This window comes from Lampris incognitus, chromosome 2 (assembly GCF_029633865.1).
Source record: "Lampris incognitus isolate fLamInc1 chromosome 2, fLamInc1.hap2, whole genome shotgun sequence".
Taxonomy (NCBI): Eukaryota; Metazoa; Chordata; class Actinopteri; order Lampriformes; family Lampridae; genus Lampris; species Lampris incognitus.
Genome location: NC_079212.1, coordinates 93457734 through 93579629, shown reverse-complemented (window position 1 = coordinate 93579629; position 121896 = coordinate 93457734). Strand labels below are relative to the sequence as shown.

The window sequence follows — 121896 nt, the reverse complement described above, 5'->3', positions numbered from 1 at the left end:
GCTTTAGTTCTTTACTTCTGACGCCATAACGTTTCAACGTGGTTTAACGGAGCAGACACGGAAACCCGGAACTGCGTTTCTTTCTGACGTGTTTCTTTTTACATTTCCGGCCACGCCCCGTAACTTCCGCAATGCGTGGCAGCGCATCAGGCGTGATTGGCCGATAATGCTCATATTACGACGGGGATGAGGAAGCGTTGTGTTAACTCGCTAAGTTTTATTTATCTCTGAACTTTTCTTATTACGTTTTTTGTTTTTGCGTGTCTGACATGAAAGAAATTAAAGAGAGGCCCAAAATACAGAGAAAAACTCCTAAAAAGGAAAGACTGCAATGGACAGAGAATCGAGTGTTTAGGCACATGCAAGCTGAAAGTAAATAAAATACACCCCCTACTCTTCTCTGCTGTTGCTGTAGGACTTGAGTCACTGCTGGGTGACACAGCCTGTGAAGATTCGGGGCTGGGGAAAAGAGTGTACTGCACCAACACAGCCGTGAACACACCAAGTGGCTCTGCTGACTCCATTATACAGAACGTGGCAGATGTTTTCAAAGGCTTTGGTGTATTGCCATTCACATGCAACATCTAGCTGGAAGAAAATGCACAGCCAGTCGTGCATGCTGCTCGAAGAGTTCCAACACCACTAAGAGACTGCCTAAAAGAAAAAGAGCTGGACAGGATGACAATGTTTTGTGTGATAAAGAAGGTTGAGGAACTAACAGATTGGGTCAACTCCATGGTGACCTCAGAATATGTGTGGACCCGGAAGATCTAAATGAAAACATCAAGGCTGAACACTACCAGATACCCAAGCATGAAGAAATCACCAGTGAGATGGCAGGTGCCAGATTCTTCACAAAGCTCGACGCGTCACAAGGCTTCTGGCAGTTGAAATTGGATGAAAGCAGCACCAAATACTGTACTTTTAATACACCTTTTGGCAGATATTGTTTCCGCGGGCTGCCTTTTGGAATAATTTCAGCATCAGAAATATTTCACAGCAATGGAGCACATCACTGAGGGGCTGGAAGGCATCAGAGTCAATATGGATGACAGCATCGTCCGAGGCGCCACACTTCATGATCAGAATGGAAGACTGGGAAAAAAGTGCTGGGGCGGGTACTAAAATATGGATTGAAACTCAACAAGAGCAAATGCCAGTTTGGAGCACAATAAATTGTATCCCTCAGAAACAAGCTCTCTGCAAAGGCATCCAACCTGACAAAAAAAAAATCAATGCCATACAGGACATGCCAAGGCCCACAGACAAAACAGGTGTGCTATGCATCTTGGGGATGGTTAACTTTATAGGTAAATTCATTCCTAACATCTCTGCAAAAACCTCCTGCATCTGTGAGCTCCTGCACAAAGACAATGAGTTCAAATGGACAGCCAAACATGAGCACGAGTGGCAGAAGCTCAAAAAGACACTCACAACTGCACCTCTGCTGACATTCTTTGACCCGACAAAGAGGGTGAAAGTATCGACCGATACCTCTAAGCGCGGAATTGGTGCAGTACTCTTACAGGCTGAAGGTGAGCATTGGAAACCAGTAGCCTATGCATCCAGGTCCATGACAGAGACTGAGTGTCAATATGCTCAGATAGAAAAAGAAGGCCTGTTTGGCCTAGAAATGTTCCACGGCTACATATACTATATACGGCCTACCCACCTTCACTGTAGAGATGGACCACCATCCACTATTTGCTATTATCAAAGTGTGAGAACAACTAAGGAGGATGTTCAAGATCATGTGAACATGGTATCTGCTGCGCTTCCTGTATCAGACACAAAGTTCAGACAAACAGCTGAAGAAACGGCAAAAGACATGGAGCTGCAACGTGTCATTGAGAACATAAAAAATGGATGACCTGCAGGTTCCTGTCCACTGTTGTTCTACAACATCAGAGGTGAATTGAGTGTTGTTGATTGACTGTTGCTGAAGCAAAACAGAATCATCAATCCCACAAGAATTGAGGCAGTACATACAGTGCAAAAGGAGGGTGAGAGACAGTCTTCTGGCCTGGAATTAACAAAGACATTGAGAGACTGATAAGCAGGTGTGAGACATGTCAGAAACAAGCAAACCAAAGAGCCTATGATAGTAGTAGCTGTGCCAACAGCACCATGGCACAAAGTAGCAATGGACTTGTTCCATCTCAAAGGTAAAGACTTTCTAGTGGTCACTGACTATTACTCAAACTTACCTGAAATGGCATTGCTGTCAAACACATCGTCAACCTGTGTCATAATCCATTTTTGCCAGACACGGCATACCAAAAACAGTGGTGAGTGACAACGGACCATGCTTCACCAGCACAGAGTGGCAGAAATTTGCAGGAACAGTATGACTTCAAGCAATGTGACATCTCATCTAGTCCTCTATATGCAGTCAAATGGAAAAGCCGAGAAAGGCGTCCACATTCTCAGACAGCTCCCGAAGAAAGCTGCTGACAGCGAGTTAGATCCCTATGTCGCCCTACTCAGCTACAGAGCACCACCACTTGAGTGTGGACCGTCACCTGCTGAGTTGCTGATGAATTAGAAGCTGCGCACCACACCGCCGAGCAACTCAAAGCAGAAGAAACACCCACACCTGGAACAAAAGCAGCAGCAACAAAAGATGAAGCAGAAGTCATTTTATGACGACAGCCAAGCAGCTTCCACCACTGTTCTGGTGAGGATACAGTCAGGGTTGAGGATCCTGATGGATGGAGGACGAAAGCCACTGTTCTTCAAGAAGTAGCTCCATGGCCATTCACTGTGAGGACGGAGGAAGGACAGATCTTCAGACGCAATCGTGGAAGTCTGCTCAAAACACAAGAGCCAAATCAAAACAGCGACACCTCTGAAAACACCCCTAAAGACACACATGACAGCAATCAACAGGGTTGTTCTGGTTTACTGAAGCAAACGGATACAGCAGGTCCTGAGGTCCAAACATCTGCTGGAACATGCAGCAGGCCGAGAAGGGTTATTATGAAACCGGACAGATTAGGTGGCGGTGTCTTGAGATGTAAAAAAAAAAAAAAAGAAAAAAAAAACCCAAAAAATATCTTTCATGCTGCTCATCCTTAAGGAAAGACGTTTGTTTTTGGTTTTTGTTTTTGTAAAGAAGGGAAGCTGTGTACAGGCCTTTGTTGGGAACTGCGTTACCCAGAATCCAATGCGTTATGGCGACAGGCTAGTGACGTGCTTAGGTTAAAATTTTTCTTTTTCTTTTTTCCCCTCTCTCGCGTGTTTTTGGTGGTTTTCCCCCCCTCTTTTTTCTTCATTGTGCATAATAGTTGAGTTTGTATTGTGCAGTACAACTTGAATTGAAATTGAACTATACAATTTATGTTTGTTTTTGTTATTGTTTTGTTTTTTTCTCTATTTTTTCTTTTTTTTTTGCCTTTTGTTCTTTATCATTTGTATTTATGCTCCTTAAAGAAACCCAATAAAAACTAAAAAGAAAAAGGAATTGAGCTGCCCAGTGCAGTGGGAAGAGAGTTTGTAATGTGTAGTGGCTGAATTAACTCATTAAGAGTAGGTGAGAAGGGGTGGGGGGGGGGGGGGACAAGTGTGTACTTCCTCCTACTCCTTTTCCAACATGTAATACATAATCTGATGCATATGGAGATCTGTTCACTGAGTTTGATGGATGTGTTGATCACTTCAGACTACTGGCAATGGATGTGTGTGTTGCATCCTGCTTGTTTACATGTTCGACATAAATCATCATTCATTCATTCAAAATGCAAGTTATCACACAACAGGCGACTCAGGCCGTAAGGGTGGGAGTGAGTCCATTTGTCTTTATCTAAGGGGAGATACCCTTCACGCAGTGATGTGTGCTCGCATTCAGTCAAACGAAAACTTAGGGCAACAGACTTTCACGTTTTATTTATTTATTTATTGTTTTTGTTTTGGGTTTTTTTTGGGGGGGGCTAAGAGTACCCCGCGCGCTCCATCCACCGTTAACACGTAGGGGTAACGTGACGTATGCTCTCTTTTCCCCTCCTGCGATCAGATTCATAAAAAAAGAAGAGAAAGAAAACAAGCCCGCGCAGATGCAGATGTGCAGATCCAGATGTGTTTCCGCGGGCGCGCAGCGCGGTGATCTGCCGGAAACCGCTGCGGCTCAGCGAGGAGGTGTCTGGTTTCACGCCGGTGCTCATTGGCTGGCTCCGCGACGCACGGCGCTGACTGGCTGTGAAGGTCGTCTCGGCGTCAACAAAGTCCGCCGTCAGCCTCAGCCCCGCTGCACTCTGCCGCTAGAGTCCTGACAGGGAGGACCCACCCTCGAAGCGGCGCACCCTACGAGCCTACACTTGTGACGCTGCAGCCAGTAACCAATGTGAGCCGCGCGCTGTTGTTTATTTTATTTTTTTACGTGCTCTTTATTTTGGGAGTCTGGCCCCTGAGGAGATTAGAGGATCTCGGCACGACTGACAAGTTACATTTGGCTGATTTGCGGGAACTTCCAAGGAAACCTTGGAATTGCCGATAGACGCTGGAGAGAAATGGTAAGTTCCTTCCTGCATGTGTTTTGGAGAACGTTTGAAATCCCAAACAACGTAGAAACCACAATATTGTGTGTTGGTCATCAGTACCCAGGACCGTTTGTGGCTGTTATGAACAGAACATTGTGTTTTTGTCCCCCCCCCCTTTAAATCACAATTTACCGAATGGCTTAGTCTTGCAGTCAGTTCAGGTCTTTGGTTTTCCCATGCTCTACCTTCTCAAACACAAATGCAGATCTTAAATGTGTGTTCTTGGGGAACCGGTGTGTTTCTGATCCTTTAAGATCACATCTTGCGTGCACTAAAGTGTATTTTGGCTGGCTAGCACGTTATTCTGGTCAAAGATTCCCTCTGAGGCTGTCCCTCTGTCAAATAAAGCCCCCGGAGGGGGCAAATGGGTCAGCGCCCACAGCTGCAATAACATCACATCGTTGTCACTGGTGGCTGGCAGGAGACATATGTAGAGTATGTGTGGCTAATAGACACAGAATTAAATGTTGACACTGGAAGAAAAAAAAGGCTTCCAAGCAACACATCTAAATATTTTAACAGTACCCGGTGATTATACTTCATTTTGAACAGGGCACATGCTCGTGGCACGTGTAACAGTGGCAATGGGAGCACCCCTCTATCTCAGTTTTCCCAAGAAGTCATGATGCTATGATTCACACGTAAATGTTCATAATGTCCTGTTGAACGATTCCAAAATGGTGGTGTCATTTCCGTCCTCTTTATCCAGTCCAATCCCCGCAGCATCCTGTGATTTTACACGGGAGCGGAGAGGATGTGTGCCTCTTTACACTCCTCCAAGATTCAGCTATAGTTTGTTCAAACTTCCTCCCCACCTTAAGGAGCGGGCAGAAATTCCCTGTAATAAACGTGCATCCTGTTCAGAGCCCTGAGCTTTCTCAGTCACCGGGAGCACACTGCTGACATTTCTCTTCATAAAGCTGCGCTGAGGTTTGCCAGGAATGCCTGAGTTGTTATATGGCCCTACAGCAGAGTGATCTCAGCTGGTAAAAATCTTATTGGCTGAGTGCTGTTTCGAAACATGGGGAACTGTTCAAGATTCAGAGAAACCAGCAAGCGGTTAGTTGGATGATTAAGGAGGGGGCTTCACTGCTCTGATTTTCAGTAATCAACCCTAAACTCTGCTCTGGATGTTTTCCATTATTATTATTATTATTGTTATTAAAGGTAGTAATTTAGAAGTCTTTCATTTTAGCCTTCCAGTTTGTAACTTCTTCTTTCGTTTTCTCGAGCAGCTGTGTTTGGGGGATTCGGACGACTGTCTTCCAGAACAAATGCAGTCCATGATGAGATCGCTGCAAGACCGGAAGCAGATCCACAGACCGAGACCGCTGAGTGAACCCTGCGATCGTTCCTTTGCCGTGACGCGGCTCTGCCAACAGAAAGCCCAGCGGGAGCGGCTCGCACGGCTACGTATCTCAGAGGCCAGCGAAGCCAGCACTTATGACTCGGCCTGCTGCCTAGCCAGCCCCCTGGAGGAAGAAGAAGACGAGCAACAGCACGAGCGGCTGGCCCAAGGCTCCCCCAGCAGTGAGAAGAGTTTGGACTTTGATTCTGGCTACTCCGAGGCCTCCTGGCAGGACGAGGGAGTGGTGCTTAGGAGGAGCAGGAATGTGCGAGTCTCCTCCTCCGCCTGCCTTCGCACCAACAGGGGACTCTCTGGCCGTGTCCGGCCCAAATCCACATCGGATGCTTGCCTGGAGCGCTGGACCTCATTTGAGGCCAGCGACCCGGAGGACTGGACCACGTCACTGCTGAGCCGTAGCAGGAACAGACAGCCTCTGGTTCTGGGGGACAACAGCTTTGCTGACCTCATAAAAAACTGGATGGACCTGCCCGAGTGTCCTGAGCAAGCAGAACTAAAGCCCAGTGTGGGTCGGCGCCTGGCCAAGGACCTTCTGGTCAACATGCGCAGGAAACTGGCAGGGATGTCCAAAGGTGTTGAGGTGAGGACAAAGTCAGCAGACTCCTCGAGAGTCACGAGGGTCGCAGAGGCACCAAAACGCATGTCGTGTCCTGTGGGCTTCCAGGCTTTCAAACCCTTTTTTCACCAGTCCCACACCGGCTTGCACGAACTAGATACTGACTTTTACCAGTTCACTGCTCTCATGAAGACTGGGAGCCGACAACCCATCATCTGCAATGACATCATTGGATACATCTAAATAACGCTATGGCTGTGGGCCCAATGTTTTATTAAGTTTATACAGGACTGCTCTAATTTCTAACTGCTTTCAACAAAGTTTCCACAATGTGTAGGCTGTTGCAATAAAGGGTTTTGTATTTAATGACAGAATGTGTAAAGTTTCACCCTACACTTAGACTTGGGTCGAAGCCTGAAAAGTGTTATCATTCATCGGCGGCACAGTGGTTAGCACTGTCGCCACACAGGAAGGAGGTCCTGGGTTCGAACCCCAGGGTCGTCCAACTTTGGGGGGGGGGGGTGTCATCCCAGGTTGTCCTCTGTGTGGAGTTTGCATGTTCTCCCCGTGTCTGCGGTGGGTTTTCTCCGGGTGCTCCGGTTCCCCCCACCATCAAAAAGAAACATGCATGTTAGGGGTTAATACTCCTGTCTGTGCCCCTGACCGAGGCAATGGGAAAAGACCTGGAGTTGGTCCCCGGGTGCAGCACGGTGGCTGCCCACTGCTCCTACTAGCTACACAGCTAGGATGAGTTAAATGCGGCGCGTAATTTCCCTACGGGGATCATTAAGGTATATCCAAAAAATTTAAATAAAAAAAAGGCTTGGAGACATCTTGATATTCGTAAAGTACCCGGAGATACTGTATGTGGCGCTGCGCTTGCAGGCGTGTTTACAGGCCAGTGCCAAGGGGTCTAAAACGGCATCCATTGAACTAACTAACCTAACCATGAACAGCTAATCTGCATAGTGACAGATCAGAATCCTTCCCTGGCACGTCACCGCACCGCTTAAGGGTTCACCAATGGTGTGTTGTAACGCTGAAACCTTTTCAACTCTCAGTTTAAAAGTTTGACATGCAGAGAAGAAATGTTTGAAGAAAGTATGCAAAAGCTCAAAAATCGATAAGGATGCGACTGCTTCTCTCCAGCATGGATGAAGCTGAGAAACGGCTGGTATCATCAGCGAGGAGAAGCCATCTTGGGGGCGCTGCTCGTGTTTTCGTCTGCGAAACCCTTACACACGGTTTAAGCACGCAGTCGTGAGTGATCCGAGTAAAGCGAGGGAGAGGTGGGCCGGGAAAGAGATGACGGCATGTCAAGGCCATCTGCGAGGGTTCAACCCACGGCAAGGCTCTCCATCAGGAACAAAGCACTGATCTGTTCCCAGCTGAGGACAGAGACATTTTTAACATCTTCTCTATCCTCAGCCAGATTATCTCATTCCTGGATGGATCCTTCCAGGAGGGATACGGACTTGTTTTGTTTGTGTGTGTGTGTGTGTGCGTGTGTGCTTGTGGAGGGATTTGGAGTGGGTGGCTCGGGACATTTGGTATCGGACAAGACAGCTGCGTTCAGATGGTGAAAGTTCCCCTAATCGTCAAAACCCTGTGTCTACCGTGCCGACTCCCCCCTTTTCTGGTCACTCCTTCATCGCGAAGATGAAGGTGAAGGAGTGACCAGAACTCGACCATGAAACCAGCCATGCGCTGTCCTTGCCCCGGCAGTTTATCTAATCCATATGCCTTGGCACGCGTCTCGACAAAAGAAAATCTGAGCCTTACGGAGACCTCCATGCAAATCCAGAGGAACATCTGCAAACAGACAACTTGCTGCTTTGCAGAAAAAACGCTGGAGAGATAACGGCCCGCCAAGAAGAGAAGCGCTTCCTCCATTAAAATTAAACACGGAGCCATTTAAGTTCACATCATTTATTCTGAGACACATACGGCCTGGTGCAGTATACTTCCTGGCTCATTAACCCAGTCTTTACCCTGTAAAAACGGTTCCCTTTACTCGTGCAGTTAAATGGAAAAGCAAAACCTGACCTAAGAACAGGGCATTTGTTTTTACATATCGTAATACTTGGTGGGAGCAGCTGCAGGAGCTGTGTAACATGCACACTATGGTGGGTAAGAGGTATGGAGGTTACGATCAACACCTTCTCTCATGCCCTGAGAGCCTCCCGGCTCCTTTCCTGCGGGGGTATCCGAGAAAGATGGCGTGAGTAACAACAGCCCGTCAACCAGGGTGTGCTACGATGCACCAGTCCTCAGATCTCAGATATTTGGTAATAATGGATACTACAATAAAATCATGTTTATGTTATATTGTCAGAAGGTGATTATTTTTAAAGCAAACTAAGCCCTGACAGATGGCAAAAGCAGTTCTGGAGAGAAAGAACAGGAAATGCATCAGCACACTGTCGGAAAAGACAATTTAGATATCAATACTGGTGAAAATTCCTTAGAACATAAAAAATTCTGACGCGCCATCCCCCTTTGGGGGGGGCTAGGTCGGGCTGAAGCGGTCCACTTCTGCATTCTGAGACACCCTCCTCTGGCTGCTATGAGCGGAGCAGATACTTGATTGGCGGGACTTTCTCACAGCTCTCGTCTTCGGCAAATGAGGGAACAATCTCCAGCATCTCCAGGTGTTGAGGAATATTGCCCTTGGTGACACGCTCCACCACTTCAGACACACTTGAAAGAAAAAAAAAAACAACCACAAACCCATTAATAAATAACATGGAGGGTAAACGGCAATAAGAACGAGGGTAGGCATTAATATATCCAGAATAAATGGCTTTGCTCAGTAAATTGTGTACAAAAAGAAGAACTAAATGAAGTGCATTACACTTCAGGAATCAGGAACCAGGAATACTTCCATTTCATGTACGTCCATACATGAAATGAAATGAAATATCGTTTCCCCCAGCCCACAGCAGTGCAACACAAAGACAAAAACACACACCCAAAAACTACAAGAACTACAAGAACACATATACTAACACATATATCTAAATTAACACATATCCAAGCTAAAAAAAATAAATAAAAAAAAATACTGTCCAAGGGAATGATCGCAAGCCAGGATGACTGTCGGAACTGCTGGTCTGCATGGGCTAGCAGTTAGCTTAGCCTCCCCGCTTCCACATCCTGTCAGACTGCCCTCGGCGCTTCCTCTTTGGGCACAGCTCCAGCCAGGGGCCATGGTCCTTGGGCCCACAGGATGCAGCAGACCAAGCTCCCCCAGCCGATCTAACGCCAGCTCTCCCAGCCAGATACCCTCGACACACCTCCTCCAGCACTTCACACAATGACACCAAAAACACCACAGTCAACACCAGGTGAGTCTGCCACCAGACTGCTCTCGGTGTTATCGGAACTGCTGGTCTGCATGGGCTAGCAGTTAGCTTAGCCTGCCCTGCTTCCGCGTCCCCTCAGACTGCCCTCAGTGTTACCCCCTTGGCCGCAGCTCCATGCGGGGCTGTGGTCCCTTGACCCACAAGACGCAGCAGACCAAGCTCTCCCAGCTGATCCAGCGCCAGCTCTCCCAGCCATCGAACGAGAACAAGCTTAGAAGCAGACGTGAACAAAGACAATGCATGGACGGTACTGGGTGAGGCCGCTGCTAACGTGAATTTGGGTTTTTTGATTTGATTTGATTGGAAATTGATTGAAATTCAATTAGTAAATGACAGAAATGAATATAAATATTTCATTCAAGTAATTAATATGTTGCAGTGTGTTTCCATATGTCCTTTACCCAACTGGATGGTAACTTCTTAATTTGAAATGAAGCATTCTTATCTCATTCTCAATTTCCAGGAGACCGCCATCATGGCATGCCTTCATTGATTGGTGTTTACTTAAAGTCCATGGGGGCTTCTCCTGTCATTCTGGTCTCTACCATCAGTTCCTCTGCACAGGGCCAACGCAAGAAACCTGGGGCATGGCACGACAGCTCAGGTTGACCTCCTGATTGGGCATTTGTTGTGTGTGGCCTGTTGTCCACATAGGTAGCAATCCCCCTGTTACCCTTCCATATAAGTTTCTTCAACCAAAACACCAACACTGGCCCCCCCAATGGTGTCAACACGCCAAGAAAGACATAAGCCCCTTTCCCACATGGAACCTGCAACATTACTGGGTTTAATTATCTGGGCAAGTTGTGGTTTTTCATCATTCACACATTTGGTCTCATATGGAAAACTTCCCTGTTGAGTATGTCCCACTTGACACAACCACTGATTAGGATTGACTGGGCAATGCAGGAAGTGATGTATAACCCACTGAATGCATCTCTGATGGTGCCGAAAATTGCTTGGTTTCATCCTTAGATAAAAGTTCCCTTGTCTTCAGAGCAGTCCAATTTCTAGACATTTTCGCTGAAATTCGATTATAATTACAATAAAATATACTGCTGCAAGGCGTCCAGATAGTGTGGCAGAATATCACAGAGCCAGAGGAGAAAGCACAATAGGGGAAGATGGCGGCGCGAATTCATGTTTGCGGTGGCCTCACCCAGTACTGTCCATGCAGTGTCTTTGTCCATGTCTGTGTCTAAGTTTGTCTTCGTTTGATGGCTGGGAGAGCTAGCGCTGGATCGGTTGGGAGAGCTAGGTCTGCTGCGTCCTGTGGGCCCAGGGACCATGGCCCTGGGCCCACAGGACGTGGAGGGAGGGGAAGTGTGTCTAAGGTGTCTTGCTGGGAGAGCTAGCATTGGACCGGCTGAGGGAGTTTGATCTGCTGCATCCTGCGGGCCCAAGGACCACGGCCCTGACCGGAGCTGTACCCAAAGAAGTAACACCGAGGGCGGTCTGACAGGATGCGGAAGCGAGGCAGGCTAAGCTAACTGCTAGCCCATGCAGACCGGCAGTTCTGAGAGTCATCCTGGCTGTTCTCCTGGACAGTGATTTTTTTTTTTTAGTTTAGATATATGTGTTAGTTTAGATATATGTGTTAGTTTGGATATATGTGTTCTTGTAGTTTTTGGATATGTGTTTTTGTCTTTGTGTTGGTGTTGCACTGCTGTGGGCTGGGGAAAACGGATGTGTCATTTCATTTCATGTGTGCAAGTGGATGAAATGAAATGACAAATAAAGTTTTTCTGACAACAGTTCAGTCTAGCAGGTACCCCAGTTTCCTACCTCCGCCTGTTTAGTTTTGATTTAAAGCTTCCATTTGTGGAGTCAAAACACGAGCAGGGGAATCACACTCTGCTCTGTATTAAGACTTGATGGAAAAAGCTCACAGCAAAACAAGACCGGGTCAGTTTAAATGGTCCTAGGGGTCAAGGTACATCGCCTTCTTGTGGTGTGATATCAAACAATAGGCAAGCCCGAACAGCACGGCTCCTGCTCCTCCCGTGAAAAACCAAAGACAAGAAGAGCTTATCAATCTAACTCAACGCCTTCTGCTCGGGTCCTTGACAGATAAAGAAACCCGAGAGGAAGTAAACCGAGCAGCCTCGGTCACTGGTGTTTGGTGAAGGATGTGAATTTGGTGACGAGTTCTCCAGAGGGACCCCCCCACCTCCCCATCCTGTCTTTAACCTCTAAACAAACAAAGGGATGCTGCACATTGCATGTGTGTCTGTTTGTATGGACCCCTACTCATTTTAAATCTGCAGCAGAAAAAAACCCCAACTTCTACAAATGTATTTTCTGTAAAATAGCAGTATCTTTGTTTTTATGTCATGACCCACATACCTCTGCATCAGCCTCTCCTTGTGATCATCTCTCGTTTGGTCGTACAAGAGAGCAGTCCCGTAAAAGAGACTGGTGACCTCCAAGCTATGTTGTTCCTGTGCGAAGAGAAAGATCACGTGTCAGAGGTGTTGTGATTACTTTGGTGTCATTATACAACTGAAAAAAAAAAAAAACGGTATCAAGTTTGTGGCACGACACCGAAGACTTTAAAAACAAAAACAAACGAATAACTGGACATTAATGCCCCTTTTCCACTGCATGGTACCAGCTCGACTCAACTCTACCCGCTTTTTTTGGTTGTCCATTGGCCAAAAGTTAGAGATAGTACCTGGTACCAGGTACTTTTTTTGATACCACCTCCATCGAGGTTCCAAGTGAACCAAGCCGATACAAAAAGGTGACATAAAAATACCACTATAAATAAATAAATAAAATATAATAACTAAAATCTAAATATAAACAAATATAAATATATGTATATTTATTTAAATATAAATAAAATCTTCAAAAAATACTACTCAACACGCCCCCAAATGACAAGTGGGGCATCACTGTGAGCGGATACTACCTGCAGTGGAGAACGAAATCCCAAAAAGTGAAGCGAGTAGAGTCGAATACAGCAGGGTTGCCAGAGGAGGCGCTAGTGCAGCGACCAGGACAGAAACCCGCATCCGGCTTCCCACCCGCAGACACGGACGATTGTGTCTGTAGGGGCGCCCGACCAAGCCGGAGGTAACACAGGGATTCGAACCGGCGATCCCCGTGCTGGTAGGCAAAGGAATAGACCACCACGCCACCCGGATGCCCGTCCATTTGCAGTTTGCAGAGCTGCACGCTACAAAGGCAACAGGCCAGTGTGACCTGTTGCCTCAAACGAATTCAGCCACTCAGGAAGCTATGCAGTGTCTCCACAAACAGACCAACACATCCTGGCCAGTCAAAGTTAAAAAAGTGAAGACTGTGTTCTTCCTGCCAATTTCTTTTCCCCTTGTCAGTGTTATGTTTAGAGAAAGCCACTGCACGCATAAAGCACAACTTATGAGTGACATGTTGAGACAAGACAGTCATTATGACTGTGTTGAAATTTACAGCACCTAGGAAGTTAAGACAGGATAAATACTTTGTGTGTGTGTGTGTGTGTGTGTGTGTGTGTGTGTGTGTGTGTGTGTGTGTGTGTGTGTGTGTGTGTGTGTGTGTGTGTGCGTGCATATAATGGGCATGTGTGTGTGTGTGTAGGTACACACAGGGTGTTGTGATGCGTCTAGTGCAGCAGCGTGTAGTTGGAGGGAAGGTGCATGTGTTCTTCCAACCCGCTTGTGTCCCTCCTGCCCTTAGCTTGCTGCCGCTGGCTAGCCTTTGTGGCGAATAGGGAAGCATCCTAGCGTGTAAGCCTTCCCTTGCCAGTACATAGCCTCTCCTTCACCAAGACTCCTGCCAGGCCTCCCCGTGGCCACACATGGTAACTGGGGTCTTGCGGCCCCAGGCTAACTTGGCAGGGGATCTCGGAGCAGCAGTGGGCCCCAGAGATATGGTGTGCAGGCCCACCCTGGTGGACACGCCCTGGCACCTATCAACCACTGCCCCACTGCCTTGTGGGCGAGTCTGGAAGACATAAGGCTAAGGGAGCTTACCCCAACAGAAAAGCAAGCTGTGGCGGCACGCTTCGAGGCGGTTCCCGAAAAACTGGATTTCCGGCAGCCCCCTGCAGTTGTGTGGAGGTGCCGGTCGTCTAGGGATCCCCCTTGCCATCGGAACCATCTCCTCTACAATCAAGTCATGTGGCGTTGGGAGAAGCGCACCCCCCATGCCACTTTAAAAACCATCTCTGCGCAGGTATCTTCTGCTATCTGAGTCCCCGACCTCACAAAGTCTGGCGGCGATGGAGTATCCAATGACGGGAGCAGGTCTGAATGAGCTGGGAGCTCTTAGTTGGAACTCTGCACGCCAGCGGCACAGGGCAACGGTCGTTAGCAGCTGGGATTGAGTGGCAGCTGTTTCCGGCAGACCCCTGTGCGTCTGAGCAGCCCTATTTAGGGACCGCACTGCTCACCCCTTTCAGGGAACGGCCTAGAAAAGGTGGCCCAAAAATTGCCCACTCAACACTGCGCCTGGGCAGGAAACCGCACCTGCCGGGCCATTCCACTATGCGGTCGAAAAACAAACATTATACCACTAAGATTTGCAGCATGGAACATAAGAACACTCCTGGACGTCAGCCATGGTACGGACAGACCTCAACGCAGAACAGCACTTATTGCTAGCGAGCTGAGGCACTATTGTGTGGATGTGGCGGCACTCAGTGAGACCAGGCTCCTTGAAGAGGGCTCGCTCAATGAAGTAGGAGAGGGCTATACCTTCTTTTGGAAAGGATACCCCCTAGGAGGTCAACACATCCATGGAGTTGGTTTTGCAATTAAGAACAGTCTCTTACCCAAACTCGAAGAAACACCAGTGGGCATTAATGAGCGGCTTATGACTCTCCGTATACCCCTTGCAAAATGTCGATACATCACCTTGATAAGTGCCTATGCTCCAACTTTACCATCTCATGATGAAGAGAAAGATCGCTTCTACCAGGCACTCGATGATGTACTCATCAACATCCCAAGGAGCGACAAAGTCATTTTGCTTGGTGATTTTAATGCCCGAGTTGGGAAGAATATGCAAAATTGGAATGGAGTGATTGGCGCCCACGGCATTGGAAAAGTCAACCCCAATGGCATAAGACTTCTTAGTCTGTGCTCGGAACATGACCTCACCATCACAAACACCATTTTCCAACAAAAGAATAAATACAAGGCATCCTGGATGCATCCCAGATCCAAACACTGGCACCTGCTTGATTATGCTATCGTGAGGCGGGTTGATCTTAAAGACGTGCTCCTTACAAGAGCTATGCGAGGAGCAGACTGCTGGACAGACCACCGTATGATCCTGACAAAAGTCAGAGTACATAGGGTCCGCGGTGGCGTAGCGGTCTAAGCATCGGCTTGGTGTCGATGCAGTTGCCCACTGGGGACTGGGGTTCGCGCCCCGGTCTCGTCAGATCCGACTATGGCCGGACTCGATGAAGCAGCAATCATTGGCAACGCTGTCTTCGGGAGGGGGGCGGAGTCGGCTTGTGTTCGTCATGTGAATGCGTCTCTGTGTGTGTCGGAAAAACAGTGGTTCGGCTTGGATTCGCCTTGTCACGAAAGTGGGGAGGCGCTTTCCTTCGAGACTGCCGGCCGGAGAGATGCAGTTGGCGAACGCATGCAATACGAGGGTGGGTGTTTGAATTAAAATAGGGATCAATTGGCCACTAAATTGGGAGAAAAAAGGGAAAAATCAGAAATAAATAAAAAAAAAAAAAAGTCAGAGTACATGTCCGACCCTTGAGACGCCAATCTGGGCCAAAAAAGAAACCACTCCACTGCGCCAGACTATCCAACAGCGACACCCGAAACACCTTCCGTCGTTCTCTAGCCGACAACTTAGTTGACATTGAACAGCTGATCAACTCAGAGTCTGGGATGGATGAAAAGTGGACCTCTCTGAGCACCACCCTCTTTGACAATGCAGCCCAATCCATTGGCTTCAAAACCAAGAAACACCAGGACTGGTTTGATGACAATGCCGGAACGATCTCCACCCTCCTGGACAACATGCATAAGGCACACAGAGCTGCCCTCAGCAACCCACTATCCCAACCTCTCAAGAAAAAATGGCAAGACCTCTGCTCTGAGGCCCAAGCAACTCTGCGGAAACTGCAAAATGAGTGGTGGATTTTGAAAGCCAACGAAATCCAGGCTCATGCATACAGGAACGACATGCATGGTTTCTATGATGCAGTTAAGGCCATCTAGGGCCCCAGAAACTGCTCCCTGACACCCGTTAGGTCTGCTGATGGAACAACTCTCATCAAGGATCAGGCCCTGTTAGTGGAGCGGTGGGCCGAGCATTTTAACACCCTGCTCAACCAGCCCACCCCAGTGGACTCAACTGTACTGGCAGAACTCCCTCAACAGCCTACCTTGCAAGACCTAGACCTCCCACCATCTTTTAAAGAAATCCTACATGCAGTCAAGACCCTAAAAAACAACAAAACCCCTGGACCTGATAATATTCCAGCTGAAATCCTCAAGGAAGGAGGCTACCTCTGTACGAGGACACTGTATCTCTATATCCTTGAGGTGTGGCGTCGCGAGTGTGTCCCCCAACAGTGGAAAGATGCCAACATTGTGGCCATTTATAAAAACAAAGGCGACAAATCCATCTGCTCCAACAGTAGGGGTATTTCACTGCTGGCCATTGCAGGAAAGGTTCTAGCCAAGATCATGCTCCGCAGACTAACACTCGCAATAGCCGAACAGGTCATACCAGAGTCACAATGCGGCTTCCGAAAGGATAGAGGGACCATTGACATGATCTTTGTGACACGCCAGCTCCAGGAGAAATGCAGAGAACAGCACAAGGATTTATACATAGCATTCATAGACCTCTCAAAGGCATTTGATACAGTTAACCGGGCCCTGCTGTGGCAAGTCCTGAAGAAATTTGGATGTCCACCCAAGTTTCTTACCATTCTTGGACAGTTTCACTCAGGAATGATGGCCCGAGTGGTAGTGGGGAACCACAGTTCTGAGCCCTTTGGTGTGCAGACTGGAGTCAGACAAGGCTGTGTGCTAGCCCCAGTCCTGTTCAATATCTTCTTAGTCTCTGTTACAACACTGCTACGAAGGAGGCTGGAGAAGCAGGCTGGAGTCACCATTGACTTCAGGCTTGATGGTAACCTATTTAACATCAGGAGGTTTCAGGCAACCACCAAGTTGACCTCTGAGACCATTATTGAGCTACAGTATGCCGACGATTGTGCCCTGGTAGCTCACACACCAGAAGCTCTACAAAACACTCTGTCGGCAGTTGTAACTGCATATAGGAGAATGGGACTGGTTATTAACACCCAAAAGACAGAGGTAATCTGTCAGTTGACTGCCGGCCTCCCAAACCACCCAACAACCTTCACAGCAGAAGGGCAACAACTGGCCACTGTTCCTGCCTTCAAATATCTGGGAAGTATGCTATCCGACACCTGCAAAATAGACAATGAGATTCAGCACCGCCTCAAACAAGCCTCAACATCTTTTGGCCGTCTAAGGAGAAGGGTTTTCCAAAACAGCAACCTCAATCTCCACACTAAAGTGCTTGTTTACAAAGCAGTGTGCATCCCCACACTACTCTATGGATGTGAGGCATGGACCATCTACAGCCACCATCTCAGAAGCCTGGAGGCCTTCCATGTAAAATGTCTCCAGAGGATCCTTGGCATTCCTTGGGAGGACAGAGTGCCACACACAGAGGTGTTGGAGCGGGCAGGCAGCTGCAGCGTGGAGTCTACCCTAAAACACCATCAACTCAGGTGGCTTGGGCATGTTATTCGCATGCCCAGCGAACGACTCCCACGAAAAGTCCTTTACGGCCAACTACGCCTTGGTCAACGCACTGCTGGTGGGCAGAAGAAGCGGTTCAAAGACCAAATGAAGACCACACTAAAAAGATGTCAGATCAACCCCTCTTCTTTGGAGGAACTTGCTTTCTGCCGCACAACCTGGCGCTCTCACATCTCAGAGGGAGTGAAGTACATGGAAAACCAGCGCACACAACACCGTGTAGCAAAGCGTGCAAAGAGGCATGCTCGCAAAGCTACCACTACCCCCTCCAGCACCACTTTCACATGCCCGGTCTGCAACCGCAACTGTGCATCCAGGATCGGACTATTCAGCCACCAAAGGACCCACAAATAGAAGAAGAGGGTCATCATCGGGCACGATGGACAACCAGCAATAATGGGCATACCAACACATTTGTGCATGAATTTGTATGTGTTTAGGAACAATCAGAAATCTGGCCTATGCTAAATCATGGGCAGACAAACACTTTTCAAACTAACTTCAAATAATCTGAGGACGGGCGTCTGGGTAGCGTAGCGGTCTGCTCCGCTGCCTACCGACATGAGGATCGCCGGTTCGAATCCCCGTGTTACCTCCGGCTTGGTCGGGCGTCCCTACAGACACAATTGGCCTTATCTGCCGGTGGGTAGCCGGATGTGGGTATGTGTCCTGGTCGCCGCACTAGCGCCTCCTCTGGTCAGTCGGGGCGCCTGTTCGGAGGGAAGGGATACTGGGGGGAATAGCATGACCCTCCCTTGCACTACGTCACCTTGGGGAAAACTCGTTACTGTTAGGTGAAAAGAAGCGGCTGGCGACTCCACATGTATCGGAGGAGGCATGTGGTAGTCTGTAGCCCTCCCCGGATCGGCAGAGAGGGTGGAGCAGCGACCAGGATGGCTCGGAAGAGTGGGGTGACTGGCCATGTAGAATTGGGGAGAAAAATGTAAAAAAAAATAAAAATCGGAGGACCATATAGGCACCAGGGAGAACACCATCACCAAGTACATAAAAGTGTCATGGTGCAAAGCAGTAAAGTAGCCAGTTACTTTTACACAAAGATATCAACAATTTAGGCACATCTTTAAGTTATTACATCTTTAAGTAATTACAAAATTATTATGAAGAGCAGCCGTACAAAGTCCCCATGTAATTGTAAGAGAAAACAAAATTAACTCAAGCAGCAGTAATGAACAAATATACTCTGTAAACATCCATCCATTATCCAAATCGCTGATCCTACTCAGGGTCGCAGGGATGCTGGAGCCCATCCCAGCAGTCAATGGGCGGCAGGCGGGGAGACACCCTGGACAGGCCGCCAGTCAATCACAGGGCTGACACATTCACACCTATAGGGACAATTAAGTCCAGCCGATTCACCTGACCTACGTGTCTTTGGACTGTGAGAGGAAACCGGAGCACCCGGAGGAAACACACATAGACATGAGGAGAACATGCAAACTCCACCCCCCCCAAAGGTTGGACTACCCTGGGGTTCGAACCCAGGACCTTCTTGCTGTGAGGCGACCGTGCTAACCATCACACCACCTCTCTGTAAATATCTATACATCAAATGATGCATCTGTCCCTGAGTGTTGGCGTCAGTCTCGTATTGAAGCAGTGCTACATACAACTGGCGTCTGATCAATCTCGGAGGTCAGAGTGGAGTTTTTCTCTATTTTCTAGTTTCCGGACAAAGTTTTAACCTACCGTTTATGGATTTAACTGGCCAAGATCTTCACAATGATATCGAGGAATCCCAGTTTAGCTTACCTTCCTTTAACACTGTGGCTAAATCACCGTGATTCAAGAGTTTTATTTGTCACGTACACACAAGTACAAGTCCTGAGTGCAGTGAAATGAACGTGTGAGCAGTAGATTTCATAAACGGGAAATCAAACGGAAAAAAAAACAAACAAGCACACTTGGATGACCTGGTAGACGTGCCTGAAGTTGGGAGTGCAAGGCGTGAATTAGGAAATCATGGTAATTAATGGGCATTCTGTTCACTGGAAGGAGCCGAGATCATGAACGGCACGAAATGCCCAGGGAAAAAAAAGAGCTCAAAAGCTGTAAAACAGATGGGTTCAGTCATGCCCACAGAGCTCACTGTGTGTGTGTGTGTGTGTGTGTGTGTGTGTGTGTACTTGTAAAGGCCGCACCTTGACATACTGGAGCAGCTCTCCCAGGGTCATTTCCTTTCGACCTTCACGTCTGCCCTCAACCAGGAAGTCGTCCCAAATGGTGTACTCCTTTCCTGCAACCTGCCGACAGACACGGCCCACACACACACACACACACACACACACACACACACACACACACACACACACACACACACACACACGCGTTAAGAAATAAAGCACCTCAGAGAATTGTCATCTGCTATCTATGATAAACAGGCACAAATTCTTCAGTTCATAATCTTTAAAAATGGGTCGATAACAACAGACACTCACAGGCACAACTGCAAATAAAGACAGACGCCATTTTCCACCGGTGTTGGAGAGCAGCTGATACAAATCAGCAGCCCTCTCAGAAACTGCGGTAAAGGTTCATGCAAAGGGTTGGACAAGGTCAAGAAGGTGCTTCCTCTGGGAGCACCTATATGACTGGGTCTCTTGCTTTACCAATGTTTGATTTCTCCTTTACATTTTTTTTTTTTGGGATTATTTTCCCTCTTTTTCTCCCCAGTTGTATCCGGCCAATTACCCCACTCTGAGCCGTCGCTGCTCCACCCCCTCTGCCGATCCGGGGAGGGCTGCAGACTACCACATGCCTCCTCCGATACATGTGGAGTCACCAGCCGCTTCTTTTCACCTGACAGTGAGGAGTTTCACCAGGGGGACGTAGCACATGGGAAGATCACGCTATTCCCCCCAGTTCTCCCTCTCCCCCCCGAACAGGCGCCCCGACTGACCAGAGGAGGCGCTAGTGCAGCGACCAGGACACATACCCACACCTGGCTTCCCACCCACAGACACAGCCAATTGTGTCTTTAGGGATGCCCGACCAAGCTGGAGGTAACACGGGGATTCGAACTGGCGATCCCCGTGTTGGTAGGCAACGGAATAGACCGCCATGCTACCCTCATGCCCTCCTTTAAAATATTTTAACTTAGTGGCCCAGTGATAAGCACTGTTGCCTCACAGTAAGACGATCCTGGGTTCGAACCCCAGGCTTTCCCAGATCCTTTCTGTGTGGAGTTTGCATGCTCTCCCCGTAGTCCATGGGCCAGAGCCCAAAATTTCCTATTTCGGTACACTCAAGGTGGCAAAACTTACTTATAATTTTTGAAAGGATCCATGTCTGTAGATGATATTTTGGTATGATAACCATTCCTGAGTGGCAGCTGTATCACAGTTATCAGCTCATGAAGTTAACCACCCCCTAAAGTAAATTGCATTTTAGACGCTGGTGCATATCCTGGTTTAGCCTCATGGTCAGGACATTTTTCAATGTTCTATAATATTGTCTTTGGTATCATTTTAAAGGGGACCTTCTTAGCTTTCATTCAAGCCCTGTTGTGGATATTTCTCACAAATATAGAGGTCACTTGAGCTCTTCAACCCGTCAATAACACACATCTTTCTGCAATGTTCGCCTAAACTATATACTTTCTTTTAGCCCTGTGGCATCTAGGAATATCAGGGACACAAAACACAAAAACTGGAATACTCACAGGACTGTAAAGATTCAGGAAATGTATAATATACCCATACTATTTCATTGTGTGAGGTGATTGTGAACCTTAAATTAGAAGGGCATTATTACTAAGAAACTAACTAGACCAAAGCCAGTTAGTCCATGGGTCAGACCAGATATCGATATCACCCAAGGTGACACAACTTCACTGGTGCCATTTTATTTGGTACACTAACAGAAGTAAAACAATACATGATAACCTTTCCAAATGAGCAGCTATTTCATTTTTCTTTCAGGAAACCTGTTTCTGTGCCTCTCACGATTGTGTATTTGCCCAGATTTTTACAAATACAGCATTTCAACACCCCTGCTACTGATTAGCCTAGCTTAAACTCTGGGACAGTTCTTAGTTGGCCAACAACCAAGGATAACCAGTACTGTGTACTTCCATTCATTGTGCTAAGCTAGGCTAACGTGCAGCCAGATAGCTTTCTACTAAACACATATAGAGGAAACTGGTATCTATCTTCTTGTCTCACTCTGGAGAAGATTGTAAGCTAATTTCCCATAATGTTAGCATGTTCTTTTAATGTATATGTTAATATGATTAGTTAAAGTGGCTACGAGGAACTTTCATCTTGTGTTGATTTTAGCGGCCTCATGTGGACAAAATACAGCTGTTGCATAGCAACTAGGTAATGTATCTATTTGTGGCTATGTAAGATAAATAATGGTAATATGACGCTGGTGAAGCAAAGTAAACTTTGTTTTAGTAGTGTTCATACACCTAAGTTACATGTATTTGTTTGTATGTGGCAGGTGAAAACTGACTGAATATGGCCACTGGTGAACAAGCAAGTTTTTACCCAATACCAAAGCGCCCACGGGTGGAGTGCATTATCCACTGTTCTGATGATACAGATAAGCTGGTTTCACTACAAAGTGTCGACTCATGGAGAACTCTGCTCAGGGCAGCTCAGATACGAAATCATGCACCAGTTTTGAAACTGGCAAAAAACATTCCTGAGGGACAGATTCCAGCAATCTACTACCACAGAAAGTGTCGCAGTATCTTCACTATGAAGCAAATTCTTGATGGCCTCCTTGCAAAAGAAAAGAAAAGTTGTGTCTCTGCTGAAGAGAAACAATCTAAGAGAGTAGCTCGACATGCTCCAAGTACATCTAGGACTTATGATGCAGAGTGCATATTTTGTCAGAAAAACAGCAAATATTCCAAGAGACAGAATACGAGAGAAGTACTGGTGCAGTGTCGAGAACTGCGAGCTGATGCAAAGATCAGGAGTGCAGCCACAAAGAAAAGGGACAGCAGAATCCTTGCCATTGTGAGTAGAGACCTTGTAGCAGCTGAAGGGCACTACCACAGGTCATGCTATAGACTTTACACCAAAGAAGAGGTTTCCAAAGGAGAGGTTGCCAGCAATGAAGATGATGATGCTGCAGCCCAGTATGAAGCTGCTGTGAATAAGGCATACAATGAGCTGTTCCTCTTCATCAGGATGGAGCTTTTTGGCAATCCTCAAGTGATGACAATGACTGATCTCTCTTCTAGACTGGTAGCTTCAATGAACTCCCAAGGCATTGCCCAAGTCAAGGAATCAACCAAGAAGCACATAAGGCGAAACCTGGAGAGTGAGTTTGCTGGAGCCTTGCAGATATTCCCTGATGAGAAAGGAAAATTCCTCCTCTATCCCGATAACTTGTCCATGAGGGAACTTGCCAAAGAAAATCAGTCTCTCAAAAGGGAGCTGCAGACCCTGAAAAGTGTCAGTGCACAAGATGTTATAGCCAAAGCAGCCATCAAATTGAGAGCAGACATTAAAAGTCAAGATGTTCCTCAAACCTGGCCGCCTGAAGTCAAACCAGAAGCAGAATGTCCTACCATTCCAGAGTCACTCATTATCTTCCTGTACTCTCTACTCACAGGCTCAAATGATCCTGATCATGCATCCCAGAGAGTGCAGTGCCTTCTGCAGTCATTTGGCCATGACATAGTATATGCAGTGACATGTGGAAATACCAAGCCTTCCAAGCACATTGTTCTGCCATTCAGTGTCAAATCGTTGACAGGAAATGTAGAGTTGATAAACATCCTCAACCGACTTGGTCACAGTGTGTCCTATTCACAGATGGAAGAGATCAACACTGCCCTGTGTCTCCAGAAACTCTCATCATCAGGGAGTGGCATTGCCCTTCCAGCTAACATCCATCCTGGCATATTCACAACTTTAGCCTGGGACAATATCGACCGTCTTGAAGAAACTGTCAGTGGTGAGGGAACATCTCACAGAGTCAATGGGATTGCTGTGCAAGCAAAGCCAGTCAACCCACTTCCTGTCCAACCCATGCCCACTGTTCCCAAAACAAAGAAGAGAAGCATTGATGGACCCCCACCAATGTTACCAACTTACAATGCTGGACAACAGGTAGGGCCACCACAAAGCAAAAAGTCAGAGGCCGATACTGCAGCCAATACTAAGCTTGCCAGAGAGAAAAACCTTCTTTGGGTCCTAGCACGCATGTCACAACAAGAAGAACAGTCAGTCAGCAGCTGGACAGGCTTCAACATCCTGACTCGAGGAGAGATGACGGTCATCCCCGACAATATAGGCTATCTGCCTACCATCAATGCTCCAGCGACACAAATGTCTACTGTCAACGAGGTGCTTAACCAGTCACTGAGCATCATGCAGTGCTTAGACCTGAGGAAGATTGTCTGTGTCTTTGACCAAGCCCTGTAAGCGAAGGCTGTCGAGATCACATGGAAACACCATGACAAGTTCCATGATATCATCGTTAGGCTTGGGGTATTCCACACCATCTGCACACTGCTGGCAATAATAGGAAAGCGTTTCCAAGATGCTGGACTCAAAGACCTCTGCATTGAGTCTGGCATGATTGCAGAAGGCTCAATTGCTGGTGTTATGGATGGCCGCAAGTACAACAGGGCAGTGCGACTACACAAGCTCCTGTATGAGGCTCTCATGCGACTGACCTTGAATGGTTTCCTGTCCTGGTTGGAAGAAACTCACAGGAATGACATGGTTCACCTGAATGAGACACTGAAGACCATTGACAGCCTTGGGAAAGAAGTCTCACAACATGCTTTGAAGGAGGTCTTCGAGAACAGCTCTTGTACACGCATCATGGATCTATTTGAAGTCTACCGTGAGTTCCTTAGAGGTGGAAACGGCAGCCTCTCGAACTTCTGGATGTCCTATTTGGACATGGTTGAAATCTTGTTGGGGCTCATCCGAGCATCCAGAGAGGGAGACTGGATGCTACACTTGGCTAGCATTCGAGCAATGATCCCATGGTGCTTTGCTTATGACAGGATGAATTATGCACGCTACCTCCCCTACTACTACGCCCAGATGTCTGAGCTGCCCATCACACACCCAGATGTGTACACAGAATTCATGGAAGGAGGCTTCTCAGTCCAACTGGGCTCCACCAATCCCTTTGGCCGAATCCCTGTTGACCAAGCTATAGAAGAAACGGTGAACAAAGACACCCAAACAGCTGGAGGGACAAAGGGATTCAGCTTGAAGCCAGGAGCTGTGACCAAATATTATCTCACAGCTGAGTATAGAAGCATGTACCTCAGACAGCTGAGAGACCTGACAGGTCAAGGCAGGTGCAAATGGTCTCATCCAGATCTACAGAGTCCAAGGATCAAGAGAGATGAAGCAGATGTCCAGTCTCTCATGGACCTTATGGAGAATAACTGGCTCAATCCTATGTCCCCTGATGAGATTGATTTGGTTAGCCTCTCCACTGGCAACATGGCTCCACCTGATGTGACCATAGATCTCTTGAGAGCTCTTGAGAAAGGAGAAGAGGCCTACCAAGCATTCCAGCAAACAAGGTTAGATGCAGACCCACCACCTGTGAAATTCCACGACAAGATGACCAAGCAAAGTCTGAAAACATTCTCCAATGTCAGCACAAAACAAGCTCATGGAAAGAAAGCACAGGATGTGGTTCTGAAGGCAGATAGAAACCTTTTCAGTCACATGATCCTGGTGGCTGAAAGCAGGAAGGTGAATCTGAAGGATGTCCTTGCCTACCCATTGGGCCCACTACCATGGGCACTGGCAAATGCTGATGGGTCCTTACGAAAAACAAACAAGGCTGCACTTGCCAGAGAGCTTGAAAAGAATGTATCTCCTGCAGAAGACATCCCAATCCCATCTACTTCCATCATTGATGGGATGAGCCTGGTCCAAAAAATGAATGGCAACAACAAAACCTTTGCACAGGTGGCAGAGTCAGCCTTGACCCAGGTCCTCCATGAGGGAGCACAGAGTGGGAGGATTGATGTTGTTTTTGATGTCTATCACCAGACTTCGATCAAAGATGCTGAACGACTGAACCGGGGTGGAGACATCACTCTCCAGTACAAGAATCTTGCAGTGGGACACCACGTCCAGCAGTGGAGAAAATTTCTGTGCAGTTCCTCCAACAAGACCAGTCTCATCAAGTTTCTGGTGGAAGAGTGGAAACTCCCACGATACAGAGCTATGCTGCATGGCAAGGTGTTGTACATGACCTGTGAGGAAACCTGCTACAAGTTGACAGAAGATGGGTGTGAGGAAGCAGCAGAACTGCACTCCACACATGAAGAAGCTGACACCCGTCTGCTCCTGCATGCATTGCATGCAGCAAATGCGGGCTCAAAGTCAGTTATCATCACAGCTGAGGACACTGATGTCATGGTGCTTTGTCTTGGCTTCCAGAAGGACATCACCTGTCCCATCTACCAGAAGTGTGGGACTCAGAACCGCACACGGTTTGTCGACATCACCAAACTGGCAAGTTCACTTGGAGACAGCATCTGTGACAGCCTAATTGGCTTACATGCCTTCACAGGCTGCGACACTGTCAGTGCATTCGCTGGTCGAGGGAAGCTGAATGCCCTGAAGATAGTGAGAAAGCACACTTCCTGCCAAGAGACTTTTAGTCAACTGGGACAGACATGGAATGTGAGTGATGAGCTGTTCCAGAAAATTGAGCAGTTCACCTGTCGGATGTATGTTGCTAATAGCAGCACTGCTGAGGTGAACAAACTGCGTTACCAGCTCTTCTGCACCAAAAGGGGAGAGGTTGAGTCCAGCCAGCTGCCACCATGTAGAGACCGTCTCTTTATGCATGTTCAACGAGCCAACTATCAGGCAGCAATATGGAAGTGCTGTCTGCAGGCTAACCCTGTGGTGCCAAGCCCTACTGAGTATGGATGGACAGACGATGAAGGCAAGCTGGCCATTTACTGGATGTGCTCCCCACCTGCACCAGATGTGGTCTTGGAAATGCTAACATGCAAGTGTGTGCATTCATGCAAAATGCCAAGCTGCATGTGCCTGTCAAATGGACTTCCATGCACGGACATGTGCAGGTTACAGACCTGCAGTAACCAAAAACAGCAGGATGGTCCAGAACTGGACTTTGCACTTGGGGAGTCAGATGATGAGAGAAACGAGCAGTTTGATGAATGACAGTGTGATGATTCTGATGGTATTACTGTGGTAGTAGTCTATTGATGCACAGGATGTTGATTCTGGACTTGGTTACCCAGAGCTTGATAACAATAATGTAACCATATTCACATATACCCATTACCCTACCCATTACCATTACATATACCCACTAATGATATGGGATTACATGTATCATTGACTAAGTATATGTAAATGTCAATGTTGTTTAAAATATTAAAATAGTTCATTACCTCACTATGGTATTCCTTTTTATCATGTATTTTGATTGTGTATTTAAACAAATGTATAGAGACCAGTTTGTGACCTAACTGGCTTTGGTCTAGTTCTCATTTAAGGCTCACAATCACCTCACACAATGAAATAGTATGGGTATATTATACATTTTCTGAATCTTTACAGTCCTGTGAGTATTCCAGTTTTTGTGTTTTGTGTCCCTGATATTCCTAGATGCCACAGGGCTAAAAGAAAGTATATAGTTTAGGCGAAAATTGCAGAAAGATGTGTGTTATTGACGGGTTGAAGAGCTCAAGTGACCTCTATATTTGTGAGAAATATCCACAACAGGGCTTGAATGAAAGCTAAGAAGGTCCCCTTTAAAATGATACCAAAGACAATATTATAGAACATTGAAAAATGTCCTGACCATGAGGCTAAACCAGGATATGCACCAGCGTCTAAAATGCAATTTAGTTTAGCGGGTGGTTAACTTCATGAGCTGATAACTGTGATACAGCTGCCACTCAGGAATGGTTATCATACCAAAATATCATCTACAGACATGGATCCTTTCAAAAATTATAAGTAAGTTTTGCCACCTTGAGTGTACCGAAATATCGTCTGGCCCATGGACTACCGTGTCTGCGTGGGTTTCCTCCGGGTGCTCCGGTTTCCTCCCACCATCAAAAAGACATGCATGTTAGGGTTAATACTCCTGTCTGTGCCCCTAAGCAAGGCAGTGGAAAGAAAAACTGGAGTTGGTCCCCAGGCGCTGCAGCTGCCCACTGCTCCTATACAACAGGATGGGTTAAACGCAGAGAAAATATAGCGGTTTTCTTTCTCGCAGAGGAATCCACCTGGTCAAGTTCAAATGTACTGTGGTGCTCATAAAAGGGACACATCTTGTGATGGAAACTGAATTATTCGTCTAATAATAACCCTGCATATCTGAACATCAGCTTTCTGCTCCGGGCTTTGAAATTACAAGACAGGAATTTTTCCGGACACCTCGCCAGACTGCAGAACATACAGCTGCAGTTTGGTGCTGTTGGTGAATGCTGGGATGCGTTTTTCCTCCAGCGTTTCCCGTTGCAGTTTGAGACTCTTATAATAAAGAGAAACACTTTTAAAATCTGGCTACTGAGCTTGAACAGTTCAGTCAGGCCGGGGTATAGTTGTGGGAGCATACTGTATATACGTGGACGATCTTTAGCATGTCCAGTTTGTCTGATCTTTCAAACTTACTCTCCTAGCTTGTTCTCCTGCTGTGAAGCAGGCCCCATTCATACACAAGGACTAAAGGCTGACCGCATAACAACAAGGACGCATCATAAACCGCAAAAGACCTGAGCATACATTCACTGACACAGCGGCAGTCACTTTCGAAAAAGACGACCTATTTTTTTCCCTGCTGCCTGTGGTGGTCCCACTGTCAACCCTGAGCATCGCCGTCTTTGACCCCCCCTCCCCCCGCAATCTAATGAGATCGGATATCATGGGCTGGTGACCCTCATAAATCGGACCGGTTCCTTCTCAACATCCCCGCTCTTGCCGGATCGTCCACCGCTCTCCAAACACAAGACAGAACCGAGTGTCCTGAAAGCCCAGAGCGGTCCATTCAAACCTCAGCAAACGTAAACACTGCCGTCGCTGCCGAGACATTACGCTTGAGTGGTGTCACGTGACACCGTTTGTTTCCAGTCAACATCATGAGCCATGCATGGAGGTCCCGGGGATGACATGTCGGCTGATGAGAGATGGATAGAAACTCTTCACATGTTAAAAAAAAAAGATATATTCAAAATGTGTCACTTAGTAATAAAGTCTATCCTTAACTGGCAGGATTTGGTGGGGGGGGGGGGGGGGAATGTGACAGATCAAAACTTGGCCTGAGCCTCGAATACCAAAACTCCTGCTAAACCTGGGTCCAATTATCTCTGCTCCAGCAGCCAAGAGGAACAGTCCGACTTTCCCCACACTGCTTCCACCACTCACGGGGCTCGGTGGGTTATGGAGACAAACACGAACGAAGCACACTCAAAACTGTGTGTACGTCCTATCTCGCGGGCCTCAATGTGCAGGGACGATAAAAACTTTCACTGCAACAAGGTGCATGTCTTGCTGTGGCCATATTGCCTTCAGAAGGCTGAATTACTTGCAGCGAAGTGGTGTGCGAGAAGTGAGCACAAAAGAGCATTATTTGACATAACTGGAAACTAAAAGGTATCAAAAAAGTACATCTGAGTCATTGTTTGACTCCAAAATTTACTTCCATCTCCAGCTTTCTTCAGGAATGTCTGATTCCAGTGGTTTTCATGAGGCATTGTGTGCAGATGCAGAATTTGCACAATGAAAACCAGGCAGGCAGGCAGGCTATTTTTACTCGCGTCCCCTCCCTTCCTCTCTTTCTCGTATCTGTCACACGACTCCAGCAGGAACCTAAAGCCAATCAGTTACCCCATCGGCCTGTATGCCGACCAGGGGGACGTCATCTGTTCACCACTGTAGCAGGGAAGAAAAATAAGCAACAATGCCGGAGCCAAATTGGCTGCTGGAAACAATTTCAAAAGCCTTTAAAGTCTCCCACATCCCTGACTATCTTTTTTTTTTGTTACAGAAAATTCATCATAGAAAACGAAAATGACCCGGCAAAGCTGTTGTTTGAAAAAAAAAAAAGTACATCCACGTACTTTTTTTTCCTTTCTCTCATCCACTGCCACATTGTGGACTACCACTGTGCGCACAGAATAGAAAGCTTTATTTCCTGCACGTGTTAACACAACGTTTTGCTCTAGCTGAGCACTGCTTTATTTCCACCCAAACAGCAGTGTATGGGAAGGGCTGTTGCATGTTTCATACTCTTCAGAAATGTAGCACAAGGGAATTACGTAGGATGGTATCAGAATCAGAATCAGAAACACTTTATTTGTCACTTTGTTTCATGCGCTTGCATATATGATGTGAAACGAAACATCGTTTCCCTCAGCCCACAGCAGTGCAACACAAAGACAAAAACACATCCAAGAACTACAAGAACACATGTATCCAAACTAACACATATATCGAAACTAAACACAAAAGAAATCACTGTCCAGGAGAACGAACGCCAGCCAGGATGACTGTCGGAACTGCCGGTCTGCATGGGCTAGCAGTTAGCTTAACCTGCCCCACTTCTGCATCCTGTCAGGCCGCCCTTGGTGTTTCCTTTTCGGGCGCAGCTCCGGTCCTTGGGCCCACAGGATGCAGCAGACCAAGCTCCCCCAACCGATCCAACACCAGCTCTCCCAGCCAAACACCTTTGACACACCTCCCCGCACTCCACGCGACGACACTAAAAACACAGTCAAGGCTAGGAGAGGCCGCCGCCAGACCGCCCTCAGTGTTATCGGAACTGTCGGTCTGTGTGGGCTAGCAGTTAGCTTAGCCTGCCCCGCTTCAACGTCCTGTCAAACGGCCTTCAGTGTTTCCTCTTCGGGCACAGCTCCAGGCAGGGCTGTGGTCCCTGGGCTCACAGGACGCAGCAGACCAAAGCTCTCCTAGCTGATCCAGCACCAGCTCCCCCAGCCATCAAACAAGGACAAACTTAGAAGCAGACATGAACAAAGACACTGCATGGATGGTACTGGGTGAGGCCGCCGCAAATGGGAATTTGTGCCGCCATCTTCCCACACGGGTACTGGGTGAGGGCGCCGCAAACGTGAATTCGTGCTGCCATCGTCCCACACCGGTACTGGGCAAGGCCACTGCAAACGTGAATTTGCGCCACCATCTTCCATCTTAGGGCTGTTTTTTTTTTTTAATCTATTTCTGATTTCTCCCAATTTAGTGGCCAATTGCTCCCTATTTTAATTCAAACACCCACCCTCGTACTGCATGCGTTCGCCAACTGCATCTCTCCGGCCGGCAGTCTCGAAGGAGACGCCTCGCCACTTCCGTGACAAGGCGAATCCAGGCCAAACCACTGCTTTTTCCGACACACACAGAGACGCATTCATGCGACGAACACAAGCCGGCTCCGCCCCCCTCCCGAAGTCAGTGTTGACAATTATTGCTGGTTCATTGAGTCTGGCCATAGTCGGATCTGACGAGACTGGGTCGGAACCCCAGTCCCCAGTGGGCAACTGTATCGACACAAAGCCGATGCTTAGACCGCTACACCACCGCAGACCCCCTTAAGGCTGTTTAAAGGGTGATTAGTGTCTGAGAGATGACCTATGCAATCCCAGTACTGACCAGAGCGTACCAGGGCATGGAAGAGTCTAGCCTAAAAATGAAGTAGTCGCCTTGTCATTTGTCTTTGCAGAAAATGCCGGGCTGTGCTCTCATCCGCTCACACCAAATACACATCCGTGTCCAATCCTACCCTGTTAGTACCAAATGTTATCCTACTGCATAATTCCATAGTCTTAATACCAAAGCAATGAATGATGTATGTTTGTCTTGGGGTATCTATTATCATTTATTAACAGATGAGAGTTTGGTGTTCTGTAATACCGTCTCCAGGTCTACAGAGCTGGGAATCAAAAAAAAGTTGCAAGGAATCGAGTTTCTTTCTGAAAGGTGCTGTTGTGACTAAAGAGGATTAGGACTGGACAAACTGACGCTGCATGGACCTAAATGCAGCAAAGTGACAGTGATGGACATACAAGTTTGTTTTCTGTCTACTCTGTTGTTGGAAAACAGCCGAAATTCTCATCTGTTTTCCACACATCATAATCCGCACTATAATGGGGATTTCACCTCCTATCTAAAAATATACCGATCGGCCTTTCTATAACCCCCACTTACAGCACGCCATGACATTTTAAGTTTTAGTCATCCTGTTTATGGTATCAGACCTCTGCCAAAACTTTTTCTGACCTCTGAGGTAATCAAGAATTGTTTTTCTAGCATGTTAGAAATCCCTCCAAAAATAAAGTAAATTGGCTTCTTGGATGCAGTGAATTAATTTTCATCAGGTTTGCTAGTAATGCTGCCGTTTTATGGATATGTGTCAGTTTACAAACCTTTTTCTCATAATATCACTTGCTGCAGACAAATGTAAGGTAAAAGGTAAACGTACACCATTTAAATTGAACTATTGAATTAAACTGAATTACATATGTGAACAGGTAAGCAAACTCCTTGCAGCTTTTAAACTGGTCAAGGAATTTAACTACTGCTCTTACCCTCATATCACTGGTACACTGTGCAAAAGTTAAAACAGCAAAGTTATAAATAGTTTAAAAGTGTAATCAACCAAAGAGGCATGCCGTTATCTAGTTTGTCACTGTCAACTGTTTGACTTTATGAGAGTTTCCCCCCTCACAGTCAACATGTCCATCTGCCAGGTAATTTAGGAAACTTCCTTTGTCAGGAAGCTCAGGGCTCTTCCTGCTCTTCCTGGGGAAACTTGATTTAGGTGGCTGTTCCTTACGGAGGGGGGGGGTCATCCAAAAGAAAATGTATGTTCTTTCAGAACTGTTTTCATTCTCCTCAAATTTCCAAGGAAGACAAACTTGGACCAGATAAGCCGCATTAAACCCCCCCCCCACCCAGATGGCTCATTAAAACCAAATATAAACCGTCTGTCCGCTTTGTGAGTCGGGAGAAAACGTAAACATATATTCATTTTATCTTCAAGTGTCCTTTATACGAGGAGCTGGTAGTGCCTTTTGTAGCAAAATTGCCGCTTTTTCAATTAACATTTACGAGGACTATGAAATGACAAGAGGTTTAAAAATAGATGCCTCTAACAGCAGACGTTAAGTGTTAAATTGAGCGTACACAGGATGTGGAGACGGCGGTGGGGAGACAAAGGAAGTTCAGCCACCGAGTCCAACCAACCGGCTCCCTCCGCTGATAAGGAGGCAAAACGAATCCCCGTCCGTTTCACCGTGTTGTCCGTCTTGCACGGACAAACTGCCTGATTAGGGTGTAATCATGATGCGGCGGTGCAATCTCGCATGCTAACACAATGGGGAATTCTCAGAGGAAGGAAGTTTGGGATTCAGGGGCCAAACGTTGATAAGTCTTGACTGACCACACAACAAGAAACCACAGTTCAACACTTGAATTAAGTCTCAGGTACAGATCCCAGACAAAGTGCCGGCAGTGTATACTTTTTTTATAAGCAGCAATGGCTGGAGGGCTGTTCCTTCAAAGGCAAACCCTCTGGAGGGCTTTTAGAGTGAGCCGCAGAGGAGCCAGATGAAGCAGGAGCTGTGTGGTCTCTTACATCATGTTTTGATCTTAATACCGTAGCTTCTAAAAGACATGCATGTTAGGGTTAATACTCCTGCCTGTGCCCTTGAGCAAGGCAATGGAAAGAAGAACTGGAGTTGGTCCCCGGGTGCTGTAGCTGCCCATGGCTCCTATAAAATAGGATGGTTTAAACGCAGAGAACACATTTCATTGTAAGAATATAATTAATTGTAAGACTGCAATGACAACATTAAGTGGCTTTCTCTTCTTTCTACTTTCACTTTTTCTTCTTTTCACGTTCTTCTTTCTACTTTCACTTTTTCTTCTTTCACTTTTTTCTTGTTTTTTCTTCTTTTCACTTTTTCTACTTTTACTTTTTCTTCTTTCTACTTTCACTTTTTTCTTTCTACATTCACTTTTCTTTTTTCACGTTTCTTTTACTTTAAATTTTTTCTTTTCGCTTTTTTCTTCTTTCTACTTTCACTTTTTTCTTTTAACTTTTTTCTTCTTTTAACTTTTTTCATCTTTCTATTTTCATTTTTTTCTTTCTACTTTTACTTTTTCTTCTTCCTTTCACTTTTTTCTTCTTTCTTTCTTTTTCTTTTCAGTTTTTCCTTTCTATTTTCACATTTTTCTTCTTTCTTCTTTTCACTTTTTTCTTTCTACTTTCATTTATTCTTCTTTCTACTTTCAAATTTCCACATTTTTCTTTTCACTTTTTTCTTTTATTTTTTTCACTTTTTTCTTCTTTCTACTTTCGGCGCGGTGGTCCAGAAGGTCCTGGGTTCAAACCCCGAGGTTGTCCAACCTTGGGGGTCATCCCAGGTCATCCTCTGTGTGGAGTTTGCATGTTCTCCCCGTGTCTGCGGTGGGTTTTCTCAGGGTGCTCCAGTTTCCCCCACCATCAAAAAGAAACATGCATGTTAGGGTTAATACTGCTGTCTCTGCCCCTGAGCAAGGCATGGCAAGACGAAGTAGAGTTGGTCCCCGGGCGCTGCACGGCGGCTGCCCACTGCTCCTAGCTACACAGCTAGGATGGGTTAAATGCAGAGGAAGAATTGCCCCACGGGGATTAATAAAGTAGTAAAAATTAAAAAATGACTCACTTCTTACAGATAGATTCAGTAAGGGTGAGAGTTCTTTGCTGAGGTCTCACTTCTTAGTTTAGTCACTATAAAAATGCTAAAAAGTAAAGGGATAATCATTGTCCACCTGTGGAGCTCAATACATCAGAAAGGCACCATGGATTATTTCTAGATTTGTGAAGTGCTGGATACACTATCCATGTCCATTTTTATTAGATAAAGTTTTCCAATTTTTTTTTTTGCTGGGTTCCTAAAAGTTTAAGCCACAATGCAGATTATGCGATACTACAGTAACCAGTCGTGTTTTATTTAAATCTTAAAATAAAATTAGGTGTGTGCATCTATTGCATGTGTCAGATGCATGGATTGAACTCACATCTTAAGTGGCAGGTGTTTCCAGCAAAATCTGGTTGACAAATCTTGGATAACATTTTGGCAAAAACTAAAATCCAGGAAATACCTCTGGTCTTTCATTTGGCTGGTTTATTGACTGGCAACATAAATGGAAGATCAATTTCCTCTTCACCCTATTGAACACTTCACAGCCATTTTAAACAAGCGTCCACTGACCCAGAGGTGATGTGTCAGTGATGTGCCCAATAACCTCTCAGCAATAACAGCCCGTGGCTGGGAAATGATCTGCAGGGACCGTTTCCCAGCCACGGGATCATCAAGCCAGGGATCATCGAGTTGCCAATCGAAATTTAGAGTGTGTGTGTGTATGTGTATGTGTGTGTATAATGCTTGCATTTTGTTGCAGGTGCTTTTCCCATATAATGAATCATCTGCAATAACAGAGATGAGCAGAAAAACTGGTGGGCTATTCTGTAGCCTACCAACATGGGGATCATTGGTTCTAATCCCCGTGTTACCTCCAACTTGGTCGGGCGGCCCTACAGACACAATTGGCTGTATCTGCGGGTGGGAAGCCGGATGGGTATGTGTCCTGGTTGCTGCACTAGAGCCTCCTGTGGTCGGTTGGGGTGCCTGTTCGGGGGGGGGGGGGCTGTGGGGGGGGGGGTAGCGTGATCCTCCTATGCGCTATGTCCCCCTAGTGAAACTCCTCACTGTCAGGTGAAAAGAAGAGGCTGGTGACTCCACATGTATCGGCGGAGGCATGTGGTAGTCTGCAGCCCTCCCCGGATCGGCAGAGGGGGTGGAGCAGCAACCAGGGCAGCTCGGAAGAGTGGGGTAATTGGCAAAATACAATTGGGGAGAAAAAGGGGGTGAAAAATAAAAAAGAAAGAAAGAAAGAAAGAAAAAGATATGTTCTAGTGTTGGGCATTAAGCTCAGTAAGTGTAAAAAGTAAGTAGTGTGTCTACACACTATACTTCCATTGCTAAACATTTACGTTGTTACTGCCAATGAATGGCTGAGAAGCCCTAACTGGCCCCAAAAGGAAGGTAATAAGTGACAACATAGGGTAAGCTCAACTAAAGAACTTTTTTTTTTGAGGGGGGGGGATTTTTCCCCCCTCCCTTTTCTCCCCAATTGAGGAGGACGACTACCACATGCCTCTTCTGATACATGTGGAGTCGCCAGTCGCTTCTTTTCACCTGACAGTGAGGAGTTTCACCAGGGGGGCGTAGCATGTGGGAGGATCACGCTATTCCCCCCAGTCCCCCCCCCCCCCGAAAACAGACGCCCCGACTGACCACAGGAGGCGCTAGTGCAGCGACCAGGACACATACCCACATCCGGCTTCCCACCCGCAGACACGGCCAAACAATCCGGAGTTAACACGAACCGCCAATCCCTGTGTTGGTAGGCAACGGAACATCTTTGAGGCAAAATTCAAATAAAACATATTTCATACTCGTTCATAAAGAAAATAAGCAAGGCGAGGCTCTGACCTCACTGAAAAGAGCAAACTTGGGACTGCCGACTTAATATGAAACTGGAGAACATGGAAGTAAATAATCATTCGCGCATGCATTTTCCATCTAGTCATATGCCCACATATCCTGCTTAGACTTGTGTCCCCCCCTTTACTATCAATGAGTTGCTCCAGGACTTGTCTCAGAAATGTTGAGGTCCCACAGACATGTGATCAGTCTCAGCTGACTGTTTTCTATCTTAATGAGAAACTCGCTCATGTTCACAATTCCAAATGATCCAACATGCTATAGAAATAACATAGCATTTCTGTTTCACAGACCGATCCTTTTATATGGAGTGATTCTTGCCATCGGGTATGAAGGGTTAAAGAACATCGACCAGCATTTAAAAGATGTCAGTTATTTTGACTGCATGGGCTCTTTTAACTGGGGCAGCCGGACAGTGATGTAAAGCGTGTCCTCTGTTTGTACTGAGGATGTCATCTGCTACCAGATCACTATTGATTAACACTCTCTTTGGTTCGCTATGAGGAGACAGATGGCTGCGCCTGAAGCCCTGCACCTCCAGCCACCATACCCTGTCTAGTACCATCATCAGTGAACTGGTCTGGTAGAGACAAGACAAGGGACAAGTTTTGTTACTGTCATTGAATGAAACATATCTCAGGCTGTCTACTGGGCAGTAAAGATTCCCCCAAATCTTCCATACAGTACGCTGTTAAGACTGACTTCGGATCCACATGTACCCCGGTCCAGAAGGGGAGAGGTGGTGGAGCAGCATGCAGGCACCTTTCAAGCAAGTGTCGAGCTTGACACACAGACTGAAAGCAAGCCTTTTTTCTTTTGAGGGGCCTCCATTGACGTGTAAAACAAGCAAACAAGGTCTAAAGAGCAGATAACAGCTCCCCCTGACTAATATGACCCGGGGCAGACGCGCTGAGTCAATAAAAACCCTTCCTTACAAATGGGCTACTGACAGGCTGGAGCCTGTAGAGACACCGAAACAGCAAATGGCTGAGACACATTCACGGCTATAAACAAATGATCTGTCATCAAAATGCTTTGACATAAATACACCCTGATGATTACACCGAAACTCCTCAGGTTATGAAAATCACTCTCTGCTCATTTCCATGTTTGGAATATGTGGCGATACGTGGCACGTGTTGATGCACAATTTTTCAAGAGGGTAATTTATAGTGTGACAAGCACTGGTTCATTTTACCAGGATACTGAGTGAGACTATCTCAAGCATGGCTCCGTCACTATAAAGGCTGGGTGTTCAATTCCATATGTTGCCACACACACTGTCAACGCGTCTGTAACGATCACGAATAAGTAGACTCGCTGACCCTTGGCTAACGGGACGGACCCTTGAGTCGACTGGTTAACGTTGTCGCCCGTGGTGCAGGAGATCCGGGTTCGCGTCCTGGCTCGCAGTGGTTCCCGGGCAGCCCCCCGAATTCGCTACATTGATGTCAGCAGTGGGATGGTGAGGCCATCGGAAATGCGTGTGCCCAGAGGCGTGAGGGAGCTGGTTAAGTGCGGGGACGTGCTTCCCAAAGGAGGGGGGTAGTGTAACGATCATGAGTAAGTAGACTCGCTGGCCCCTTGGCTAATGGGTCGGACCCTTTTGTCTACTGGTTAACATTGTCGCCCGTGGTACGGGAGATCCGGGTTCGCACCCTGGCTCGCAGTGGTTCCTGGGCTGCCCCTTGAATTCGCTACACATCCATATAGGCAAACTATGCAATTGCCTAGGGCAGCAACGGCGGCGAAATGTGGGCCAACTATTCAGGAGTAAAATCGCAGAGCAACAAATAGCAGTAACTGCAGGCTCGCTAGGCTACGCATTCTGTATTGTTGACACTTTGAGCACACTAGTGTTGCACTAGACTATCTGCGTTATGGCATATTGGCATTTTTGTGTTGTTGCTGGTATGGTACGTTGCAAATGGAGGGGCAGGATAATTGTTTTCCGCCTATAGTGGCATAAGTGCATGTGCCGGTCCTGGTCACACATGATGAAATTATGCATACTCATTGTACTGTAGAATCTTTGGATGAAACCGCCGGTGGCGCAGTGGTTAGCGCTGTCGCCTCACAGCACGAAGGTCCTGGGTTCAAACCTCGGGGTCGTCCAACCTTGGGGGTCATCCCAGGTCGTCCTCTGTGTGGAGTTTGCATGTTCTCCCCGTGTCTGCGGTGGGGTTTCTCCGGGTGCTCCAGTTTCCCACACCATCAAAAAAACATGCATGTTAGGGTTCATACTCCTGTCTGTGCCCCTGACCGAGGCATGGCAAGATGAACTGGAGTTAGTCCCTGGGTGCTGCACGGTGGCTGCTGCTCCTAGCTACACAACTAGAGTGGGTTAAACGCAGAGTATGAACTTCCCCACGGGGAATAATAAAGTATATCAGATTCAAAAAAGTGCCCACGAAAGAGCATGAAATGATGCATCCAGGTCTCCACGTAGACATGATATCCGCACTGAAAAAATAAGTGAATAGCCATTTGAAGCGTTCACCCATTAATGGATCTCAGTATTTACGCTCTTGTCAACACTCAATTCAGTTTGAAGCCCTGATCAACCATGTATCAAAGGTCATGACCACTTGACACGTAACATATCGCATGATGGAACGATGTAATCAACCTATGCAATAACCACTGCTGCAGACTAGTTGTTAATGATATTTGCCATTCAATACGATACTCAATACTTGTAATCAAGCAGATCTGGTGCTTGATACTAGTGCAAAACTGAGGCAAAAGAGGAAGTACGTGGCTCCCATACTATAGACAGTTAGCTGTTCCTTGGTGTTATAGCATTTACACTCACTGGCCACTTTATTAGGTACACCTTGCTAGTACCGGGTTGGACCCCCTTTTGCCTTCAGAACTGCCTTAATCCTTCGTGGCATAGATTCAACAAGGTACTGGAAACATTCCTCAGAGAGTTTGGTCCATATTGACATGATAGCATCACGCAGTTGCTGCAGATTTTTCAGCTGCACATCCATGATGCGAATCTCCCGGTCCACCACATCCCAAGGGTGCTCTATTGGATTGAGATCTGGTGACTGTGGAGGCCATTTGAGTACAGTGAACTCATTGTCATGTTCAAGAAACCAGTCTGAGATGATTCGAGCTTTATGACATGGTGCGTTATCCTGCTGGAAGTAGCCATCAGAAGATGGGAACACTGTGGTCATAAAGGGATGGACGTGGTCAGCAACAATACTCAGGTAGGCTGTGGCGTTGACACGATGCTCAATTGGTACTAAGGGGCCCAAAGTGTGCCAAGAAAATATCCCCCACACCATTACACCACCACCACCAGCCTGAACCGTTAATACAAGGCAGGATGGATCCATGCTTTCATGTTGTTGACGCCAAATTCTGACCCTATCATCTGAATGTCACAGCAGAAATGGAGACTCATCAGACCAGGCAACGTTTTTCAAATCTTCTATTGTCCAATTTTGGTGAGCCTGTGCGAATTGTAGCCTCAGTTTCCTGTTCTTAGCTGACAGGAGTGGCACCCGGTGTGGTCTTCTGCTGCTGTAGCCCATCTGCCTCAAGGTTCGACGTGTTGTGCGTTCAGAGATGCTCTTCTGCATACCTCAGTTGTAATGAGTGGTTATTTGAGTTACTGTTGCCTTTCTATCAGCTCGAACCAGTCTGGCCATTCTCCTCTGACCTCTGGCATCAACAAGGCATTTTCGCCCACAGAACTGCCGCTCACTGGATATTTTCTCTTTTTCAGACCTTTCTCTGTAAACCCTAGAGATGGTTGTGCGTGAAAATCCCAGTAGATCAGCAGTTTGTGAAATACTCAGACCAGCCCGTCTGGCACCAACAACCATGCCACGTTCAAAGTCACTTAAATCACCTTTCTTCCCCATTCTGATGCTCGGTTTGAACTGCAGCAGATCGTCTTGACCATGTCTACATGCCTAAATGCATTGAGTTGCTGCCATGTGATTGGCTGATTAGAAATTTGCATTAACGAGCAGTTGGACGGGTGTGCCTAATAAAGTGGCCGGTGAGTGTATATTGGCAAGGAGAAGGGAAAGGTGGTTAAATTGAAATTTTAGATTTTGAACAATACCTCCCACAATGGACCAGAGGAAACGCTGATTGCTGTAGCATTAGGAATTGCAAAGGACTGTACTGAAACATTAAGATTAGCTACTTTAATTGGGAGGAAATGGCTGGTCTGGAGCATCAGTGTGCAGTCTGTTGGTATAAACACCCAGGGGTCCATGAGCTCAGGAAAAAAAACTATTATTCACCCGTGTCTAGGTGCCACTTCATAGTGGCAAGTCAAATAGCCGTGCAACCGCCAAGTTGTGGTTTGGTTTAGGAGGCGTCAAAACCCTTCACAATACATGAAGGGAAAGGAGAGACAGAACAGAATGGCAAAAAAAGCAGAGGTAGTATATAATGCTTATCAAGACGATGGAGTTTAAAGTCCACGAGGATGTTGTAGGATGACTTGACATCAACTTATCCTAAAGTGACTAACTTCACTGCGCCTCTGCTGCACATGTTACACGAAATCAAACCAGACCAGACAGGAAATGAGGGGACCCACTGAGACCTGGGGTGACAGGAAGTCAGTTTGGGTCATACTTGACTGGTGGTGCCTGACTCCCAGGTCTGTTCCTTGTATTTTAACGGGGAATTTTAGGGTTCACTGAAGTGTGTGTGTGTGTGTGTGTGTGTGTGTGTGTGTGTGTGTGTGTGTGTGTGTGTGTGTGTGTGTGTTAGGGTTCTACTGATACATCAGTTTTTGACATATCGGGCCAATATTAACCTTTTTCGGGACATCTGCCATTGCTACTATGAAAGTTGTTAGAGGTTACTCTACCCTGACAACCTGTGTAACGTAACTTTTTCAGAGCGAGCTGACCGCCAGGATAGCTGCGAACATCCATCCCTCCAGCCATTATCCGAACCGCTTATCCTGCTCTCAGGGTCGCGGGTATGCTGGAGAACTATCCCAGCAGTAATTGGGCGGCAGGCAGAGAGACACACTGGACAGGCCGCCCAGCCATCACACAGCCACACCACAGCCACCCCCCACCACACACACATACACACACACACACACACACACACACACATTCATACCTAGGGACAATTTAGTATAGCCGATTCACCTGACCTACATGTTGTTGGACAGTGGGAGGAAACCGGAGCCCCCAGAGGAAACCCACGCAGACACAGGGAGAACATGCAAACTCCACACAGAGGATGATCCGGGACGACCCGCAATGTTGGACTACCCCGGCGCTCGAACCCAGGACCTTCTTGCTGTGGAGGCCACCGCGCTAACCACTGCGCCACCGTGCCCCCAGCTGTGAACATATGGTAGGCTAAATTGCCTATTATTAGCAGTGGAAATTGACAAAGCGATAAAAATTTAACTTAATGAACAACAACCACTTTTGTGAGTTTGCTATCATTTCAAGGGGAAAACCCATCTATAAGTGCTGGGCTGATTATTGGTACCAAGTCATGTAAGCATAGCAGGCATAGCAGGATAAACACAGCTGCAGTTAATAACATTAATGATGGCTACCTTTGATTCAAGGGTGGCGATGAGCAAGCATTGATGACAGTCAGAAGTTTTGTCAGTGCTTGCTCTTTGCCACACCTAATCAAAAGTAGAAACACGTAAGCAAGAATAAATAAGCTGCGTTACCAAAGTTAATGCTATGATGACTCAAAGCGGAGCCCCAGTGAACATGATGTACGTGCATGGACCGAATCCCCCGACTAACTTGGGCTAACAACTTCCTGTCAGTGAGAAGTGTTGACCTGAAGCATCAATCTCACTCTGAGGGTGTTCAAGTCAACTTGGCAACTTTGAGTCCAAGTGAAGGCCAGTCTCCAATACACATATTACAGTTTTTCTTGATTGCTTACACACATTTAGCGAATCATGGGTGAACTTAATCTAATGCTCACACCCAGTTAACCCATTCTCTGGTGAATGGGTTAACTATTTCTCATTGCTTTCACACAATTTTCTTTGAGTTTTGACACACGTTTCGAAACAGTTAACACACTTCCCAGAGAGAGACAGGAAACCTAATTGAATAACCATGTCAACACATTGCAGACACTTAGTAGCAGCCTACTGAAACTGCTTGCTCACTTCTAAATACCGTCAGCACCTGTGTGAACTCTCTGTGCATAATTCATCAATTAGTTCTCAACCTATACAAGAGGTCAATAGACTGAAGTTGATACCAAGCATAGATCGAGGAGGCCGCCACCAACAACCTCAGTGAGGATGAGGACGTGGTAGAAGGGCCCCAGTCAGGGGACGTGGCGTTCGTGTAAGATGCTCTGATGAAATTAGAGCATTGATCACGTAGTCAATCATGGCCTCTCCATGAGAGAGGCTGGCCCAAGGGTTCAGCCAAACCTGAGCCGTCATACTGTGGCATCAATTGTTTGTACTTTCGGAAATGAAAATAGGTAAGTCACTTTGCCGGCCTTTAGTCAGTTTACTGGACCGTGTTTCACTGTGTTTGCACTCTTGGCAACAACCATTTCTATACTTTTGGAAAGTGTGTCGCCACAATACACAGCAGTACTGTAGGTTCACTGAAGCCATTTAAAATAGAGTAACTGAATTTCAAAATATACTATTTCAAATACTTTCTGACAGTATATTCCCTAAGTAAGAGTGCTCAGTACAAAACCCAAATTGTAGTTTGGTTGTCAGTGGTAAAACAGTCAATACTGTGAGGGTGCTGCACAAAAGTTGAAGTGATGGTTGCATATGTTGATATTGATAGCTGTAGTTTCAGTTTTGTTATCCATTGTTAAATGTATGAGAAACATACATTTTCAATTGAGCACAAATTGTAGGTTTTGATGGAAATGTTTGGTTTTGATGGGTGTGTGACAAGTTTTGAGAAGGTGGTGTCATTCTGCAAACATCATATGCTGTTTTGATCATTTCGTCTTCTGTTAAGGGCTGTGTGTGAGCTGTTTTGAAAAAGTAAACTGTGAACGGAAAAATGTGCCAAAGGAATCGAGAAAAACTGTAACTCTGCAAGGCAAATTGCACACATTTTATGCATGCATTGTATCACTGAGTAATTTTGAGGAAACGATGCAAATAAAACTGGAAAAAGCCAAGGCCCAACATCAGAGAGAGAAGAGCTTTCAGCCTGTCGACAGAACTGAATCGTGTCTACGCATGTTTTCAGCAGCTCGGGCTGTAAATGTCCCATTCATTTTTTTTTTCCATAGACATTTCAGAGCCTTCCTATGAAAACAGTTTTAGGCCTTGAACTGATCGAACCAGCTTTGCAAGGAATCGTGTCCTTAGAATGCCTGATTCAGAGCAAAATAAATAAATAAAATCAACTAAGAATAAAGACAAAGGTAAAAGACTTCGCACTTAACGTCATTTAAGGGGGAATGAACTACTCATCCTATAAAGCATTACAAATGTCATCGGATCCCTTTCCCCTCATGTTTGAACCATTTTTGTTCAATCAGAGCAATCAGAGAGATTAGTGGAATTCACTTATGCATTGTGAGTAGTTTTGTACATCACAGAACATTCAGGAGTAAAACACAATTTATTAAGAACAAAGTTGAGATAAGACTGACTTATGGCTTGTACCCGGTATACCACAGCATATTCCATCACCAAGGCACAACGAGGGCAGTCTGACAGGACGCGGAAGCGGAGCAGGCTAAGCTAACTGCTAGCCCATGCAGACTGGCAGTTCCGATAACACTGAGGGTGGTCTGGCAGCAGCCTTGCCTAGTGTTGACTGTGTTTTTGGTGTCATCGTGTAGAGTGCAGGTAGGTGTGTTGAGGGTGTCTGGCCGGGACAGCCGGTGTTGGATCAGCTGAGGGAGCCTGGTCTGCTACGTCCAGTAGGCCCAAGGACCACGGCCCTGCCCAGAGCTGCGCCCGAAGAGGAAACATCATCAATATATGTGTTTAGTTTGGCTATACGTGTTCTAGTTTGAATATATGTGTTCTAGTTTGGATATACTCTTGTAGTTTTTGGATGTGTTTTTGTGTTGCACTGCTGTGGGCTAGGGGAAACGATCTATCGTTTCATTTCATGTATGCAAGTACATGAAGTGAAAGTGTTATTGATTCCTGATCATTTTACAGTCTTGCTTCTCATCATTAAGTCACATCCCCTATGCTGACTATTAAAGGCATATTTACTTTCGGATCCTGACGTTTCCACTCTCCTCTGCGCAAACTAGACACAACGGGCCACTTCATACTTATGGCACTGCATAAAAGTATCATAAGAGAAAGCAGAGATGTCATACTTATGCTATTTCATGCCATGCTGTTGTTTATGCATAATTCCCCACTACTATAGAATAGTGCTACATACTTAAGTGTAGCCACATTAAGACTCCAGATAAGCCATACTGTTGAGCTGCCAAATAAATAACAGAAATATCTTTGAACACTTTATTTGTTGATACACTTGTGTATTTATTGATATTTTGGATGTCATTTTCAAATTTAAATATATTGAATATCAGTACAAAATACCGTCTCTCAGCAGTTTCAGTTAAAAAAAATATTGTCATCAGTATTGGCCTTTCGAAACCCATATCAGTTAAACCCTGGTGTATGTGTGTTGGGGGGGGGGTTCTGACTCAACTAATAATGATCATAAAGAGGACATCACTATTATATGAGGGGAAATATTATCTGCAGTCATCAAAGACAACAAGAATGACACTAACAGCTGTATAGGACAGTAGGTATTATCATGATGTTCCAGCAAACCACTGGGCTTCTCTATTTTGGAACGTTCCTCTTTGACATAAATAAGTTCCTACACTCCAGTAATGACACTGACAGTTAAAAGGCTCTGCATATTTGGCATACTTCCCTATCTTTAACTGTTCCAGTGCGCAGCTCTGTCGTTCTCCCCTCACGTAAATTGATGGGGCCAAAACACAATCACACACGCACGCACAGTCATGTATGCACGGATGCATTTATGCATACAGTTTTTTTTTGCAAAATCCAGCATTGCACACACGATAATAATTAGTCGAGACCACCGCTACCCACTGCAAACAGAATTAGTCACAGCAACTCAGACTAGATGACCCAACCGGCTACACCGATTTCACTACAGGGACATCCGTGTAAACATCTTTAGGGCGTCCGGGTAGCGTGGCGGTCTATTCCGTTGCCTACCAACATGGGGAATGCTGGTTCGATTCCTCGTGTTACCTCCAGCTTGGTCGGGCGTCCCTACAGATACAATTGGCTATGTCTGCGGGTGAGAAGCCGAATGTGGGTATGTGTCCTGGTCGCTGCACTAGCGCCTGCTCTGGTCAGTCGGGGCGCCTGTTCGGGGCGGGGGGGAACTGGGGGGAATAGCATGATCCTCCCATATGCTACGTCCCCCTGGTGAAACTCCTCACTGTCAGGGGAAAAGAAGCGGCTGGCGAATCCACATGTACCGGAGGAGGCATGTGGTAGTCTGCAGCCCTCCCTGGATCGGCAGAGGGGGTGGAGCAGCGACCAGGATGGCTCGGAAGAATGGGGTAATTGGCCGGATACAATTGGGGGTGAAAAAGGGAGAAATCCCCCCCCCCCCAAAAAAAATCCATCTTTTGTTTCAGTTTCCATGTATTATTATTGTGCCCGGTGAGGCACATTGAACACATGCACAGCAACTGTGTTTGAAATGTACACAATCTACAGTAACCTGTTTTACACAGGCACGTCAGGCGGGGGAAAAACACACACTTTAAAAACGAAAAGGCCAACGGTGATGTCTCGCATTGAAACGAGTGACCGGGTTTCCCCGGGCAAATGCGGACGAGGCGAGGTGTTTGTTTTTAGTGCGCTCTTTCGGGTGGGAGAGTCACACTCTGTCAAAATAAGCACACATGACCCGCCGTCGCAGGAAATGTTATCGTCGCCCAGAGGGAATGGATGTGAATTCAGGCAGCGGCGGCTGCACTGACAGATGTGTGTGTTGAAAAATACAATGGATTTATTCCTACCGAAGAATTCCGCAAAACTAAGCACCAACGTCGATGTTTATGGACAAAAAAAATATCTGCCATGGAAGACAGTTAATACACATTGAACAAATCAACACATCGTATATTGAACGTAAATATGTGTCACACAGTTTAATTCTATGGTTATCTTCGAATAGTAGAAGATTGCACCGGACACCCATCCGCTAACTCACAACTGTAGTTTTAAGACACTCCAGGATGGGACTGAACTCAGCGACTATATTTTAAAATCCTTGCTCATATTAACCCATCGAATCTTTCAGATGAGGGACACACTCAACAAAATAGAACGAAAAAATCTGTTGATCACAGTTTATATCTCGAAACCGATGGGAAGTTAATACTGTAGCGAATTCGGGGGGCAGCCGGGAAGCCGCCGCAGCCAGGACGTGAACCCACGGGTCGCCCGCACCACAGGCGACTATGCTAACCAGTCGACTGAAGGGTCCGACCCGTTAGCCAATGGGCTAGCGAGTCTAGTCATCCATGGTTGGTACACTACCCCCCTCCTTCGGGAAGGGCATCCCAGCTCCCTCACGCCTCTGGGCGCATGCGCTTCTGGTGGACTCACGGTCTCACCGTCCCACTTCAGACATCAATGTAGTGAATTCGGGGAGCAGCCGGGGAGCCGCCGCAGCAGGGGCGCGAACCAGCGTCGCCCGCACCACGGGCTACTATGTTAACCAGTCGACTTGCCCGCACCACGGGCGACTGTGCTAACCAGTCGACTAAAGGGTCCGACCCGTTAGCCAATGGGCTAGCGAGTCTAGTCATCCGTGGTTGTTACACTACCCCCCTCCTTCGGGAAGGGCGTCCCAGCTCCCTCACGCCTCTGGGCGCATGCGCTTCTGGTGGACTCACGGTCTCACCGTCCCACTTCAGACATCAATGTAGTGAATTCGGGGAGCAGCCGGGGAGCCGCCGCAGCAGGGACGCGAACCCGCGTCGCCCACACCACGGGCTACTATGTTAACCAGTCGACTAAAGGGTCTAACCCATTAGTCAACGGTTTAGCGAGTCTAGTCATTCGTGACTGTTGCAATACTATGAAAGAGACAGTCAGTCACAGGATGATTTACTAAGTCCCCAAAACTCGGAATTTAAGTATCAACCTCCATTTTGTTTTCATTAATTTCATTCTATGTTGTTTAATGGCCGAATGAAAATAAAATACAATTTAGAGGGAAGTTTCACCACTAACAATCTGCACGTCCAACAAGTGGTGGTGGGGAAAAAAAATATTGACGAGTATTGTGTATGTTAGAGGGCCACAATTGGTGCTGTGCCCTCACAGGGTACCAATGGAAACTGTAAACTCCGCTGTGGCGACCCCTGAGAAACAGGGAACAAGCTGAAAGAAGAAGCAGAAGAAGAAGAAGACGATGATGATTGTGTGTCTGACATTCTTGTGTAAGAAGTGGGGTTGTTGTGAAGCGTCTAGTGTGTTGGTGTAGTGTTGTGTGTCTGTCACGTCTCACTCTCAACCGTCACCGCTGGCTAGCAGAAATGCGAACAGGAGAGCCGAGAGCGTAAGTCTCTCCCTGCCAGTACATAGCCTCTCCAACAGCAAGCCCTATGTAGTGCCTCCTCGTGGCGACACACGGTAACTGGGTACATCTTGGACCCTGGCTGAACTACAAGGGACTCAGAAGAGGTCTGGCCCCAAGACGTGCGGTATGCAGGCCCACCGGTGTGTGGATATTCCCTGATGCTCACGAACCAGCCCCCAGCTATGGGTTAAATAGTGCCACTGCCTAGTGGATACCTCGGGGGAGGACTAGGCTACGGGAGTAAACCCCTACACAACATCAACGTCTACAGTGCTGTTGTTGTTGTTTTTCTTGCCCTTTTGTGTGTGTTTAAGTGGGGGAGTACTGCTGGCATCGTGTGTGGCTGCCGCTTCTCCCTCTCGTAGCCCCCCTTCCCATCCACCCCTGTACGTTGGTGCTGTTTATCTGTTGTCTTGTTTCACCCCGGTTATTGTAAAGCGAATTTGAACGTTAGAAAGGCACTATATAAATTTGATTTATTATTATTATTGTGTATGTTACAGAGGTGCCACTATGATTAACACATGGAAATAAGGTTAAAAATCAGAAATTTCCCTTTAAGAAATGTAATAATTCAATTATTATTAAAGATAAAAAAATAGATCGAGCGATTTGCTCTACACTGTTGTGATTTCAGAATAGCTGAGAGGGTTTTGGAGACACTGCTTATGACTACTGACATCTGTTGACTGTTTTAAAATGACTTAAATCCATGGCCTCCACTGGATTCTGTCTCAAACAAAAGCTCGGTGCTGACTCTCGCTAACAGTTGCATGTGTGAAAAAAAAAAGAAAAACTCATCCCAGAATCATGGGAAAACATTTGTTTCACATTATCAGGCTATTTACCAAAAGGTTTTCTCCCACGTTCATTAGCGCAGGTTGTAAAAATAGTTTATTATTTTGTGGTCTTTTTGAGGCATATACAAAAGGAAAACACATGGACAGCATAACAGCTATTGCATAGGAACCAGGTGGGACGGGTGGGACAGTCCCCCCCCCCAAATATTGGAAACAGTTGCATTTACCCCACCCAAAAATTATACCACGGGTGAGAAAAAAACTGTAAATTTGAAACTTTTATTTTGAAAGCACACACGGACAAGTAGCAGACACAGACAGCCTGCCACCCACCCCCTGCACCGTCCCACCACTGCCAGACGGTTGAAAATGGACATTAAAAATCTCGTAAAATTATACATATATAAAAAACAAAAACAAAAAAAAAACAAAAAAACAAAAAACAGACAGCCTGCCTACATGGTTCTATATTTGGTTGTTGTATTCTAATTGTAGACGTGTTATGCTTATTGGGGTTCAGGGCTGTAGGCTAATGTAAGTAGCCAACTACCTTGCTTCTTTTTAAAAAAAAAGTTCACTCTTTTTTTCTCCCCAGTTGTATCCAGCCAATTGCCCCACTCTTCCGAGCCATCCTGGTCACTGCTCCACCCCCTCTGCCGATCCAGGGAGGGCTACAGACTACCACATGCCTCCTCCGATACATGTGGAGTCGCCAGCTGTTTCTTTTCCCCTGACAGTAAGGAGTTTCGCCAGGGGGACGTAGTGTGTGGGAGGATCACACTATTCCCCCCAGTTCCCCCTCGCCCCCGAACAGGTGCCCTGACCAACCAGAGGAGGCGCTAGTGCAGCGACCAGGACACAACCCCACATCCAAATTCCCACCCGCAGACACGGCCAATTGTGTCTGTAGGGACGCCCGACCACGCCGGAGGTAACACGGGGATTCGAACCGGCGATCCCCGTGTTGGTAGGCAACAGAATAAACCGCCGCGTCACCAGGACACCCTATCTAGCTGTTTTAATACACTTTACTTTCTTACCTTCAGAGTTTCTGCATTAGATTTTATAAAGTGTCTAACGGTGAACACTAATGTTTGCTAGTTTTTAACTTTTGCCTTAAGTTACAGTTTAGATAACTCATGTTAGCTAGCTAAAGCCAACGTTTGGCTTACCTAACATTAGCTCAGCTGATAGTGCACTGATTCATTTCCAATGTTGGCTAAATAGCTAGCTAGCTGTGCCTATAGCTTGGCATTTCATTACCAAAACTGAGCAGTGACACAATGGAGGATTAGTCGTTGTAGAGATGTTTTGAAATCAATATAGAGTTCATTATTTCATCTTAATCGTCTTTTGTGGTACTGTGGTGGTTTAGTTAGTCTTTTGCCTTTTTCATATTCGCTTTTATAATGGGCACTACTTATTTTCACTCAGGAATGCAGAAGTTTTACAATTGAACAATATTAAAATCCATGTGCTGAAGGCTGAGTAATTGTATTAGTTCAAATGTATGACTACTTTATTGAACTCAGATTAGATTTCATTCAGAGTCAACATAGCAAGAGGAGAGGAGATATCTGGCACTTTTTTGGTGCTAAAAAAAAAAAGCAAGTTGAAACTTGTAAGAATTAGGACTTAGAGGTGATAATGCAGCCTGTATTTTCTGTGATTGTCATGCAGGCTTAATACTGAGCAGGATAGTATGGGTGATGGTGAGTTTTACATTTATGTGCTGTTGTATTAAGGAAGCAGCTATGTTGTATGGTTTGGAGACAGTGGCACTGACGAAAAGACAGGAGGCGGAACTGGAGGTGGCAGAGTTGAAGATGCTAAGACTTTCATTGGGAGTGACGAGGAAGGACAGGATTAGGAGCGAGTATATTAGAGGGACAGCTCAGGTTGGACGGTTTGGAGACAAAGCAAGAGAGGCAAGATTGAGATGGCTTGGACATGTGTGGAGGAGAGATGCAGGGTATATTGAGAGAAGGATGCTGAATATGGAGCTGCCAGGGAAGAGGACAAGAGGAAGGAAAAAGACGAGGTTTACGGTTGTGGTGAGGGAAGACATGCAGGTGGCTGGTGTTACAGAGGAAGATGCAGAGGACGGGATGAGATGGAAACGGATGATCTGCTGTGAAGACCCCTAATGGGAGCAGCCGAAAGTAGTAGTGGTGTATTAAAGAAGTAGAGGGAGGTCTGAATGACAGTCAGCAGGCAGGAGGAGGTCAGGAGGACAGTGAGCAGGTAGGATCTAGTAGCAAAGAGGTGTCACAAAGGAGACTGCACTTAAAGATATATGCCATCATACCTGATATCTGGGCAAATAGTGTTAACATGTTGTTATCTCTATGCATCCCTATTTAGTTAATGTAATGGAGGACAGCTCCCCTTCTGGTCAGGTTATGCATGTGCAGTGTATTGCCCCTTCTAGGCGGGAGTCTCTTGTCATGCGCAGTTGTGGTGGTGCTCATGCGGAGAGCAAGTTGCTGGTCGCTTGGTATCGTGAAGAAATGGAGTGAATAAAGTCGGTTTCACTGAAGATAAACGTCGTGTTTATTCAGAACAAGTTTAGTAGTCAACAAATAGTACTTTCAGAAACTGATGGGATGCACAACAATCATACCCTACTGTTTTCAACTAATATGCTAGGACTTTTAATAAAGTGTTAGTCTGGTAGGAAGAAATTTTATATGTTGGCTACTGATAGCAAAGAATGATGATGATGATGATGATGTTGAATGAGATGATGTGAAATGTTGATTTTTTTTTTTTTTTTACAAATTGCCATTATTGTGGTCTATGCCTTTAATGTTAGTCAGGCACAGGCCTAGATACTGTATGGTAGCAACACATCTGCATACCTCTTTGGCATGTCGATAGCATCTTTGGTTCTGGTAAAACATTGTGTGGGTCTGTGTTTTGAGTGGAAATGATTGTCTGCTGTTATGTGTGTGTGTGTGTGTGTGTGTGTGGGGGGGGGGGTCTGACTTGCTGGTAGTTTTGCTCTAGAATATTTTGTTGGTGACCCCTGACAACAAACATTGTACGGTACGTGCCCCATGAGCTGGTGTAATGGTTCTGATTTATCATCGTCTACAGACTGCGGCCATTATGTTAAACAAGCAAGTCACTGTAAGGATTGTAAGACTTCATATCACCGAAGCATGCACCTGGGCTGTACCGGGTTCCCTTTACGCCCTGGAGAAAAAAGTCTACGCCCCCCCCCCCCCCGACTGGCATTGTATAATTCACACTCTGCCCCCACCCCCCACACTTCTCAAACCATACTGTATCATTTGGCTGGGATTTAGTCCAACTAAAAACTCCAGCCATTCTCTTCAATATGAAAAGGGAGAAGTGGCTTGTAGTATATAACCCAGACATTGCACTAATCATTCCATTTCCAAGTTTTCCAGCAACAGACATTACTGCCATGTACCATGTAGTAGTACAACGTTTAGGTTGCAAACTGACCTTTTAAATGGACTTGTCTAATAATAAACAGAAGTAAAGGTATTGATGCATTTTGTTTATTTATTGTCTGTTTATTGTGATTCCATAAATACTGTACCACACCACTATACATACAGTATACTATACAGTATGTTACTGCCATAGCTACAGTGAAATCAGCCTACAGCCAGCTAATATTTTAGGGGGTGGGGTGGACTTTGAGTCATAGTAGCAAATGTGTCCCCCCCCCCACACACAAACACACACATCAAACTAACTCCTACGCCCTTGCATAATAGTCAGTGTTGTTTGCAGATGAGGCAGGTTGTGGGTATGTGGAGAGACTTGGAAGGAGGCTAGGACAGTATGGCCTCTTTGAAGGACGCCACTAAAACTTAATGGAAAAAGAAAAGATTGAGACATATGGGGCCGCACCTTTTCTATCTCACTAAGAAAATAACTGCTCGTTAGAGTCTTTGTTAGGGATCATTGCATTTTTTCCTGCTTGGCTATTTAATTGCATGTAATGTAAGCACGTTTGCCATCACAAAAAAAATAAATATCACCAAACTACATATCGCTAAACATAAAATGGGCAAAATGACCACTTTGCATTCTTTCACTGATTTCCAAGAAGACAATGATTAAAAAAAAAGTAATTTAATCAATCAGCCAAAGACCAGGACCCACGTTCACTGGTTTAAAAGTATATGGCTCACTAAAAGGTATGGAATGAGAGTGGTTTTATTTTGGTTTTAACCACAATGTGCATTCGTTACCAGCCAAGCTTGTTTTAACTGATGGTTTTAACCTACAAAAGTAAATAAACAACCTCTGCGGTGTCCAGAGCCAAACAGCGTCTGTCATGGCGGTCAGAAGATGGGAAGAGAACAGCATAGAAGCCCTCAACAAGGGGAACCACAGAGCTGCGATGGTGCAGCGATGGACCCGCGTGCCAAGCGATGACTTAACATGAGGCCAACAACACAATGCCGCCACTAACAAAACAGTCAGAAAACAGCAGACGGCACAAGCCGTCTGTGCAGAGTGGTGATTACTCATTATCCTGCGAGCGCCATTCATGTCCGAGTCTTGAGTTACAGGCTCCACAATGCAGCTCCGCGCTGGGGACTCCTTAGAAGTACTGACGGGATCGTGTTCACCCTAAATCTTACCTGGACAGTGAAAAGGAGGCCCGACCCTCGAACCTAACCACATGTGACGAAGTAAAAAACAAAACACTCCCACCTCTTTCAGCCTTTCCCTGTTATTTGTGTGACAGATGTGCACTCTGCAATTACAAATGCACCCAAATCACCAACCAGGTAGCCACCGACATCCCCCTCTCGACATTTAAAAAAACAACCCGCAGTGCCCTCGCACTGAATGGCTACTTCATAATGGTGCCAGGATCGTTGTCTCACCCCGACCTTTCAGTACACACCGAGGCGATAAAAGAACAAGCAGAGAAAGCTCTTCCCCGAGGAAGCTGTGAATGGAAAAGCAGCTGGAAAGACAAGGAAGGGCAGACGGACACAAAACCCGCTGACTGTCCTGGTGCTCGGTAAACCTTAAAGGACTCAACGGCGCAGCCAAATCGCACACCGCTCTCTGGGAAATCTGGTTTCAATACAACGCTTCCTGTGACGGGCAGGAAATAGCCGTCATTTCAGCAGGCAACTAACAAAGCAGCAGTGTGAGCGCTGACCTTGGTGCGAAGCCTCCCTGGGATTGGGGGGCCTGCCTCCAACGCTGCCAACCGAGTCAGGAGGGGGAAAAAAAGAGAGAGGACCAGGGCAAGCTCGGGGAAAAAGGGAGGGAAAATGGAGGGTGCATGAAGGGGCAAGTACTTGAGGTAAGGAGTGCAGGATGTGTGGAGGTGATGAGAGCGGAGACGAGGAGGCCTTTTCTAGGCAAGCGGCGGCCCGACACAAACTGCTTATAAACAACCTCCGGAGAGCTTACACAGGCACGGCACGCTGGCAAAGTTACGGGGGGCGGGGGCGGGGGCTACAGTGAATGACTAAGTACCCAAGTGAATCACTCACCCCTTCTCTCCTCACCCCTAGGCGATGTTTTTCCATTGTGTGCCAGTGTCTTCGGTTTTACTGGGGTTCGGGACTCCGGTTTCAGCACACGGCACCCCGAGGCGTCATTAGGGGGGGCCAAAATATACCCCCTGAGATGACACACGGCTGTTGTTTTGTTTCCGTCCTACTTCACGCAGACACACGAACCCTCAATTACATCATTTTTTTTCTGAGACCTTTTTCCCCATACAAATTGAGGGTCTACATTGCGCTTACTATCTTTTTCCCTTTCGGCGACTATATGACCATAAAACCCCTCCAGGACTGGATTGTGACTACACAAATCAAATTTGACTTGACTTGAGACAAACCAATTTAAGGTTTAAACAAAAAAACAAACACATGCTAATCTTCCTTAACTTCAGTTCATTTTACCTGTTTGAACCCCCCCCTCCCACTGTACGCCAGAAGAAGCTAACGTGCAAACTGAATTATGTCTTATTCATGACGGATTTTAAACTTGTATTTATGGGGGGGGGGCTTAACAGGTCAGACTGGACAAGTGTCTTAGGAGCAGTCTCAACACAGGCCATTTCCTCACACCATGATGCCCCTTGTGACGCCACCAACACCAACCAGAAAAGCTCTTTTGCAACACAGCAAAACAGCGACTTTTAATGTTCAACAATGTGACTGTCGACACACTGATTAACACGGCAAATGGAAAAAAAATAATGCTGCTATTTTTAAATCGAATGCTGTCCCCCAAAGCCCCCCCCTATTTTACTCCCTAATTGTACTTGGCCAATTACCCTATTTTCCGAGCTGTCCCGGTCTCTGCTCCACCGCCTCTGCCGATCTGGGGGAGGGCTGTAGACTACCACACGCCTCCTCTGATACATGTGGAGTCGTTGGCCGCTTCTTTTCACCTGACAGTGAGGAGTTTCGCCAGGGGGACGTAGCGCATGGGAGGATCACGCTATTCCCCCCCGAACAGGCGCCCCGACCGATCAGAGGAGGCGCTAGCGCAGCGACCAGGAGACATAACCACATCCGGTTTCCCACTCTAGGGATGCCTGACCAAACCAGAGGTAACACGGGGATTCGAACCAGCAATCCCCGTGTGATAGGCAACGGAATAGACCGCCACGCTACCTGGACCCCCCCCCCAAAGCTCTTTAAACCCAAGTGCCAATAGAGAAGTATGCAGCATCAACAAGTAAAACAAACTGAAGAACTGAATATTTTCCTACAAAGGACAGCCTGTCTATTTAGAGCCTACCAGCATCCCTACAAGCTGCTGCAGAGACTTCCAGAGCTCAATATTTACATTACCTCTGCTTGCCCAAAGCGTTCCTTCCTTGTATGGCCCGGGCCTCGGCCCCACAATCATAAAGCATAACCACAGGGAGGAGAGTAATTCCGTCGAGCTGACGAGAGCAGCCTCCCCATGTGTTTACATATTTGGGTCCATACAGAAGATAACAACAGCAGGGGGGGGGACTTCCTATTTTGGGAAACAGCTGTTTAAAAGAAACAATTTCTGGAAAACGTTTCGGAGTGCGAGAGAATGAGCAGCGATTTGTTTCAGCTGGGTGGCGCGCCAGTAAAACGGTCGAGCGCAAGGTGGTCAGAGAGTGCACGGCGTCATTTTGAACAGCCTTCCAGCCGACCTCGTCTTCCAAGTCCTTCGGGTCACGTCGGTTTGGGCGTGGGGCCGAGTAAAGGCTGCCGTATGTCAGGGGGCCATTTCAGATTCGTCTCTCCCTTCAGCAAAGCCCACCGATGTGCAGTGGCCGGCAACCAGCTGGCGTGACGCGGCGCGGTGGCTCAGACACATCCCGCTATGGACTACCAGTGGGTGGGCCGCTGGCACGAACAGTGAGACAGGAGTCTGGTTATTTGATATTAATGAACTGCGGCTGATCTCGTGAGCGGAGTGGTCTAATTCATTGCAGAGGTAAGCCGATCCCTTGATACGGCACGTCGGATCACACGGGGATATTTAACAGCTGCACGTCTGCACTCGCTTCAAAAGCAGCCCAATAAAACCCCCCCGTAATCCATCGGGATCTTTAGTCTGGCCGGCAGAGATAATATTAGGGTACAGCGACGGACACTGAAAAGAACAGCCTCACACCGTCGGCCTCGGTGTGAAACGTCGCTTTTGTCGTTTTTCGGGTCTGGGTTTAGCTAGCCTTTCCAGAGACTCGCCTCTGCAGCCCCGATGATAAAACATGGGTTTCTACAGCCTTCACGTGAAAGGCGTTTTAACTGTGGAGGTGGAAATCGTTTTGATTCGGAAGGAAGAAGAGGAGGGTGAAAGCTAAGATGCGGCAAACTGTTCACCAGAAAAACTTCTCACGCGTGTGTTTGTGAGTTTGTCTGGAATCAGAAAAGCCGCAGGTTATATCCGATTACGATTCGGGTATCAAACAGACGACTACAATTTTAAGGAACAGTAAATACCTTGGAAATTTCACAGAGATCCTGTAAATGTGCTGAAGGAAGTGACACCGGTTGTTTGCTCCTTGTGTACTTCGGGCCCTCTTCAGCGTGTTTCCAGACAGAGACCCCGACTTCACCATTTGTACATCAGGCTCATTTGGGGGATGGTAGCGTGTATGAAGAGCTGACTACGTCCCTCACCATTTGTGATGAAGGACTGTCCATCCTTCCCGGGGGGGGGGGGCGGTGATCATGGATGAATGTAAGCTAACTACGCTGACTGTTGACAGAAACATTTTCCTTGGCGGAGACATGAGAGGATCTCCGAGTCAGATGTCCGGGGAGATTTTGGCATCAAACCCTTTTCTTTTTTCTTTTTTTTCTGTGTACTATCTCTCTCTGTCTGTGTGCTTATGCGAGACTAAAATTGTGTGTGCTATCCGAAAGTTCTCCCCTCACCCCCAAAAAGCACCCAACCAGAACCCCAGGCAAGCTTTTTCCATCTGTTGGCCTCCTGTCGCTCCCCCGGCTCCTCTGCTCAGCAGCTTGAAAGCTGAGGCTGCAGAAAAGTCAAGCCCATACTGAAAGAGCCTGGCTCTGGAAAATCTAATGGCTCCTGCCCCCCGCCCCCCAACACAAGACCCTCGCTCCAATATATCTCCAGGCTGCGGTGCTCCGTCACTGCGACTGCCCGGCAGACAGTGGGTGAATCAGTCTTTCCATGCCGCTCGGAGAATTCCTAAATGATTTTGTGCTTAGTAAATGGCAAAACCGCGGAAAACAGCTTCACTAAAAAACACAGTCAGCTGACAAAGTACAGCCATTCACTCTGCTGGGTTTTCTGCGATTGTGGTTTTAGGTATCTAGTAGGGGTGATTGTGATCATTAATTGAAAACTGGAGTTACATTATTTCACCACATGCAGGCAGCTTTTAACTTCACTAGCACCATTTGGCAAGAATGTATCACTCTACCCATGATTAGAGTGATGTGAGGAAAACAAGGCGGCGGTTCAATTCTCTGGTTGACTCAACATGGCACCACTGTATTCGGTTAATAGCCACCCATTAATCCAGGCTCATCCACAAGCAACACACTGTTCATTATGCACTTCGTAACTTTAAAGAGGGGCACTGGATGCGGGTGAGTTAAAGAGGGGAGGTGTCTAGGAAGGATTTAGGAGGCTTCATACCACCGTCCTCCAGCTCAACATATCACACTACACTTAAAGCTGCAATATCACCAAGGCTCTGCGTTTTCGGTTTTCATTTTTCAAAGCCATCCAGCATGCCGAATTTCGCCACAAGAGGACACTGTTACATAACCTCACACGAGCAGGAACAACTTTTGGATCTGTGGAAACATAAAATCCGGGTGAAAATCGGTTTAAACCGATCTGCTCCTTTTAAAAAATCTGGGTATTTTTCGGTGAAAATCGGTAAAAACCGAAAACGCCGAGCCTTGAATATCACTAAAGGGAATTAACATGAAAAAATAGATCATTTAAGATTTTATTGCAAAAGTGCAAACCGTCCTGGTCGCCGCTCCACCCCCTCTGCCAATCCGGGGAGGGCTGCCGACTACCGCATGCCTCCTCCGATACATGTGGAGTCGCCAGCCGCTCCTTTTCACCTGACAGTGAGGAGTTTCGACAAGGGGACGTGGCACGTGGGATCATGCTATTCCCCCCAGTTCACCCTCCCCCTGAACAGGCGCCCCGACCGACCAGAGGAGGCGCTAGTGCAGCGACCAGGACGCATACTCACATCCGGCTTCCCACCCACAGACACAGCCAACTGTGTCTGTTGGGACGCCCGACCAAGCCGGAGACAACACGGGGATTCGAACCGGTGATCATGATAAAAGAAAGTGTTTTTTTTTTTTTTTAATAAGTGAAATAAGTAGAACTACAGACCTCTTTTAAATGGCCTTGGTAGTAGTTTTCATTTTCTATCAAGCACTACCAACGTTTTAGCATAACGGAACTCATGGGCCCAGTTTACTTACAATATGACTATTGCACCTATATATATGTATATACTGTTTTGATGTTGACGCTGAAACAATATATTGTTCAATTGTTCATCTTTACTATCTTGTTAAAGGTTTATAAACCCACACTGTGAGAGCCCCACAAGGTCTGTGTGAGTCAAAAGCCTCAGCACTGAGCAGCGGACCACAGCTGCTTCTGTCATCACAGCACCCTCGTATGCAGCTGCAGCATTTCTGGTGGAAACCGTATCTGTAACCAGACCTGCTCTGTCTCAGAGCCCCTCGCCACCGCTCCCTTACATCTCACGGGACAGAGTTACCTCACTGCCTGACCCCCCATGACCCGTGTCTGTCATGGATTCAGGGCCCCTGGTGAGACCTGGCAAAGCAGCTCTAAAGTCTGACCCCCACCAGAGGTGAACTATCAAGGGGTACCAGTCAGGCCTTGCGAGGAGGAAGCCACATCATGTTACTGGGCACGCTCCCAGACTTTGGCCCACAACGTGACCCAAAGAGTTGTTTGGCTTTCAAATCTGGCCGGCACCCAATTTACATTTACGTTTAAGAGCTTAGCAAGCACAACATATCAGTTCATGGATCATGAACCGGGTATTGCTTCAAAATCTAGGGTAGATTTGGGTCTAAATGGTTTCTCTCTTTCAAGAACAAGCGTCTCTCTTTAGGCTTTGAATCACTGGTGACTTATGTGCACTGAATTCATCTGATTTGTTTAAACACAGCTGCAGACCTGGTCTGTTTGGGTGCGTGTACATTCACCCACAGCCTTACCTAGACTGTAAAACCCTGTGGATTTAACTGAGCTGACTAAAGACCTGGCTTATATGCCAGACAAAGACAGTTTAGCTGCGGTCTCTTACTCTAAGGGCACTTATTCATGATTCAGGTACTTTTTCGCAAGGAAGGATGGAATTCCCTGGGGGGGGGCTTAACGTATTTATCCCCCAAAATAGATATGCTTAAGTTATGGCTATAGATACAGTAATAGCCTGTTGGTGTGTATAAAGTGCCTCATTGTATTGTACATGTGTGACCGACTACTCCGTGGACACGCTCCTCTCGGTTCAGCACGAGCGTAATGAAAAACATCAGGAGGCTCACAGAGCCGACTTACAGTGAAGTGCTGGGGCCTGCAGGGCTTGGACATGACAAAATGCTGCACGGCCAGGTTAAAGAAGGCCGAGCGGTAGGATTCGATCTTCTTGTGGCCTTGCACCAACTTATACATCTCCAGACACATCAGGCCTGCCACTGCGGCTGTGGTGGTGGCTATGGCTGGGATGATCCTCCCTGCGATGCGCTTACTCTGCAAAAGTGTCAAGGAGAGAGTCTGGTTTTAGAAAAAGCAAGAGAGTCACATAGGATGCTGACTGTATGAACAGGATGTTGTTTATGATTGTGAATGCAATATGCCTGTGAGAGAGCCATACGGGAACAAAGCTAAATGAATAGGAGGTATGGGGGAAATCACCCTCAACACAAGATCCAACATGCACTGATTCTCAGCATAATTGTGCAAGAGGGACACCCCCCCCCAATTGTCTATGGTGCCTCCCTAGATTCCCCCAACTACACACACACACATACATGACCCCCCCCCCCACACACACATCTCTCTAGTGTGTGTGTGGGTGTTTTTGCAAGTATGCCTGGTGAAGGGACCCTGCTCAGGTATCACCTCCCAGGCGACAGGTAAAGTGCTGTGATTAGTTCTGCCCCAGGAACAAAAGGTGAGTGAGCTGTCTCTGTGGCTTTAGGGCAGGTGTGTGTGCACCGACTAAAAACTGCCCCAAGGGAGGGGGGGGGCAGGCTATTTTCTGTCATTGTTTATTTGCTCTGCTTTTCCTCTGCACCTTTCTTCATTTCGTCAGATTTATTTATTTCTTTACAAGTTAATGAGCAAATAATGAGAGTTTTCAAGTTTTCGACCTGGTGCCGGTCAGCCGCAGGGATCTCGTAGTTCTCCGCTCTCAAGTTGGATGCAGCAACAATGTAGTCCATGTGGAAGTTACTGTCATCATCCTGTACCAGGAAAGATAATGAATACAAATGAGTTATCGTCATCATCATCATCATGTCATATTTCTGATTGTGACAATAAGGGGTAAAAAAAGGAATATCCTACTTTCATTTGTGTTATCTGATAACAGCTTCTTATACACAATGAAACAACTGATACAATGAAACAACTTTGATATATACAATGAAAACAACTTCGAACAATGAAACAACTTCGGTACAATGAAACAACTTCGATATGTACAATGAAACAACTTCCAACTCATTTCATTCAACTTTAACGTTATTTACAAGTCATTAAAGTGGAATGAAATGAGTTCAAAGGGCCGCATGGATGAGTAACCAATTTCACTGCACAAGTATCTGAGAAGCCAGACTCCAAGGATGCCTCCTACCATATCACAGACATGCCCAATGGGATGAGATGCTTGGCTTGCCTATTTTAAAGCTTTGAAGCCTTTGTTGCTGGGTCACTTTAATCACTGCAGTACATGACTTGTTCACCCTATCAGACTGCAGCGAAAATCAGATCTCTGCTGTGACTGACGCGACCAGTGAGGTCATTCGTCTGCCAGTATGGCTCTACAAAGGCTAATGATGTGACAGTCGCTCAGGGCTGGCTCAAGGGGTTGTGAGGTAGCTGCACGCCGACAACCCGACACCTATGGAATCCACCAACGCACATTCCATCACTCCACAGCGTGACCCGGACGGGTAGGGACGAGGATGAGGAGGATGGGGGAGCACGGCAGTTTGGGGCTGTCATTCTCATCCAAGGTGACACCTGATACACACCTTACTTACCTCATGCACCCTGATCACCTGCCTTCCCTCACCTTGCCTCAACACAAAATCCGACAACAAAGCTCCAAACAAAATTTAATAACCCGACGGAGAGTAATAAACTGTTGAGAGGAGGTGTAGAGAGGGGGAGGAGAGACTGAGTGAAACTGTGAGTGGGTGCATACTGGAGGTGTTGTGAAGCAGCATATGGCCTCTGGGGCTCCAAATGCACCATTTCAAAGGCTTTGGTTGACAATGTTGAGGACAGGGTGCAAAACACACAGTGTCAACCAGTACACCAAGTTGTAGAGTAAAACTGCAACTGTCGGAGAGGGCCCCTATCAGATGGAATATACTACCAGAACTGGTTAGAACATTTGATGGTAACATAAGGGAGAACACTGCCATAATAATACGTATTCTATGTTGAGATTTTTTTCCTTCTTTGGCAGCAAATTGAAAAATGGAGAAAGGGGGTAAAATCAATAACACTGAGTGACGATCAAATTGAAAATTCACTCAGAGTCATTCCAAAACCTTCATTTTGATGCCTTCATGATGCTGTCTGTATTTCATGCCTTATTTCCGGGACTGGGACTCGGTTAGGGATTTCAGAACTGAAGACAGAGACCCTCGGGGGGTAAACTGACTTAATCCATACACGCAATGTTGTAACTTGTTTAATCAAGCCATGCTGTTTCCCCGTTTGTTTGAAAATGATGGCGCGAACTCCCGTTTGCAGAGGCTGTGGAACTTTTGGACTGTGTTGTTAACTGTCTGTGTTTTTTTTTTCTTCCCCTTTGTATGCTTTTGGTGGTGTCATTTTTGGAAATTTTGGATATAGGTTTTTTTATCTTTTGCATTGCACTGCTGTGGGCTAGGTGAAACGAAATTTTGTTTCCTTTGTGTATGCAAGTACACGACAGAAATTACAATAAACTGTTCTTGACTCCTGATTGTTCCCGATTCCTGATTTACAACTGTTGTCTTTCTCACTCTTTCCAACTCGATGCACACTTCAAAAACATACCCCTGTACTCTGTGATATTGTAACAAGGAGCCCACAGAATACAACCGAGCTTTGTCCCTTCAGTCAGTTGGGGACCAGCACAGATTTGGGTCACCGAAGACCCAAAGATGTCAACAAAAAAAAAAAGCATTTAAAGCAACCACAGATTTGAGTGTGGTTCCCTGCTAAGCCCCAGTCGCCACTGTGTCTGTGACTTGTTGTGATCAGCAGTATGTGCAGCGGAGGTATCACTGTGCCCCTTCCTCACCTTCTCAAAGTCGATGGGGTGCATCTGCATGGCTCGGCTCTTCAGCGAGGGAGAGGCCAACTTTTCTTTCAACTCCTCCAGACGGGTCTTGTCTGGTGGAGTGACAAGAGAAACAGTTGTTGAAAGGTCTCACAGCAACACCCTGAGAGTGAGGTGCAGACGACTGCTACTCACCAGCATCGCCAATTTGGGTCTTTTTATCATCCTCCATCTCCTTGTCGGTGAGATGGATCTTCACAGAGGACGTGGGGGCGAAAGAGGGAAAATGAATGTTCTCTAAGACCTCTCTGATAGCAGCATGGTCCCTTGTCCCTTTGATCCCATAGATTTGCCCGTACAAGTTGGCAGCTGCCATCATGTAGTCCATGTGGGTAGCCTACAACATGTGACACCACAATACACTAATTAACAAACCGTGACCCCTCATCGTCATGTTTTTACAATTCATTCAAGATATGGACATGAATTAAATAATAGCTGCATGACCCCTATTGTAGACCACGGACACCTCATTCAGTGTCAAGTCAGATCATTTGGTCCGCAACATATCCACAGGGTAAAAACGCTGTATAGATAAATAAATAAAACATATAACAACAGATATTGCACATGAAACAGCAACAGCGGACTGTGTGAGCACTTCGTATTACCAATTTCTACGAAGAAAGGCATGAGCGACAGCAGGAAGCGATTAAAGCTACCAAATAGTCGGGTGAAATAAAAGGTTATAATGGCAGTCTCCGACTGAATGCACCAGAGGACCACAGCCCACCTTAAGAGTGATTTAACTTATTTGGTGTCGAACAGCAGCCTGGCCTGGCACAAAACTACTGTTGTGCGTTACACTTATAGATGGAGAAATACTTGAAAGCTGGCCTTTGTTGCCTTATCACTGTCTGCAAGACCTCATTCATGGGGAGATGAGGTGACAAAAGTTGACACAAAGACAAGGTAAAGAAAACCCCAAGTCAAGAGGAGAAAAAAAGACTTGATGAGAGGAAACAAGGGAGGTGAAGACAGAAATTTGGAGGGTGCAGAGGAGATAGGGGAGATGACTGAGGGAGAGAGGACAGCACACAAGCCTTTAAACAGGGGAAGGAGTGAACAAAATGATGGTGGGATGGTAATCTTTGAGAAGAGGAAGAGGAAGGAGAAGTCTGTGAGTTGCCAATACCACATGCTGATCTGATTCTGTGCAAAAGGATATGGGGCATAACAACAAGTATGTGAAGGCGGTTATCTGCCTTGATGTGTACATAAAATACCATGGTAACACTTTCTATGAGGCTTGCATCTATAACACCCTATAAGCATCTATAATGCCCTATAAGTGTAGCTATAAGTCATTGTAAGATTCATTATACTCATGTATACGCCTTCACAACACCTCATAACCACCTTTATGATACACTATGTCAATTTAAAATGGATTTATGCATTATAATAAATATGTCATCATTAGCCTGTTTATCTGTCAAATGTCATAATGCATCATAGCCAACTTGTTTTGCTGAAGTTGTAGCGATGCATAATGAGACTTCAGTGCTATTTCACAGTCTTCAGCCATAGCCGTTAGTCATTGTAATACACATTATAGGAAAGTATGGGCCTTATAGATGCAATAGATGCTTATAGGGCGTTATAGATGCTTATAGGGCATTATAGATGCAAGCTTCATAGAAAGTGTTAACAATACCACTTCTATTTTTTTTTCTTTAATTTTTCCTTTTTTTTCTCTCCCCAATTGTACCTGTCCAATTACTCCATTCTTCCAAGCCGTCCCCATCGCTGCTCCTCCCCCTCTGCCGATCCGTTGAGGGCTGCAGACTACCACATGCCTCCTCCAATACATGTGGAGTCGCCAGCCGCTTCTTTTCACCTGACAGTGAGGAGTTTCACCGTGAATTTGGTAGGGCCCTAACTATAAGGTAAGATAATGACAGGAGTTTCCTTAAGATGTTGACACTGTCCATTCAGTCATCCCTGTGTTTTAGGGGGACATACCAGGATTACAGGTGTGTGGCACCAACTCAACTGAGCTCTTTCATCGCTAGAATGACTACTTGTGTAAAACTCACGTTGTCAGGGTCAAAGGTCAGCGGATGAGGACATCTCTTGGTTCCTGACCAGAATGGCATACCAGAGCTGGTCAGCTGAGGAAAAAGCAGAGGGAAATCCTTTTATCACAACGATCAACGGCCGAGAGAAACAGAGGATGCATTCCAACACGTCTAACACTAATACACAATGGAGGCACGGTGCCTGAAACTCAGCACAGAAACACACGACTTCCCCGTCAGACTCCTCATAAATCGTGTGTTGACTGAGAGCAAACTTGGGCCACTTTGTGGATGACGATTTTCTCCTGTTGCTATAAGTCAAGTCAATTTTATTTGAATAGCCCAATATCACAAATTTGCCTCAGTGGGCTTTACAGCAATACAACAACATCCTGTCCTTATACCCTCGCATCAGATAAGGAACAACTCCCTGAAAGCTGAAAGAAGAAGAAGAAGAAGAAGAACAAGAAGGGAAAGAAGAAGAAGAAAAAGGGTTTTTTTTTTAAAAAAAACCTTTCTTCTTCTTTCAGTTTTTTCCGTTTTTCAGGGGTCGCCACAGCAGATTTTACAGTTTCCATCAGGACCCTGTGAGGAAACAGCACCAATGCTGACCATTGTTACTGCGGAAAAAAAAACCTTTAAGCGAGAGAAGGAAAAAAAAACCCTAAATAAAACCTTTAACAGCAAGGGGAAAAAAAACAAACCTAAAAAACTTTTAACAAGGAGGAAAAAACAACCTAAAAAACCCCCTAAAAAAAACCCGTTAACAGCACCATAATGCAATTATGAAATATATGAAGACTATGATAAGGAGGATGCCAAGCAGTGTCCAGATGCCACCAGAACAGCCCAGGACCTGAGCCACGTGACTACCATCACCATGTAAACAAACAAACAAACAAACAAAAAAACATAAATAAAAGTGACCCTTTTTATACACTAAAGGCGTAAACACTACATATGCTCATAGCGGTGTCGCATTTTGGGCTTGGACTGTAATGCAAACACAGTCTGTGTAACGAATATATTAACTGATGTAGTACCTCAACAGACATACCCGGTCCGGTGGTGGCCTACATCATCATGCTGGGACAGCCGTACCTATAATGCTATCAGCTGTGTGCCGGCTACACAATTTGGTGCCCTGATAAAGGAACAAAGGGGCAAAGAGCTTTGATCCGGCCAACTGGTCCATGTGCTCAGAGTGACGGTCTCTTTACTAGGGTGTCTGCCTCTTTCAACATCGGCCTGCACAACAGGGGGGCATTATATAGAGGCTGAGGGGTATCTGCTGCATTTTCCTTTTCAAAGACGGTCTCCTGGTGGCTTAGGGAGTGGGACTCAGGATCATTTCAGTAAAGACAGGGATAATATCACAACTACGAGCCACCATGAGTGCGGGACATTGAACGACTTAAAAAATGGGCATGTTCATTGTGGGCTACTGAAGTATTTTTGAACATAAACAATGAAGTAGGAATCATATATAGCCGAAAATCTAGCCTTCAGCTCCAGCGACGGGCAAAGAGTGCCGTTGCAGATTTACACAGTAGCCGAACTTTACCACCAAATGGGGTGTTTGATACTTTAACGACCAAGGCCGCCATTTTAACAGTTTCGGAATTTTCATAGTTTAATAACTTTGCAGAAAAAAAAAGACACAGACCTGCCGCTCCGTGAATGCGCCTAAAAATGACAAATATTTGCATTAAAATGAGTTTTAGATCAATTGCACAACAAAAGTTATGGTAAGATCTACCTAAAACGACCATGAGGCGTCAAAATGACGGCGTGTAATTTGCGCGTCATCGCGCGCGTCATGTCACTATTTACGACGTGTGTTGGTCGCATCATTTCATTCACGAAGTTTTTTCTTTTTCCTAGAAGATGGGACAGTGACACCACTAAGTTTGTCCCTAATATTTTTGTCACAGCATTTCTCTTTCAATATATTGGTTTCACCCATATAAATATTCCACACAATCCCTCCTTTGGTTTTATAGGTATTTTGAATTTATCAAGAAATTCTTTATAAGATAATAAATAACCATTTTGATTAAGTAATTGGGTCCTCATTATCTAATGATATACCATGGATGAACGCATGGACAATTTGTGTGATAAATACTGTACCAGTAACACATTTAAGGAGGATTTTCAAGATACTGCAGAGAATTTATCCGGTAAAGCTTGTGTTAGAAAGACTCAAAGTAGATACCGATTATAAGTGTGATTTTTGTGGACTAGATAAAGAGAGTATTACCCATCTATTGTTCCAGTGTATTTACACAAGAATGTTCTGGATTGATGTAGCCAACTTTCTAAAAAAAAAAGAAGAGAGACTTAACATGAACACTGAAATAGATCTGTTTGACGTAATGCTATATTTTAGTAGAGATAAGATTGGAAACACGCTGTATATCATACAACTAGTGATTATTTTTGGAAAATTCCATATTCATAAGAGAAAATGGTCAGGAACCAATCCAAATTTCCTGCACTTGATTGATGAATTTAAATGATACCACACCATTTTATTTAATCTTAAAAACAAAAAAAGCTGTTAAGATCTTTAAATTACCAGGGGAATTTAATATGCTGCATATAACACAAACTCTGGCATTGTTAAGTTAATCTTTTTTTGTTTATTTTTGTCTCCTTTCTATTTTTGTTTTCTATTGTCTATGTCTTTGTACCGTTGTATATGAAAATGTGTTCAATAAAGAATGAAAAAAGCAAATTTCCCCCCCTTTTTCTCCCCAGATGTGTCTGGCCAATTACCCCGCTCTTTTTGAGCCATCCCGGTTGCTGCTCCACCCCCCCCCCGCCACTCCTCTGCCGATCCGGGGGCACCCCGACCGACCAGAGGGGACTGGGAGGAATAGCGTGATCCTCCCACGTGCTACGTCCCCCTGGAGAAACTCCTCACTGTCAGGTGAAAAGAAGTGGCTGGCGACTCCACATGTATCGGAGGAGGCATGTGGTAGTCTACAGCCCTCCGCGGATCGGCAGAGGGGGTGGAGCAGCAACCGGGACGGCTCAGAAGAGTGGGGGAATTGGCCAATTACCACTGGGGAGAAAAAGGGGGAAATATACTATTATAGTTGTTAATAAGCTAATTTTGGCATCAATCGTTTCCTAACAGACATACTAACATATGCATTAAGAACTCAATTGGGTATTTATCTTGACAGAATATAGCCGTCATTTTGACCGCCCATGGTCGTTTTAGGTAGGAGTGAAATCCTGGTCGTTGTTTTAACGTTACAGAATGAAATCCTACAGCCAGAACCCAAGAGGTTCCCTTGTTCGGGTGCTGCAGTCCATGACTTGCCCTGCAAATGCACAGTGTCCAACACAGTGACTGTCACATCCAGTGTGTGCTGGTCTGAACATGGTCGTGTATGCCAGCATTAACTGACATTAGTAGTCTTATCATACTTCCTGAGAGAGCTCATGTGGTCGAAAGTGACTCTTCACGAGGACGCCAAAACCTCAGCCTTACTCTCGGCAAAAGGGAACCAACAAAGAAGAAAAAAGGAACTAAAGTCGAGATATGCAGAGCAACAATAACTGCCAGAAAGTTTCTAAACAGTCCGTTTTATTTGCCAGACACAATACAAATCTGATGAAAGTCTGCGGATTGATTTTGTCCATTGAAACTGTAGACAATCCGTATTTTAGGGCATGAGAGCAGGCTGACTTTATCAGCATGACTCATTTTCCTATGAAATATAATACCCAGAGACGTCCTTCTCTTAATCGAGGAAATAAAATCCATTGAGTTTCACTCAGTTCAACCCTCCCGACAAGAAAAATTTAGCCGGATATGAAAGAAATGAAATCAGTCTCGGTCCAAGGAATTCCTATTACCCTACATCTAGCGGGGATATAGACAGGCTAGACAGGGCCATTTGCCGGGCTGGTTTCTGGGGTTAGTGAGGGTCAGTCTGGGTTGATACTAATCCCTCCCTGCTTGCCCCAGGTGTGACAGAGACATGTGAAATCATTGTGTCTGCATGCCGCACCAGATTACAAACCCCTCGCAAACCAATCAGGGACATGTATCAGTCATGGCAATCAGCGGCTCAAATTTCGAAATTCGTTCGCAGTGCATTAGTATGTGAAGCCCTAGAAAAAGCTGCACTAAACGGCACGGGTTACTTGTACTGTTTATTTTCATAAGAAATCGTGTCATTCTGCAGATACTGTAGTGCATTGCTGTAGGTAAATATTGCATCAAGGGGCAATGGGATGGTACATGCGCAATAAATGTCAATCACTATAACTGCAGGGCTCTATGACGTTTTAGATGGGAAGCCCCTCATGAGCCTGGCTTTCGAACTCACTCACTCACAAAATTTAGTTTCATGTTTAGCTGTGCCATCTGCATAGATTTGGTGGTGGGGTGGAGGGGTGGGAGGGGATTTGGGTTGCAACCCCTCCAAAGATGCTGTGAACGACAGCATCTAAAAATACATGCTGTTGAATGGCATTAAAGATTTTGCTTTTTTTCTTTCTTCATATTGACCTTACAATCCTCATTTTTCTGCACCCCCAACAATATTCTCTCTCAGCCTCTCTCTCATACTCTATCATCCATCCATCCATTATCTAAACCACTTATCCTGCTCTCAGGGCCACAGGGATGCTGGAGCCTATGCCAGCAGTCATTGGGCAGCAGGCGGGGGACACCCTGGACAGGTCGCCAGGCCATCACAGGGCCCACACATACCTAGGGACAACTTAGTACGGCCGATTCACCTGACCTACATGTCTTTGGACTGTGGGGGGAAACCGGAGCCCCCAGAGGAACCCCATGATGGGCAGAACATGCAAACTCCACACAGAGGACGACCCGGGATGACCCCCAAGGTTTGGACTACCCTGGGACTCGAACCCAGGACCTTCTTGCTGTGAGGCGACTGCGCTAACCACTGTGCCACCGCGCCGCCCCAATTCTATCACCACATTCTATCGCCTGGTATGTATTGCCCATGTGGTTTAATTGAAGGTAGGATTTCACAGAAACACCATCAACAGAGATGCAAGTAAGATGTTCACTATCACCTTCAACCAGCTCAAAATCTTCTGATTATCTTTTGATTGAAGTGTTTCTCATGTGTCAGCTTGCTTTTCTGGGTTATTGGCTAGCTGAAAAAAGATTCATACTAGCTAATTTTAGCGCCGCTGAACAAAAGCATCTATTTTACAATGTCAATTTTTAGCGTCCCATCAGGATATTATGTCAACGATATGTAGCGTTAGCTACTTAATTAAAATGTTCAAGTCAGTACTAGGCCTACTCAGTTACAAACTAAAGACAACGATCCCACATTGTTCTGTTCACAACAAAGCCACACAACAGCTGTACTTTGTATCTACGAGACTGTGTCCTCATATTATTCATCCATGCCGTGTTACCTGCTCAGGGGGGAAACAATGCAACATCTGCTGGATATTGTTGTTGTAGAGGGTCCGCCACTGGGAACGTGCCCACCGTACACAGTCTTTCCAGATTTCTGGACGCTGCCCCCCGGCTGCTCCGTCGGCGATGCTGCTCCACACTCCCTGCAGAACCTCCAAGGCCTCCGCCTCGCCGTGACCCAGCGTTCGCTTCACAAACGATTCATCACTGCAGGCAAACCACACGCAGCAACGCTCTCAGATTCAACACGTGCCCATTAGAGCAAGAAAAACTAAAAGATGAGGATGCTGGCTGGTTCTCATTAGCTAGACAGGCAGGAAAGTAAAAGAAGAAAAACATTAAAAAAAAAGAAAGAAAGGGATGATGTGAAGAGGTTGGACAGGACAATTTCAAGGGCCGCTGGTATAACATCATATTTTCTCTCATTCTTCTGTGTGCCTGACCTCCAGGATGGAAGGAGTGACTCTTATTGTTTTAGCTCGACTTGTTTTAAATTCCAGCAGTAACCATCAACAGACCTGTGGAGGAAGAGGCAGATCTGCACAAAAATGTAAGTGTTCCTCTCTCTGCTCTCAGCATCATGGACATGATTTTGAGAGCGAAACAATTATTTGCTTTTGAATAGAACAGGCATAGAAGAGACCTACTTAAACCTGTTTGCAGTATTGTACTCATGCAGGCAAGTCACTGGGCAGGTCAAGGGGACTTCTAAATCTGGTAGTTTTTTTGTTTCCGTTTTTCGGAATTTCCCCCCCTTTTTCTCCCCAATTGTATTCAGCCAATTACCCCACTCTTCCGAACCATTCCGGTCGCTACTCCATCCCCCTCTGCCCATCCAGGGAGGGCTGCTGACTACCACGTCTCCTCCGAGACACGTGGAGTCGCCAGCCGCTTCTTTTCACCTGACAGTGAGGAGTTTCGCCAGGGGGACGTAGAACGTGGGAGGATCACGCTATTCTCCTCAGTTCCCCCTCCCCCTTGAACAGGTGCCCCGACCGACTAGAGGAGGCGCTAGTGCCGCGACCAAGACACATACCCACATCCGGCTTCCCACCGGCAGACACGGCCAATTGTGTCTGCGGGGATGCCTGACCAAACTGGAGGCAACACGGAGATTCGAACCGGTGATCCCTGTGTTGGTAGGCAATGGAATAGACCACCAGCCTACCCGGATGCCCCATAAGATTTTTGATTGCAAGTTTAGTAATGAATAACCAACAACTTTATCTCAGCCACTCACATTACTAAGATGGCCCTATCAGACGCAGTATTTTACTTTCTCAGTAATAACCACACCAGTCCATATCTGAGCTGGGACATTTCTGTATTAGCTGACGGGCTGAATTGCTGCTCAACAGATCATGCAAAAAGAGCAGGAGAGACACAGAAGTGTGTCGGTATACAGTATATGCATATGCAACATGTATATCCATACATCCATCCATCCATTATCTTAACCGCTTATCCTGCTCTCAGGGTCACGGGGATGCTGGAGCCTATCCCAGCAGTCATTGGGCGGCAGGTGGGGAGACACCCTGGACAGGCCGCCAGGCCATCACAGGGTCGACACACACACACACACACCCCATTCCTAGGGACAATTTAGTACGGCCAGTTCATCTGACCCGCATGTCTTTGGGCTGTGGGAGGAAAGCGGAGCCCCCGGAGGAAACCCACACAGACACGGGGAGAATATGCAAACTCCACACAGCGACCGACCCGGGACGAGCTCCAAGGTTGGGCTACCCCGGGGCTCGAACCCAGGACCTTCTTGCGCCACCGTGCCACCTATACCCATACATGTATATGCAATATAATATGACCCTGGCAAGACACACCTTTTAAGCCAACTGTACCTGGATTTTATTGTGAAACAAAAAACCAAAAAAACCAAGAAACGCCTTTCAAGCACCTCACTGTTTTCTGCCGGGCGAAGACTTTAACGAGCATTAAGGGACTGAAAAGTGAGCAGAGAGTGGTCCTTTCACAACAACAGCGGGGGGGGGGGTCATATGGGTCCTTCACTTTTGTTGAAGGCAACCAGCTGATGGTGTGCCGAAGAGTGTTACACACAAGTGTATGACTGCTATAAAGAGAAGGGTATCGTGTAAGATTACCTCAAGTAGAGATTCACATTTTCTGGAATTTGCTTAAACAGCCCCTCAAACTGGTCTCTGGCCCACTAAAACAAGACACAAAGAAAGAAAAGAAAGAAAACCATCAAAGAAAAAACACTTAATACTATTTGAGTAATGAGTTTACATGTAAATATATGACACTATATCATGGTGTTCTTATCATTTTGTACATAATTCATACTTCACACCACTGTGCTCTCCGTGTATGTATGTATGTGATATCCATTGTGGTTCTGACAACCAAAGACAAAACCTTTATAAGTGCTAAACTTGGCCAATAAAGCCTGATTTTCATCTGATTCTGTGGATTAAAGTGACGTCTATCATATCACTTACTTCATTTACATCACAACTGTTCATAAAATGAAAGTATTGTCACGTGACAAGATAACTGTTTATGAATAAAGTAAACATAAGTACATTTAATTATAATACCATTTAAATAAATATAGGTTTACAAGTTTTCCCTCTATCGCCAAGGGTAAGCCCTGCAGCCCGCTGCCAGACATGTGGAACGCCTGTGAACGATGCCGATCTACACCTCACCTGCAGGGTGTGCTCAATGCGGTGGGGGAAGTTCTTGAGCGTGCAGAGCGGGATGGCCTTCTCCACACCTGAGGGGGCTGGTCCGTAGGACGCCGTGAGGTGGGGCACCACCACCACGGTAGAGCCCTGACCTCCACGGGTCCCGCCCTCCAGCATGGGTTTCTTGTGCTGGACACAGCGCCCGTCCATGTAGACCCCTATACGGCAGAGATTTTCTTCTCTTACTTTCTTCTCTTTAACTGAAATGCAAACTTATTATGTCCACTGGTACGTTGCGGCTCTGTCCACTGCACTCTCCATTCCAGTCGACTGCTGCATACTTAATATAAGGATATCTTGATCTTTGCCCCCCCCCCACCCCTTTTTCTCCCCTATTGTACTTGGCCAATTACCCCACTCTTCCGAGCCGTCCCGGTCGCTGCTCTGCCCCCCTCTGCCGATCCGGGGGGGTTGCAGATGACCACATGCCTCCTCCGATACACGTGGTAGTCGCCGGCCACTTCTTTTCACCTGACTGTGAGGAGTTTCACCGGGGGGACGTAGTGCATGGGAGGATCACGCTATTCCCCCTCAGTTCCCTCGAACAGGTGCCCTGACCGACTGGAGCAGGCGCTAGCGCGGCGACCAGGACACATACCCACATTCTGCTTCCCACCCGCAGACACGGCCAACTGCGTCCGTAGGGACGCCCGACCAAGCCAGAGGTAACACGGGGATTCGAACCGGCGATCCCCGTGTTGGTAGGCAACGGAATAGACCGCTACGCCACCCGGACATCTTGGTCTTTCTATGCAGGATCAGTTTCATAATGAGGGTCCCGTTTGAGATCTCTTAATGAATTGTTGCAAGTCATGTGCACTAACGCATGTTTCTCTGTCACACCATGAGGGCAGGTAAAATAAACAGCTACTTGTACATAAATGCATTTCTCTATAGGGATTTGAAATTTCAGGGGCACAATTTCTGTTATCATATAATAATAGGTAGCAACAAGAACAAAGAATATATTGGTAATGGTGATTGTGCGATACCATCAATGGTTCACTAACCAGAGTTCACAGCAACAGATAAGTAGCACTGGTGTGGATAAAGACTGCTTGGTTAAAAACCTCTGTTATCACTGGTGTTAGCATACTCACTGACTTCCACATTATCAACGGCTGCAACCACCCCATCCAAACCCTCCAAGAAGCGGGAACCATACACTCGTTCGCTGTCTTCGTCCATACGGTTCTGGTGAGCTGTGATGTTCATATGCGGGTTCATTACCTGGACGGCCTGCACAGCGACTTCCGATTTCTGCCTCTGCAGGGGGAAGAGTGCACAAAAAGGATATGTGTGGCAACCATGTGGAAGCTGACACATGCGATCTAGGAAAGGCCGAATACGTAAACCCCCAACCCATCCCCATTAGCCATGCCCTCTGACCCTTCCACTTCACCCAGTCCAGCAAGAAACACTGCACCAGGAAAACAGCTTAACTACCCAAGTGATGAGAGCTACAGATCAGCACAAGATGGTTTTAAGGCTGAGCCACTCCTAATAAGGTGAGCGGTGATAACAGAGAAATGGTCCGCGGATCTAGTGTGTCATGCACCTCTTACCCCAATGTCTTCAAATCTAAACAGGAACTGGCGATGCAAGTTGGACTTTTCTATGGAGTCCATGTCCGTTACAGTGATCTGTCCTCGTTCTCCAGCACCCAAGCCAACAAGGGCAACGTTTTTAAGGACCTCACAGCCTATAGCACCAGCTCCGACCTAAAGCGGTGACAAGGAAGATTCGATAAATCTTCTCATGTGTTGCAAGTGAAGGATGCTAACTAAAGGTCTTGAAATACTGGGAATTGCAAGCAGCAGCTCTTTAACACCGAGAGTCTGTGAAAAAGTAAAACAAGATGTACGACAGCAGTTGTCATTAACATTGCATCACTGTACCCTACTTAAATATGACTTTAAGCTCTGCACACTATGACATTAAATCACTGGTGCTTTTGCAAACACTTTCGTAAATGGAAACAGAAACAGGTATGCACACGCACAAGCACACACACACACACACACACACACACACACACACACACACACACACACACACACACAGTTAAAACAAACAAGCATTAGAAAACATAACCCTTGCAAAGGAAACTGAGAAAGGGCTGGGCAGTGCTGGATGGCCTCTGCACACCCAGAGTTCACAGTGGGCAGGAAATGCCACCTGAAGCAGCGTTTCCTGCATGTGCCATCGTCAGCACGAGCAGAGTCAAAGGAGTCGCTTTACACGCAGAGTGCACCACCTGCTGGATGACTGCCACACATTCACTTACCATGAAGTATTTCTGCTTCCCAAGCTTCTCCTGGAAGGTCGATCCAAACACAGCGATCTGCCCATCATATCTGGTCCCTTTCTGTCAGGGAGACAAACTAGATAGTTACATCCCATCCTACAGTAGAACATGTGCCACTTTTGGTGGCTAGTCATAAAATACTGAAATAGTGTCTACTTCTACTACTACTACTACTACTACTATTGTCGGCTGCTCCCGTTAGGGGGCGCCACAGCAGATCATCCGTTTCCATCTCTTCCTGTCCTCTGCATCTTCCTTTGTCACACCAGCCACCTGCATGTCCTCCCTCACCACATCCATAAACCTCCTCTTTGGCCTTCCTCTTGTCCTCTTCCCTGGCAGCTCCGTATTCAGCATCCTTCTCCCAATATACCCAGCATCTGTCCCCCACACATGTCCAAACCATCTCAATCTTGCCTCTCTTGCTTTGTCTCCAAACCGTCCAACCTGAGCTGTCCCTCTAATATACTCGTTCCTATTCCTGTCCTTCTTCGTCAGTATACATAATTATTATATATTGCCTTCGTGCACTGCCTGTTGACACCTATCGAACTTGAAACTAGTTTTTTGGCACTTGCATAGTTGTCTCCTGACTAGATCCTTGCTTTTAACTAGTTTATTAACTTTCAAATGTGCGTCGCTTTGGATGAAAGCATCTGCTAAATGAAACTGTAACACTAACATAACAGCCTCCAAATTATAGACAATGGACAACTAAATCTTACTGTTGAAAAGGCACTCTCTGTCAGTTGTTCCCTGAGTCCATCAAGGTCTTCAGGGAGGCACTCCAGTGCATCAAAATACAGCCACTGTTGAAGAGGGGTGAACTTCCCACTGCATGCCTACAGGGACATCATGGGCATAAAAATACCAAAAAAAAGAAATAAAATATATATATACACTACCGTTCAAAAGTTTGGGATCACCCAAACAATTTTGTGTTTTCCATGAAAAGTCACACTTATTCACCACCATATGTTGTGAAATGAATAGAAAATAGAGTCAAGACATTGACAAGGTTAGAAATAATGATTTGTATTTGAAATAAGATTTTTTTTACATCAAACTTTGCTTTCGTCAAAGAATCCTCCATTTGCAGCAATTACAGCATTGCAGACCTTTGGCATTCTAGCTGTTAATTTGTTGAGGTAATCTGGAGAAATTGCACCCCACGCTTCCAGAAGCAGCTCCCACAAGTTGGATTGGTTGGATGGGCACTTCTTTGAGCAGATTGAGTTTCTGGAGCATCACATTTGTGGGATCAATTAAACGCTCAAAATGGCCAGAAAAAGAGAACTTTCATCTGAAACTCGACAGTCTATTCTTGTTCTTAGAAATGAAGGCTATTCCATGCGAGAAATTGCTAAGAAATTGAAGATTTCCTACACCGGTGTGTACTACTCCCTTCAGAGGACAGCACAAACAGGCTCTAACCAGAGTAGAAAAAGAAGTGGGAGGCCGCGTTGCACAACTGAGCAAGAAGATAAGTACATTAGAGTCTCTAGTTTGAGAAACAGACGCCTCACAGGTCCCCAACTGGCATCTTCATTAAATAGTACCTGTTAGAGCCTGTTTGTGCTGTCCTCTGAAGGGAGTAGTACACACCGGTGAAGGAAATCTTCAATTTCTTAGCAATTTCTCGCATGGAATAGCCTTCATTTCTAAGAACAAGAATAGACTGTCGAGTTTCAGATGAAAGTTCTCTTTTTCTGGCCATTTTGAGCGTTTAATTGACCCCACAAATGTGATGCTCCAGAAACTCAATCTGTTCAAAGAAGTGCCCATCCAACCAATCCAACTTGTGGGAGCTGCTTCTGGAAGCGTGGGGTGCAATTTCTCCAGATTACCTCAACAAATTAACAGCTAGAATGCCAAAGGTCTGCAATGCTGTAATTGCTGCAAATGGAGGATTCTTTGACGAAAGCAAAGTTTGATGTAAAAAAAATCTTATTTCAAATACAAATCATTATTTCTAACCTTGTCAGTGTCTTGACTCTATTTTCTATTCATTTCACAACATATGGTGGTGAATAAGTGTGACTTTTCATGGAAAACACGAAATTGTTTGGGTGATCCCAAACTTTTGAACGGTAGTGTATATACTGCTCAAAAAAATAAAGGGAACACCTAAAAACACAATATAGACCTCGATGAATGAAATATTTCAGCTGAAAATCTTTATTTATTAGACAGAGGAATGTGTTTAGAGCAAAATAACCTAAGAATGATCAATGGAAATCAAAATCATTAGCCCATTAAGGTCTGGATTCAGAATCATACTCAAAATCAAAGTGGAAAATGAGAACATAGGCTGATCCAACTTCTGTGGAAATTCTTCAAGACGATTCAAAATGAGGCTCAGTAGTGTGTGTGGCCTCCACGTGCCTGTATGCACTCCCTACAACGTCTGGGCATGCTCCTGATGAGACGACGGATGGTCTCCTGAGGGATCTCCTCCCAGACCTGGATCAGGGCATCGGTCAACTCCTGGACAGTCTGTGGTGCGACATCGCGTTGGCGGATGGTACGAGACATGATGTCCCAGAGGTGCTCGATTGGATTCAGGTCTGGGGAACGTGCAGGCCAGTCCATAGCATCAATGCCCTCGACATACAGGAACTGCTGACACACTCTGGCCACATGAGGACGAGCATTGTCATGCATGAGCAGGAACCCAGGGCCCACTGCACCAGCATATGGTCTGACAAGGGGTCTGAGGATCTCATCCCGGTACCTAATGGCAGTCATGGTACCTCTGGCTAGCACGTAGAGGTCTGTGAGGCCCTCCAAGGATATGCCTCCCCAGACCATCACTGACCCACCGCCAAACCGGTCATGCTGGAGGATGTTGCAGGCAGCAGAACGTTGTCCACAGCGTCTCCAGACTCTCTCGCGTCCGTCACATGTGTTCAGTGTGAACCTGCTCTCATCTGTGAAGAGCACAGGGCGCCAATGGCGAATCTGCCAACCAAGATGTTCTCTGGCAAAGGTCAATCGGGCTGCACGGTGTTGGGCTGTGAGCACAGGCCCCAATTGTGGACGTCGGGCCCTCATACCATCCTCATGCATTCTGTTTCTCACTGTTTGAGCAGAAACCTGCACATTAGTGGCCTGTTGAAGGTCTTTTTGTAGGGCTCCGGCAGTGCTCCTCCTGTTCCTCCTTGCACAAAGGACCAGATAGCGGTCATGCTGCGGGGTTGTTGTCCTCCTGCGGCCCCCTCCACGTCTCCTGGTGTACTGGCCTGTCTCCTGGTACCTCCTCCATGCTCTGGACACTGTGCTGGGAGACACATCAAATCTTCTTGCCACAGCACGCATTGATGTGCCATCCTGGATGAGCTGCACTACCTGAGCAACTTCTATAGGTTGCAGATACCGCCTCATGCCACCTCTAGTGGTGAGGGCACTAGCAAAATGAAAAACTAACCAAAGATCGGCCAGAAAAGATGAGGACAGGCAAATGGTCCATTCCTTTTATAGGGGTTGTCTTGCAAATTGTCTAATTTCCAACAGGTGGAAATTAGACAATTTACCAACAGGTGAAATTGATTCACAAATCAGTGTTGCTTCCTAACTGGGCAGGTTGATATCTCAAAATTGTGATTGACTTGGAGCTACATTGCGTTGCTTATGTGTTCCCTTTATTTTTTTGAGCAGTGTATATAGTAGACTAGCTAACACTTGCAAAGCTGCTGTATGAAGTGTATGAAGTAATGCATGATGCAATATCATCAAGATCAACTGATCATCAATAGCAGTGTCATTTTTAACAAAGCAAATAAAGATGCAATTAACATCCCAGCCTATGAATGTGCACCCCACCTTCATAACTTCCTGTGCTGCCACTGCTCCGATGAAGGAATTGACTGGAGCCAAGCGCCCCTGGGCAGTGTATGAGAGGCTTCGCACCACAGCCTCATCCAACTTTTCCAGAGGGCTAACGGCATCCAGCTCTCTCACTATGGCGAGTAGCACGTCTGCGTCGGACTGTATGACAATTTAGCCACTTATTAGTGAATTTCAAACTATTCACAAGTTGTTGTGTAATTAACTGCTTTGGGGATGTTCATTTAAGGACCAGAGTTTTCAAGTTACTATTTCAAGATAAATCAATCGAATATCAACAGTTAAATCTTTTATATCTCCGCTGACCTGAGACCAAGGCTTAGGAAGTCGCTGTTCTTGCTTCACAAAATGATGGAGGCCCCTAAAGGCCAAATGCAGGGTTTGATGTCTTGTTATTTTCCCATAATCAGTCATTACCAGAAGCTGAGGGTCCGAAAAAGCATCGTCCAGGGATTTCTGTAGATCAGTATGTTGTATTTACATTAGTTATCACCACTTAAAATCTCTAGTCATTATCATTCATTCATTCATTATCCAAACTGCTTATCCTCCTCTCAGGGTCACAGGGATGCTGGAGCCTATCCCAGCAGTCATTGGACTGCTGGGATAGGCTAGTCATTAGCCATTATCATTTTCAGCTAGTCATTATCAGTTTCAGCTAGTCATTAGTCATTGTCAGTTTAATCGTAAATAGGCTTTGTGCAATATTCGATCGCGCCTGAAGCAAAATAAGGTTAGTGGGGTTGCTGAGTGATAGTCCACCCATCCATTATCCAAACCGCTTATCCTCCTCTCAGGGTCACAGGGATGCTGGAGCCTATCCCAGCAGTCATTGGGCAGCAGGCGGGGAGACACCCTGGACAGGCCGCCAGGCCATCACAGGGCGTCAAACACACACACGCACACACACACACACACACACACGTAGGGACAATTTAGTACGACCAATTCACCTGACCTACGTGTCTTTGGACTGTGGGAGGAAACCGGAGCACCCAGAGGAAACCCACGCAGACACGGGGAGAACATGCAAACTCCACACAGAGGATGACCCGGGATGACCCCCAAGGTTGGACTACCCTGGGGCTCAAACCCAGGACCTTCTTGCTGTGAGGCGACCGCGCTAACCACTGCGCCACCGTGCCGCCCACACAATAAACGACTAATGGCCCCTCCACTCCCCAGATCTCAGATTTCTGCATTCGTAAACATAGGAAATGAGTGTTTTTGATGTTGGAAGGCCCTTGACACCCAGCCAACCCATAAAGCCTTTGCTCACACTTGCAGTCTGTGGGGAACTTTTCAGTGATCACCTTAAACTGATACCTACTGAAGGTGTTCAAAAATGCAAGACATCCGCAAACATGCACGGTTTCTGCTGCCTTCCTGTTTGAATTGTATGGCGCCCCCTCTGGGGTCAGCTGAGGGAAAAAAAAGATCCACGTGTAAAGCTGTACTCTCGGTTTAGAAATCTTTGTGCACGGTTTATAATCCCTGCCCTCGAATTACGACTCCATGCTTGCAAATTTATAAACAGTGCCCTCAGACTTCCAATCCATGCACTCGTTCACAGATTCGAACTGTCCGGATCAATAAGTCATAAGCAAAACGTTGTTAAAACACAAAGAATTCCTCTTTCCTACCGCAGTAAAGTGGACAACGAGCTACAACCTAATTTTCACCAAAACGAGCCGTCTTCCAAGGTGGACAAATCACATTGGTCTCTATGTGCAGCCGGCTGTGAGACGAGTGCACAGGAACCGTCTAAAAAGTGCAACACCCAAAAGAGATACAACAAAATACTCAATAACTTCAGTCTTACGCAGTGTAGTGTCCCCAAAACAACTTCACACATCAATGACTTTCCTCTTGGCTATACTACAACACTTCGTTTGGAAAAGTGTGTTTTTGCATGATTTTGGGAAAATTTTATTGGGGAAATATTCGATATTGTCAATTTTATACAAAATATGCAAAAGCACATTTTTCCAAACTTAAGTGTTGTAGTATAACCAACAAGAAACCATTGATGTGTGAAGTGATTTTGGGGCTACTACACTGTACAAGAGTGGTGTTATTGAATATTTTTGTAGCATCGCTTTTCGGTGTTGCACTTTTTAGACAATCTCTGTGGAGTCTCAGCTGGCTGTGCATAGAAACTAATGTTATTTGTCCAGCCATTTGCCCAGAGGACGGCTCGTTTTGGTGAAAATTAGGTTGTAGCTCATTGTCAACCTTACCGTAGGAAAGAGGTGTCATTTGTGTTTCAACAACGTTTCGCTTATGAGTTATTGATCTGGGAAGTGCGAACCTGTGAATGAGCGCACGGATTGCAAATCCGAGGGCACAGACTCGTAATTCAAGGGTACGGATTATGAATCCGAGGGCACGGATTATAAACTGAGCACACAACTTTCTAAACCAAGAGTACAGATTTACACATGGGTCTTTCTTTTCCTCAGCTGACCCCTCCCCCTCTTTAAATGTGTCGTTATTTTAAAAGCCTAATTAAAATATTTGTTGGAATATTAAAATATTTCCAGACAACTATTTGTTGTTTTTTATTATCACTATCTGTTTGTATATTTTACTGTATTCTTTTTGTGTTGATGTTGTACTGTTAAGCTTATATCTTTTTGAAAACTTAATAAAAACTTAAGTGAGGAAAAAACGTGCTGTCATTCACAATGCTGAACACTAGGTGTCAGTGTTCACGTGGAAATTGCACACCCTTCCAGAGAGATACTTACAAACTGTAGCGTAAGAGGTAGTTTGACTTCAGTTGCTACGCCACCCCGTTCATACGCAGAAAACCCCGAAGTGTCACAAATACTGAACGCAGTGGGGCCTGGAAAGAGAGGGAAGCATTTAGATACAACAGATAAGAAGAGGAGTTATCCAGTTCTTACAATTATGATGTTTGTTGAAGAGCAGGCTGCTACTCGGACCAGTGGACCCTGGTGTGTTACTCTTTATGTGTGCCTTGCTCATGACTAGAGGTTACAAGTTATTCCCTTTCTTTTCAATGTCCTCCTTCAATTTATCAGGGGGGGGGGAGCATGCCTTAAAGGTAGAATGAGTAGGATTTGTCAGCTACGGTTTGTAAACGCAATCACATTTGTCCCCGCCTCCCCGTGGTCAACGTCACCAGAAGGACACGCCCCCCTGACCGCAGATGCCAGAGGACACCCCAGTAGTGCAGAGGCCGACTCCGCGTCGCTCTTCATCCCCACCCTCTCCTTCAGTGCTCGCCAAGATGTGAAAGCCAACCCCAGATCCACTCTCGTTCTGGATCGAGCTTTGGCGCAATATCCTGCTTACGATCTCGATCTGGCACCTGGTCGCTATGTTTTCATAGAGTCCCGCTGCTCAAAGGTTAGACTCACAAGTCAGTCTCTAAACGCTTTGCTCAATTAGAGACTAAGGACAATCTCCCAGTTTTCGTTGCTAAAAGTGGGGGGAAACAATTAGAGATGAAAAACGCTGCATTGCAGAACCAGTCCAAAATCTTTAGGGCGGCCCTTCCCCATTGGGTAGAGGCTAGTTCCCATCGATGCAGAGAGCGGAAATGGAGTAGAGAACGGTCAACTGAGCATGCGCGAAATGCCTCTACCACGCCTCCACACGCCCCGCGTAGCATCCAGGCGCTAGGATTCTGGGAAGACCCGCCCCTACTCTGCGTCTGATTAGCTAACTTTAACCCTAACCTACCCAAACAACGGAGGCAACGAGTACTTGCGCATGTTCAGTTGACCGTTCTCTGCAACTCGCCTCTACCCTTCACATTGGGGTGGTGACGTGCAGAAGTCGTGTTCTTCTAAACACTGTCGTACCAGCCGCAGTCACCGAAGACAACTCGTTCAAAGTTTGTTGATGTTTGCGGCGAAACATATTTATAGGTTAAAAACAAACACGGTCTTTTATTAGGATATGATTCTTCCGTTCGGCCGGACTGCATATCCGCTCTGGGGGGACCTTACAGGACGAGTTCGGTTAGGAGACGGCAACACGCCTTTCTTGTTCTGGGTTAAAGGTTTCAACCAAAGTCGCTGTAAATCCTTAATTTCACCAGTCTTGTGGACTGACAACACAGTCGATAAAACGGACTCAAATAATCTGACGTTGCTCGGGACGTCCATTTCCAGTGTTTTAAAAAGCTCCGTGTTACAAAGCGATTGGCTCTATATCTCGTTTGTTTCAGTACGGAAGAGGATGGGGGGAGGCATCACTTCCGGTAAGGCGTGGCTACGCTTTGCAAAGCAGTGGACAAAACAGTAGCTATGCGTGTGAGTGGCCAGAGAAGCACAGTCTGCTCAAAGTTGCTTTAGTAGCGCAGAGCGGAGTAAACGAAGCCAAGAGTGTACAAGCTAAACTATCACAGATTGAACAACGAGTAAACTAAGCAAGCCATTTCAAGTTCCAGGGATTTAGTAGAATTTAACACAGAACAAATAATGTTCAAAGCAAGAAACAATTGTAAACTACTAATAAGACACGTTAGCCCCTAACTAACGGGTCTGACCCTTTAGCCGAGCGGTTAGTGATGTCGGCTTGTGGTGCAATACATCCGTATCGAATCCCGCACCGGGCAAGAAAATAACCGGTTACATTGGTGGCAGCGGTGGGATCCGGAAGTGTGCAGATCCTCGAAAAAATAACCGGTTACACAATGTACTACAGAGTAATAGACCAAAAAAAATATTCCTTAATAGAGAAGGGGAATATAATTTGAGAGGGAAATTAAACTTCCAAAAAGTATGTGTTGGTACAACTTTGAAGAGCGTGGACATTTCAGTCTGTGGGGTAAACTGTGGGACAGTCTGAGCATGAAACGCAAAGTACAAGCATTACGCATTTCAAGAAGAAGTACAAAAGTCTGATTGTCAAGACATATAGGGGCGATGAAGAGTTGTGTGTTAAAGTTTTACTTATCTCCAAACATTCCTAATTACGTTGTTTCCTTTTCCTTCATATGACACTGAGTGGATATCTGGGTTTTGTGTGTGTTCTTGTGTGTGTGTGTGTATATATATATAATCCAGTTAGTCAAGTAAATTCTTTATGAGACAGTACAAGCCTGTTTCATGCCATAAGCAATCATCAGCTAACTGGATTGTTTTGCGCCTTATTTGTTGAGCACTTTCCCTACCGTTGAGTGTTTCTTTTAACAAAAAGTTATATATATATATATATATATATATATATGTGTGTGTGTGTGTGTGTGTAAACTGTCAATGGTGTTGATAGAAGTGCTCAACTAATGAGGTGCGGAGTATCAATACAGATGACAGATGCAGGAAAAAAGTTTTAATACATAGCAGTACGGGCCTGTTTCGTGCGTCACACACTCATCAGTATTAAAACTTTTTTCCTGCTTCTGTATATATATATATATATATATATATATATATATCCGGCACTCAGGGTCACGGGGATGCTGGAGCCTATTCCAGCAGTCCTCAGGTGGCAGGCAGGCGGGGACACACCCTGGACAGGCCGCCAGGCCATCACAGGCCCCCCCCCACCCACCCACCCACACACACACACACCACACCACACCACACCTAGGGACAATTTAGTATGACCAATTCACCTGACCTACGTGTCTTTGGACTGTGGGAGGAAACCGAAGCACCCGGAGGAAACCCACGCAGACACGGGGAGAACATGCAAACTCCACACAGAGGATGACCCGGGATGACCCACCAAGGTTGGACTACCCCAGGGCTCGAACCCAGGACCTTCTTGCTGTGAGAAGACCGCGCTAACCACTGCGCCACCGTGCCGCCATATACACACATACATATACATACATATACATACATATACATATCTATATATATATACACACATATATATATATGGACACACACACACACACACACACACATATATATATACACATATATATTGGTCATATATTTTTTGTTATATATATTTATTTTCCTTTTTGTAATGTATAGTAGCTGAATTAAGAGTAGGTGAGAAGGGGTGGGGGAAAATAAGTGTATACTTCCTCCTACTCCTTTTCCAACATAATAAATAATCTGATGCAGACGGAGATCTGTTCGCTGAGTTTGATGTGTGGATTTGTTGATCACTTCAGATTACCAGTAATGGGTTATCTGTATGTTACATCCTGTTTCTTTACATGTTCAAAATAAATCATCATTCATTCATTCATTCATTCGTCCATTCATTCATTCAAACTAAGTAAACTTAGCTGAGCTAAAACAGAGTAAACTAAACTAAAACTGTCCTAAATGAAGAGTAAACTACACTTAAATAGAGTAAATCACTAAGGGTAACTGAGCTAAACTTTAACAGTGCACAACACTACAAATGAATAAACTGATCTAAGATTAAATGGAAATCTAACCTCAAACAATGTGATGGTGAACACTGGCATCCCACAAGCATGTGTCCTTAGCCCCATACTCTACACACTATTCACCTATTACTGCGACGCCACAATCACTGGTCTGCTCACTGGGGGTGACTTAGGTTTGTCAGCGGCTGTTCTCGCCGCCGTTGTTAGCAATGATCTTGCATTCAGAAGTCCCCAGACCTTGGTAGCCGGAGATCTCCACTCGTCTTGTATCGCGAGATTACCCAAAGTTCAACGCCCGGAAACGTCCCGTACACAGCAACATAATAAAATACAGGCAGAGGACAGGGTCTCTGCAGATACAGACGCCGCCACACACGTCTAGTGGGTCATATGTGATGATTGAGAGGATTATTTTTGTATGAGTCTATACACTGATTTTTAGGGAAGGTCCTACCCGCTCTACCTTTAAAGTGATGTTGAAAAAGAAGCATTATTGTGAAATTGGATTACGAACTAAGAACTCTGATCTCCACAGGTCTGATGCTGTTCAGCTCCGCCATGCCGCCAACTTCAGAGAAGGAAACCGTGGAGCCATCTACAAGTCCATGCCTCTGTTCACCAATGCAAGTCACCACCCCTGGATTAGCCTAAAATGAATGTAGAGAATGTATGCAACTCTCAGATGTGTAACGGTGTTTTCTACAAGTGACCTTGCATACTGCATTTTTAACAAAATACTGTGTAGATGACGTCTTGGGTTTGGATTTATATTTTCATCCAACAATCTTGATAACATGTGTGCCCTAATAAGGGTAATGACATTAAATCAAATGGGAGAACAAGTACCTTGGTGATGTGCTCTATCAGGGCCAACACAGGCACCTCCCCATCACTGTCCAAGACCTCAAACTTCTCCCCAAAATCACAGAAGAGCTGCCTGCAAATGAACCATGAGGCTGGATTAAGCTTTTTTTCTTTCTTTTTAAAAAAAATGCACTTTAATTTCCAGAGGACAACTTGTTGATATCGTGCGCCTCTTGTCCTTACCCACAGAGTCCTCGGGTATCTGCCACAATGAATTTGATTCCATGCAAATGACAGTGAGCACCAAAGCGCTTCTGATCGTCTAGAGATGAGTCAGTGAGGACCACCACCTGTAGCATTAAAATCAATAACAAAAATACAACAATATGCAACACGTTACCTTTTTTTTCATTTTTTGTAATAAATGAGCATTCTTGGGACACTCAAATATTTATTGCATTTCCTTGAACCCTGCCATTGTCTTCGATGCATCTGGAAATGCTGGTGATGGGGGAATTTAAGGCCGGTGTCCTGTTGTACTAATTTTAAGGGTCAACAGACGAGCTCGTCAGTGCTTTAGTTGATATTTCCTGTAATGTCTGACTCGTAGCCCACATGTCCTCAGCTCCTTGGGTGTTCTTGTGTAGCAGGATGGCTATAGAAGGGGACAGCAGCTTGATTCTTGCTGATGCCTATCTATTGGTGTGCCGGCAATCTTTCAACACCCACAAAAAATGGCATACTACTAACTTGATATTCGTGTGTGGAGAAACTCTTGGGATTCTTAGATACTCTTCTTAATGTTCCTTAACAGCAGTTTTCCTACCTTTATTAAAATGTGGGGCTATTTCCCCTGTGTTTTTACGCAAGCATTATGCCACATGTCTGTGAATGTTCTCATTCATCCAGGTCATGGTTGTCCAAAGGAGTTGAATCCGATAGCGATGTAACATCGGTATACAAAAGAGCCACTCATATCTATAGCTCTGATAACGACTCCTAGTGGATAAATTCTGAGTCTCATCACCAGCCAGTCAGACTAGTTTGGTCTAGCCAGAAAGGCACGAACTGAGGAAGCCTCTTGGATGAGAGGCGAAACACCTTCACGGATGTATACCAAGTCCAGCTGCACTCGATTCAACTCCTTTGGATTATGCCACATCCAATACCTTGAAGGCTATGGCAACCCTGGAGTCTCCAGCAAGCTTTTATGGTCTGATTTCCATACCTGGAATTGGAGCAGCAGTTCCTCATCCAGCGGTCCGGTGTTGCAAGACACCTCCACTCGTGGGTTCAAGGCCGACAAGCTGGCTAAGGAGCGCGCGGCTCGGTTGTGACCGACGTCAGACTTGCTCAGGAAAAACTGAAAGGCAACAGTACGGTCGTTTAAATAAGTTGCGCGTGAGCGTTTGACAACTTGCAATGAAGCCAAACATCTCGTCATCATACTGAAAGCCCCCTCAAGCAAGAAAATGAAAGGAAAACGACAAAGTGCCACTGAACTTATCAGTTAGCACACATGGCAGTTCTGTCTTTTGAATTAGCTTTCAGTTTTGGATCAAAACTGAAAGCTAATTCAAAGCTAATTCAGAAGAAAGCTAATTCAAAAGACAGACACAGGATTGACCATGTCTCGTTATTTGGGAGTACTGTTATTAAATCATCTGCGATGGTATTTTTTACCTTCGCGTTCACTAATTCGCAATGGGTGTGTATAGGCCGGTCACATTGAGCCAGACCACTTCTGCATACCCAGTTTCACTTCAATTTATTAACAACTTTAACAATATTTATGGCCGATAGTTATTATTCAAAACCGGTCATTTTGACACAAGGGTTAAAACCCTCACCCCAATACACACACACACACACACACACACACACACACACACACACACACACACACGCACAATGATCAGTTTTGATAAACGATCAGATGTAAAAAAGAGGACACAAGTATCTGCTTTACCTGAGAAGACAGGTCAGTCCATGATGCCAGGCCCTCATCTTGGACAGTGACGGACTTGACCCCAGCCAGAATGACATTTTTGGCAATTTCTACACCAAGGCCCTGCAGCCCTGCTATGAGGACGTTCGCCGTCCCCATCCGGCGCATGGCTTCATGACCCAACACGTACCTATAGCAAGACAAGGCATCAGTCCATCTGGGGTGCAGGCAAATGAAGCAGTTAAATATAGAGACGTGCCATCGTGATACTTACAGCTGCCGGGAGTAAAAGCCCTCGTCGATTTCACTGATCTCTGACATGTTTTGGATTTAAATTGGATATTTCTTTACAAATAAGGAATTGCTCGGCCTATCAACCAGTGGACTCAGCGTGTTGAGCACAACTGCAGTCAGTTGTTGTATCCCGACAGTGTTCTGACAGACTGGACTGGCCCCTCCCAGCGGGGCTGGCAAATACATTTCACTTTCGTTTCTACAAAAAAAAAAAAAAAGAAAAAAAAAGAAAAAAAGAAAAAAAGAGGTGACTTGTTTCAGAAGTTTTCCGCTCAACCACTAGATGGCGCCAACAGACTTCTAGTTGTAGTCTGTTTTAGATTAGTTTTGTTTCACATTACTCTGGTTACAAGCCACACTAAAGCGGCAAAACGCAGACCATGAAAATCCAAGATTTGCACATGATAAGATACTACTTAGCTTATTTCTGTGTTTGAGGAATTAGGGACGGACCAAAATAAATAGATTCAGCTGAGATATACATGAATTTATCGCTCTCGAGCAATACTTAAAAAATGTGCTGAAATTTTTCATCAGTTTAACTTCCTTCTTCGTGTTCTTCTTCTTCTGTTCCAACAGTTGTTATTTGGGGGTCAGTAGTAAGGTCTCATCTGGATTATTATCCAAGCAAGTGAAGCAAATGCCCCCAATCTTCATACCACCATGGGCCCCAGAAAGAATTGGGGGGGGGGGGTACTTAGTTTGCACAGACACAAATCCAAATGAAGAAATTCCCCCCACATTACAACCTTGCACAGCCTATTGATAGAGTCATGTTTTGGGTTGCAGGTAGGCAAAATATATTCTAAAATTCTGCAGGGCCTCACGTAAAGTGACGGGTCTTTACTGAGTCATTCATTCATCCATTATCCTAGCCACTTAACCTTTTACTTAAGGTCGCGGGGATGCCGGAGCCTATCCCAGCAATCATGGGGCGGCAGGCAGGCAGGGAGACACCCTGGACAAGCTGCCAGTCCGTCACAGGTCTTTGCTGATGAGAGGCCCTAATCTATTCAAAGAGGGACCAAAGCTAGTCTCAGCAGAAACGGATATTTGACATTCGTAGCGTGCTGCAGTTTGGGCCCCAGCTACTGGAACAGTCAACAAAGCCCCCCCCCCCAAAAAATCCCCAGAGTAAATCAGTTTGGAGCTTTAAAAGAACGTGTAAGAACTTCGAGATCATGATGAAGGAGAGGACCAAAGGGAATAATAATAAATAATAATAAATCAATCTTATATAGCACTTTTCTAACACTCAAAGTCGCTTTACAATAAATGGGGTGAAACGACAACAGATAAACATGGGGGGGTACGAGAGGGAGAAGCGGCAGACACACACGACGCTAGCAGTACTCTCCTACTTAAACACATACAAAAGGGCAAGAAACACAAAACAACAGCAGCACGGGAAGTATGCATCAGACTGCAGGAGGTTGCTAATACGGTGGATGACCGGTCTGGTTCTGGTAGGTGGATTGGGGGGGTGCTAGTGGGTGGTTGCGCTGCTAGTTGTTTGCGGTTAGTTAATCCAGTCTTGGGGAAGGTGGAGGGTGGTGAAAATGGAGTTGGTTGATGGTTGGTTATATGAATAACTGACTGATTCTAGCTTCGTGGTGAAATCTATGACATTGACTGCTATGGGTTGTTGCCTTTTGTACATGAACTAATAAACAGTGTTGTCTCAACGCATGCTCAATGATCCAGGTGCGGAAATCCCAGATCCTCTGTAAATTGTACACATGACTACTGCAACTCTAAGTAACGGTCACGGCAACTTGTATACAGGAAACCTGTGTTAGATAGCCGGCTTTGGTCATAATGCAACTGTGTTGTTTATAAGGATGGGGACACTTGTGTCCTGGGTACGACGTTAAACTGCAACCGTCGGGGTCGTCAGCGACTAAACCAGCACCCCTACTTCAACCCTTGGGTTGTTGTGAGGAGGGTGTGTGGGCACACAGCAGGACTAAAAACAAAACCTGTCAAAGGGCGGATGAGTTCCTCTGTGAACCAATGGCCATCCACACCCAGAGAGCAGATAGGGACCACCAGGTACTCCCCCCTACTGACACACAATGATGACTCAACCTGTTGAGGCATCAGCTGTGCTCCTACAACCTCCATAGGTTACAGAACTGATGATGATGATAATGATACCTGCGGTCGGCTGAGAACCACTAAATGTAGTGTCCAGATGAGCGGATTCAACTTTCTGGGAATACACAGTGTTCATCTGCTCCAGCACTGTGCATCTATTATGTTGAAAGCCCAGCAGAAAACAAAGGCCTGGTAAGGCTGACCTTGTTTCCCCTTTTTCTGTTACTGTAGACTGAATCATTAATAACAAGGTATTTTGTAAGAAAGGTTTAGCCGGCTGTAGCCAATTCCACCATGAGAAATATATCCCTTACATCCATTGCTCACTATTTACAGAAATCATTACAACCCCAAAAATTACAATATTTCGTAAGTTCCATTCGTCCATTATCCGAACTGCTTATGCTGCTCTCAGGGTCGTGGGGATGCTGGAGCCTATGCCAGTCACTGGGCAGCAGGCGGGGAGACACCCTGGACAGGCCACCAGGCCATCACACAGCCCCCCCCCCCACAAGACAAGACAAACGCATTCATTCCTAGGGGTAATCTAGTATGGCCGATTGGCCGATTCACCTGACCTACATGTCTTTGGACTGTGGGAGGAAACCGGAGCCCCCCGGAGGAAACCCACGCAGACACGGGGAGAACATGCAAACTCCACACAGAGGACGACCCAGGATGACCCCAAAGGTTGGACTACCCTGGGGCTCGAACCCAGAACCTTCTCGCTGTGAAGCGGCCGCGCTAACCACTGTGCCACCGTGCCGCATTTTTGCATTTTTAGTTGCATTTTGTAAGTAATGATCTTAAAATATCTTCTAATTTTATCTAATTTCACATACTATAAAGAAAAAAAATATTAGTCTTAATTACATGCATTGAATGCCTTGTTAAAGTTGATGTGTCTGTTTTTAAAACGGTGGAAACGTTTGTCTTTATGCATCCTCAAGAGCGGAAAGCTCTCACGACTCTCAGTAAGGACAATAACATCATCATCCTTCCAGCGGACAAGGGCAGATGCACCGTTGTACTAAACCAGACAGACTATCATGAGAAAGTTATGATGTTACTTAGTGACATGAATACTTATGAGCCCCTGAAACAAGATCCAGGCAGTGGTTACAAGAAAAAGGTGATAGATTGTCTGAAGCTGTCAGAACAGGACAATGTTACTGATAGAACGTTGTGCCAGAGATTATACCCGGGGGGGCTACACTTAGTCTGTATGGTTACCTAAGATACATAAACAGGATGTGCTATTACGGCCTATTGTTTGTATTTTTAACTTGGTGACCTATAACATCCCTAAATTTCTTGCATCTATTCTTAACCTGTTGGTAGGCAGTAATGAACATGACATTCAGAACAGTATGGATTTTAGGGATAAAGTGGTGAGGGACATCATTATGGAGGGGGATGAAACAATGGGCTCTTATGATGTTAAGTATCTCTTCCTGTTGATGAAGCACTGGAGGTAGTCCGTATGAAATTACAAAATGACCCCACCCTTAGTAACAGAACCACCCTTAACACTGAGCAAGTGTGTCTGGTCCTGAAACTGTCTTCAGTCCACATACCTCACACACAGGGGACAGTACTACTATAGGCAAAGGCATGGGTGTGCTATGGATTATCCAGTCTCAACTGTAGTGGCCAATCTGTATATGGAAGAAGTGGAAAAGAGGGCTCTGATGACCTATCCAGGGTCACCACCTAGCCATTGGTTCAGATTTGTGGATGACACCTGGGTTAAAATTAAATCTCAGGACGTACCACGTTTCACTGACCACATTAACTCTGTGGACAACCACATCAATTCACCAGGGAGGATGTGAAAAATGACAGGTTAGCCTTCTTAGACTGTGAAATTGCAATTGGTGATCGGAGACATTTGATTGTTGATGTTTACTGTAAACCAACACATACTGATCAGTACTTAAGGTTTGACTCTCATCAGCCACTGGAGCAAAAACTAGGAGTCATCAGGATGCTGAACCACCAAGCTGACAACGTCCCCACCGACACAGCAGCCACGGAAGAGGAGAAATCCCACATTAAACAGGCTCTGGTTAAGAGTGGTTATCCTAAGTGGGAGTTTGTCAAAGCCAGGAAGACACCCAAACAGTGCACCAGGCAATCGAAGAGAGAAGGACAACAGCGTTCTAAGCGTAAACCAGTGGTGATTCCATATGTGGCGGGAGTGTCAGAACAGTTGAGACCCATATTTTCCAAATATCGCGTTTCAGTTGCTTTCAAACCCCAAAACACGCTGCACCAGAAATTGGTCCACCCCAAGGATCTGGTCCCCCAGCACAAACAGAGCAATATAGTGTACGCTGTTAAGTGCTGGGAGGATTGTCATGACTTGTACATCAGGGAAACTAAACAGATGCTGGCCAAGAGAATGACACAACACAGAAGAGCTAACAAGTCAGGTCAGGACTCCGCAGTCTACACCCATCTACAGGCCAGTGGCCACTCTTTCAAGGATGAAGATGTGATAGGGAGGAACGCTGGTTTGAACGGGGAGTCAAAAGAGACCGTCTATGTGAAGAGGGTGTGATATCTTGACTTTTACTTTAATGATGAGGCTGTCCGGGATGCATATTAACAGTTTATTAAATAACGTAAGCCATCTCATGTTGAAACGCTCATAATGACAACTGCTCTTCTTCTAGGTTTTAACTCTGCACGGATACATAACAGGTAAGTAGTGCCTATAACTTCAGGTCATACTTCCGTGTGTGGCGTGGAGGGGTACTGCAGGTTAAGTATTTTAACAGGATACCACATCCCTCGGCGGCACGGTGGCGCAGTGGTTAGCGCGGTTGCCTCACAGCAAGAAGGTCCTGGGTTTGAGCCCTGGGGTAGTCCAACCTTGGTGGGTCATCCTGGGTCGTCCTCTGTGTGGAATTTGCATGTTCTCCCCATGTCTGCATGAGTTTCTTCCGGGGGCTCCGGTTTCCTCCCACAATCCAAAGACATGTAGGTCAGGTGAATTGGCCATACTAAATTGTCCCTAGGAATGAATGGGTGTGTGTGTCGGCCCTGTGATGGCCTGGCAGCCTGTCCAGGGTGTCTCCCCGCCTACCGCCCAATGACTGCTGGATAGGCTCCAGCATTCCTGTGACCCTGAGAGCAGGATAAGCGGTTAAGATAATGGATGGATCACATCCCTCCCCCCTTAAGCTTAACCTAACCAGGTGACCTTTGATATTGCATTTAACAAACCAGAATACTGCAATGACATTCCTTCATATTTAACTTAGATTACTGCAATAGCCACAACCGTCCTTCTTTAACTCTCTAAGGCACTTAACTGAAAAATTAAGCATTCAATGGCAAACATTCGCATGCATTAATTTTTTTTTTTTAATATCAAGTCTGTGAACTCAAAAAACTAGAAATCAGGAAGGTGGGTAGACTGCCAGCCTTCCAGCGAGCCCCAGAGTATATTCTTACTCTTTCTTGAGGGGTCTCACTACAATCACACAAAGTCTTTCAGATGAGCAGGAGCCTGCCTTGTCCTCGCGGAGCATTGTAGTGCAGGCGGAGGCTCTACTCTCACATCTGGCAGAATGTCAGGAGGAGAGTGTTCAGGAACTCCTTCAGGAGCAGTTACTCTCTTACTAACTGGAGTGGTGACGACAGAGCCGTCAGGCGAGGCCTCCGGTGAGTGTTCTGGACCTTGTAAGGTGATAGGCTCTGTAGTTCCCCCACACGCAGTCATGTCACTGATCTTTGTTGCATGGTACTTCCTGATTTGGTCGATGTGTCTTCTTTTTGAGTGTCCATCAGCTGTTGTGCTGTATATGATATGGGTCCAGTGCTCTCCTCAACAATTGCTGGTACCCACTTCAGTCCGTGGCTGTAGTTCCGGACATAGACTCTCTGGGAGAAAAACTCCAGCACTTGCTGTGTGCATCATGTCGTTCTTTCTGCTTGAGTCGATTCTGGTGAATTTTAGTCTTAACGTCTGGCAGCAGCAGATCCATGGAGGAACGTAATCTTCTGGACATAAGCATTTCAGCTGGTGACAAGCCAGTTGCTGCTTGTGTTATAATTCTGTAGTTAAACAGGAATCTGGCTATTCTTGTCTCCAAGGTGTCGCCTTTCACCTTTTTCGCTCCCTATTTGAATGTTTTCACTGCTCTTTCTGCCAGGCCGTTCAATGCAGGGTGGAATGGAGCGGATGCTGCATGTTGTATGCCATTCTGTTTCAGGAACACCTCGAACTCAGTACTTTTGAAGCAGGCTGCATTGTCGGATACGAGCATCTGTGGCAAGCCATATGTGCTGAAGCACTGTCTGGGCTTTTCAATGGTTGTTTGACTCATTATTGTGCTGGTTGGGTAAACTTCTAACCATTTTGCGTGCGAGTCCACAATGACAAGGAACATCTTCCCTAGGAAGGGGCCTGTATAACTGATTTGAAGTCTGCTCCATAGCGTCTCAAGTCACTCCCACGGGTGTAGCGGTGCACGGGCTGGAGACTTCCTGTTTTCTTGACATGACTGACAGGACTGCACTTCCCGTTCATTCTCCATATCCATATCTACACCATACATATGAGCGTGCTAGGCCCTTCATTCTTGATATGCCCGGTGTGTGTGGTGCAGCTGTTTCAGTATGACCTTTCTTCCTCTCTTGGGAATGACCACTCTCGCTCCCCAAAGCACACATCCATCCTTCACACTCATTTCCAGTCTCCTCTGACTTTAAAGACCGTATGACGGGTCCACCTCTCTTGGCCATCCTTTCAGGCACCAATCATGCACTTGGGAGAGTGTTTCGTCCTTGGCTGTCCGCTGCTTCACCTGTGCTGTTGTGATTGCTGGGTTGTCTATCACCTCTAGCATGAGCACTTGGTCTGTGTCCTCCTCCTCCTCAGTCTGAGGCAGTGGCAACCTGCTCAATGCGTCTGCGTTCAAGTGATCTTTACCTGGCTTGTGAGTGATTTTGTATTTGTATGCTCTCAGCAGGACTACCCACCTCTGCACTCTGGGTGACCCCATCTGTGGCACTGATTTCTTCTCATGAAACAGCGAGATCAATGGCCTGTGGTCAGTGCTGATTGTGAACCACCATCCATAGATGTACTTATGGAACCGCTTAATGCCGAACATTATCACTAACCCTTCTTTGTTGAGCTGCAAGTAACATTTCACTGTGGGTGTCAGCGTGTGTCACTTGAAAGCCAGTGGCTTCTCACTTCCATCTTCCATCATGTGTGACAGCAAGGCGCCTACTCTGTACAGTGAGGCGTCACACGCCAGTATCACTTCTTTGTCAGCTGTGTAGTGACCTAAAACTTTGGCTGATTTGAGCAACTGCTTTGACTTCTGAACAGCTTCATCTTGTTCTCTGTTCCAGGCCCATGGAACATCTTTCCTTAGTAGATGGTATAACGGGGCTAGGCATGTGGCAAGGTTAGGCAGGAATTTGTTATAATAATTCAACAAGCCTATATATGCTTTCAGCTCAGTCACTGGTTGAGGATGGGGCTTCCACTATGGCTCTCACCTTGCTCTCCACCAAATGTAAGCCCTCAGCATCTACCTTGAGACCTAGGTACTCAACGTCGTCTTGCAGGAATGCACACTTACATCTGTGGAGTCACAGGCCAGCTTCTTTCAGTCATCGGAGTACTTCGTCCAGTGTTCTCAGGTGTTCTGCTTCATCTCTCCCTGTTAGTAGAATGTTGTTCAAATATACAGTTATCCGGGGCAGGCCCTGCAGCAGGCTCTCCATTGTTCTTTGAAAGATGGCTGGTGGAGACGAAATTTCAAACAGTAGCCTATTGTAGGTAAATAAGCCTCTGTGTGTGTTTACTGTTAAGTACTTTTTGGATTCATCATCCATCACAATTTGTTGGTAGGCGTGGCTTAAGTCAAGCTTGGAAAACTTTCCCTCCCTCTAGTGTATTGAACAGGTCATCGACAAAGGGAATCAGGTATTGCTCTAGTGAGAAGGCACTGTTTATTGTTAGTTTGTAGTCACTGTATAACCTGACCGAGCCATCCAGCTTCAACATGGTGACTATGGGTGCTGCCCACTCAGCGTACTTAACTGGTGAAATTATGCCCTGTTTTAACAGTCTGTCTAGCTCTTCTACCTTTGCCCTCATGGCATAGGGAAGAGAGTGCGGCCAATAGAATTTTTTTTGGGGGGGGGCTTCAGCAGCACCGGAATCATTGCTGTCATGCCTTCCAACATGCCTAGTTCATTTTTGAAACCTTCCCTCGTTTTTAGTGAGCACTTCCTGTAGTGTCTGTGCCTCAGTTCTCATGTTCTTAAATACATTCCACGTCAGCTTTATGGCCTCCAGCCACTCTCTTCATAGTAAGCTAGGTCCTGCCCTTTTCACCATCACTAGAGGTAATCGCTTCACCTGCCCTGCATGTTTTACTTTCACTTCTGCTACACCTATTACACTAATTTGCTCACCATTTGTATGACTTCAGTGTAAGTTTGGTTTGTTTTATTTGTGGGCGTTGTTTTGCTTCCCACGTCTATTGAACGTGCCCTCGTTCATTATACTTATGCTGCATCCTGTATCAATTTCAAAGTTCACTGATTTCTTTCACTTCGATATTCACTTCGAAAGGTCTCAATTTCTGTATTGTCGTTTCTGTTTTCATGCAGGCTAATGTGAATGCGTCCTCTGATTCAGAATTATCTTCCCCGTTGTCCGCTCTCTCTCGCACATTGTGTGAGTGATGTGTGTGTGAAGGCCAATTCATACCCTTGACATACCATACACTGACCGTACTCCGCTGGGGTCAGCGTGGACTAAAATGACGCAATAGCGGACCTCAGCAAACATCTGCCTGCCCATGTCCGCGCGAAGCTCGATTTTTGTGACCGCGCATACATAGCGTTCACGTACCGATGTCACACAAAACATGGCTTGGCATGAAACTATTTCACATCGACATGCATTTCTTTAGTTTCTTCTTTGTGGCTTTACAACTTATATACAGTATGGAGACGACACCAAAAGAAGAAGAAGATGAGATGGAGTCTAGTTTTGAAAAGAGACTTGCTGAAGGAGTCAGAAGGTACAGACACCTGTACGATTCATCCCAATCGTATAATAAAGATCTACAAAAGAACAACAATTCGTGGAGAGAGATAAGCACAACGCTGGGCAAGGACAAGGCCACTTGTAGATCCAAGTGGAAATACTACCTCCGTGACAGATTTGCCAAAGCCAAGCATAAAATGAAGGGGGAAAGTGGGGATAGGGCAAGTGGAGTTGGCGTTCCTCCAATATACAAGATGCTGAGCTGAGCTGGCTCGACAGTTTCATCAAGCATTGTGAAACAGTCACAAATATTCCAAATGAGGTAAGCTACCAACCCGGGTAGCAATGGCAAAATCAAAACCAAGAAGCTAGATTCAGCATGACACACTAATGCTAGGTTCAGCATGATACACTAATGCCAGGTTCAGCATGATACACTGGCTGAATTCTCTGCTTGGCACTGGGATAAATTAATGGGATTATTGCAGGTTACCCTATATCCTGTGAAATATTTTAAAACGAAAAAGTTCTCAGTATTGGAAACCAATCAATATGTTATATGACATCATTAATATATTCTATGTCTGCATTTTAGGATTCTAGTGGTAGCAATTCGAGCTCAGTATCTGTGTACATCATAGTGGATGTCGACAGTGCTTTCACCCCCATCAGTCCTTTCCAACCATCTCATACAGTCCTCCACTACTCCAACCACCTCCTTCAGCCCTCCTCCAGTCTCTTACATCACAGGCTCTATGCTCCGCTCTGGGTGCTTTTGAGGGCGCACGCGCCAGTGAAAACCACTGGCACGCGTGACCTCTCTGCTTCGATTATGGCAAGCTTTAGTGACATGCCCTATTTTTCCCCAACAGTGACACTTTGCCTCGTTAAACGTGCACTCGGCTGTACTGTGTTGTTTCCCGTGACATCGGTAGCATTCTCTCTGTCTCTTGTAAGTATTTTTGTTACGTTTTTCTTCCTTTCTCACTACCATGCCCTGTCTTCACACAGTTACAGGCTACTTTAGTGTGCAGGTCCTGAGCTTTCTTGCTAGCAGCTTCTGCAGCTACGGCAATGTTGTATGCTTTCTCAAACATCAGATCTGTGTGTCTGACATTCTTGTGTAAGAAGTAGGGTTGTTGTGAAGCGTCTAGTGTGTTGGTGTAGTGTTCTGTGCCTGTCACGTCTCACTCTCAACCTTCACCGCTGGCTAGCAGAAATGCAAACAGGAGAGCCGATCATCTAAGTCTCTCCCTGCCAGTACATAGCCCCTCCAACAGCAAGCCCTATGTATCTGTGAATGTTCTCATTCATCCAGGGCATGGTTATCCAAAGGAGTTGAATCAAGTGCAACTGGACTTGGTATATATCCCTGAAGACGTTTCGCCTCTCATCCAGGAGGCTTCCTCAGTTCGTGCCTTTCTGACTAGACCAAGCTAGTCTGACTGGCTGGTGATGAGACTCAGAATTTATCCTCTTTGGAGTTGTCAGAGCTCGAAAGCCACTTGGATGAGAGGCGAAATGTCTTCACGGATATATACCAACTCCAGTTGCACTTGATTCAACTCCTTTGGACAAGCCCTATGTAGTGCCTCCTCATGGCGACACACGGTAACTGGGTACATCTTGGACCCTAGCTAAACTACAAGAGACTCGGAGGAGGTCTGGCCCCTAGACATGCGGTACGCAGGCCCACCGGTGTGTGGATATTTCCTGATGCCCACGAACCAGCCCCCAGCTTTGGCTTAAATAGTGCCACTGCCTAGTGGATACCTCGGGAAAGGAATAGGCTACGGGAGTAAACCCCTACAGAAAATCAACGTCTACAGTGCTGCTGTTTTTTGTTTTTCTTGCCTTTTTGTATGTGTTTAAGTGGGAGAGTACTGCTGGTGTCGTGTGTGTGGCTGCCGGTTCTCCCTCTCGTAGCCCCCCTTCCCATCCACCCCTGTATGTCTGTGTTATGTTTATCTGTTGTCTTGTTTCACCGCCGTTTATTGTAAAGTGACTTTGAGTGTTAGAAAAGCGGGTAACACTTTAGTATGGGGAACATAAAAAAACTTAATTACTAGTGAATTAGTAATGATTAGGATGTCACTTTAGTATGGGGAACATATTCTAAGTAACAAAAACTTAATTTACAGTAATTTAACACTATGAACACTTGTAGTTTTGTGTTTTGTTATGTAAGAACAGACCATATTCATTAAGTGTTAGTAAGGGAGAATAACTCTTCTTGTGGTACTACCACCTTATAAAGGCCATACTAAGCAAAGCATATTGAGATGGTACTACTAATAAGCAATAATTCTGAGGTTATAGAGGGAAAACTCATAGTTAATGGCTTACTGGTTGTATAATAAGGCCATGCAGAATAAGGCATTAATGAGTACTTAATAATGACCAATTAAGAGCCAATATGTTGCTAATTTGCATGCTAATAAGCACCTAATTAATGGTGACTACGTTCCCCATACTAAAGTGTTACCGAAAAGCGCTATATAAGATTGATTTATTATTATTATTATTATCTGTTTCAGCCAGCAAGCGTCTTTGAATTCCATCGCCATTTATCCTGCACACAAGCCTGTCCCCGAGCATCTGTCCGCGTTGTGCCGTAGTTACAATCGCGTTCTCAGCTCAGCGACGTATGCACTGACGGTCTCCATAGGGTAGCGAGAGCGAGCGTCAAGCTTATATCGCTGAACGTTCTCACTCGGTTTTGGACTGAAGTGATTGCTGGTACGTTTTGGAGCTAGGCGTCTCTGGACTCGGGTTTCTCCTGGGCATGGAAACGCGGCTGGACCCACTGCGCTGATGATAGTCCATGGGCCAGAGCCCAAAATTTCCTATTTCGGTACACTCAAGGTGGCAAAACTTACTTATAATTTTTGAAAGGATCCATGTCTGTAGATTATATTTTGGTATGATAACCATTCCTGAGTGGCAGCTGTATCACAGTTATCAGCTCATGAAGTTAACCACCCCCTAAAGTAAATTGCATTTTAGACGCTGGTGCATATCCTGGTTTAGCCTCATGGTCAGGACATTTTTCAATGTTCTATAATATTGTCTTTGGTATCATTTTAAAGGGGACCTTCTTAGCTTTCATTCAAGCCCTGTTGTGGATATTTCTCACAAATATAGAGGTCACTTGAGCTCTTCAACCCGTCAATAACACACATCTTTCTGCAATGTTCGCCTAAACTATATACTTTCTTTTAGCCCTGTGGCATCTAGGAATATCAGGGACACAAAACACAAAAACTGGAATACTCACAGGACTGTAAAGATTCAGGAAATGTATAATATACCCATACTATTTCATTGTGTGAGGTGATTGTGAACCTTAAATAAGAAGGGCATTATTACTAAGAAACTAACTAGACCAAAGCCAGTTAGTCCATGGGTCAGACCAGATATCGATATCACCCAAGGTGACACAACTTCACTGGTGCCATTTTATTTGGTACACTAACAGAAGTAAAATAATACATGATAACCTTTCCAAATGAGCAGCTATTTCATTTTTCTTTCAGGAAACCTGTTTCTGTGCCTCTCACGATTGTGTATTTGCCCAGATTTTTACAAATATAGCATTTCAACACCCCTGGTACTGATTAGCCTAGCTTAAACTCTGGGACAGTTCTTAGTTGGCCAACAACCAAGGATAACCAGTACTGTGTACTTCCATTCATTGTGCTAAGCTAGGCTAACGTGCAGCCAGATAGCTTTCTACTAAACACATATAGAGGAAACTGGTATCTATCTTCTTGTCTCACTCTGGAGAAGATTGTAAGCTAATTTCCCATAATGTTAGCATGTTCTTTTAATGTATATGTTAATATGATTAGTTAAAGTGGCTACGAGGAACTTTCATCTTGTGTTGATTTTAGCGGCCTCATGTGGACAAAATACAGCTGTTGCATAGCAACTAGGTAATGTATCTATTTGTGGCTATGTAAGATAAATAATGGTAATATGACGCTGGTGAAGCAAAGTAAACTTTGTTTTAGTAGTGTTCATACACCTAAGTTACATGTATTTGTTTGTATGTGGCAGGTGAAAACTGACTGAATATGGCCACTGGTGAACAAGCAAGTTTTTACCCAATACCAAAGCGCCCACGGTTGGAGTGCATTATCCACTGTTCTGATGATACAGATAAGCTGGTTTCACTACAAAGTGTCGACTCATGGAGAACTCTGCTCAGGGCAGCTCAGATACGAAATCATGCACCAGTTTTGAAACTGGCAAAAGACATTCCTGAGGGACAGATTCCAGCAATCTACTACCACAGAAAGTGTCGCAGTATCTTCACTATGAAGCAAATTCTTGATGGCCTCCTTGCAAAAGAAAACAAAAGTTGTGTCTCTGCTGAAGAGAAACAATCTAAGAGAGTAGCTCGACATGCTCCAAGTACATCTAGGACTTATGATGCAGAGTGCATATTTTGTCAGAAAAACAGCAAATATTCCAAGAGACAGAATACGAGAGAAGTACAGGTGCAGTGTCGAGAACTGCGAGCTGATGCAAAGATCAGGAGTGCAGCCACAAAGAAAAGGGACAGCAGAATCCTTGCCATTGTGAGTAGAGACCTTGTAGCAGCTGAAGGGCACTACCACAGGTCATGCTATAGACTTTACACCAAAGAAGAGGTTTCCAAAGGAGAGGTTGCCAGCAATGAAGATGATGATGCTGCAGCCCAGTATGAAGCTGCTGTGAATAAGGCATACAATGAGCTGTTCCTCTTCATTAGGATGGAGCTTTTTGGCAATCCTCAAGTGATGACAATGACTGATCTCTCTTCTAGACTGGTAGCTTCAATGAACTCCCAAGGCATTGCCCAAGTCAAGGATTCAACCAAGAAGCACATAAGGCGAAACCTGGAGAGTGAGTTTGCTGGAGCCTTGCAGATATTCCCTGATGAGAAAGGAAAATTCCTCCTCTATCCCGATAACTTGTCCATGAGGGAACTTGCCAAAGAAAATCAGTCTCTCAAAAGGGAGCTGCAGACCCTGAAAAGTGTCAGTGCACAAGATGTTATAGCCAAAGCAGCCATCAAATTGAGAGCAGACATCAAAAGTCAAGATGTTCCTCAAACCTGGCCGCCTGAAGTCAAACCAGAAGCAGAATGTCCTACCATTCCAGAGTCGCTCATTGTCTTCCTGTACTCTCTACTCACAGGCTCAAATGATCCTGATCATGCATCCCAGAGAGTGCAGCGCCTTCTGCAGTCATTTGGCCATGACATAGTATATGCAGTGACATGTGGAAATACCAAGCCTTCCAAGCACATTGTTCTGCCATTCAGTGTCAAATCGTTGACAGGAAATGTAGAGTTGATAAACATCCTCAACCGACTTGGTCACAGTGTGTCCTATTCACAGATGGAAGAGATCAACACTGCCCTGTGTCTCCAGAAACTCTCATCATCAGGGAGTGGCATTGCCCTTCCAGCTAACATCCATCCTGGCATATTCACAACTTTAGCCTGGGACAATATCGACCGTCTTGAAGAAACTGTCAGTGGTGAGGGAACATCTCACAGAGTCCATGGGATTGCTGTGCAAGCAAAGCCAGTCAACCCACTTCCTGTCCAACCCATGCCCACTGTTCCCAAAACAAAGAAGAGAAGCATTGATGGACCCCCACCAATGTTACCAACTTACAATGCTGGACAACGGGTAGGGCCACCACAAAGCAAAAAGTCAGATGCCGATACTGCAGCCAATACTAAGCTTGCCAGAGAGAAAAACCTTCTTTGGGTCCTAGCACGCATGTCACAACAAGAAGAACAGTCAGTCAGCAGCTGGACAGGCTTCAACATCCTGACTCGAGGAGAGATGACGGTCATCCCCGACAATATAGGCTATCTGCCTACCATCAATGCTCCAGCGACACAAATGTCTACTGTCAACGAGGTGCTTAACCAGTCACTGAGCATCATGCAGTGCTTAGGCCTGAGGAAGATTGTCTGTGTCTTTGACCAAGCCCTGTATGTGAAGGCTGTCGAGATCACATGGAAACACCATGACAAGTTCCATGATATCATCGTTAGGCTTGGGGTATTCCACACCATCTGCACACTGCTGGCAATAATAGGAAAGCGTTTCCAAGATGCTGGACTCAAAGACCTCTGCATTGAGTCTGGCATGATTGCAGAAGGCTCAATTGCTGGTGTTATGGATGGCCGCAAGTACAACAGGGCAGTGCGACTACACAAGCTCCTGTATGAGGCTCTCATGCGACTGACCTTGAATGGTTTCCTGTCCTGGTTGGAAGAAACTCACAGGAATGACATGGTTCACCTGAATGAGACACTGAAGACCATTGACAGCCTTGGGAAAGAAGTCTCACAACATGCTTTGAAGGAGGTCCTCGAGAACAGCTCTTGTACACGCATCATGGATCTATTTGAAGTCTACCGTGAGTTCCTTAGAGGTGGAAACGGCAGCCTCTCGAACTTCTGGATGTCCTATTTGGACATGGTTGAAATCTTGTTGGGGCTCATCCGAGCATCCAGAGAGGGAGACTGGATGCTACACTTGGCTAGCATTCGAGCAATGATCCCATGGTGCTTTGCTTATGACAGGATGAATTATGCATGCTACCTCCCCTACTACTACGCCCAGATGTCTGAGCTGCCCATCACACACCCAGATGTGTACACAGAATTCATGGAAGGAGGCTTCTCAGTCCAACTGGGCTCCACCAATCCCTTTGGCCGAATCCCTGTTGACCAAGCTATAGAAGAAACGGTGAACAAAGACACCCAAACAGCTGGAGGGACAAAGGGATTCAGCTTGAAGCCAGGAGCTGTGACCAAATATTATCTCACAGCTGAGTATAGAAGCATGTACCTCAGACAGCTGAGAGACCTGACAGGTCAAGGCAGGTGCAAATGGTCTCATCCAGATCTACAGAGTCCAAGGATCAAGAGAGATGAAGCAGATGTCCAGTCTCTCATGGACCTTATGGAGAATAACTGGCTCAATCCTATGTCCCCTGATGAGATTGATTTGGTTAGCCTCTCCACTGGCAACATGGCTCCACCTGATGTGACCATAGATCTCTTGAGAGCTCTTGAGAAAGGAGAAGAGGCCTACCAAGCATTCCAGCAAACAAGGTTAGATGCAGACCCACCACCTGTGAAATTCCACGACAAGATGACCAAGCAAAGTCTGAAAACATTCTCCAATGTCAGCACAAAACAAGCTCATGGAAAGAAAGCACAGGATGTGGTTCTGAAGGCAGATAGAAACCTTTTCAGTCACATGATCCTGGTGGCTGAAAGCAGGAAGGTGAATCTGAAGGATGTCCTTGCCTACCCATTGGGCCCACTACCATGGGCACTGGCAAATGCTGATGGGTCCTTACGAAAAACAAACAAGGCTGCACTTGCCAGAGAGCTTGAAAAGAATGTATCTCCTGCAGAAGACATCCCAATCCCATCTACTTCCATCATTGATGGGATGAGCCTGGTCCAAAAAATGAATGGCAACAACAAAACCTTTGCACAGGTGGCAGAGTCAGCCTTGACCCAGGTCCTCCATGAGGGAGCACAGAGTGGGAGGATTGATGTTGTTTTTGATGTCTATCACCAGACTTCGATCAAAGATGCTGAACGACTGAACCGGGGTGGAGACATCACTCTCCAGTACAAGAATCTTGCAGGGGGACACCACGTCCAGCAGTGGAGAAAATTTCTGTGCAGTTCCTCCAACAAGACCAGTCTCATCAAGTTTCTGGTGGAAGAGTGGAAACTCCCACGATACAGAGCTATGCTGCATGGCAAGGTGTTGTACATGACCTGTGAGGAAACCTGCTACAAGTTGACAGAAGATGGGTGTGAGGAAGCAGCAGAACTGCACTCCACACATGAAGAAGCTGACACCCGTCTGCTCCTGCATGCATTGCATGCAGCAAATGCGGGCTCAAAGTCAGTTATCATCACAGCTGAGGACACTGATGTCATGGTGCTTTGTCTTGGCTTCCAGAAGGACATCACCTGTCCCATCTACCAGAAGTGTGGGACTCAGAACCGCACACGGTTTGTCGACATCACCAAACTGGCAAGTTCACTTGGAGACAGCATCTGTGACAGCCTAATTGGCTTACATGCCTTCACAGGCTGCGACACTGTCAGTGCATTCGCTGGTCGAGGGAAGCTGAATGCCCTGAAGATAGTGAGAAAGCACACTTCCTGCCAAGAGACTTTTAGTCAACTGGGACAGACATGGAATGTGAGTGATGAGCTGTTCCAGAAAATTGAGCAGTTCACCTGTCGGATGTATGTTGCTAATAGCAGCACTGCTGAGGTGAACAAACTGCGTTACCAGCTCTTCTGCACCAAAAGGGGAGAGGTTGAGTCCAGCCAGCTGCCACCATGTAGAGACCGTCTCTTTATGCATGTTCAACGAGCCAACTATCAGGCAGCAATATGGAAGTGCTGTCTGCAGGCTAACCCTGTGGTGCCAAGCCCTACTGAGTATGGATGGACAGACGATGAAGGCAAGCTGGCCATTTACTGGATGCGCTCCCCACCTGCACCAGATGTGGTCTTGGAAATGCTAACATGCAAGTGTGTGCATTCATGCAAAATGCCAAGCTGCATGTGCCTGTCAAATGGACTTCCATGCACAGACATGTGCAGGTTACAGACCTGCAGTAACCAAAAACAGCAGGATGGTCCAGAACTGGACTTTGAACTTGGGGAGTCAGATGATGAGAGAAACGAGCAGTTTGATGAATGACAGTGTGATGATTCTGATGGTATTACTGTGGTAGTAGTCTATTGATGCACAGGATGTTGATTCTGGACTTGGTTACCCAGAGCTTGATAACAATAATGTAACCATATTCACATATACCCATTACCATTACATATACCCACTAATGATATGGGATTACATGTATCATTGACTAAGTATATGTAAATGTCAATGTTGTTTAAAATATTAAAATAGTTCATTACCTCACTATGGTATTCCTTTTTATCATGTATTTTGATTGTGTATTTAAACAAATGTATAGAGACCAGTTTGTGACCTAACTGGCTTTGGTCTAGTTCTCATTTAAGGCTCACAATCACCTCACACAATGAAATAGTATGGGTATATTATACATTTTCTGAATCTTTACAGTCCTGTGAGTATTCCAGTTTTTGTGTTTTGTGTCCCTGATATTCCTAGATGCCACAGGGCTAAAAGAAAGTATATAGTTTAGGCGAACATTGCAGAAAGATGTGTGTTATTGACGGGTTGAAGAGCTCAAGTGACCTCTATATTTGTGAGAAATATCCACAACAGGGCTTGAATGAAAGCTAAGAAGGTCCCCTTTAAAATGATACCAAAGACAATATTATAGAACATTGAAAAATGTCCTGACCATGAGGCTAAACCAGGATATGCACCAGCGTCTAAAATGCAATTTAGTTTAGCGGGTGGTTAACTTCATGAGCTGATAACTGTGATACAGATGCCACTCAGGAATGGTTATCATACCAAAATATCATCTACAGACATGGATCCTTTCAAAAATTATAAGTAAGTTTTGCCACCTTGAGTGTACCGAAATATCGTCTGGCCCATGGACTATGAGGATAGCTCGCTGCTTCTCCCCGTCAGCTATGCTATTCGCTTCGAAAAACTGCTCGAGTGTCTCGCAGTATTCCTTCCACGTTTGCTCTTTAGCCTCGAAGGCTGACAGGGTGCCAATCATTGTACTCATCTTTATGTACTTATTTACTGTTACTCCCTCTCACTGGTCCAGCCTTAGCACGTTTGCATCTTAGCATGACACGGTCCTACCGTCGCCTTGACCTTGGAACTCCAGTTCGGCATCTGTCCTCAATCAGGCACTTTTCCCGTCCATCCAATATCCTCGTCGCCAATATGTGATATCTTGACTTTGACTTTAATGATGAGGCTGCATATTAACAGTTTATTAAATAACGTTAACAACCACATGTTGAAACCCCCGCAACTGTCTCTACTTCTAGGTTTTAACTGCACAGTCCCGGATCTGTAACAGGTAACTATTGCCTATAACTTCAGGTCATAGCGCTGCGCGTGGCGTGGAGTGGTACTGCAGGTACTGCAGATAAATTCCGTGTCTCATCACCAGCCAGTCAGACTAGCTTGGTCTAGTCAGAAAGGCACGAACTGAGGAAGCTTCTTGGATGAGAGGCGAAACGTCACGGATATATACCAAGTCCAGTTGCACTTGATTCAACTCCTTTGGATAACCATGACCTGGATGAATGAGAACATTCACAGACATGCAGGTAAGTATTTTAACAGGATATCACAGAGGGAACGACCGTCCCTGAACAGAAGGGGGGCCCAAGAGTACATTCATCACCATTTTACAATGCTGTGATTGCAACTATTCCCCAATCCTCTGTGAGAAGTACACACTGCCATTGTAACTCTAGTTAATGGTGATGGTAATTTGCATATTAAACCGACCATTGTTTTCGGCCGTTATGCCACTGTGTTGTACAGTGCATCCGGAAAGTATTCACACCCCTTCACTTTCCCCACATTTTGTTATGTTACAGCCTTATTCCAAAATGGATTAAATTCCTTTTTTTCTCATCAATCTACACACAATTCCCCATAATGAGAAAGTGAAAAAGGTTTTGTAGAAACTTTTGCAAATTTATTATAAAAAAAACTGAAATATTGCATGTACATAAGTATTCACACCTTTTGCTATGACACTCAAAATTGAGCTCAGGTTTATCCTGTTTCCACTGATCATCCTTGAGATGTTCCTACATCTTGATTGGAGTCCACTTGTAGTAAATTCAATTGATTGGACAGCACTCCACCAATCAGGCCTTTATGGTAGAGTGGCCAGACGGAAGCCTCTGCTCAGTAAAAGGCACATCACAGCCCGCTTGGAGTTTGCCAGAAAGCACCTAAAGGACTCTCAGACCATGAGAAATAAGATTCTCTGGTCTGATGAAACCAAGATTGAACTCTTTGGCCTGAATGCCAAACGTCACGTCTGGAGGAACCCAGGCACCTCTCATCACCTTGCTATCCCTACAGTGAAGCATGGTGGTGGCAGCATCATGCTGTGGGGATGTTTCAGCAGCAGGAACTGGGAAACTAGTCAGGATCGAGGGAAAGATGAATGGAGCAAAGTACAGAAAGATCCTTGATGAAAACCTGCTCCAGAGCGCTCAGGACCTCAGACTGGGGCGAAGGTTTACCTTTCAACACGACAACGACCCTAAGCACACAGCCAAGACAACGAAGGCGTGGCTTCGGGACAAGTCTGTGAATGTCCTTGAGTGGCCCAGCCAGAGCCCAGACTTGAACCCCATTGAACATCTCTGGAAAGACCTGAAAATAGCTGTGCAGCGACGCTCCCCATCTAGCCTTACAGAGCTCGAGAGGATCTGCAGAGAAGAATGGGAGAAATACCCCAAATATAGGTGTGCCAAGCTTGTAGCTTCATACCCAAGAAGACTTGAGGCTGTAATCGCTGCCAAGGGTGCCTCAACCAAGTACTGAGTAAAGGGTGTGAATACTTATGTACATGCAATATTTCAGTTTTTATTTTGAATAAATTTGCAAAAATCTCTACAAAACCCTTTTCACTTCGTTATTATGGGGTATTGTATGTAGATTGATGAGAAAAAAAGGAATTTAATCCATTTTGGAATAAGGCTGTAACATAACAAAATGTGGGGAAAGTGAAGGGGTGTGAATACTTTCCGGATGCACTGTATATAAGGGTGGGGATATATGTAGTCAGTTGAGACTGAAGCGGTCACCTAGATGAGCGATGAAACGTTTCTCTCAATAAACACTGTGTCCAGATGAACAGTATCTGATTCAATGTTCTGTGGTGACACGTTGGAGAAAAGGCCAGATCTCATTTACTCACTCACCCCCACCCCCGCAATTTCTCTCTCTTGAGATGCGGACAATTCAGGCTTGACCAATCAGTGTCATGAACTGGCGCATCAGGCCCTCTCGCGCATCACTTGCACCCAGGTGATGGAAGAGGAAGGACGCCAGCAGCTGTGAACAGACTGTTTAGAGTTCTACCCCCCCCCCATAGAAAAATTGCTATGGCCCAGACCTGTCCCACACCCGACACTTCATCTGGCCCACATACCCCGTGGAATGATGGCACTTGGGCGGTCTGCCCCTGTTTGCCAGATCTGGGCCAGAACCAAGGCATAGCAATGCCACTTGTGCCACATATTTGCCAAAGGTGGCCCGTAGTTCTTTCGGGATATTTGGGCCATAGTCACCATTTACCACATGGGCCACTTCAGGGTCACATCCAGATTACATGTTTTCGAGAGCACCACATCTTTGCCAAAAAAAAGGCCCACATTTGATTTGGTGTATTTGGGCCAAATTTGCTATTATACATGTGGGCCACTCCAGGCTCACATCCATTTTGTCAGGGCCAGAAGAAGGCCATCAGTGCTGCATCATTGCCTGAAGCGGCCCACATCTGGATGCTATCTGGGACTTCTTGAGTTATGTGCGTAGCCCCAAACAACATGTACAACTTCATATTGAACTATTAATTCAGCTGGTATCTCAGTAAATATTTCTGGATCATAAAGTCAGACATCTCCGGTTGAGTTCTCACCCCTGCAGCAGGCCAGTTCCACATTAACCAGTTTTAAGTAACTTTTAAAGGATTTTTTCTCTTGACACAGCGAGAATGTACATATTTTTGACAGGCCTACAAAAAAAACAATTCGATGAATGAAGCATCCATCCATCCATCAATTATCCGAACCGCTTATCCTGCTCTCAGGGTCACGAGATGCTGGAGCCTAGCCCAGCAGTCATTGGGCGGCAGGCGGGGAGACACCCTGGGCAGGCCACCAGGAAATGCTGTTTAAATCTTTCACAGTCAGAAGAAATGCAACATGTTTCCATTGTTATGATTGAAATGATTCTAAGTCTTTTCAAGGACAAGTGGTGGCCTTTACAGCACCTGAACCTGGCTGGTGGACCAAATGGGGCCAAGGAGTGGGTGGGATGTGTAATGTCCTCAGCTCTGTTGTTTTTGAGGGAGTTTTTTTTAAGTTCTCTGATCATTCTGAGAAATTCAAGTCCTCTAAAGCCCCAAAAGAAGCTCTAACACAACAGGCTTGTCTTAAATCAGTGTGCTTTATCACAACAAGTCCCTTCATGTCAAAGTGATACCTGCAGTACAGCTGAAATAGCATAATCCAGAAGACAGCAGGTCTGCTTATCAACACTTCTTTTGTGTGCTTATCAATACGTCTTTTATGATCAGCTTCCCGTCGTAGGATTTAGGTGACACATATGGTTTTGAAGCAGGTTGTGCCAAAAACACAAGGGAATGATACCCAGAAGTGCATTACCCTCTTGTTGGATACGGCAACACACCATTTCCAGCAGCTCATGATTGCTGGACTTTGAATATGGTGGTAGATGTTTAACTTTCGGTCATTGCTTCATTATTTGAGCGATGGCCAATAATTCCGTTGCATTTTGAACACCGCAGCTCGTGAGTTTAAACCTCACTTTTATTGTATTAGTCACCAAGAACGACCTTCATACCACATGTTTACGCCAACATTACCAGTAACTCTGGTTGGGGGTTTTCGCTGGCGCTAAAGGCAGTCCGGGTGGGACTGAGTCCTCCCATGCCTCCCATGGCTGAGGTATGTGTGTGAGTATGAAGGGGAGGTTTCTGGCCCCGTCTGACGGCAACGCACTTTTTTGGCAGAAATCCCAGAGCGGGGGCTGCAGGATTATTTTTCAGTTTCATCTGAGGTAGCGAACGTCAAAGTGTGTTGTGGGGGGGAGGGGCGGAAAAAACTAACAGTCCGGTACAGTGGGCCTGGCTAGGGCAGGATAAGATAGGATAGCGATGGGATGTCGCAACTCAAGTGAAGTACATCCAAGTACTTCCTCGTCGGTGGGCGGGGCAGGACGGGAGCGGACGAGCAGGCAGAACTCCCTCTCTCTCTCTCTCTCCTCTCTCTCTCTCGCTCTCTCTCTCTCTATCTTTCGCTCTATCTCGCTCTCTCTCTCTCTCTCTCTCTCTCTCTCTCTCTCCTCTCTCTGTCTCTCTCTCTCTCTCTCGCTCTCTCTCTCTCGCTCTCTCTCTCTCGCTCTATCTCGCTCTATCTCGCTCTCTCTCTCTCTCTCTCTCTCTCTCTCTCTCTCTCTCTCTCTCTCTCTCTCTCTCTCTCTCTCTCTCTCTCTCTCTCTCTCTCTCTCTCTCTCTCTCTCTCTCTCTCTCTCTCTCTCTCTCTCTCTCTCTCTCTCTCTCTCTCTCTCTCTCTCTCTCCTCTCTCTCTCTCTCTCTCTCTCTCGCTCTCGCTCTCTCTCACTCTCTCTGCCCACAGGTGCGTTTGTCGTTCACCGCGGCGGTGTGGATTATATATGTAGACTACAGAAACCACCCAGAAACTACGTGTTTGGGATGAGCGGCAAAGCCTCGGCGGAATACCCGTTTCTTCTTCCACAGTGAGGTAAGGCGGATATAACCTGGGCGCGAGCGGGGGGCCACGGCGCTCCGCGTGTTACGTGTCGGGGCGACTGGCAGGAGGTGGACCGCCGACTGCTCATTACTGCTACAAGGCGTGTTGCTGCCAAATGTGTGTACGCTTTTAAAAAAATTTTTTTTCTTTCACTAGTTTGTTTACTATTACTTCTACTTCTATTGCTACCAGTACTACCATTACACATATAACTACTTTAACTACCGCTCCTATTACCACTACTACGACTGCTATACTACTACCAATAATAATAACAATAATAATGATAACAATAATAACAATGCTAATCATAATAAACTACTACTATTTGTAATATACTACAACAGCTACTGCTCCTAATATGCTACTATTACTTGCAGTACAATGTACTGCTATTGCTACTAATATTACTACTACTACTCGTAATACTATACTATGACTACTACGACTCGTAATATACTACAGCGACTACTACTACTCCTTGTATGCTACAGCTACTGCTCTCAATGCGACCACCACGACCACTCCCGCCACTATAACTACTTCTACTACTACTACTTCTACCACCATTACCCCTAATATACTACTACTACTACTACTACTACTAATACTACTGCTACTACTACTGCTACTACTACTAGTTTTTTGTCTGTATGTTGCACTGCTGGGGGAAACAGCATCTCCTTTCACAAGTACATGAAGTGAAACGACAAATAAAGTGCTTCTGATCCTGATACTGCTACTCCTAATACAATACTGCTACTACTACTACTATTAATACTACTGCTACTCCTAATACACTACTACTACTACTTTTACTGCTACTCCTAATACTCTCCTACAACTACTTCTACCACTACTACCCCAGTATACTACTACTACTTCTACACTACTACCTCTAATATACTACTACTACTACAATTACTACTACTACTAATACATTCCTACTCCTCCTCCTCCTCCATCTACTACTACTACCAATACTACCTCTAATATACTACTACTGCTATTTGTACCACTACTACCCTAATATACTAATACTATTAATACTACTGTTACTCCTAATAAAATTACTACTACTAATACTACTACTACTACTACCCTTAATATACTATTACTACTATTACTACTACTGTTATTCCTAATAAATTACTACTACTACTACTACTACACTTAATATACTATTACTACTATTACTACTACTGTTATTCCTAATAAATTACTACTACTACTACTACTACCCTTAATATACTACTACTACTATTACTTGTACTGCTATTCCTAATAAATTAATACTACTACTATTACCACTACCCTTATATACTACTACTACTATTACTACTACTGTTATTCCTAATAAATTACTACTACTACTACTACTACTACCACCCTTAATATACTATTACTTCTACTACTACTACTGCTACTGCTACTGCTAATACTACTGCTACTACTGCTGCTACCACCACCACTACTAACGGTCCGACACTCAGTGGCCGTCATGATGAATCTCAGACGAGTCTCGTTTCAAGGCCTGGGGGAAGAGTGAGGGAAGTTAGTGCAACTGTACAAATTGCACAACACAGGCTGACTTTCATATGCTACTATTAACAAAATAGCTCAAACTTGTTCTGTTTTAATTTTAATTTGCTATTTCTTATTTCTTACCATAAATTAGATATTTTTTGTGACAATTTTGCTTTAGTACAAGTAAGAGTCCACTTTTTTCTTTTCTTTTTTTTGCTATCCAATATGTGGATATGAAACTTGTATGCGTTTCCATCGTTGCACCACATGATGCTACAAGTCGTATCTTGTCCACCGTGGTCTCTCTCGCCACCTTGTCATTTTCCAGCAAGGTACAAATGATTAATCTTCATAACTTTTTTTTTATTCATCTCAGGTCGTATAACCTTTCGTAATGCAACCTTCACCTGGAAGGTAACGTCCGCTCTGCTTCATAACTAGTATGTGCTTCTGCAGAATAGCCCTTAAATATTTCTCGTTTCCCTTAGCTCCTCGCACACAGTTGTTGTTTCTTTTCTCTGTCTTAGTTTAATAAGAGATAAACTGTTTGCAATACTGTTGCCAACACATCAACATCAAAAGCTCCCTGCCTGTGTTGAAATGAATTTCATCTATTCGGTCTGCGTGACGTCATCTCTCCCCTTCTGTTTTTTCCCGCCCAGGGACCCCGCTGGTCTTCAGCATGACCTGGCCGAGAAGAGCGTTGTCTCATAGGTAAAACGAGCTCACGGCAGAGTGTGAGTGGAGATGGTCACGTGGGCTGCCTTGCTGACACTATGCTCATGGATACAGATGCACGTGGTCGCCTCAGGACTGTACACATGTCCCACAACCCCTCGCAAGCTGACGGATTTCACTGTAACATACTCCCTCGCCCGCTTCAAGCCGAGAAACCCATACAGAACATTGTGGTGAACTCGTACCCGCGAGAGGTATATGTGGCATCTCAGAATGTAATCGAGGCAGTGAATGACAGCATGAATAAAACTTGGGAGGTGCGAACCGGCCCGCTGGGCAGTCCCGAGTGTGACACCTGCCGGGCGTGCGACGTCGAAGCAGACCCCGAGGATGCGGTGGACACGGACAACAAGGTTTTGCTCTTGGATCCTGCTGGAGAACTCTTGCCCTACCTTTACGTTTGCGGGAGTAATCGATACGGGATCTGCCAGTTCCTGGATGTAAGCGCTTCAAAACCCGAGCCCCAGTGTTTATACAACAAAAATAGGAACTCTCCGTCCTCCTGTCCTGACTGCTTGGCCAGCCCGCTGGGCACCATGGTCAACATTGTTGAGCAGGGTGTCACCTCATTCTTCTTTGTAGCCTCCGCTTTGAATGGGAGCGTGGTCAAGAAGTATCCGAGGCGCTCCATATCAGTGTTAAGACCACTCGCAACTGAGGATGGCTTTCATATGGTCACCAACGGTCTGACCGTGCTCCCTAATCTACTGGACTCTTATCATATCGATTACATCTATAGCTTCTCCACCAGGGACTATGTCTACTTTCTGTCCCTTCAAAGAGAAAATTCCTTTAAGAACAATTCACCTTTTCAGACACGTCTGGGCCGCCTGCCCGTGTTGATACCCGAGATCTGGATGTACCGAGAGGTGGTCCTGGAATGCCGGTATGAGCCTAAACGCAGGAGGAGGCGGAGAGACGGTTTTAGGGACACGGTGTATAACGGACTGCAAGCCGCCTACTTTGGCCATGCAGGGAGGGACTTGGCAGTGGAGATGAGCGTGAATGAAAAGGAAGACATCCTGTATGGGGTCTTTGCCGAGGTGGACGAGCATGGTAAACCCTACAGGAACTCGGCCTTGTGCGCCTTCCCCATGTCAAAGGTAAACAAGGCCATTGATAGGGGCGTGGAAGACTGCTGCAAGTCAGGGCGAGAGCGGCTGTCCAGAGGACTGTGTCACTTCCAGCCCTGTGAGAACTGCCCACATGAAGTGAGTTTCATTCTTTACTTTTTAATGGCTCTCTTACATTACAGCAGAACAACAGTCCAAAGGTCCTCCCTGGGCCAGACAGGTACAGACCTCGACAACCAAACTCGGTATGATTAAACGATATACATGGTGCAGACTTCGTCGACCGTGATAAGGAGGGAGGGAGTGCGTGGGAACAAGGCGAGAGAAGTGAGGGCGGGGCCGATGAGTCAGACGTGACCTGCACATTACCGAGCCTTTTCCATGCCCTGTTGAGTTTCAGCCTTTTGGCCACTGATAAATTCCTCCCGGGAGCAAGGCTGACACGTGTATACTATACTGCAGGTCATCCGTATAGTCAGAAGTGTATTTTGAGATGTAAAATTCAGCTTTGTAATACGACCATTCAGAGTATTCTATGGGACAGGAATTCCCGAGAACATTCCGAGAGCTGCCTCGCTGAATAAGTTGTTGCTTGGCTGTGGTTCTCGATACAAAGGTGTGGCCTCGTCTCTCGAGTCAGCGCTCAGCGAGCCATGCGTACAGCTTGGTATGCGAGGCTTTTTGGCGCGCCAGTACACACAAATCACAAAGCCTGTTGATAACAGCGCAGAGTGCCAGGGGAGGGACGGCGTTGTGCCGTTTCATCTGGCTGCCTGGAAACGGAGGACGTGAAGGACACCGAGGCGGGAAAGCGTTCCACCAAGTGCCCGATTAAACCAGTTAGTCAATTAGTTTCTCAAATAGTAATTTAGTCCAAATGGGAACATGATTGATGCTCATGCTTTTGAACATTCACGCTACCGAGCCTCAATTTATGCCGATGATGGCTTTGTTTATTAATTTGTTTATTAATTAATTGTCGGTTCTTGAATAAATTCGTTGAATCGGTTCTGAAGGACGTCACCACCTTATCCGCATGTGTTACTGGCAAGAGTCGGTGGACTTAGCTACATGTTCCATGAAGATTAAATCACACGGGAGTTATGGGCCTTCCCGTGGCTGGGAAAGAGCAGATTCATGCCAGGACGTGTTCACTAATTGCTCACCGCTGGAATGTTTACCTTCAGCGTGTATTTATACATCCTTTCCTCTTTGAGTTAAGTCATCCCATTTTATTGGCCCAAAGTGGTTTATGCTCCACCAAGAATCCGCCGTCATATATCACACGGGGTCATCCTAATCTGCACAGATCTCGCTTGCTCAATAATAAAAACACAGTCGAGCCCACAGCATCTGTTTTGAGTTTTCAGAGGCTGGCTGGCTGACTGTCCATAGTGACAAAAAAAGAAAAGAAAAAAAAGTCCCCAGGCCTCCTCCGTATGATGTCTCGGAGCAAGAGTTTGCTGCTGTTTTATGACCTTTTTCCTCTAACAGCTCGTCGCGGCACTGGCGTGATGGCTGCAGGCATCAGACTGGGACACTTCCGCTCTAAATAGAGGAGTAGAGTTCCCTCCGTAGGTCTCCATGTACCCCCTCCTCTCACTCAGGATGTGTGTATATATGTGAGTGTGTGCGCGTGCGCGTACGTGACCACACATGTTCTCATGCTCTCTCGTAACAAGCCCGTGTTGTGTGTTTTCAGAGAGAGGGAGAGAGAGAGGGGGAGAGAGAGAGAGAGGGAGAGAGAGAGAGGATGCCAGAGACAGTGACATTGCTACAGGCAGGAGAGTGCCCAAAATAAAGTCAGAAATACCAGAATCACTTTATTCTCCACTGTAGGTTAAGTCAGATTGATTTGTGTAACCCTTAATCACAATTTAGTCCCAGAGGGCTTTGCATGACAGCCCCTGTCCTCACACCCTTGATCTGGATGTGGAAAAACTACACAGAACCCCCCCCCTCCCAGAGAAACCTACTTATGTATCCTAAGAATACACAGTCATTTATCTTGGTTACCTGCATTCCAACATACGGCGGTCCACACTCCAACTGGACAACACACGGGGTACACGACACCTGTCATAGTGCCAGTACAGCCCATTAATGATCAACTGACTATAATGGACATAACATAATCAGCTGCGCTGTGCAGAGTTTTGGACCGAGTGACGTGTCGGTTAAGGGTGACGAGAGGCCTACGTGCAGAGTGTGATGAGTGTAGTACGCGTTGCTCATAGGCGGTTGCGCTAGTCACAAAGAATGTCACATATGTGGGAGGCGTCCGGGTGGCGTAGCGGTCTATTCCGTCGTCTACCAACACGGGGATCGCCGGTTCGAATCCCCGCGTTACCTCAGGCTTGGTCGGGCGTCCCTAGAGACACAATTGGCTCTGTCTGCGGGTGGGAAGCCGGATGCGGGTATGTGTCCTGGTCGCTGCACTAGTGCTTCTCGGGGCGCCTGTTCGGGGAGGGAGGGACTGCGCGATCCTTCCACGCGCAATGTCCCCTGGTGAAACTCTTTACTGTCAGGTGAAAACAAGAGGCTGGTGACAATATACACCGATCAGCCAAAACATTAAACCACTACCTCCGGCTTGGTCGGGCATCCCTGCAGACACAACTGGCCGTGTCTGCGAGTGAGAAGCCGGATGCGGGTATGTATCCTGGTCGCTGCACTAGCGCCTCCTCTGGTCGGTTGAGGCGCCTGTTCGCTGGGGGGAATAGCTTGATCTCCCACGCGCTACGTCCCCCTGGTGAAACTCCTCACTGTCAGGTGAAAAGAAGCGGCTGGCGACTCCACATGTATCGAAGGAAACATGTGGTAGTCTGCAGCCCTCCCCGGATCGACAGAGGAGGTGGAGCAGCAACCGGGACGGCTCAGAGAGCGGGATGATTAGCCAGGTACAACTGAAGAGAAAAAATGGGGTGGGGGGGTCAATTGGTGGTCTGTGGACCACCTGATCTCTAAGATAGATTGCTCGATAGATAGATAGATAGATAGATAGATAGATAGATAGATAGATAGATAGATAGATAGATAGATAGATAGATAGATAGATAGATAGATAGATAGATACTATAAATAAGAGATGCTGATACTGGGAAGAGAATGCTGGAAATAAAACCGGATATACGAGGGATGCGCTAACACTGCTGTGGTGTGTGATATCTCATTCATGAACAGAGCTCAGAGAACAACGACACATGCACCACCAAGCCCACTCTGGTGTCCAAGCCGTACTACAGACTGGACATCTTCAACAGGCAAATGAGAGATGTCCTCTTTACTACTGTCCTGGTCACCACCCTGGGGAATGACACCTTGGCGCACTTTGGCACGTCGGATGGCAGAATCCTGCAGGTAGCGAACGGAGCACGGATAAGCACAGGGAATGAAACGGTGCCTAAGAACGCGGGGTCATTATGCCGGGGTGTTGTACCGTGTGAGGTCTGCACCTGCTGGGTGGTTTAAGGTACCAAATAGCCCGTAGAACTTTCTCTGCTTTATTGTTGGGTGGATTTTGATATTGATAGTGAGGGTAATTTCTAATGTCTTATATGATAAACCTGTTAAAATACCACTTTATTTCTGAGCCCGTGGCCAAAATTAATTGACCCCCAAGTAAAACTGCTTTAGTTTTGAATATTTGCATAATCACGGCCCCTCCAGAAAGGCAATCCACTTGTGACTCGCTCCTGAAGTGTCGGATTTAACCTGAGCATTAATGAAACGGGGTTGGAGAAGCTTAAAACGCTTGCGTAAATTGAACTTTACCTCGGCCAAAACAGAAATCACTGTTTGAGTGAAGACAACTATCTTTGGGTTTGTCTCTTGAGGCTATGACGTCATGGGGCGATTGCCACACGTTGCCTCTTAAGTTATATAGCACTGAAATATGAGCATTTTACATTGTTTTTTTTTACTGTGGATATGTATAGACGGAACTCCAACATGCTCATCTGGAGGCTCCGAATGGCCACTTTATGCTTTTGTTACTGTTCAAGTCAACGTGTATTTGCACCCTGCGTGTAGACAGCCTCACAGGGGGCTGGTACACTCAAGAGGGATGACTGAACTTCTCTAATATAGCCATGTTCTTTTCGGCCTGTCAAGCAATAGAAGGTTAAGGTAAGATCTTTCAGAGCAGGGGGCGTCCGAGTGGCGTGGCGGTCTATTCCGTTGCCTACCAACACGGGGGATCGTCGGTTCGAATCTTCGTGTTACCTCCGGCTTGGTCGGGCGTCCCTACAGACACAATTGGCCGTGTCTGCGGGTGAGAAGCCGGATGTGGGTGTGTGTGTCCTGGTCGCTGCACTAGCGCCTCCTCTGGTCGGTCGGGGCGCCTGTTCAGGGGGGAGGGGGAAACTGGGGGGGGGGAATAGCGTGATCCTCCCACGCGCTACTACCCCCTGGCGAAACTCCTCACTGTCAGGTGAAAAGAAGCGGCTGGCGACTCCACATGTATCGGAGGAGGCATGTGGTGGTCCGCAGCCCTCCCCAGGTCGGCAGAGGGGGTGGAGCAGAGACCGGGGCGGCTCGGAAGAGTGGGGTAATTGGCCACGTATAACCGGGGGGGGGGATTTTTAAGAGCTCAGTTTCTGACCTTTGCCTCTGTTTTCCACCGGTTTAGGTCATTTTGACGCTTTCCAGTCACATAGTTTATGCCAACTACTCTCTGGGAGACACTGAGGTCTCCAGGGTGGCTGCCGTGTATTCACAGGAGTCACTCCTCTTTTTGGTTGGAAATCAGGTATCTTTTTTCTTTTCTTTTTTTAATAACAGCCACGGACACCAGTTTGTTTAAAGCTGAGTGTTTTAAGAGGTGAATCTTCTCCACCCAACCCCAGCCCACCTGACAGCTTGCTCTGTCTTCTCCGCTGTTCCGTTTAGATGTTCAGGGTACCTGCTGTAGGTCCAGGGTGTGCCCACTTCATGACCTGCTCCACGTGTTTGATGGCGCCACACTTCATGAACTGTGGCTGGTGTTCGGGAGTCTGCTCGAGGCAGCACGAGTGCGCATCACGGTGGACCAAACAATCCTGCTCGCCCGTCATCACGGAAGTAAGCTCTGCCGCCAGGTTTTGACGTCTTAATACCTCCTCACAGAAGTTCGGACACTTTGCACGTATCGGATGTGATGCTGAGTACACAGCGACAGCTGTTTTGAGTGCTTCTCTGTTTTTGTTCCCCGGGACAGTTTTTCCCCAAGACTGCCCCGGCTGACGGTGAGACGGAGTTGGTTTTGTGTGGGTGGGAATTCCAGTCTCCTCTGCGGCCTGCGATCGTCGACAGCAAAACCCACGTGGTCAGGATGGGTGCAGAAACCCCATGCACAGTCCTACCGGGGAAAAGCGACAGTGAACAGTGAGCAAGACGCTCAACGAGCACACAAAACAAAGCGCACACTTGCAGCAACACGTTGCACACAATCAGCCTTCCTGATCGTGCGTGCGGTTCCTGAGCGCACGCTGCGGAAATGGTTAACCACGAGCCAACACACTCACTCGTGACAGCAACAACAACTACACATGAAGTGAAGAATGTTACCCATGCTGATCATTTGTTGGTTAACCTTGGCAAACGATGTAAGACTTCCACCTTTGGGCGTCCGGGTGGCGTGGCGGTCTATTCCGTTGCCTACCAACACGGCGATCGCTGGTTCGAATCCCCGTGTTACCTCCGGCTTGGTCGGGCGTCCCTACAGGCACAATTGGCCGTGTCTGCGGTTGGGAAGTCGGATGTGGGCATGTGTCCTGGTCGCTGCACTAGCGCCTCCTCTGGTCGGTCGGGGCACCTGGTCGGGGCATAGCGTGATCCTCCCACGCGCTACGTCCCTCTGGTGAAAGTCCTCACTGTCAGGTGAAAAGAAGCGGCTGGTGACTCTACATGTATCGGAGGAGGCATGTGGTAGTCGCAGCCCTCCCCGGATCGACAGAGGGGGTGGAGCAGCAACCGGGACGGGTCGGAAGAATGGGGTAATTGGCCGGAGAAAAACGGGGGGGGGGGGGTAAAAAAAATGTTCAACCTTAATCTGGCCTACAATCTTCTCAGTAGGTCCAAAGAAATCATGTAATGAAGAACTTCTAACCCATTTTTTTTGTGTGCCCTGTGTGCTAACAGTATGTTATAGTGTCAAAATAACTCAAAGCCTGGTCAGGTCTTACACAGAAGGCGACACCTTTAAGTGCCGATGTAAAAACGTTTCTCCAACATGTTGGACGTTAAAATGAAAGAAAAGAAGGAAAACGAAAGACTGGATTCTAAGATGTTCCCTCAGCACCTGCTCCCACAGACAGAGTGCTGGCGGCTGGTAAATCAAATGTACTCTCGCCCTGTGCTTTCCTACATAGGTTAGTATGCAAGATTCAGCGGCAGGGAAGAGCACCAAACCAAGTTCTCAACATTACTGTGGACGTGCACGAGAGGAAGGTGGAGGGTGGCTACTCAATTGAGGGTCAAGCACAGACACAGGGTTTCTCCTTTGTGGTGAGGAACACATCTTTACTGCAGTTAAAATGGTTTCAGCATGGATGTCCTTCTGCCTTTTCAGCATTATGCAGTGCATCCGGAAAGTATTCACACCCCTTCACTTTCCCCACATGTTGTTATGTTACAGCCTTATTCCAAAATGGATTAAATTCCTTTTTTTTCTCATCAATCTACACACAATACCCCATAATGA

At 46.1% G+C, this 121896-nt stretch overlaps 3 protein-coding genes across 4 annotated transcripts in view; 2 read left to right on the top strand and 1 right to left on the bottom strand.

Annotated features, from left to right (window-relative positions):
* Positions 1-4237: 4237 nt before the first annotated feature.
* On the top strand, positions 4238-6839 carry inka1b (inka box actin regulator 1b). 2 transcript variants are annotated; one of them, XM_056274151.1, is made up of 2 exons: positions 4238-4508; positions 5771-6837. In XM_056274151.1, the coding sequence occupies exons 1-2, from the start codon at positions 4506-4508 to the stop codon at positions 6698-6700; spliced, it is 933 nt and encodes a 310-aa protein (XP_056130126.1). In that variant the 5' UTR covers positions 4238-4505; the 3' UTR covers positions 6701-6837. The 2 variants fall into 2 exon arrangements, with proteins under 2 accessions (XP_056130126.1, XP_056130127.1); XM_056274152.1 differs by lacking the exon at positions 4238-4508 and adding an exon at positions 5130-5594 and having other exon boundaries at positions 5771-6839.
* Positions 6840-8376: 1537 nt separating this feature from the next.
* Positions 8377-88408, bottom strand: uba7 (ubiquitin-like modifier activating enzyme 7). Its single transcript, XM_056273434.1, has 24 exons — positions 88233-88408; positions 87980-88148; positions 87239-87373; positions 86254-86360; positions 86053-86143; positions 85721-85853; positions 81626-81723; positions 79182-79331; positions 78852-79016; positions 75755-75871; positions 75009-75089; positions 74287-74442; positions 73822-73987; positions 72683-72879; positions 72116-72180; positions 69995-70205; positions 64589-64663; positions 62685-62886; positions 62511-62602; positions 60361-60453; positions 59546-59737; positions 19757-19858; positions 12169-12263; positions 8377-9157 (listed from the first exon to the last, which is right to left on the bottom strand). The coding sequence occupies exons 1-24, from the start codon at positions 88277-88279 to the stop codon at positions 9022-9024; spliced, it is 3075 nt and encodes a 1024-aa protein (XP_056129409.1). The 5' UTR covers positions 88280-88408; the 3' UTR covers positions 8377-9021.
* Positions 88409-111720: 23312 nt separating this feature from the next.
* LOC130107168 (macrophage-stimulating protein receptor-like) overlaps positions 111721-121896 on the top strand; it is a 22317-nt gene continuing 12141 nt past the window's right edge. Inside the window, 8 exon segments of the mRNA XM_056273614.1 lie at positions 111721-111867; positions 114066-114286; positions 114289-115352; positions 118398-118574; positions 119845-119964; positions 120105-120275; positions 120412-120578; positions 121565-121700. Coding sequence (XP_056129589.1) covers positions 114151-114286; positions 114289-115352; positions 118398-118574; positions 119845-119964; positions 120105-120275; positions 120412-120578; positions 121565-121700 — 1971 coding nt within the window. The 5' untranslated portion in view covers positions 111721-111867; positions 114066-114150.

What these genes read in the sequence shown, in the direction of transcription:
- uba7 (XM_056273434.1), bottom strand. Translation starts at nt 88,279, where the DNA reads ATGTCAGAGATCAGTGAAATCGACGAGGGCTTTTACTCCCGGCAGCT. An exon ending in GATACCCGAGGACTCTGTGG is followed by an intron (nt 86,144 to 86,253) that starts GTAAGGACAAGA and finishes GTTCATTTGCAG; the next exon opens with GCAGCTCTTCTGTGATTTTG. An exon ending in TGACCTTTGACCCTGACAAC is followed by an intron (nt 62,887 to 64,588) that starts GTGAGTTTTACA and finishes CACATGTTGTAG; the next exon opens with GCTACCCACATGGACTACAT.